We start from the raw sequence: 138,326 nt of genomic DNA, 5'->3' as shown, positions 1-138,326 counted from the left end.
GGAGGGGGAAGGGGGGGAGGGGGGAGGGGGAAGGGGGGGAGGGGGGAGGGGAAGGGAGGGAGGGGGGAGGGGGAAGGGAGGGAGGGGGGAGGGGGAAGGGAGGGAGGGGGGAGGGGGAAGGGAGGGAGGGGAAGGGAGGGGGAAGGGAGGGAGGGGGAAGGGAGGGAGGGGGAAGGGAGGGAGGGGGAGGGGGAGGGGGAAGGGAGGGAGGGGGGAGGGGGAAGGGAGGGAGGGGGGAGGGGGAAGGGAGGGAGGGGGGAGGGGGAAGGGAGGGAGGGGGGAGGGGGAAGGGAGGGAGGGGGAGGGGGAAGGGAGGGAGGGGGAGGGGGAAGGGAGGGAGGGGGGAGGGGGAAGGGAGGGAGGGGGGAGGGGGAAGGGAGGGAGGGGGGAGGGGGAAGGGAGGGAGGGGGGAGGGGGAAGGAGGGAGGGGGGAGGGGAAGGGAGGGAGGGGGGAGGGGGGAGGGGGAGGGAGGGGAGGGGGAGGGGGGAAGGGAGGGAGGGGGGAGGGGGAAGGGAGGGAGGGGGGAGGGGGAAGGGGGAGGGAGGGAGGGGGAGGGGGAAGGGAGGGAGGGGGGAGGGGGAAGGGAGGGAGGGGGGAGGGGGAAGGGAGGGGAGGGGGGAGGGAGGGAGGGAGGGGGGAGGGAGGGGGAGGGGGAAGGGGGAGGGGGAAGGGGGGAGGGGGGAGGGAGGGAGGGGGAGGGGGAAGGGAGGGAGGGGGGAGGGGGAGGGGGAAGGGAGGGAGGGGGGAGGGGGAAGGGAGGAGGGGGGAGGGGGAGGGAGGGGGGAGGGGGGAGGGGGAGGGGAGGGGGGAGGGGGGAGGGGAAGGGAGGGGGGGAGGGGGAAGGGGGAGGGAGGGGGGAGGGGGAAGGGAGGGAGGGGGGGAGGGGGAAGGGAGGGAGGGGGGAGGGGGAAGGGAGGGAGGGGGGAGGGGGAAGGGAGGGAGGGGGGAGGGGGAAGGGAGGGAGGGGGGAGGGGGAAGGGAGGGAGGGGGGAGGGGGAAGGGAGGGAGGGGGAGGGGGAAGGGAGGGAGGGGGGAGGGGGAAGGGAGGGAGGGGGGAGGGGGAAGGGAGGGAGGGGGGAAGGGGGAGGGAGGGGAGGGGGAGGGGGAAGGGAGGGGGGAGGGGGAAGGAGGGAGGGGGGAGGGGGAAGGGAGGGAGGGGGGAGGGGGAAGGGAGGGAGGGGGGAGGGGGAAGGGAGGGAGGGGGGAGGGGGAAGGGAGGGAGGGGGGAGGGGGAAGGGAGGGAGGGGGGAGGGGGAAGGGAGGGAGGGGGGAGGGGGAAGGGAGGGAGGGGGGAGGGGGAAGGGAGGGAGGGGGGAGGGGGAAGGGAGGGAGGGGGGAGGGGGAAGGGAGGGAGGGGGGAGGGGGAAGGGAGGGAGGGGGAGGGGGAAGGGAGGGAGGGGGGAGGGGGAAGGGAGGGAGGGGGGAGGGGGAAGGGAGGAGGGGGGAGGGGGAAGGGAGGGAGGGGGGAGGGGGAAGGGAGGAGGGGGAGGGGGAAGGGAGGGAGGGGGGAAGGGGGAGGGAGGGGGAGGGGAGGGAGGGGGAGGGGAGGGAGGGGGAGGGGGAGGGAGGGGGAGGGGGAGGGGAGGGGGAGGGAGGGGGGAGGGAGGGGGAGGGGGAGGGAGGGGGAGGGGGAGGGGGAGGGGGAGGGGGAGGGGGGGGAGGGAGGGGAGGGAGGGGGGGGGAGGGAGGGGAGGGAGGGGGAGGGGGAGGGGAGGGAGGGGGAGGGGGAGGGGAGGGAGGGGGAGGGGGAGGGGAGGGAGGGGGAGGGGGAGGGGAGGGAGGGGGAGGGGGAGGGGAGGGAGGGGGAGGGGGAGGGGGAGGGGAGGGGGAGGGGAGGGGGAGGGGGAGGGGGAGGGGGGGGAGGGGGAGGGGGAGGGGGAGGGGGGGGAGGGGGAGGGGGGGGGAGGGGGAGGGAGGGGGAGGGGGGGGGAGGGGGAGGGGGGGGAGGGGGGAGGAGGGGGGGGAGGGGGGAGGAGGTGGGGAGGGGGGAGGAGGAGGGGAGGGGGGAGGAGGAGGGGGGGGGGAGGAGGAGGGGGGGAGGAGGAGGGGGGGAGGAGGAGGGGGGGGGGAGGAGGAGGGGGGGAGGAGGAGGGGGGGGGGAGGAGGAGGGGGGGGGGGAGGAGGAGGGGGGGGGGAGGAGGAGGGGGGGGGGAGGAGGAGGGGGGGGGAGGAGGAGGGGGGGGGGAGGAGGGGGGGGGGGAGGGGGGGGGGGGGGAGGGGGGGGGGGGGAGGGGGGGGGGGGGAGGGGGGGGGGGGGAGGAGGGGGGGGGGAGGAGGGGGGGAGGAGGAGGGGGGGGAGGGGGGGGGGAGGGGGGAGGGGGGGGGGGAGGGGGGGGGGAGGGGTCGGGAGGGGGGGGAGGGGGGGGAGGGGGGGGGAGGGGGGGGGGAGGGGGGGGAGGGGGGGGGGGAGGGGGGGAGGGGGGGAGGGGGGGGAGGGGGGGGAAGGGGAAGGGGGGGAGGGGGGGGAAGGGGGGGAGGGGGGGGGAGGGGGGAGGGGGGGAGGGGGGAGGGGGGGAGGGGGGGGAGGGGGGGGAGGGGGGGGAGGGGGGGAAGGGGGGGGGAGGGGGGGAAGGGGGGGGGAAGGGGGGGAAGGGGGGGGGGGGAGGGGGGGGAAGGGGGGGGGGGAGGGGGGGGGAAGGGGGGGGGGGGGAGGGGGGGGGAAGGGGGGGGGGGGGAGGGGGGGGAAGGGGGGGGGGGAGGGGGGGGGAAGGGGGGGGAAGGGGGGGGGGGAGGGGGGGGAAGGGGGGGGAGGGGGGAGGGGAGGGAGGGGGGGGGAGGGGAGGGGGGGGGGAGGGGGGGGGAGGGGGGGGGAGGGGGGGGGAGGGGGGGGGAGGGGAGGGGGGGGGGAGGGGGGGGGAGGGGGGGGGGAGGGGGGGGAGGGGGGGGGGAGGGGGGGGAGGGGGGGGAGGAGGGGGGGGGAGGGGGGGGGAGGGGGGGGGAGGGGGGGGGAGGGGGGGGGGAGGGGGGGGGGAGGGGGGGGAAGGGGGGGGGGAGGGGGGGGGGAGGGGGGGGGGGAGGGGGGGGGAAGGGGGGGGGGAGGGGGGGGGGAGGGGGGGGGGAGGGGGGGGGGAAGGGGAGGGAGGGGGGGGAGGGGGGAGGGGAGGGGAGGGGGGAGGGAGGGGAGGGGGGGGGAGGGGAGGGGGGGGAGGGGAGGGGGAGGGGAGGGGGGGGAGGGGGGGGGGGGAGGGGGAGGGGAGGGGGAGGGGAGGGGGGGAGGGGAGGGGGGGAGGGGAGGGGAGGGGGGGGGGAGGGGAGGGGGAGGGGGGGGGAGGGGGGGAGGGGAGGGGGGGGAGGGGGGGAGGGGAGGGGGGGAGGGGAGGGGGGAGGGGGGGGAGGGGAGGGGGAGGGGGGGCAGGGGGGGAGGGAGGAGAGGGGGGGCAGGGGGAGGGGAGAGGGGGGGCAGGGGGAGGGAGAGGGGGGGCAGGGGGAGGGAGAGGGGGGCAGGGGGAGGGAGAGGGGGGGCAGGGGGAGGGAGAGGGGGGGCAGGGGGAGGGAGAGGGGGGGCAGGGGGAGGGAGGGGGGGGCAGGGGAGGGAGAGGGGGGGCAGGGGGAGGGAGGGGGGGCAGGGGGAGGGAGGGGGGGGCAGGGGGGGGGCAGGGGGGAGAGGGGGGCAGGGGGGAGAGGGGGGCATGGGGGGAGAGGGGGGAGAGGGGGGCATGGGGGGGAGAGGGGGGCATGGGGGGAGAGGGGGGCATGGGGGGGAGAGGGGGGCATGGGGGGGAGAGGGGGGCATGGGGGGGGAGAGGGGGGCATGGGGGGGGAGGGGGGCATGGGGGGGGATGGGGGGCAGGGGGAAGGGGGGCAGGGGGAAGGGGGGCAGGGGGAAGGGGGGCAGGGGGAAGGGGGGCAGGGGGGAGGGGGGCATGGGGGGGGCATGGGGGGGGAGGGGGGCATGGGGGGGGCATGGGGGGGGAGGGGGGCATGGGGGGGAGGGGGGCATGGGGGGGGAGGGGGGCATGGGGGGGAAGGGGGGCATGGGGGGGAAGGGGGGGAAGGGGGGCGTGGGGGGAAGGGGGGCGTGGGGGGAAGGGGGGCGTGGGGGGAGGGGGGCGTGGGGGGAGGGGGGCATGGGGGAGGGGGGCATGGGGGGAGGGGGGCATGGGGGGGAGGGGGGCATGGGGGAGGGGGCATGGGGGTATGGGGGCATGGGGGAGGGGGGCATCGGTGGGCATGGGGGGGGCATGGGGGGAGGGGGGCATGGGGAGGGGGGCATGGGGAGGGGAGGGGGAGGGTGGCATGGGGGGAGGGGGCATGGGGGGAGGGGGGCATGGGGGGGGGGAGGGGGCATGGGGGGGAGGGGGCGGGTGGGCATGGGGGGGGTAGGGGAGGGGGGGAGGGGGGAGGAGGGGGGGAGGGAGGGGGAGAGGGGGGAGGAGGGAGGGGGGGGGGAGGGGGGGGTCGGGTTTGGGGTTTTTTACCTGGGGGAAAGTTTCCGGTTCCGGAGATTCGGCCGCGGCTCCGACAGAAATGACGCAGCGGCCGGAAGTCACCGTCACCGTCACCTAGCAACACTGTAACCAACTCCCAGCAACACTGTAACCGAGTGGAACCCATTCGGGACCAAGGGGTTAACCTGCACACGGAGCTGGGTGATATTGGTGGGGTTCAATGATGACTTCACTTCGGGTCCGGAAGGAGGGTGTGGGGGCAGAATTTGGAGGAATTGTGGAGGAATTGTGAGCTTGAGCAGTTTGACATTGGAGTGGAGAGGTACTTGAGGTTTTGACAGACTTAAAAGTGGACAAATCCCCAGGTGCAGATGAGTTGCATCCCAGGCTGCTGTGGGAGGCAAGGGAGGAAATTACATGGCTCTGCCTCAAATTTTCAATCCCTCTTTGACCACAGGGAAGGAGCAGAGGACTGGCGGACAGCTACTCTTTCCCTGGTTATCCTCTTCCCCTTGCTATACTTACGAAATAAACCTGTTTGTGCTTTTTCATGCCTGCTCTTTATTCTCCTAATTGTTTTGGACTTTCCTTGCACTTACTATACTCCGCGAGGAGGGGAATTTATGGAGCAACGAGTTTCACAGCAGTGGTAGGAAAACTATCAGAGAAAAGGTGAGAATCTATCTCCACTTGGAGAGGTGTTGTTTGATCAGGGATAGTCAGCGTGGCTTTGACAGAGGGACGTCATGCCTTACAAATTTGATTTGAGTTTTTTGAGGAGGTGATCAGGTGTATTGATGAGGGTAGTGCAGTTGATGTAGTTTATATGGATTTTAGCAAAGCCTTTGACAAGATCCCACATGGGAGACTGATAAAGAAGGTAAAGGCACCTGGGATCCAGGGGAACTTGGCAAGTTGGATCCAAAACTGGCTTGGAATTGGGAGGCAGAGGGTGGCGGTCGAAGGCTGTTTGTGTGACCGGAGGATGGTGGCCAATGGCGTACCACAGGGGGTCAGTGCTGGGTTCCTTATTTTTTGTGATATATATATAAACGATATAGAAGGTAAATGTGGGGGGGGTGGGGGGGATGATAAGTACGTTTGCAGATGACATGAAGATTGGCCGGGTGGTTAATAGTGAGGAAGAAGATCTTCAGTTACAGAAAAAGTAGACGGATTGGTCAGATGGGCAGATCAGTGACAGATGGAATTTGACGTGAGGTGATGCACTTTGGAAGGAGTAACGTGTCAAGGGAGAACGCAATGAATGGCAGGACACTAGGAAGCTCAGAGGGATCTTCAGGTGCTTGTCCACAGATCCCCACGAGGTGGCTAGACAGGTTAATCGGGTGGTTAAGGAGGCAGACGGGACATTTGCCTTTATTAGTCATGGCTGAGATTATAAAATCAAGGAGCTAATGTTTAGTTAGGACACAGCAAGAGTACTGCGTTCAGTCTGGTCACTGCACTATAGGAAGGATGTGACTACACTGGAGAGGGTGCAGAGGATGTTGCCTGGGATGGAACATTTTAGCTGTGAAGAGAGGCTGGATAAGCTCGGCTTGTTTTCTTTGGAGCAGAGAAGGTTGAGGAGGGGACTGGGTTGAGGTGTGTAGGATTATGAGGGGCATGGACACGTTGGATAGAAAGCAGCTGTTCCTCTGAGTTGAAGGGTCAATTACGAGGGGCATCATTTTTATATGAAAGGCAGGCGGGTTAGAGGAGATTCCAGGGAAACATTGTTCACCCAGATGGTGGTGGGAATCTGGAACGCACAGCCTGGGAGGGGAGTCAATACAGGAAATCTCACAATCTGTAAAAAGTACTTGGATGAGCATTTGAAATATCCGAATATTCAGGGCTTTGGGCCAAGTCCGGGAAGTGGGATTAGTGAGGATTTAGAGTAGTTTTTTGCCAGTGAAGACTTGATTGGCCAGCTTGTTTTCGATTGCTTGGACGTTTGCAGGAGTATGCTGGGGGGAGGAGTCTTGAAACCGCGTTGTTTTAGTCTCACCTGCGGACTGCTGCGTTTCCCTCGCTTCCTCGGTCAACAACAGCTCCGCATTCGACACCATAATCCCAGCCAATCTCATATCAAAGGTCAGAGAGGTGAAGAGGAAGTGGGAGGAGGAGTTGGGAGGAGAGCTGGAAATTGAACTGTGGGGAAAAGCCTTGAAGAGAGTCAATTCATCCTCGTCGTGTGCCAGACTTAGCCCAATCCAGTTCAAGATGGTCCACAGGGCCCACATGGCGGCAGCATGGGTGAGCAGGTTCTTTGAGTAGGTGGAGGATAGATGTGGGCGGCGTGGGGGTAGCCCGGCCAACCATGTTCATATGTTTTGGGCATGTCCGAAACCGAGGGAATTCTGGCAGAGATTTGCGGATGTTATGTCAGAAGTCCTGGAAGGTAGGGTAACTCCGAGTCCAGAACTGGCAATATTTGGGGTATCGGAAGATCCGGGGGCTGGGGGGAGGGAGGCCAATGTCCTGCCCTTCTCCTCCCTGGTGGCCCGGAGATGGATTTTGCTGGGATGGAGGGACTCGGTGCCCCCGAAGTCAGGAGTGTGGGTCAGCGATATGGCACGGTTCCTCAGCCTGGAAAAAAAATCAAGTTCGCCGTGAGAGGGTCAACTCAGGGGTTCGCCCAGAGATGGCAGCCGCTCATTGATTTCTTCAAGGAAAATTTAACGTCCGCAGTTTGGGGGGGGAGGGGAAAGAAAACAGGAGGCATGGCAATGTTAGATAAGGACAGGGAACTTAGTATACAGGTAATTAAGGGATAGGGCGGGGATAATAGGGGATGTTGTTTCCTGTTTTTTGTTTTTTAGGTGTTTCGCGTGTCGACACGTGTGGTTGTTTAAGAAATGTTAATGTGTTAAACTGCGAAAATTACAAATGCTTCAATAAAATATTTTTTTTTTAAACTAATGTAATGGGCTTTGGGGAGAGTGTGGGTAAAAGGCATTGAGTTGTCCAATCAGCCATAATCATATTGAATGGCGGGATAGGCTGAATCGTGTTGAATGGCCTCCTCCTGTTCTGATGTTCCGAACTCAGCCCATCGTGTCTGCTCCACCATTCAATGAGATTGTGACTGATCTGATATGATAATCCTCCACTCCACTTCCCTGCTTTGTGTCTGTAACCCTTCATTCCCTTACTGATTAAAAATATGTCGATCTCCGCCTTGAATGTACTTAATGACCTAACTTCTACAGCTCTCTGTGGTAAAGAATTCCACTGATTCACAACCCTCTGAGAGTCGAAATTCCCACTCATCTCTTTCTTAAATGGGATAGAAATATAGCACTGTTGTCTCATCCTCCATGATTGGACCGTTACCCCTTCGTCTCCGTACTCTAGCTGTAGCTGGAAGATACACAGTAAATCTCGGGCCAACAAATTACAGTCCAATCCAGTAGTCACTACAAACTGATGATCTGCAGACTTATTCTCGTAAGTGACTGTCACAGGTTCAGAAATAGGATACTCACACACCTGTCCTTAAAACCCCGACAATTGCTGCGTGTGGTCGGATAATGGTAGTCGAAGTTCTGATTGCACAGAAGACATGGCTGCTCCAGTGTCGTTTACAAATGAGTGATGTTAATCTCCTATCTGCAGAGAGATAATAGGTTCCCTGTCCGATTAGAGAGTCCTTATGACTAAATTATCTAGTCAATCCTGTGTTGGGAAAGGGTTTGCCTGGGAGAAGTCAGTGTATCTCGTCTGTCCTCCCCTTGGTGGGTACCCCCTCCTTTGGGTTGGATAATCTCCTTCTGCTGCCTGTCTTTTAAAGGGGCATTCCTGTTGCCAGTGATCTGCACGGCCGCAATTAAAACATGCATTGCTCCCTCTATATCTGCCCCGTCCTCTTCTCCCAGTAAACCAATGGCCCCTCAGAGGGGGCGGCGGTTGTAAAGCTGTTGGTGCATACGGTGGGCCATAAAAAGGAGCTGAGGGTCCCTTTGGGTGGGTTTGATATCCTCCCCCTCGCTGATCCACCCACCCAAAGTCACAATATTGGGGCTCCTGCTGGTAAACTACCATTTCTGCCGCTTGTTGGGGTCGCAGATCATCCTTTTTCATTACATACTCAGTCTTAACCTTTGTAACTGAGCCTCCTTCCTGGCCTACACCCTCCTTCCAATAAAATCTGACTGCCCTTGCCATCTGGGAAGGGTCGTTCTCTGTCCAATTCATGTTATTACATTTCACAGTAGTAGCCACAGAAGGTGGTAGGCAATGCATTAACATAGCACAATATTGAGGGGAATTCTGACCATTTTGATATGGCAAGTCGCCTGACTGCCCACGGTAGATTTCATTAAAACCCTCCAGAAATTCCTCTGGCTCTTCAGTCTTCTTAGGTTTTAGGTCTAAGATAGCAGAAATATTTATGGGCTTTTGAAATGTGCTATTCAACACATTCAGGATCTGTGTCCGTCTATCGTCGTCTAACGCATGGGCTTGCTGAAGTGCGGCGTGGCTAGCATAATTCAGGTGATTGGTATCTTCCTAATCGGCAACTGTCTCCGTGTCTCACCAGGGGGCACTCTAGCTATTTCCTCTGGTTCTTCCAAGACTTCGACGTCCCTCCCTGTCACTAGAGGGAGTTCTTTCTCTTCAAAATCATCTGTTGCAGCTCCCTTTGTTCTGAAATTTGCGGTTTCCCCTTGGTTTGGAGGGATTTAGGTGGTATGCTTAATTCTTTTTGGTTAGGATCAAGCCCTTCTCTCGCTGTCCGAGATCTGGTCCTAGAGCTAACTGGGCTTGCGGAACAGAGCTCCTCTTTCTCTACTGATCGTGAAGATGGTAAATCAGGACCCACACAATCAACGAAAAAGGGCTGGAGTTACTGGCATGATTGGAATCTGGGGAGCAGTGACTGGATATAAATTATTATACTCTGGTGGTTCTGGAATTAGTGCAGACAATGCTACAGGTGCTGTCAAAACTTTTACTGACATTTTTAAATTATTGAATTAATCATTTTCTGTCAATTCAAGGCCAGCCATTGAACTACGTAGCTCATCTTTTGTTTGACCCGTGCCTTTCCTGTCTCTACTTGCGCGTTTTCTTTTAAAACTTAAAAATGTTTGAAAATTCAAATTGAATACTGCAACTTGCAAGCTTATCTCTGATCTCAACTCAGAACTAAATTTACGACTTGCTTAACACAAACTTGTATAACATTTACAACTTAATTAATTCTTTATCTTAACAATTTTTCTTTTAACAAGTTTTTCTTACATTCACAAAAATGTTGGCAAAGTCAACTATCATCTCCAGATTTACACTTTTTAAAATGGTGTCAGTGATCTTCTTTAAGTTTCTATTAATTCACAAATAAAATGAGATAAACATTATTTCAAGTAAGTAAAACAAGATTCTGGCAATTTCAATCAATTGCTTTCGAAAATAATAACTTTTATCAAAGAAGGTGGAGAAACCCACTGGTTTCCTTTAATTAATTCAAAACGTAACTTTGCTGGAGTTCACTGACTCAAAGGAAAGGTATCCGATTACACTACAGGCTGCTGCTGTTATCTCAAGGCCTGAGTGAGAAGCACTGTCTGTCGTCTTTAACTTTGGCTGCTGCTGTTAACCCTTTGAGAGACTTCTGCTTCAACCAATATGCAGCATTCAGCTGTATGGATGTTCTTGTCTTGAAATTTATCCAAGCAATTCCCCACAATCTCAACTAGTCCTCAGAACTGCGTTTTTCGCCACTACAGTCCAAGGGTACAATTTTTTTTTAGCTTAATCAACTATAGATTTAAAACACTCACACATGGAATTGAATCATCTTCAGATTTAAAAACACTCATTGAACTGAACCCTCATCCTGAGGTCACATCAGCCATAAAAACACTTATACTTGACTGAACCTCCATCTACTGAAGTCACATCAGCCATTAAAACACTTATACTTGACTGAACCTCCATCTACTGAAGTCACATCAGCCATTAAAACACTTATACTTGACTGAACCTCCATCTACTGAAGTCACATCAGCCATAAAAACACTTATACTTGGAATTGAATCATCTTTTAGATGTCCCATCAACCCAAAACCTAACCCAAGCCGAATCAACAATATGAAATCCCATCAATTAAATTTCTAATCCCCAGACTGTCCTTTGATTTCGTCGAGATGATCTTTCCGTACCAACTGCGAGTGACCAGACTAATCAGACGATAAGAAGAGGGGAAAAATCAATGCGCGGTCATTTTCCAGCTGTACATTGTGGGCCCTTTTTCCCCATGCTCCTGTTCATAATCAGTCTAATTCTGATTTCGCAGTTGGTCAGAACCGTCTTGAGAAATCCCGGGTTTTCGGCACCAATTGTCAAATCCCAAATTTCTTTACCCGTCAGTCTGGCCTCAATAAAAGTCGAGATGGATTTGCAGGTACAGCATTAGTTATTTTATTTAGCTTGCAAGCTTGATTCATTTCACAGAGGCATAAGACACATCCAGTCTCCTACACCCCGGAAAGCGAATGACAAAGAGACAAAGGGATCTCTGCAAATCAATTCAAATGGTATCAAGTTTCACATACACGATTCCCATAGGTCATCCTATACCCCTCCTGACCTAGTCAGACATTCTGATTGGCTCACTTCCAATGGCCCCTATTACCCAGCATCCTTTTCTCCTCCTTTGGTGGACACACCTCCTCCTTGCTTTGCCATGCGGTCTGAAATCCTTTGTCTGTGAACTCACCAGGATGAGACTGGCCTATCTCTACATTACAGTAACTAATATCTCTAAAGGAACTATTTTATATCACATTCATCAGGGTCAACTCAATGGTCTGTGTGAAAAAGAAGAATAACAATCTCAGGATTTGTTTGGATCCCAAGGATTTGAACGCAAACATTAAAAAGGAGCATCATCAAATTCCAAAGGGGGAAGAGACCACAAGCGAGATGTCTGGTGTGAAATCTTTTACCAAATTCGATGCAGCGCAGGGATTCTGACAGCTCAAGCTTGATGAAGGAAGTTCTACACATTCAATACTCCTTTTGGCAGATATTGCTTTCTTCGCAAGCCCTTTGGCATTATATCTGCGTCCGAGATATTCCACAGAGCTATGGAACATATCATTGAGGGCATTGAGGGGGTTCAGGTCTGTGTAGACAACATTATCGTAAAAGGTTCCACCTCAGAGGAACACAATGATAGACTGATCAAGGTCTTACAAAGCATCAGGCGGAATGGGCTGAGGCTCAATAAGGTCAAATGCCAGTTTGGAGGACAAGCTTTCTGTTCACGCAATAGAGCCAGATGAAATGAAGATTAATGCCAAACTAAACGTGCCCCAATCCATGGATAAAAATGGAGTACGACAAATAATGGGCATGATCAACTTCATAGGGAAGTTCATTCCCAATCTCTCAGCCAAAACAGCGTGTCTCAGAGACATCCCGGTACCGGAAAGTGAATGATTTCACTTGGGCAGAGCAGCTTGAGCAGGAGTGGCTCCAGCTAAAGAAAGTTCTTATACTCATGTAAGACAGTGCTGATGTCTTTTGATCCAATCAAGGAACACCAAAATACCTACTGATACATCAAAGGATGGTATAGGTGCAGTATTGCTGCAACAGGAAGATGGAAACAACTGGAAACCTGTGGCCTGTACTTCACAGTCAATGACGAAGTCTGAGTGCAGATATGCACAGATTGAAAAAGAATGCCTGGTACTGGGCTTGGGGAAATTCCGTATATATATATGGCCTACCCACATTCACCATTGAGACGAATCATTGACCACTGGTTGCGATTACCAAAACGAATGTCAACAAAATGTCTCCACAAATAAAGCGTCCCATGATGAAGCTTCAAAGATACGACTTTGAGTTGATATACACGCCTGGCAAACATATAGCGGTAGCAGATGTGTTATCCAGAGCTCCAGCAGCACACAATGTCAGCTCTCACATAGACATGATCACAGATGCACTGCTAGTGTCATACACAAGTTGAAACAAATTGTCAAAGAGACAGCAAAAGATCAGGTGTTGTCGATGGAAATACTAAACCTTAACAATGGTTGGCCTAAAGGTACATGCACAAAATATCATGAAATCAGATCCGAGCTGAGTGTAGTAAATGGGCGACTATTTAGGAAAGAAAGAATTGCGATTCCGCAGTCTCTAGGCAGCGATTTGCTAAAACAAACTCATGCGGGTCACCTCGGGTTTGAGAAGTGCAAACGGAGAGCCAGAGATACTGGGCGGGATTCTCCGTCCCGCCGCACCCGATTTCTGGTTCAGCACGCCATCGGGACTCTTCGTTTCATCGGCTGGTCAATGGGGTTTCCTATTGTGGGGCAGCCCAACACCGTCAGGAAGCCCCCGGGCTGCCGGCAAAATGGAGCATCCCGACGGCAGAGAATCCAGCCCACTGTGTAATGGCCTGGTATAAACAAGGATATACAAGACAGATAGAGAAATGTGAAACATGTCAAAACTATCAGCACCAGCAAGCGAAAGAACCAATGAAGATAGCTGAAATACCATCAGCTCCGTGGCAAAACGTTGGAATGGGTTTATTCTACCTCAATGGTAGGGAATACCTAATGGTTGTTAACTATATTCAAATTTTCCAGAAATAGCCCTTCTGCCAAGTTCCTCGGCAAGTTGTGTAATAATGCAAGAGAAATCGACTTTTGTTAGTCATGGCATAACTCAAACTGTGGGCAGTGATAATTGTCCATGTTTTAATTGCAAAGAATGGCAGAATTTGCGATGCGATATGATTTTGAACACATTACTTCGAGTCCAATAGACCCACAATCGAATGTAAAGCGGAGAAGGGAGTTGGAATAAGGATGCAGCTATTAAATAAGGTTATGGACAGCAAAACTGATCCGTATCCAGCTTTACTGATTATAGAACATCACCTTTAAGCTGTGGTTTGTCACCTGCAGAGTTACGTACCACATTGCCGTTCCACACAGAGACAAGACAGAATGAAACATAAAGACGCAAGCATAAATGACCTGGAGGAGGGCGTCGAAGGATGGGTGAGTAAATTTGCAGATGACACGAAAGTCGGTGGAGTTGTGGACAGTGCGGAAGGATGTTACAAGTTACAGAGAAACATAGATAAACTGTAACGCTGGGCTGAGAGGTGGCAAATGGAGTTTAATGCAAAAAAGTGTGAGGTGATTCATTTTGGAAGGAATAACAGGAAGACAGAATACTGGGCTAATGGTAAGATTTTTGGTAGTGTGGATGAGCAGAGAGATCTCGATGTCCATGTACATAGATTCCTGAAAGTTGCCACACAGGTTGAGAGGGTTGTTAAGAAGGCGTACGGTGTGTTAGCTTTTATTGGTGGAGGGATTGAGTTTCGGAGCCATGAGGTCATGTTGCAGCTGTACAAAACTCTGGTGCGGCCGCATTTGGAGTATTGCGTGCAGTTCTGGTCGCCGCATTATCGGAAGGATGTGGAAGCATTGGAAAGGGTGCAGAGGAGATTTACCAGGATGTTGCCTGGTATGGAGGGAAGATCTTATGAGGGAAGGCTGAAGGACTTGAGGCTGTTTTCGTTAGAGAGAAGAAGGTTAAGAGGGACTTAAATGAGCCATACAAGATGATCAGAGGATTAGATAGGGTGGACAGTGAGAGCCTTTTCCTCGGATGGTGATGTCTAGCACGAGGGGACATAGCTTTAAATTGAGGGGAGATAGATAGAGGACAGATGTCAGAGGTAGATTCTTTACTCAGAGAGTAGTAAGGGCGTGGAATGCCCTGCCTGCAAGAGTAGTGGACTCGCCAACACTAAGGGCATTCAAATGGTCATTGGATAGACATATGGATGATAAGGGAATAGTATAGATGGGCTTTGGAGTGGTTTCACAGCTCGGCGCAACATCGAGGGCCAAAGGGCCTGTACTGCACTGTAATGTTCTATGTTCTAGCTGGAATCTCAGAAGTAAAACAGAAGGCATACAATGATAGAACAACCAGGAGTCTTAAACCTTTGTTACCAAGCGATGTTGTAAGGATTGAGGATCCTGATGGATAGTCTAGAAAAGCTACTGTACTACAAGAGGCAGGTTCAAGATCATACACGGTAATGACAGAACAAGGACAGACATTGAGACATTGAGGGGCTGGTTAAGCACACTGGGCTAAACAGCTGGCTTGTAATGCAGAACAGGCAGCAGCGCAGGTTCAATTCCCGTACAGCCTCCCCGAACAGGCGCCGGAATGTGGCGACTAGGGACTTTTCACAGTAACTTCATTGAAGCCTACTTGTGACAATAAGTGATTATTATTATTCTCAGAAATCGTCGGGTCCGATTGAAAAGAAAAGAACCTGCTCAAGAACAGCAAGGCGATGGTGTTAGTGAAGATTTCTATCAATCTGAACCAACACAAACATTGGAAGGGTCAGACTTGAATATACAGAATAACGTTCAAAACAGTGACAACCTTATCAGATATACCGACAGATGTTCAAAGTAGTAACACAGGTTCACTAAGCTTACCAAGTTTGAGAAGATCAACAAGGAAGATAAAGAAACCGGAGCAGCTGAATCTGTGATTGGACAATAACATTTGTGAATTGTGTAAAGTACATTGTTACTCATATCATGTGCATTGTTGACAGAAATGATGTGTAGAATATTTAAAAAATCTCAAGGAAAGGGGATGTCATGATATGCAGTAACAGTGTGTATATAGTCTCCGACCACTAGGTGTCATGCAAGAGGAATGGGACACTGGAACCAGACAAAAAAAACAGTCTTGATCAGAGTTGCAGGAGCTGTTAGTAGCATGGTTAGAAGTTCCACAGTTTGGTTAGCAATAGTTTAGTCTACCCCAAAGTTTATTCAACATTAAATAACTAATAAAGAACATGAATAGTGCTGCAGATATGAAAGTCTTTCCTTCCTTTCTCATTCTGAGGACAATGTTAGGTTACATATGGAAATGAACACCAGGGCGGTGTCGTACACTGATTCATTTATGATCGTAGCACACAAACATAAAACTCCCTCTCCCCCCCACCCCCCCCCCACCACCCCGATGGCGATACTTACCTCTGCCCCCCAGGAGGGATCCCTGTGACTGCCTGGCATCCGCTCAAACCTGTTGTAAATCTCACTGATGTCACGTCAATGAGATATGAATGTTTATTGAGGAGGGGGGGGGGGGGGGTGGCGTTCACGTAGCAATGATCCGCAAATGATATTTGGCGAGAATTGAGTTTCCTGATTTTCACAAGATTTCTCGCCCGGGTCACAGATCCTGAAGACAGTGAGTTTGGGTTCGAAATCACCTTCACCGTAAATAATTGAGGCCCAACACTGATCCCTGAGCCATTGCATTAGTTACAGGTTGCCTGTATAGTGATGCCCACACCCCCTGAATTAATACAAAAAAGACCTGGTAATCTGGGCTCTGGAGGTCCTACCCAGGAACCAGCACCTTTGCCTGTGGCGCAAATCTTTTTGTTCACATTTGGAGTTTCAGCAGAGAATGTTTAGACACCCACCCTGTCACATTTATCAGGGATGCACAGCCTGGTAATGACGGTTTAACTCCAAACACAGGAAACAGCTTCCTGTTTACGTAAAACCTATCTCAATGACCATGCCAGCCACAAACTCAAACAACTCTTTATAGCGAGAGAAAGAACCTGTGACTGGGTCGCAATTTGATTCCTGATGTTAATTATAAGGATTGAGTAAATGAACACTACAGAATTTGAGAAGATTGAACTCCATCACAGAAGCCCCTGAGTTGCTCAATTTGAACAACACATCACACGAGTCCACACTGGGAGCGCTGCCAATGGCTCAGTAATAGTTACCATCACTACATTCACAAAATGGTTGCAGCACACTCAGACTCAACAACAAGTGATTCCTGGCCCAACACAAAACCCAGAGTAAGAATGAGTAACATTTCCCTCCTCAATCTCCCTCCCCCTCACAAAGTCTCCCTCTGCACTCCTCCAAACTCAGCCTCTGGTGTTCATTTCCATATGCAACCTAACATTGTCCTGAGAATGAGAAAGGAAGGAAAGACTTTCATATCTGCAGCACAATTCATGTTCTCACCATGCCTCATAGCACATTACACCCAATCAAACATTCTGAAGTAATAATCTAATTTTTGTAAGGGCCCCGAAGAATCCAGCACGAGTTTTAAGGATACAAAATAATAACGTTTATTTACTATAACAATATATACATAACAGTAGCAGTAACTTCCCTTGCTACCTTCTCCTTCCTCCTGGTTCCTGAACTGGCCAGCTTATTTATAGTAGGAGTTTCTCCGCCCCCCCTCATTGGGGAAGTTCATACTCCCATAGGATTGTGGGATAGTCATTAATCCCCAGCCAATCGTCAGTAGGCAGGTTATAACACTAATGTTCGAATGGAGATAACATGGCAGCCAGTTTGAGCACAGCCAGATCGCAAACAAATAGTGAGATAAATGATCAGGTAGTATGATTTAGTGATGATACTTAAGGGATAAATATTGACCCCAAGATAACAGAGAGAACTCTGAGAATGGTTTCTTCAAAGAGTCAATTAAATCTCTTTTATCCGTTGGAACATAGGAATTAGGAGCAGAATCCAGCAATTCAGCCCCTCGAACCTGCTCCGTCATTCAATCAGATCTGGCTGATCTCTCCCTGGTCTCAAATCCACCTCCCCACCTGTTCCCCACATCCTTTAACCCCTCTATACTTTCATGGGTTGTGGGTGTTGCTGGTTAGGCCAGCATTTATTGCCCATCCCTAGTTGCCCTTCAGAAGGTGATGGTGAGCTGCCTTCTTGAACCGCTGCAGTCCTTGAGCTGCAGGTACACCCACCGTGCTGTTAGGGAGGGAGTTCCAGGATGTTGCCCGGGCGACAGTGAAGGAACGGTGATATATTTCCAAGTCAGGGTGGTGAATGATTGGAGGGGAACCTGCAGGTGGTGGGGTTCATGTGCAGTAAGAACAGATTACTAGTTAATGATCATTCTCCTCTCCGGGTGGAGACACGCCTGCTGTTTCCTGTTTCCAGCACTGAGACCAAGTTTGTTTTAAACTCTTTGTTCAGTCAGTGACAGGAGACATCACAGCCACGATGTTCTGTGTTCAAATCATTGCCTGCGGGAGACTGATTCTGGCTCTTCTGTTGGCACCAAGTAAGTACTTAAATAACCAAATCTGCCTTTCAGAAGGTAGCTGCGTTATACCATTCACACAGATCTCGGACAATGGGTCAATTGGTACATTTCACTCACAGTCATCGCTTCGCCTCTCCCTTTCTGTGAATGAATCCCAATGACCCAGTTCCCACTTCCATTTAACTTTGATTACTCAACTTGTGACCAGGCTGCTGGGCTGTTTATTGAGCTGGTGTCTCTGAGTTCCATCTTCGAGACAGCTGAGGGTCAGTATCTCACACTGACACCATTTCTTGTACACATTACATGAAGGGCAGTGGAAATAGATTCAATGGGCAACACGGTGGCACAGTGGTTAGCACTGCTACCTCTCAGCGGCAGTGGACCGGGTGGCACGGTGGTTAGCATTACTGCCTCACAGCTCCAGGGTCCCAGGTTCAATTCCTGCCTCGGGTCACTGTCTATGCGGAGTCTGCACATTCTCCCCGTGTCTGCGTGGGTTTCCTCCGGGTGCTCCAGTTTCCCCCCACAGTCCAAAGATGTGCAGGCTGGGTGGATTGGTTATGATAATTGCCCCTTAGCGTCCAAAGGTTATGTGGGGTTACTGGGTTACGGGGATAAGGCGGGGGAGTGGGTCTAGCTAGGGTGCTCTTTCAGAGGGTTGGTGCAGACTCGATGGGCTGAATGGCTCCTTTTGCACTATAGGGATTGTATGTAATAGTAACTTTCAAAAGAAATAGGATAAACATTTGAAGTGGAAAATATTGCAGAATGGTGTGAAATCAGTTGGGAAGTGGGAATACTGAGACAGCACTGAAGATGGGCTGAATGGTCTCTTTCTAAGCTTTGAGATTCTCTTATCTGTGGTTTCAGTAAGATAATGTATCTGCTCTGAATCTATTTTCTAATATTTTCCAACATATTCAAATCTGTTGTTACGGACCTTGCATTTGTTACCCCGCCTGTTCTGCTGTTAACCCTGCATTTTATTTCGAATTTTTTTTTAACTGAGAGTTCTGTGTTTTTCTCTGGGTTATAGAGTCACCAGCACAGAACAGGCCCATCGATCTGTGCCAGTCAAACACAACCACCGAACTATTCTAACCCATTTCCCAGCACTTGGCCCATCGCCGTTGCTGCCCTGACATCACAAGCTCACATCTAAGCACTTCTTAAATGTTCTGAATGTCTCTGCCTCCACCCCCCTTTCAGGCAGCGAGTTCCAGACTCCCCCCCCCCCCCCCCCTGGGCGAAAAGGTTTTTCCTCACATCCCCTCTCAACCTCCTGCCCCTCACCTTAAATCTGTGCCCCCTGGTCATTGACCCCTCCACCAAGGGAAAAGGTTTATTCCTGTCTACTCTATCTGTGCCCCTCATAATTATCAGTGTTTTTCTGTGGTTACTGCGTTTTCTGTGGTGATTTGTTTTTCTGCGGGATTCTGGCACAGTGGTTAACGTGTGTGCGTCGGTTTCCTCCGGGTGCTCCGGTTTCCTCCCACAGTCCAAAGACGTGCAGGTTAGGTGAATTGGCCATGATAAATTGCCCTTAGTGTCCAAAAGGGTTAGGTGGGGTTATGGAAATAGGGTGGGGACTGGGTTTGGGTAGGGTGCTCTTTCAGAGGGTCGGTGGAGACTTGATGGGCTGAATGGCTCCTTCTGCACTGTGGGGATTCTATGATTCTATGATTCTGTGGGTGATGTGGTTTCTGTTGGTTCTGTTCTTGTTATGACCTCCAAAGGGGCCAAAACCTATATTGTATCCGGTTCCCCTCCTACACCTTGGAGTACAAGCTCCCCTTGTGGTTTTTGGGGGGGGGGAGGGGGGAGAGCCTACCCCTGATTGGAGGAACCCCAGGTCGGGGAGGAAGAACCTGCGGAGAGAAGGGTAGGGTAATTAACGTATTGTAATTAGTAAATAAATCGGGTTGTATCCAGTCTACTTGGCCTCGTGTGGAGTCCTTGCCTTCAGTCTTAACAGTGTTTTTCTGTGGGTGATGTGCATTTCTGTGCATTCTGTATGTAGCTGAGGGTTCTGTGCCTTTTCAGGGGATCCTGTGTTTTTCAGTGGATTCTTTGTTTTTCAGTGCATCTTGTGTTTTTCAGTGGATTCTTTGTTTTTCAGTGCATCTTGTGTTTTTCAGTGGGTCCTGTGTTTTTCAGTGGATTCTGTGTTTTTCAGTGGATTCTGTGTTTTTCAGTGGATCCTGTGTTGTTCAGTGAGTTTTGTGTTGTTCAGTGAGTTTTGTGCTGTTCAGTGGGTTCTGTGTTTTTCAGTGGGTTCTGTGTTTTTCAGTGGATCCTGTGTTTTTCATTGGGTTCTGTGTTGTTCAGTGGGTTCTGTGCTTTTCAGTGGGTTCTGTGTTTTTTGTGGGTTCAGTGTTTTTCAGACGATCCTGTGTTTGTCAGTGGATCCTGTGTTTTTCTATGAGTTCTGTGTTTTTCAGTGGTTCTGTGTTTTCAGTGGGGTATGTGTTTTACAGTGGGTACTGGTTTTTTTAGTGAATCCTGTGTTTTTCAGTGGATCCTGTGTTTTACAGTGGGTTGTGTTTTTTCAGTGGATTACGTGTTTTTAAGTGAGTTCTGTGTTTTTCAGTGGGTTCTGTGTTTTCTGTGGGTTGAGTGATTTCAGACGATCCTGTGTTTGTCAGTGGATCCTGTATTTCTACGTGGATTTTGTGTTTTTCTGTGAGTTCTGCGTTTTTCAGTAGGTTCTGTGTTTTTCAGTGGGTTCTGTGTTTTTTAAGTGGGTTCCATGTTTTTTCTATGAGTTCTGTGTTTTTCAGTAGTTATGTGTATCTAAGTGGGGTATGTGTTTTACAGTGGGGACTGTGTTTTTCATTGGGTTCTGTGTTTTTCAGTGAGTTATGCGTTCTAAGTGGGATCTGTGATTTTTTTTCAGTGGTTTCTATGTTTTTCAGTAGGTTCTGTGTTTTTCATTGGTCCAGTGTTTTTTCAGCGTTTTTTTGTGTTTTTCAGTGAGTCCTATATTTTTCAGTGAGTTCTGTATTTTTTAGTGTGTTCTATGCATAGTGGGCTCTTTGTTTTCAGTGGGATCTGTGTTTTTCAATGAGTTCGACATTTTTAAGTGGGCTCTGTGTTTTTCTGTGGGCTCTGTGTTTTTCAGTGGATCCTGTGTTTTTCAGTGGGTTCTGTGCTTTTCAGTTGGTTCTGTGTTTTTTGTGGGTTCAGTGTTTTTCAGACGATCCTTTGTTTGTCAGTGGATCCTGTGTTTTTCAGTGGGTTCCGTGTTTCTTCTATAAGTTCTGTGTTTTTCAGTGGTTCTGTGTTTTCAGTGGGGTATGTGTTTTACAGTTGGTACAAAGGTTTTCAGTGGATCCTGTATTTTTCAGTGGATCCTGTGTTTTTCAGTGGGTTCTCTGTTTTTCAGTGGATGCTGCGTTTCAGTGAGTTCTGTGATTTTCAGAGGGTTCTGTGTTTTCTGTGGGTTCAGTGTTTTTCAGACAATCCTGTGTTTGGCAGTGGATCCTGTGCTTCTCGGTGGGTTTTGTATTTTTCTGTGACTTCTGTGTTTTTCAGTAGGTTCTGTGTTCTTTCAGTGGTTTGTGTGTTTTTCAGTGTGTGCTATATTTTTCAGTGAGTTCCGTATTTTTTAGTGTGTTCTGTGCATAGTGTGCTCTTTGTTTTCAGTGGGATCTGTGATTTTCAGTGGGTTTGTTGTTTTCAATGAGTTCTGCATTTTTAAGTGGGCTCTGTGTTTTTCTGTGGGCTCAGTGTTTTTCATTGGTCCTGTGTTCTTTCAGTGGGTTCTGTGTTGTTCAGTGGGTTCTGTGCTTTTCAGTGGGTTCTGTATTTTTTGTGGGTACAGTGTTTTTCAGACGATCCTGTGTTTGTCAGTGGATTCTGTGATTTTCAGTGGATTCTGTGTTCTTCAGTGGGTTCTGCGTTTTTTCTCTGAGTTCTGTATTTTTCAGTGGTTCTGTGTTTTCAGTGGGGTGTGTGTTTTACAGTGGGTGCTGGATTTTTTTAGTGGATCCTATGTTTTTCAGTGGATCCTGTGTTTTTCAGTGGGTTCTCTGTTTTTCAGTGGATGCTGTGTTGTTCAGGGGATTATGTGTTTTTTCAGTGGAGTTTGTGTTTTTCAGTGACCTCTGTGTTTTTCAGCGGGTTCTGTGTTTTCTGTGGCTTGAGTGTTTTTCAGACAATCCTGTGTTTGTCAGTGGATTCTGTGATTTTCAGTGGATTCTGTGTTCTTCAGTGGGTTCTGCGTTTTTTCTCTGAGTTCTGTATTTTTCAGTGGTTCTGTGTTTTCAGTGGGGTGTGTGTTTTACAGTGGGTGCTGGATTTTTTTAGTGGATCCTATGTTTTTCAGTGGATCCTGTGTTTTTCAGTGGGTTCTCTGTTTTTCAGTGGATGCTGTGTTGTTCAGGGGATTATGTGTTTTTTCAGTGGAGTTTGTGTTTTTCAGTGACCTCTGTGTTTTTCAGCGGGTTCTGTGTTTTCTGTGGCTTGAGTGTTTTTCAGACAATCCTGTGTTTGTCAGTGGATCCCGTGTTTCTCAGTGGGTTTTGTGTATTTCTGTGAGTTCTGCGTTTTTCAGTAGGTTCTCTGTTTTTCCAGTGGATTCTGTGTTTTTCAGTGGATTCTGTGTTTTTCAGTGGATTCTGTGTTTTTCATTGGTCCAGTGTTCTTTCAGTGGTTTGTGTGTTTTTCAGTGTGTGCTATATTTTTCAGTGAGTTCCGTATTTTTTAGTGTGTTCTGTGCATAGTGTGCTCTTTGTTTTCAGTGGGATCTGTGATTTTCAGTGGGTTTGTGTTTTTCAATGAGTTCTGCATTTTTAAGTGGGCTCTGTGTTTTTCTGATGGCTCAGTGTTTTTCATTGGTCCAGTATTCTTTCTGTGAGTTCTGCGTTTTTCAGTAGGTTCTCTGTTTTTCCAGTGAATTCTGTGTTTTTCAGTGGATTCTGTGTTTTTCAGTGACTTCTGTGTTTTCCAGCGGGTTCTGTGTTTTCTGTGGGTTGAGTGTTTTTCAGACAATCCTGTGTTTGTCAGTGGATCCTGTGTTTCTCAGTGGGTTCTATGTTTTTCAGTGGGTTCTCTGTTTTTCAGTGGATGCTGTGTTTTTCAGTGGGTTATGTGCTTTTTTTAGTGGATTTTGTGTTTTCAGTGAGTGCTGTGTTTTTCAGTGGGGTCTGTGTTTTTTCAGTGGGTTCCATGTTTTTTCTATGAGTTCTGTGTTTTCAGTGAGGTATGTGTTTTACAGTGGGTACTGTGTTTTTCATTGAGTTCTGTGTTTATCTGTGAGTTATGGTTTCTAAGTGGGATCTGTGATTTTTGAGTTATGCGTTTTAAGTGGGATCTCAGTGGGATACAAAGAACAAAGAAATGTACAGCACAGGAACAGGCCCTTCGGCCCTCCAAGCCCGTGCCGACCATGCTGCCCGACTAAACTACAATCTTCTACACTTCCTGGGTCCGTATCCCTCTATTCCCATCCTATTCATGTATTTGTCAAGATGCCCCTTAAATGTCACTATCGTCCCTGCTTCCACCACCTCCTCCGGGAGCGAGTTCCAGGCACCCACTACCCTCTGCGTAAAAAACTTGCCTCGTACATCTACTCTAAACCTTGCCCCTCTCACCTTAAACCTATGCCCCCTAGTAATTGACCCCTCTACCCTGGGGAAAAGCCTCTGCCTATCCACTCTGTCTATGCCCCTCATAATTTTGTAGACCTCTATCAGGTATCCCCTCAACGTCCTTCGTTCCAGTGAGAACAAACCGAGTTTATTCAACCGCTCCTCATAGCTAATGCCCTCCATACCAGGCAACATTCTGGTAAATCTCTTCTGCACCCTCTCTAAAGCCTCCACATCCTTCTGGTAGTGTGGCGACCAGAATTGAACACTATACTCCAAGTGTGGCCTAACTAAGGTTCTATACAGCTGCAACATGACTTGCCAATTCTTATACTCAATGCCCCGGCCAATGAAGGCAAGCATGCCGTATGCCTTCTTGACTACCTTCTCCACCTGTGTTGCCCCTTTCAATGACCTGTGGACCTGTACTCCTAGATCTCTTTGACTTTCAATACTCTTGAGGGTTCTACCATTCACTGTATATTCCCTACCTGCATTAGACCTTCCAAAATGCATTACCTCACATTTGTCCGGATTAAACTCCATCTGCCATCTCTCCGCCCAAGTCTCCAAACAATCTAAATCCTGCTGTATCCTCTGACAGTCCTCATCGCTATCCGCAATTCCACCAACCTTTGTGTCGTCTGCAAACTTACTAATCAGACCAGTTACATTTTCCTCCAAATCATTTATATATACTACAAAGAGCAAAGGTCCCAGCACTGATCCCTGTGGAACACCACTGGTCACAGCCCTCCAATTAGAAAAGCATCCTTCCATTGCTACTCTCTGCCTTCTATGACCTAGCCAGTTCTGTATCCACCTTGCCAGCTCACCCCTGAACCCGTGTGACTTCACCTTTTGTACTAGTCTACCATGAGGGACCTTGTCAAAGGCCTTACTGAAGTCCATATAGATAACATCCACTGCCCTACCTGCATCAATCATCTTAGTGACCTCCTCGAAAAACTCTATCAAGTTAGTGAGACACGACCTCCCCTTCACAAAACCATGCTGCCTCTCACTAATACGTCCATTTGCTTCCAAATGGGAGTAGATCCTACCTCGAAGAATTCTCTCCAGTAATTTCCCTACCACTGAAGTAAGGCTCACTGGCCTGTAGTTCCCTGGATTATCCTTGCTACCCTTCTTAAACAGAGGAACAACATTGGCTATTCTCCAGTCCTCCGGGACATCCCCTGAAGACAGTGAGGATCCAAAGATTTCTGTCAAGGCCTCAGCAATTTCCTCTCCAGCCTCCTTCAGTATTCTGGGGTAGATCCCATCAGGCCCTGGGGACTTATCTACCTTAATATTTTTTAAGACACCCAACACCTCGTCTTTTTGGATCTCAATATGACCCAGGCTATCTACACACCCTTCTCCAGACTCAACATCTACCAATTTCTTATCTTTGGTGAATACTGATGCTAAGTATTCATTCAGTACCTCGCCCATTTCCTCTGGCTCCACACATAGGTTCCCTTGCCTATCCTTCAGTGGGCCAACCCTTTCCCTGGCTACCCTCTTGCTTTTTATGTACGTGTAAAAAGCCTTGGGATTTTCCTTAACCCTATTTGCCAATGACTTTTCGTGACCCCTTCTAGCCCTCCTGACTCCTTGCTTAAGTTCCTTCCTACTTTCCTTATATGCCACACAGGCTTCGTCTGTTCCCAGCCTTTTAGCCCTGACAAATGCCTCCTTTTTCTTTTTGACGAGGCCTACAATATCTCTCGTTATCCAAGGTTCCCGAAAATTGCCGTATTTATCCTTCTTCCTCACAGGAACATGCCGGTCCTGAATTCCTTTCAACTGACACTTGAAAGCCTCCCACATGTCAGATGTTGATTTGCCCTCAAACATCCGCCCCCAATCTATGTTCTTCAGTTCCCGCCTAATATTGTTATAATTAGCCTTCCCCCAATTTAGCACATTCATCCTAGGACCACTCTCTGTGGAAACCCAGAGATACAACAGTCAGTGTGTCAGACCCTCTCTTCCATCATAACTCTCCATCTCTCTGCCTTTTTCCAGTCAACATAATTCCCTCCATTCTTGTTGTATATTCCAAGTAATTGTCATTCTGTGTTGTTCCTACTAATGAGAATGATGAATTGTAACATTATGTTTGATGCTTACTGTTTAATTATCAATACTTAATATCTAAAAGTGACATTACTCCTTATATTCACAGCTCTTGTTGAAGCCATGAGCAGCAATACCAACCTGTCCCAATTGAATATAGCCATGGAGTCAGGCTCCACCATGGTACCTGGATCTTATCCCAGTCCTGCATCAAAGCCAGAATCTACAATGGGATATGCAGAACAAGAAACATTTACAACCCATGACAACAATCCAGAGGGTGAGTGTGGCATTTTCTTTCAGAATAAAACTCTCGCTGTAACTGGGAACTATTAGTCTAACAAGATGTGCTGATTTACATAATCCATTGCCTGTGGAAGTGGTCAGGGGGCAAACAAGGCTTCTTTTGTGAGGGCCACGAAGAATCCAGCATGAGTTTTAAGGATACAAAGAAATAACATTTATTTACAATAACATATATATATATATATATATATACACACAACAGCAGCAGCAACTTCCTTGCTGCTCACTACTTCCTGCTGGTTCCAAACTGGCCAGCTTTATTTATACAGGGAGTCTGCTAATGATTTCTCCGCCCCCCCTCATTGGGGAAGCTCATACTCCCACAGGATTGTGGGATAGTCATTAGTCCCCAGCCAATGGTAAGTAGGCAGGTTATAACATCCCTCCCCCCCAAAGTCCAAGGAATCCACCGAAGACCCTGGCGAAGGAGGGCGTCGAACTCGTTTTGCCGCAGGCCGGACACCATTTGCACGCGGCGCTGGATCAGGCGGCGTATAACGAGACGGAGACTGGCGCTTCCGTGATGAACGGCGTAACGGTTGTACATCCACGGCCCGTGGGCCCGAGGATTCCCCCTCTGAGGCGTCCTGTGTCTCCATCTCGGAGTCGGAGTCTGCTGCCTCCATCATCTCGGCGTCTCTATCTCCGCGCGGTTCTGTAACGACCTGCGCAGGCTTTGAGTGCGGCACCAGAGGAAGATTGTGAGGAATACTTTCCATTATGTCTGGTCTCTGCGGCTGTAGAAATGAGCTCCGGGGGCGGGGAATCTTTGGAAGGGATAGTCTTCTGGACCGAACGTGGTCTACATGTTTGCGCTGGAGATTGTAGCCACCTAAATTGGCCAACTCCCGATTTAAAATGGCGAACGGCAAAGGCTGATGGGAAAGTCAGCCAACACAGACAGAAACCAGCGGCTGCAGGTTTGCTGTGTATTTAACTCTGCAAAAGGCCAGACAACATCGAAACCAGCGACCATCAGCATAACAATGTAGCAGCCATCTGCATACTGATGAGCAATCCCCGGGAACAATAAGTAACATTTTGGACACACAAAGCAAAGCCAGACTCCTCGGCACCAGCAGGAGCCAACACAAAGGAGGTGGACAAGCACCTCAAGACCGCCCATCGATCAGGGAACCGCTCCAGTATTGGAGAAATCGAACCAAGTGATTGGGACAAAGTCCAATCACTTGGGACCAGGTACAGGGTTCGCCCCGAAAGGCGGGAAGCCCCTGGGGACTATAAGAGTTAAGCCCCAAGTTCAAATCACTCTCTTCAGCTCTCTTCACCTCTGCGTCCTGCCCGGGTCGCCCAGCAACACGAACCAACATTGACCGTGACCGGTGCAGTGACTCCCGACAAAGTAAGTCTTAATTCAACGCTCGCTACGAGATAGGCGCTCCTAGCTACCAATCCGTACCAACTTCGAATCCCGCAGACTCAGAACCCGAACGAAAGGCTATTTGTTTCCCTGACCTGGTGGGCCAGTTCCAAGTTAAGTATTGGCCTGTTAGTTGTAGAAGTAGCTTAAACGTAGAATTTGTGCATGAGTAGCGATTACTGTGTATAATAAATGTGCTTTGATTTGAATCTTACTAATCGGTGTGTTGGATTATTGATCATTACTCGGACTTGCACCTCGTGGCGGTATCATAAAGATACCTGGCAACTCGAGAGCAAAGGTAATAAAACAGAGCAATTGAACCAAGGAGAAAATCAGCAACAAGATGATCCATCGACATGGAAGACTGCTTCTTTAGGCCTCGTTTGAATGTCTGCACTGTGCGCTCCGCCAATCCATTTGAAGCCGGGTGGTAAGGGGTTGTGCGGATATGAAATTAAATGAAAATCGCTTATTGTCACAAGTAGGCTTCAAATGAAGTGACTGTGAAAAGCCCCTAGTCACCACATTCCAGCGCCTGTTCGGGGAGGCTGGTACGGGAATGGCGTACGCCGTTCATCTTCATGAACCTCGCAAACGCCTCACTTGTGAATGGAGTGCCGTTATCCATGACCAGCACCTCGGGGAGGCCATGCGTACTAAAAGACAAAAGCATCTTCTCGATTGTTGCGCAGGACGTTGTGCCTATCATCTTGTGCACCTCTAACCATTTAGACTGGGCATCGATTAATAGAAGGAACATGGATCCTTGAAAAGGGCCGGCGAAATCCGCATGCAAGCGTGCCCAAGGCCGCCCTGGCCATTCCCAGTGATGTAGGGGCGCGGCCGGCAGAAGCTTCTGATGCTCCTGACAAATGGAGCAGTTTTGGGCCACCTTCTCAATGTCGGTGTTGAGGCCTGGCCACCAGACATAACTCAGGGCCAACATTTTCATTTTGGTCACACCTGGATGCCCATTGTGCAAGTCTGTTAGTATCAGTTCCTGTCCTTTTTCCGGGACAATCACACGCGTCCCCCACAAGAGGATGCCGTCTTCCACGCTGAATTCTGACAGCTTGGAGGAAAATGCCCGCAACTCGCCTGGGAGCTGTCTTTGCTGCCCACCATACAGGACTATGTGCCGAACCTTTGACAGGACTGGCTCCATCTGGGTCCACTCACGGATCTGTGATGCTGTGACAGGCAAGGTGTCCATAAAATTTAGGGTTGCAACCACCTCACTGGTCGTGGAGGTCGACATGGGGCCGGTCGATAAAGGCAATCGGCTCAGCGCGTCGGCATTCGCTATCTGCGTTCCTGGTTTGTGCTCCAGGGAATACTCGAATGCAGCGACCAACAAAGCCCAGCGCTGGATCCGTGCGGAAGCAATGGGCGGTATTGGCTTATCCTCTCTGAAAAGTCCCAGCAGAGGCTTATGATCAGTCACGATAGTGAAGTGGCGGCCATACACGTACTGGTGGAAACGTTTCACCGCAAAGACCACTGCCAGGCCCTCCTTCTCGATCTGTGCGTACTTTTTCTCCGCTGCAGTCAATGTGCGGGAGGCGAAAGCTATCGGCCGCTCGGCCTCGTTCTCCATCTTGTGGGACAAGATGGCCCCAATACCATACGGGGATGCATCACATGTGACTATCATAGAATTTACAGTGCAGAAGGAGGCCATTCAGCCCATCGAGTCTGCACCGGCTCTTGGAAAGAGCACCCTACCCAAGGCCAACACCGCCACCCCATCCCCATAACCCAGTAACCCCACCCAACACTGACAAGCAAAGGCTTCCCAGGATCATAGTGGGTTAGTAACCCAGACGACGACAATTGTTGTTTTACCCGCCAGAAAGCGGTTTCTTGCAGCTGACCCCAAACCCAGATGTGATTCTTCTTCAGCAGAAGATGCAACGGGGCCAGCGTAGTTGCCAGATTGGGGAGGAACTTCCCGTAATAGTTTACGAGGCCAAGAAAAGGATGAAGATGCAAAGCGTCAGTCGGGGCGGGCGCCTGTTGAATTGCACACACCTTCTCTGCGACGGGGTGCAAACCCTTTGCGGTCCACCCGATAACCCAGGTAGACTACTTCCTTCGCCTGAAAGACGCACTTTGTGCGACATAAACGGACTCCAGCCTCCGAAAAGCGTCTAAGGACAGCCTCCAAATTTTCCAAATGTTCCTGCTCCGACGTCCCTGTAATCAAAACGTCGTCTAAGTTGACAGCAACATGTGGTAAACCTCTCAAAATGCCCCCATAACGCGTTGAAAAATAGCGCAGGCAGAGAATACTCCAAAGGGCAAACGTGTATATTCATACAGGCCCCGGTGTGTATTAATCGTTACATATAGTCGGGAGGCAAGGTCCAACTCCAACTGTAGGTAGGCATGACTCATATCTATTTTTGTGAACGAGAGTCCACCTGCAAGCTTCGTTTAGAGATCCTCTATGCGAGGCATTGTGTATCGGTCGACTCGGGAAGCCGTATTCACTCTAAGTTTATAGTCGCCGCACAAGCGAACTGTGGCATCTGGCTTCATTACAGGTACAATTGGTGCTGCCCAGTCAGCGAAACGAACGGGCCTGATAATACCCAAAGTCTCCAAACGAGTGAGCTCCCCTTCTACCTTCTCGAGCAAGGCATAAGGCACCGGGCGCGCCCGGAAATAGCGCGGCGTGGCTCCTGGTTCGACTTGCATACGGGCTATGGCCCCTTTTATTTTCACCAAACCGGGCTGGAATACATCTGGGTATTGTCCTAGCACCTCAGTCAACCCTCCAGAACCTGTTTGGAGGATGTGCTGCCATTGCAACCGCAAATGGCGCAACCAGTCCTGACCAAACAGGCTGGGCCCATGGCCGCGCACCACGATAAGTGGGAAACGCCCCTCCTGGCATCCATAAACAACAGGGGTCATCGTAGTTCCTGCAATGTCCAATGGTTCCCCCGTGTAGGTGGCCAACCTGGCCTGTGAGTCGGTTAATGTAAGGGTCTGTATACCCTGCTTGATGCGGTCGAATGTCCTCTGGGCGATCACGGAGACCGCTGCGCCAATGTCCAACTCCATCTCAAGCGGGTGACCATTGACCCGTACTGTCACCTTAATGGGGGCCACACGGGGAGCTGCCACACAATGCAGCTGCAGGCAGTCGTCCTCCGTCTCCACGTCCTCGGGAGTAGTCGCCGCAGGTTCATCCACATGGAAGATACGGCCCCTGGGCTGGTCCCAGTTATGGCCCCTGGGCTGGTCCCAGTTTCAGTCGGAATGACGGCGTCTCTGGCGCCCCCAGGACCGGCATCCGTGACGGGATCGGCGCCTACAAGTCTGACACGGACATGGCTCCTCATCAATTGGTTCTGGAGAAGGCTCCCTTCGGGGAGGAATGTCTGACGGCCACTGGCGTCGATCCGGACGTCACCTTGTCCAAGGTACCGCAGGGGTGCGGGGGGATGCTTTTGGACAGAAGGGATTGTGTCCCAAGGCATGCACTTCCATTCCCTGTAGCTCCTGCACTCCTCGTTCTGCGCTCTCTCAGGACAATACTATTTGAATGGCCTGTTGAAAAGTCAATGTTGGCTCCGCTAACAACTTTCTCTGGGTGGCTGCATTGTTAATACCGCAAACCAAACGGTTGCGTAACTTTTCTGACAAGGTCTCACCATAGTCACAGGACTCCGCAATCCTCTGTAGCCTGGATAGAAAGTCATCAAGGGATTCTCCTGGGGTGCTCTCAGCGGTATTAAACCGGTAATGTTGGACTATCGTGGACGGGGTTGGGTTAAAATGCTGCCCCACTAAGTTCACAAGTTCATCAAACGTTTTGGTGTCCGGCGCAGCTGGGTACGTAAGGCTCCTAATCACCCCAAACGTATGCGGGCCGCAGGCGGTGAGCAATATGACCACCTGCCGCTCGTTTTCGGTGATATTGTTTGCCCGGAAATAGTAACGCATCCGTTGTGCGTACTGGTTCCAGCTTTCCAGCGCAGCATCAAAAACATCCAAACGTCCGTACAGAGGCATGGTGTAATAGAAAACAACTTCCAACCTGTATCCAACAAATATTTCTCCACCCCCCTCATTGGGGAAGCTCATACTCCCACAGGATTGTGGGATTGTCATTAGTCCCCAGCCAGTGGTAAGCAGGCAGGTTATAACAGCTTCCTTTGACTTGTTTCAATCAAAAATGTAATTCGAGATCCTATAATCTATTTTGGATAGAAAGAGGGGCCTTCACCTTAGTCTAACATCTGTCACAGGTAAATTGCTAGAATCATTATTAAGGTGTGATAACAGGATATTTAAAAATCTTAGCAGGATCAGGCAGAGTCAACACAGTTTTGTGAATGAGGAATCATGTGGAACTCATTTAGTAGAGGCCAAGGTGGATAGGGGGGAACATTGAGATGTGGTGGACTTGGATTTCCAAACGGCATTTGGAAAAGTTACGTATCAAACGTTACTAGACAATGTGGTGCAGAGGGTAACAGGTTAGCATGCACTGAGAATTGGTTCGCCTCCAGGAAGCAGAGAGTGGGGATAGATGGGTGTTTTTCAAGTTTGCGAGCTGTAACTAGTGCAGTGCGCAGGGATTGGTGTTGGGGGCCTCTTTTAATTACTTGGATGAAGGGACCAAATGGATACCAAGATTGATTGGAAAGTTGTTTGTCACGAGTCAGCAAAAGGATACAAATAGGTTTAGCGAGTGGGCAGAAATTTGGCAGATAGATTAGAATGTGGGAAGTCCGGACTTGTCCACTTTGGCAGGAAGAATAGAAAAGCAGCAAATTCCTTAAATGGAGAGAGTTTGACGAACTCTGAGGTACAGAGGGAACTGGGTGGAGTGCTACAGGAAGGCAAATGGAATGATGGTGTTTATTGCAAGGAGACTTGAATATAAAAGTGAGGAAGATTCACTGCAGTGGTACAGGGTGTTGGTGAGAGCACACCTGGAATACTTGTACAATTTTGGTCTCCTTATTTGAAACAGGGTGTAATTGTATAAGAAGCAGTTCAGAGAAATTCACGTAACTCATTCCCAAAATGAAGGGCTTATATGTTAGGAGGGAAGGTTGGGCGGTTTGGTCCTTTACATTGGAGTTCAGAGGAATCATCCTCAAATACGGAAGATTGGAGGGCTTGCTCACGTATTCGCTTTGTTTGGCCGCTTGTTCCGCACTGTAACCAATCACTGCCGATGTACCATTTGTCAATGTTCTCTGTCGATTATTTTTGTCTACGATGCACAGACTGTGTACGTTCCGTTGGCTGCAGAAAAATACTTTCCCCTGTACTTCGATACATGTGCCAATAAATCAAATCAGGTGGATTCTGAGAAGATGTTTTCAATAATGTGGGAGAGTAGGGGGCATAGTTAAAGAATAAGACATCTCCTTTTTAATATTCTCAGTTATAATCCCCTCTCTCTTGGTTATATTCCCCCCTCTCTCGGTTATATTCCCCTCTCTCGGTTATATTCCCCTCTCTCGGATATAATCCCCTCTCTCAGTTATATTCCCCTCTCTCGGTTATATTCCCCTCTCTCGGTTGTATCCTCTCTCTCGGTTATATTCCTCCCTCTCGGTTATATTCCTCTCTCTCGGTTGTATTCCTCTCTCTCGGTTGTATTCCCCTCTCTCGGTTATATTCCCATCTCTCGGTTATATTCCCCTCTCTCGGTTATATTCCTCTCTCTCGGTTATATTCCTCCCTCTCGGTTATATTCCTCTCTCTCGGTTGTATTCCTCTCTCTCGGTTGTATTCCCCTCCCTCGGTTATATTCCCCTCTCTCGGATATAATCCCCTCTCTCGGTTATATTCCCCTCTCTCGGTTATATTCCCCTCTCTCGGTTGTATCCTCTCTCTCGGTTATATTTCTCCCTCTCGGTTGTATTCCTCTCTCTCGGTTGTATTCCCCTCCCTCGGTTATATTCCCCTCTCTCGGATATAATCCCCTCTCTCAGTTATATTCCCCTCTCTCGGTTATATTCCCCTCTCTCGGTTGTATCCTCTCTCTCGGTTATATTTCTCCCTCTCGGTTATATTCCTCTCTCTCGGTTGTATTCCTCTCTCTCGGTTGTATTCCCCTCTCTCGGTTATATTCCCATCTCTCGGTTATATTCCCTTCTCTCGGTTATATTCCCCTCTCTCGGTTATATTCCCCTCTCTCGGTTATATTCCTCTCTCTCGGTTATATTCCCCTCTCTCGGTTATATTCCCCTCTCTCGGTTATATTCCCCTCTCTCGGTTGTATCCTCTCTCTCGGTTATATTTCTCCCTCTCGGTTATATTCCTCTCTCTCGGTTGTATTCCCCTCTCTCGGTTATATTCCCATCTCTCGGTTATATTCCTCCCTCTCGTTGTATTCCTCTCTCTCGGTTGTATTCCCCTCTCTCGGTTATATTCCTCTCTCTCGGTTATATTCCCCTCTCTCGGTTATATTCCCCTCTCTCGGTTATATTCCTCTCTCTCGGTTGTATTCCCCTCTCTCGGTTATATTCCACTCTCTCGGTTATATTCCACTCTCTCGGTTATATTCCTCTCTCTCGGTTATATTCTGCTCTCTCGGTTGTATTCCTGTCTCTCGGTTATATTCCCCTCTCTCGGTTATATTCCCCTCTCTCGGTTATATTCCCTTCTCTCGGTTATATTCCCCTCTCTCGGTTATATTCCCCTCTCTCGGTTATATTCCTCTCTCTCGGTTATATTCCCCTCTCTCGGTTATATTCCCCTCTCTCGGTTATATTCCCCTCTCTCGGTTGTATCCTCTCTCTCGGTTATATTTCTCCCTCTCGGTTATATTCCTCTCTCTCGGTTGTATTCCCCTCTCTCGGTTATATTCCCATCTCTCGGTTATATTCCTCCCTCTCGGTTGTATTCCTCTCTCTCGGTTGTATTCCCCTCTCTCGGTTATATTCCTCTCTCTCGGTTATATTCCCCTCTCTCGGTTATATTCCCCTCTCTCGGTTATATTCCTCTCTCTCGGTTGTATTCCCCTCTCTCGGTTATATTCCACTCTCTCGGTTATATTCCACTCTCTCGGTTATATTCCTCTCTCTCGGTTATATTCTGCTCTCTCGGTTGTATTCCTGTCTCTCGGTTATATTCCCCTCTCTCGGTTATATTCCCCTCTCTCGGTTATATTCCCCTCTCTCGGTTATATTCCTCTCTCTCGGTTATATTCCCCTCTCTCGGTTATATTCCCCTCTCTCGGTTATATTCCCCTCTCTCGGTTATATTCCCCTCTCTCGGTTATATTCCCCTCTCTCGGTTATATTCCTCTCTCTCGGTTATATTCCCCTCTCTCGGTTATATTCCCCTCTCTCGGTTATATTCCCCTCTCTCGGTTATATTCCCCTCTCTCGGTTATATTCCTCTCTCTCGGTTATATTCCCCTCTCTCGGTTATATTCCCCTCCCTCGGTTATATTCCTCTCTCTCGGTTATATTCCCCTCTCTCGGTTATATTCCCCTCTCTCGGTTATATTCCCCTCTCTCGGTTGTATCCTCTCTCTCGGTTGTATTCCTCTCTCTCGGTTGTATTCCCCTCTCTCGGTTATATTTCCCTCTCTCGGTTATATTCCCCTCTCTCGGTTATATTCCCCTCTCTCGGTTATATTCCTCTCTCTCGGTTCTATTCCACTCTCTCGGTTGTATCCTCTCTCTCGGTTGTATTCCCCTCTCTCGGTTATATTCCACTCTCTCGGTTGTATTCCTCTCTCTCGGTTATATTCCCCTCTCTCGGTTATATTCCCCTCTCTCGGTTATATTCCCCTCTCTCGGTTATATTCCCCTCTCTCGGTTATATTCCTCTCTCTCGGTTCTATTCCACTCTCTCGGTTGTATCCTCTCTCTCGGTTGTATTCCCCTCTCTCGGTTATATTCCACTCTCTCGGTTGTATTCCTCTCTCTCGGTTATATTCCCCTCTCTCGGTTATATTCCCCTCTCTCGGTTATATTCCCCTCTCTCGGTTATATTCCCCTCTCTCGGTTATATTCCCCTCTCTCGGTTATATTCCTCTCTCTCGGTTCTATTCCACTCTCTCGGTTGTATCCTCTCTCTCGGTTATATTCCCCTCTCTCGGTTATATTCCACTCTCTCGGTTGTATTCCTCTCTCTCGGTTATATTCCCCTCTCTCGGTTATATTCCCCTCTCTCGGTTATATTCCCCTCTCTCGGTTATATTCCTCTCTCTCGGTTATATTCCTCTCTCTCGGTTATATTCCTCTCTCTCGGTTATATTCCCCGGGATAATCCAGGAAACAATAGGCCGGTGAGCCTCACGTCAGTAGTATGTAATTTATTGGAGAGAAGTCTCAGGGACAGGATTTATACCCACTTGGAAACAAATGGACTCATTAGCGATAGACAGCATGGTTTTGTGACGGGGAAGTCGTGCCTCACTAACGTGATCACGTTTTGAGGAGGTGACAAAGATGATTGATGAGGGGAGGGTGGTGGATGTTGTTTACGTGGACTTCAGTAAAGCCTTTGACAAGGTGCCTCATGGCAGACTGGTACAAAAGGTCAAGTCACACAGGAAGTGATAAGATGGATACTGAACTGGCTTGGTCACAGAGGGCAAAGGGTAGCAGTAGATTGTTGTTTTCTGAATGAAAATTTGTGACAAGTGGTGTTCCATAGGGATCTGTGCTGGCGCCTCTGTTGTTTGTAGTGTATATAAACGATTGTGGGGAAAATGTAGCAGGTCTGATTAATAAGTTCGCGGATAACACTGGTAAAAGTTTGCGGATGACACCGTTAAAACTCTTAGGAATGTAGAAAGTCAGAGAGACCTGTGTGTGAAGATCCACAGATCTTTGAAGGCGGCAACACAAGTGGACAAGGTCGTCAAGAAAGCATACGGAATGCTTGTCTTCATTGGACGGGGCATCGAGTATAAAAACTGACAAGTCATGCTGCAGTTCTATGGAACATTGGTAAGTACGCACTTGGAATATTGCGCACAATTCTGGTCGCCACACTACCGGAAGGATGTGGAGACTTTGGAGAGGGTGCAAAGGAGGTTTACCAGGATGTTGCCTGGTCTGGAGGGTGTTAGCTATGCGGAGAGACTCTATAGACTCGACTGTTTTCATTAGAAAGACAGAGATTGAGGGGGTGAACTGATGGATGCCTGGAAGATTATGAGGGATATGGAGGGTTTTGGCAAAGGTTGGTATCATGGCCGGTACGGGCTTGGAGGGCCAAAGGGCCTGTTCCTGTGCTGTATTATTCTTTGTTCATTGTTCTCTTGCTTATATTCCGCCCCCACCCCCACCTCTCGCTGGACAGGATTTCAACAGGATATATTCCTTATTTCTACAAGAGTCACTTTGCCATCTACTGTGATGACTGATCATTTATTTCCAACTTAGGATACTTGTTCAACATGGTTCGTGACCACTGTGGCAAAGTATTTGAAGAACAGACGCAGAATATTGGGCAACAACAGTGGTGTAACTGGACAGCAATTGCCAGGTGAGTGATTTGGAAAATATACCTTCATTATGTGAAATTGCACTGGACCCAACTCCTTGTTATTCAAGGTGAGGATCACTCACTGTGTAACTGTACAGAGTCACTGTTTACTCAGGGTGAGGATCACTCACTGTGTAACTGTACAGAGTCACTGTTTATTCAGGGTAAGGATCACTCACTGAGTAACTGTACAGAGTCACTGTTTATTCAGGGTGAGGATCACTCACTGTGTAACTGTACAGAGTCACTGTTTATTCAGGGTAAGGATCACTCACTGTGTAACTGTACAGAGTCACTGTTTATTCAGGGTGAGGATCACTCACTGTGTAACTGTACAGAGTCACTGTTTACTCAGGGTGAGGATCACTCGGTGTAACTGTACAGAGTCACTGTTTATTCAGGGTGAGGATCACTTACTGTGTAACTGTACAGAGTCACTGTTTATTCAGGGTGAGGATCACTCACTGTGTAACTGTAAAGAGTCACTGTTTATTCAGGGTGAGGATCACTCACTGTGTAACTGTATAGAGTCACTGTTTATTCAGCAGGGTCACTCACTGTGTAACTGTACAGAGTCACTGTTTATTCAGGGTGAGGATCACTCACTGTGTAACTATACAGAGTCATTGTTTATTCAGGGCGAGGATCACTCACTGTGTAACTGTACAGAGTCACTGTTTATTCAGGGTGAGGATCACTCACGGTGCAACTGTACAGAGTCACTGCTTACTCAGGGTGAGGATCACACACTGTGTAACTGTACAGAGTCACTGTTAATTCAGGGTGAGGATCACTCACTGTGTAACTGTACAGAGTCACTGTTTACTCAGGGTGAGAATCACTCACTGTGTAACTGTACAGAGTCACTGTTTATTCAGGTTGAGGATCACTCACTGTGTAACTGTACAGAGTCACTATTTATTCAGGGTGAGGATCACTCACTGTGTAACTGTACAGAGTCACTGTTTATTCAGGGTGAGGATCACTCACTGTGTAACTGTATAGAGTCACTGTTTATTCAGGGTGAGGATCACTCACTGTGTAACTGTACAGAGTCACTGTTTATTCAGGGCGAGGATCACTCACTGTGTAACTGTACAGACTCACTGTTTATTCAGGGCGAGGATCATTCACTGTGTAACTGTACAGAGTCACTGTTTATTCAGGGTGAGGATCACTCACTGTGTAACTGTACAGAGTCACTGTTTACTCAGGGTGAGGATCACTTACTGTGTAACTGTACAGAGTCACTGTTTATTCAGGGTGAGGATCACTCACTGTGTAACTGTACAGAGTCACTGTTTATTCAGGGTGAGGATCACTCACTGTGTAACTGTACAAAGTCACTGTTTATTCAGGGTGAGGATCACTCACTGTGTAACTGTATAGAGTCACTGTTTATTCAGCGTGAGGATCACTCACTGTGTAACTGTACAGAGACACAGTTTATTCAGGGTGAGGATCACTCATTGTGTAATTGTACAGAGTCACTGTTTATTCAGGGTGAGGATCACACACTGTGTAACTGTACAGAGTCACTGTTTATTCAGGGTGAGGATCACTCACTGTGTAACTGTACAGAGTCACTGTTTATTCAGGGTGAGGATCACTCACGGTGCAACTGTACAGAGTCACTGTTTACTCAGGGTGAGGATCACTCACTGTGTAACTGTACAGAGTCACTGTTTATTCAGGGTGAGGATCACTCACTGTGTAACTGTACAGAGTCACTGTTTACTCAGGGTGAGGATCACTCACTGTGTAACTGTACAGAGTCACTGTTTATTCACGTTGAGGATCACTCACTGTGTAACTGTACAGAGTCACTATTTATTCAGGGTGAGGATCACTCACTGTGTAACTGTACAGAGTCACTGTTTATTCAGGGTGAGGATCACTCACTGTGTAACAGTATAGTCACTGTTTATTCAGGGTGAGCATCACTCATTGTGTAACAGTACAGAGACACTGTTTATTCAGGGTGAGGATCACTCACTGTGTAACTGTACAGAGTCACTGTTTATTCAGAGTGAGGGTCACTCACTGTGTAGCTGTACAGAGTCACTGTTTATTCAGGTGAGGATCACTCACTGTTTAACTGTACAGTGTCACCATTTATTCAGGGTGCGGATCACTCACTGTGTAACTGTACAGAGTCACTGCTTATTCATGGTGAGGATCACTCGCTGTATAACAGTACAGAGTCACTGTTTATTCAGCAGGGTGAGGATCACTCGCTGTGTAACTGTACAGAGTCACTGTTTATTCAGGGTGAGGATCACTCACTGTGCAACTGTACAGAGTCACTGTCTATTCAGCAGGGTGAGGATCACTCACTGTGTAACGGTACAGTCACTGTTTATTCAGGGTGAGGATCACTCACTGTGTAACTGTACAGAGTCACTGTTTATTCAGTGTGAGGATCACTCACTGTGTAACTGTACAGAGTCACTGTTTATTCAGGGTGAGGATCACTCACTGTGTAACTGTACAGAGTCACTGTTTATTCAGGGAGAGGATCACTCACTGTGTAACTGTACAGAGTCACTGTTTATTCATGGTGAGGATCACTCGCTGTATAACAGTACAGAGTCACTGTTTATTCAGTGTGAGGATTACTCGCTGTGTAACTGTACAGTCACTGTTTATTCAGGGTAAGGATCACTCACTGTGTAACTGTACAGAGTCACTGTTTATTTAGGGTGAGGATCACTCACTGTGTAACTGTACAGAGTCACTGTTTAATCAGGGTGAGGATCACTCACGGTGTAACTGTACAGAGTCAGTGTTTATTCAGGGTAAGGATCACTTACTGTAACTGTACAGAGTCACTGTTTATTCAGGGTGAGGATCACTCACTGTGTAACTGTACAGAGTCACTGTTTATTCAGGGTGAGGATCACTCACTGTGTAACTGTACAGAGTCACTGTTTATTCAGGGTAAGGATCACTCACTGTGTAACTGTCAGAGTCACTGTTTATTCAGGGTACGGATCACTCACTGCGTAACTGTACAGAGTCACTGTTTATTCAGCAGGGTGAGGATCACTCACTGTGTAACTGTACAGAGTCACTGTTTATTCAGGGTGAGGATCACTCACTGTGTAACTGTACAGAGTCACTGTCTATTCAGCAGGGTGAGGATCACTCACTGTGTAACTGTACAGAGTCACTGTTTATTCAGCAGGGTGAGGATCACTCGCTGTGTAACTGTACAGAGTCACTGTTTATTCAGCAGGGTGAGGATCACTCGCTGTGTAACTGTACAGAGTCACTGTTTATTCAGGGTGAGGATCACTCACTGTGTAACTGTACAGAGTCACTGTCTATTCAGCAGGGTGAGGATCACTCACTGTGTAACTGTACAGAGTCACTGTTTATTCAGCAGGGTGAGGATCACTCGCTGTGTAACTGTACAGAGTCACTGTTTATTCAGGGTGAGGATCACTCACTGTGTAACTGTACAGAGTCACTGTTTATTCAGCAGGGTGAGGATCACTCACTGTGTAACTGTACAGAGTCACTGTTTATTCAGGGTGAGGATCACTCACTGTGTAACTGTAGAGAGTCACTGTTTATTCAGGGTAAGGTTCACTCACTGTGTAACTGTACAGAGTCACTGTTTATTCAGGGTAAGGATCACTCACTGTGTAACCGTACAGAGTCAATGTTTATTCAGATAAGGATCACTCATTGTGTAACTGTACAGAGTCACTGTTTATTCAGTGTGAGGATCACTCACTGTGTAACTGTACAGAGTCACTGTTTATTCAGGGTGAGGATCACTCACTGTGTAACTGTACAGAGTCACTGTTTATTCAGGGTGAGGATCACTCACTGTGTAACTGTACAGAGTCACTGTTTATTCAGGGTGAGGATCACTCACTGTGTAACTGTACAGAGTCACTGTTTATTCAGGGTGAGGATCACTCACTGTGTAACTGTACAGAGTCACTGTTTATTCAGTGTGAGGATCACTCACTGTGTAACTGTACAGAGTCACTGTTTATTCAGGGTGAGGATCCCTCACTGTGTAACTGTACAGAGTCACTGTTTATTCATGGTGAGGATCACTCGCTGTATAACAGTTCAGAGTCACTGTTTATTCAGTGTGAGGATTACTCGCTGTGTAACTGTACAGTCACTGTTTATTCAGGGTAAGGATCACTCACTGTGTAACTGTACAGAGTCACTGTTTATTTAGGGTGAGGATCACTCACTGTGTAACTGTACAGAGTCACTGTTTAATCAGGGTGAGGATCACTCACGGTGTAACTGTACAGTCACTGTTTATTCAGGGTAAGGATCACTCACTGTAACTGTACAGAGTCACTGTTTATTCAGGGTGAGGATCACTCACTGTGTAACTGTACAGAGTCACTGTTTATTCAGGGTGAGGATCACTCACTGTGTAACTGTACAGAGTCACTGTTTATTCAGGGTAAGGATCACTCACTGTGTAACTGTCAGAGTCACTGTTTATTCAGGGTACGGATCACTCACTGCGTAACTGTACAGAGTAACTGTTTATTCAGCAGGGTGAGGATCACTCACTGTGTAACTGTACAGAGTCACTGTTTATTCAGGGTAAGGATCACTCACTGTGTAACTGTACAGAGTCACTGTCTATTCAGCAGGGTGAGGTTCACTCACTGTGTAACTGTACAGAGTCACTGTTTATTCAGCAGGGTGAGGATCACTCGCTGTGTAACTGTACAGAGTCACTGTTTATTCAGGGTGAGGATCACTCACTGTGTAACTGTACAGAGTCACTGTCTATTCAGCAGGGTGAGGATCACTCACTGTGTAACGGTACAGTCACTGTTTATTCAGGGTGAGGATCACTCGCTGTATAATTGTACAGGGTCACTGTTTATACAGGTTGAGGATCACTCACTGTGTAACTGTACAGAGTCACTGTTTATTCAGAGTGAGGGTCACTCACTGTGTAACGGTACAGAGTCACTGTTTATTCAGGGTGAGGATCACTCGCTGTGTAACTGTACAGAGTCACTGTTTATTCAGTGTGAGGATCACTCACTGTGTAACTGTACAGAGTCACTGTTTATTCAGGGTAAGGATCACTCACTGTGTAACTGTCAGAGTCACTGTTTATTCAGGGTGAGGATCACTCGCTGTATAATTGCACAGGGTCACTGTTTATACAGGTTGAGGATCACTCACTGTGTAACTGTACAGAGTCACTGTTTATTCAGAGTGAGGGTCACTCACTGTGTAACGGTACAGTCACTGTTTATTCAGGGTGAGGATCACTCACTGTGTAACTGTACAGAGTCACTGTTTATTCAGGGTAAGGATCACTCGCTGTGTAACTGTACAGTCACTGTTTATTCATGGTGAGGATCACTCGCTGTATAACTGTACAGAGTCACTGTTTATTCAGTGTGAGGATCACTCGCTGTGTAACTGTACAGTCACTGTTTATTCAGGGTAAGGATCACTCACTGTGTAACTGTACAGAGTCACTGTTTATTCAGAGTGAGGGTCACTCACTGTGTAACGGTACAGTCACTGTTTATTCAGGGTGAGGATCACTCGCTGTATAACTGTACAGGGTCACAGTTTATTCAGGGTGAGGATCACTCACTGTGTAACTGTACAGAGTCACTGTTTATTCAGGGTAAGGATCACTCGCTGTGTAACTGTACAGTCACTGTTTATTCATGGTGAGGATCACTCGCTGTATAACGGTACAGAGTCACTGTTTATTCAGTGTGAGGATCACTCGCTGTGTAACTGTACAGTCACTGTTTATTCAGAGTAAGGATCACTCACTGTGTAACTGTACAGAGTTACTGTTTATTCAGAGTGAGGGTCACTCACTGTGTAACGGTACAGTCACTGTTTATTCAGGGTGAGGGTCACTCGCTGTATAACTGTACAGGGGCACTGTTTATACAGGGTGAGGATCACTCACTGTGTAACTGTACAGAGTCACTGTTTATTCAGGGTGAGGATCACTCACTGTGTAACTGTACAGAGTCACTGTTTATTCATGGTGAGGATCACTCGCTGTATAACTGTACAGAGTCACTGTTTATTCAGTGTGAGGATTACTCGCTGTGTAACTGTACAGTCACTGTTTATTCAGGGTAAGGATCACTCACTGTGTAACTGTACAGAGTCACTGTTTAATCAGGGTGAGGATCACTCACTGTGTAACTGTACAGAGTCACTGTTTATTCAGGGTAAGGATCACTCACTGTAACTGTACAGAGTCACTGTTTATTCAGGGTGAGGATCACTCACTGTGTAACTGTACAGAGTCACTGTTTATTCAGGGTGAGGATCACTCACTGTGTAACTGTACAGAGTCACTGTTTATTCAGCAGGCTGAGGATCACTCGCTGTGTAACTGTACAGATTCACTGTCTATTCAGCAGGGTGAGGATCACTCACTGTGTAACTGTCAGAGTCACTGTTTATTCAGGGTGAGGATCACTCGCTGTATAATTGTACAGGGTCACTGTTTATACAGGTTGAGGATCACTCACTGTGTAACTGTACAGAGTCACTGTTTATTCAGAGTGAGGGTCACTCACTGTGTAACGGTACAGTCACTGTTTATTCAGGGTGAGGATCACTCACTGTGTAACTGTACAGAGTCACTGTTTATTCAGGGTAAGGATCACTCGCTGTGTAACTGTACAGTCACTGTTTATTCATGGTGAGGATCACTCGCTGTATAACTGTACAGAGTCACTGTTTATTCAGTGTGAGGATCACTCGCTGTGTAACTGTACAGTCACTGTTTATTCAGGGTACGGATCACTCACTGTGTAACTGTACAGAGTCACTGTTTATTCAGAGTGAGGGTCACTCACTGTGTAACGGTACAGTCACTGTTTATTCAGGGTGAGGATCACTCGCTGTATAACTGTACAGGGTCACAGTTTATTCAGGGTGAGGATCACTCACTGTGTAACTGTACAGAGTCACTGTTTATTCAGGGTAAGGATCACTCGCTGTGTAACTGTACAGTCACTGTTTATTCATGGTGAGGATCACTCGCTGTATAACGGTACAGAGTCACTGTTTATTCAGTGTGAGGATCACTCGCTGTGTAACTGTACAGTCACTGTTTATTCAGAGTAAGGATCACTCACTGTGTAACTGTACAGAGTTACTGTTTATTCAGAGTGAGGGTCACTCACTGTGTAACGGTACAGTCACTGTTTATTCAGGGTGAGGGTCACTCGCTGTATAACTGTACAGGGGCACTGTTTATACAGGGTGAGGATCACTCACTGTGTAACTGTACAGAGTCACTGTTTATTCAGGGTGAGGATCACTCACTGTGTAACTGTACAGAGTCACTGTTTATTCATGGTGAGGATCACTCGCTGTATAACTGTACAGAGTCACTGTTTATTCAGTGTGAGGATTACTCGCTGTGTAACTGTACAGTCACTGTTTATTCAGGGTAAGGATCACTCACTGTGTAACTGTACAGAGTCACTGTTTATTTAGGGTGAGGATCACTCACTGTGTAACTGTACAGAGTCACTGTTTAATCAGGGTGAGGATCACTCACGGTGTAACTGTACAGAGTCACTGTTTATTCAGGGTAAGGATCACTCACTGTAACTGTACAGAGTCACTGTTTATTCAGGGTGAGGATCACTCACTGTGTAACTGTACAGAGTCACTGTTTATTCAGGGTGAGGATCACTCACTGTGTAACTGTACAGAGTCACTGTTTATTCAGCAGGCTGAGGATCACTCGCTGTGTAACTGTACAGATTCACTGTCTATTCAGCAGGGTGAGGATCACTCACTGGGTAACTGTACAGAGTCACTGTTTATTCAGCAGGGTGAGGATCACTCGCTGTGTAACTGTACAGAGTCACTGTTTATTCAGGGTGAGGATCACTCACTGTGTAACTGTACAGAGTCACTGTTTTTTCAGGGTGAGGATCACTCACTGTGTAACTGTACAGAGTCACTGTTTATTCAGGGTGAGGATCACTCACTGTGTAACTGTACAGAGTCACTGTTTATTCAGCAGGGTGAGGATCACTCACTGTGTAACTGTACAGAGTCACTGTTTATTCAGGGTGAGGATCACTCACTGTGTAACTGTACAGAGTCACTGTTTATTCAGGGTAAGGTTCACTCACTGTGTAACTGTACAGAGTCACTGTTTATTCAGGGTAAGGATCACTCACTGTGTAACTGTACAGAGTCGATGTTTATTCAGCATAAGGATCACTCACTGTGTAACTGTACAGAGTCACTGTTTATTCAGTGTGAGGATCACTCACTGTGTAACTGTACAGAGTCACTGTTTATTCAGGGTGAGGATCACTCACTGTGTAACTGTACAGAGTCACTGTTTATTCAGGGTGAGGATCACTCACTGTGTAACTGTACAGAGTCACTGTTTATTCAGCAGGGTGAGGATCACTCGCTGTGTAACTGTACAGAGTCACTGTTTATTCAGGGTGAGGATCACTCACTGTGTAACTGTACAGAGTCACTGTTTATTCAGCAGGGTGAGGATCACTCACTGTGTAACTGTACAGAGTCACTGTTTATTCAGGGTGAGGATCACTCACTGTGTAACTGTACAGAATCACTGTTTATTCAGGGTGAGGATCACTCACTGAGTAACTGTACAGAGTCACTGTTTATTCAGGGTGAGGATCACTCACTGTGTAACTGTACAGAGTCACTGTTTATTCAGTGTGAGGATCACTCACTGTGTAACTGTACAGAGTCACTGTTTATTCAGGGTGAGGATCCCTCACTGTGTAACTGTACAGAGTCACTGTTTATTCAGGGAGAGGATCACTCACTGTGTAACTGTACAGAGTCACTGTTTATTCATGGTGAGGATCACTCGCTGTATAACAGTTCAGAGTCACTGTTTATTCAGTGTGAGGATTACTCGCTGTGTAACTGTACAGTCACTGTTTATTCAGGGTAAGGATCACTCACTGTGTAACTGTACAGAGTCACTGTTTATTTAGGGTGAGGATCACTCACTGTGTAACTGTACAGAGTCACTGTTTAATCAGGGTGAGGATCACTCACGGTGTAACTGTACAGTCACTGTTTATTCAGGGTAAGGATCACTCACTGTAACTGTACAGAGTCACTGTTTATTCAGGGTGAGGATCACTCACTGTGTAACTGTACAGAGTCACTGTTTATTCAGGGTGAGGATCACTCACTGTGTAACTGGACAGAGTCACTGTTTATTCAGGGTAAGGATCACTCACTGTGTAACTGTCAGAGTCACTGTTTATTCAGGGTACGGATCACTCACTGCGTAACTGTACAGAGTCACTGTTTATTCAGCAGGGTGAGGATCACTCACTGTGTAACTGTACAGAGTCACTGTTTATTCAGGGTAAGGATCACTCACTGTGTAACTGTACAGAGTCACTGTCTATTCAGCAGGGTGAGGTTCACTCACTGTGTAACTGTACAGAGTCACTGTTTATTCAGCAGGGTGAGGATCACTCGCTGTGTAACTGTACAGAGTCACTGTTTATTCAGGGTGAGGATCACTCACTGTGTAACTGTACAGAGTCACTGTCTATTCAGCAGGGTGAGGATCACTCACTGTGTAACGGTACAGTCACTGTTTATTCAGGGTGAGGATCACTCGCTGTACAATTGTACAGGGTCACTGTTTATACAGGTTGAGGATCACTCACTGTGTAACTGTACAGAGTCACTGTTTATTCAGAGTGAGGGTCACTCACTGTGTAACGGTACAGTCACTGTTTATTCAGGGTGAGGATCACTCGCTGTATAACTGTACAGGGTCACAGTTTATTCAGGGTGAGGATCACTCACTGTGTAACTGTACAGAGTCACTGTTTATTCAGGGTAAGGATCACTCGCTGTGTAACTGTACAGTCACTGTTTATTCATGGTGAGGATCACTCGCTGTATAACTGTACAGAGTCACTGTTTATTCAGTGTGAGGATCACTCGCTGTGTAACTGTACAGTCACTGTTTATTCAGGGTAAGGATCACTCACTGTGTAACTGTACAGAGTCACTGTTTATTCAGAGTGAGGGTCACTCACTGTGTAACGGGTCAGTCACTGTTTATTCAGGGTGAGGGTCACTCGCTGTATAACTATACAGGGGCACTGTTTATACAGGGTGAGGATCACTCACTGTGTAACTGTACAGAGTCACTGTTTATTCAGGGTGAGGATCACTCACTGTGTAACTGTACAGAGTCACTGTTTATTCATGGTGAGGATCACTCGCTGTATAACTGTACAGAGTCACTGTTTATTCAGTGTGAGGATTACTCGCTGTGTAACTGTACAGTCACTGTTTATTCAGGGTAAGGATCACTCACTGTGTAACTGTACAGAGTCACTGTTTATTTAGGGTGAGGATCACTCACTGTGTAACCGTACAGAGTCAATGTTTATTCAGCATAAGGATCACTCATTGTGTAACTGTACAGAGTCACTGTTTATTCAGTGTGAGGATCACTCACTGTGTAACTGTACAGAGTCACTGTTTATTCAGGGTGAGGATCACTCGCTGTGTAACTGTACAGTCACTGTTAATTCATGGTGAGGATCACTCGCTGTATAACGGTACAGAGTCACTGTTTATTCAGTGTGAGGATCACTCGCTGTGTAACTGTACAGTCACTGTTTATTCAGAGTAAGGATCACTCACTGTGTAACTGTACAGAGTTACTGTTTATTCAGAGTGAGGGTCACTCACTGTGTAACGGTACAGTCACTGTTTATTCAGGGTGAGGGTCACTCGCTGTATAACTGTACTGGGGCACTGTTTATACAGGGTGAGGATCACTCACTGTGTAACTGTACAGAGTCACTGTTTATTCAGGGTAAGGTTCACTCACTGTGTAACTGTAGAGAGTCACTGTTTATTCAGGGTAAGGATCACTCACTGTGTAACCGTACAGAGTCAATGTTTATTCAGCATAAGGATCACTCATTGTGTAACTGTACAGAGTCACTGTTTATTCAGTGTGAGGATCACTCACTGTGTAACTGTACAGAGTCACTGTTTATTCAGGGTAAGGATCACTCGCTGTGTAACTGTACAGTCACTGTTTATTCATGGTGAGGATCACTCGCTGTATAACGGTACAGAGTCACTGTTTATTCAGTGTGAGGATCACTCGCTGTGTAACTGTACAGTCACTGTTTATTCAGAGTAAGGATCACTCACTGTGTAACTGTACAGAGTTACTGTTTATTCAGAGTGAGGGTCACTCACTGTGTAACGGTACAGTCACTGTTTATTCAGGGTGAGGGTCACTCGCTGTATAACTGTACAGGGGCACTGTTTATACAGGGTGAGGATCACTCACTGTGTAACTGTACAGAGTCACTGTTTATTCAGGGTAAGGATCACTCGCTGTATAACTGTACAGAGTCACTGTTTATTCAGTGTGAGGATTACTCGCTGTGTAACTGTACAGTCACTGTTTATTCAGGGTAAGGATCACTCACTGTGTAACTGTACAGAGTCACTGTTTATTTAGGGTGAGGATCACTCACTGTGTAACTGTACAGAGTCACTGTTTAATCAGGGTGAGGATCACTCACGGTGTAACTGTACAGAGTCACTGTTTATTCAGGGTAAGGATCACTCACTGTAACTGTACAGAGTCACTGTTTATTCAGGGTGAGGATCACTCACTGTGTAACTGTACAGAGTCACTGTTTATTCAGGGTGAGGATCACTCACTGTGTAACTGTACAGAGTCACTGTTTATTCAGCAGGGTGAGGATCACTCGCTGTGTAACTGTACAGATTCACTGTCTATTCAGCAGGGTGAGGATCACTCACTGTGTAACTGTACAGAGTCACTGTTTATTCAGCAGGGTGAGGATCACTCGCTGTGTAACTGTACAGAGTCACTGTTTATTCAGGGTGAGGATCACTCACTGTGTAACTGTACAGAGTCACTGTTTATTCAGGGTGAGGATCACTCACTGTGTAACTGTACAGAGTCACTGTTTATTCAGGGTGAGGATCACTCACTGTGTAACTGTACAGAGTCACTGTTTATTCAGCAGGGTGAGGATCACTCACTGTGTAACTGTACAGAGTCACTGTTTATTCAGTGTGAGGATCACTCACTGTGTAACTGTACAGAGTCACTGTTTATTCAGGGTAAGGTTCACTCACTGTGTAACTGTACAGAGTCACTGTTTATTCAGGGTAAGGATCACTCACTGTGTAACTGTACAGAGTCGATGTTTATTCAGCATAAGGATCACTCACTGTGTAACTGTACAGAGTCACTGTTTATTCAGTGTGAGGATCACTCACTGTGTAACTGTACAGAGTCACTGTTTATTCAGGGTGAGGATCACTCACTGTGTAACTGTACAGAGTCACTGTTTATTCAGGGTGAGGATCACTCACTGTGTAACTGTACAGAGTCACTGTTTATTCAGCAGGGTGAGGATCACTCGCTGTGTAACTGTACAGAGTCACTGTTTATTCAGGGTGAGGATCACTCACTGTGTAACTGTACAGAGTCACTGTCTATTCAGCAGGGTGAGGATCACTCACTGTGTAACGGTACAGTCACTGTTTATTCAGGGTGAGGATCACTCACTGTGTAACTGTACAGAGTCACTGTTTATTCAGTGTGAGGATCACTCACTGTGTAACTGTACAGAGTCACTGTTTATTCAGGGTGAGGATCACTCACTGTGTAACTGTACAGAGTCACTGTTTATTCAGCAGGGTGAGGATCACTCACTGTGTAACTGTACAGAGTCACTGTTTATTCAGGGTGAGGATCACTCACTGTGTAACTGTACAGAATCACTGTTTATTCAGGGTGAGGATCACTCACTGAGTAACTGTACAGAGTCACTGTTTATTCAGGGTGAGGATCACTCACTGTGTAACTGTACAGAGTCACTGTTTATTCAGTGTGAGGATCACTCACTGTGTAACTGTACAGAGTCACTGTTTATTCAGGGTGAGGATCCCTCACTGTGTAACTGTACAGAGTCACTGTTTATTCAGGGAGAGGATCACTCACTGTGTAACTGTACAGAGTCACTGTTTATTCATGGTGAGGATCACTCGCTGTATAACAGTTCAGAGTCACTGTTTATTCAGTGTGAGGATTACTCGCTGTGTAACTGTACAGTCACTGTTTATTCAGGGTAAGGATCACTCACTGTGTAACTGTACAGAGTCACTGTTTATTTAGGGTGAGGATCACTCACTGTGTAACTGTACAGAGTCACTGTTTAATCAGGGTGAGGATCACTCACGGTGTAACTGTACAGTCACTGTTTATTCAGGGTAAGGATCACTCACTGTAACTGTACAGAGTCACTGTTTATTCAGGGTGAGGATCACTCACTGTGTAACTGTACAGAGTCACTGTTTATTCAGGGTGAGGATCACTCACTGTGTAACTGTACAGAGTCACTGTTTATTCAGGGTAAGGATCACTCACTGTGTAACTGTCAGAGTCACTGTTTATTCAGGGTACGGATCACTCACTGCGTAACTGTACAGAATCACTGTTTATTCAGCAGGGTGAGGATCACTCACTGTGTAACTGTACAGAGTCACTGTTTATTCAGGGTAAGGATCACTCACTGTGTAACTGTACAGAGTCACTGTCTATTCAGCAGGGTGAGGTTCACTCACTGTGTAACTGTACAGAGTCACTGTTTATTCAGCAGGGTGAGGATCACTCGCTGTGTAACTGTACAGAGTCACTGTTTATTCAGGGTGAGGATCACTCACTGTGTAACTGTCAGAGTCACTGTTTATTCAGGGTACGGATCACTCACTGCGTAACTGTACAGAATCACTGTTTATTCAGCAGGGTGAGGATCACTCACTGTGTAACTGTACAGAGTCACTGTTTATTCAGGGTAAGGATCACTCACTGTGTAACTGTACAGAGTCACTGTCTATTCAGCAGGGTGAGGATCACTCACTGTGTAACGGTACAGTCACTGTTTATTCAGGGTGAGGATCACTCGCTGTACAATTGTACAGGGTCACTGTTTATACAGGTTGAGGATCACTCACTGTGTAACTGTACAGAGTCACTGTTTATTCAGAGTGAGGGTCACTCACTGTGTAACGGTACAGTCACTGTTTATTCAGGGTGAGGATCACTCGCTGTATAACTGTACAGGGTCACAGTTTATTCAGGGTGAGGATCACTCACTGTGTAACTGTACAGAGTCACTGTTTATTTAGGGTGAGGATCACTCACTGTGTAACCGTACAGAGTCAATGTTTATTCAGCATAAGGATCACTCATTGTGTAACTGTACAGAGTCACTGTTTATTCAGTGTGAGGATCACTCACTGTGTAACTGTACAGAGTCACTGTTTATTCAGGGTGAGGATCACTCGCTGTGTAACTGTACAGTCACTGTTAATTCATGGTGAGGATCACTCGCTGTATAACGGTACAGAGTCACTGTTTATTCAGTGTGAGGATCACTCGCTGTGTAACTGTACAGTCACTGTTTATTCAGAGTAAGGATCACTCACTGTGTAACTGTACAGAGTTACTGTTTATTCAGAGTGAGGGTCACTCACTGTGTAACGGTACAGTCACTGTTTATTCAGGGTGAGGGTCACTCGCTGTATAACTGTACTGGGGCACTGTTTATACAGGGTGAGGATCACTCACTGTGTAACTGTACAGAGTCACTGTTTATTCAGGGTAAGGTTCACTCACTGTGTAACTGTAGAGAGTCACTGTTTATTCAGGGTAAGGATCACTCACTGTGTAACCGTACAGAGTCAATGTTTATTCAGCATAAGGATCACTCATTGTGTAACTGTACAGAGTCACTGTTTATTCAGTGTGAGGATCACTCACTGTGTAACTGTACAGAGTCACTGTTTATTCAGGGTAAGGATCACTCGCTGTGTAACTGTACAGTCACTGTTTATTCATGGTGAGGATCACTCGCTGTATAACGGTACAGAGTCACTGTTTATTCAGTGTGAGGATCACTCGCTGTGTAACTGTACAGTCACTGTTTATTCAGAGTAAGGATCACTCACTGTGTAACTGTACAGAGTTACTGTTTATTCAGAGTGAGGGTCACTCACTGTGTAACGGTACAGTCACTGTTTATTCAGGGTGAGGGTCACTCGCTGTATAACTGTACAGGGGCACTGTTTATACAGGGTGAGGATCACTCACTGTGTAACTGTACAGAGTCACTGTTTATTCAGGGTAAGGATCACTCGCTGTATAACTGTACAGAGTCACTGTTTATTCAGTGTGAGGATTACTCGCTGTGTAACTGTACAGTCACTGTTTATTCAGGGTAAGGATCACTCACTGTGTAACTGTACAGAGTCACTGTTTATTTAGGGTGAGGATCACTCACTGTGTAACTGTACAGAGTCACTGTTTAATCAGGGTGAGGATCACTCACGGTGTAACTGTACAGAGTCAATGTTTATTCAGGGTAAGGATCACTCACTGTAACTGTACAGAGTCACTGTTTATTCAGGGTGAGGATCACTCACTGTGTAACTGTACAGAGTCACTGTTTATTCAGGGTGAGGATCACTCACTGTGTAACTGTACAGAGTCACTGTTTATTCAGCAGGGTGAGGATCACTCGCTGTGTAACTGTACAGATTCACTGTCTATTCAGCAGGGTGAGGATCACTCACTGTGTAACTGTACAGAGTCACTGTTTATTCAGCAGGGTGAGGATCACTCGCTGTGTAACTGTACAGAGTCACTGTTTATTCAGGGTGAGGATCACTCACTGTGTAACTGTACAGAGTCACTGTTTATTCAGGGTGAGGATCACTCACTGTGTAACTGTACAGAGTCACTGTTTATTCAGGGTGAGGATCACTCACTGTGTAACTGTACAGAGTCACTGTTTATTCAGCAGGGTGAGGATCACTCACTGTGTAACTGTACAGAGTCACTGTTTATTCAGTGTGAGGATCACTCACTGTGTAACTGTACAGAGTCACTGTTTATTCAGGGTAAGGTTCACTCACTGTGTAACTGTACAGAGTCACTGTTTATTCAGGGTAAGGATCACTCACTGTGTAACTGTACAGAGTCGATGTTTATTCAGCATAAGGATCACTCACTGTGTAACTGTACAGAGTCACTGTTTATTCAGTGTGAGGATCACTCACTGTGTAACTGTACAGAGTCACTGTTTATTCAGGGTGAGGATCACTCACTGTGTAACTGTACAGAGTCACTGTTTATTCAGGGTGAGGATCACTCACTGTGTAACTGTACAGAGTCACTGTTTATTCAGCAGGGTGAGGATCACTCGCTGTGTAACTGTACAGAGTCACTGTTTATTCAGGGTGAGGATCACTCACTGTGTAACTGTACAGAGTCACTGTCTATTCAGCAGGGTGAGGATCACTCACTGTGTAACGGTACAGTCACTGTTTATTCAGGGTGAGGATCACTCACTGTGTAACTGTACAGAGTCACTGTTTATTCAGTGTGAGGATCACTCACTGTGTAACTGTACAGAGTCACTGTTTATTCAGGGTGAGGATCACTCACTGTGTAACTGTACAGAGTCACTGTTTATTCAGCAGGGTGAGGATCACTCACTGTGTAACTGTACAGAGTCACTGTTTATTCAGGGTGAGGATCACTCACTGTGTAACTGTACAGAATCACTGTTTATTCAGGGTGAGGATCACTCACTGAGTAACTGTACAGAGTCACTGTTTATTCAGGGTGAGGATCACTCACTGTGTAACTGTACAGAGTCACTGTTTATTCAGTGTGAGGATCACTCACTGTGTAACTGTACAGAGTCACTGTTTATTCAGGGTGAGGATCCCTCACTGTGTAACTGTACAGAGTCACTGTTTATTCAGGGAGAGGATCACTCACTGTGTAACTGTACAGAGTCACTGTTTATTCATGGTGAGGATCACTCGCTGTATAACAGTTCAGAGTCACTGTTTATTCAGTGTGAGGATTACTCGCTGTGTAACTGTACAGTCACTGTTTATTCAGGGTAAGGATCACTCACTGTGTAACTGTACAGAGTCACTGTTTATTTAGGGTGAGGATCACTCACTGTGTAACTGTACAGAGTCACTGTTTAATCAGGGTGAGGATCACTCACGGTGTAACTGTACAGTCACTGTTTATTCAGGGTAAGGATCACTCACTGTAACTGTACAGAGTCACTGTTTATTCAGGGTGAGGATCACTCACTGTGTAACTGTACAGAGTCACTGTTTATTCAGGGTGAGGATCACTCACTGTGTAACTGTACAGAGTCACTGTTTATTCAGGGTAAGGATCACTCACTGTGTAACTGTCAGAGTCACTGTTTATTCAGGGTACGGATCACTCACTGCGTAACTGTACAGAATCACTGTTTATTCAGCAGGGTGAGGATCACTCACTGTGTAACTGTACAGAGTCACTGTTTATTCAGGGTAAGGATCACTCACTGTGTAACTGTACAGAGTCACTGTCTATTCAGCAGGGTGAGGTTCACTCACTGTGTAACTGTACAGAGTCACTGTTTATTCAGCAGGGTGAGGATCACTCGCTGTGTAACTGTACAGAGTCACTGTTTATTCAGGGTGAGGATCACTCACTGTGTAACTGTCAGAGTCACTGTTTATTCAGGGTACGGATCACTCACTGCGTAACTGTACAGAATCACTGTTTATTCAGCAGGGTGAGGATCACTCACTGTGTAACTGTACAGAGTCACTGTTTATTCAGGGTAAGGATCACTCACTGTGTAACTGTACAGAGTCACTGTCTATTCAGCAGGGTGAGGATCACTCACTGTGTAACGGTACAGTCACTGTTTATTCAGGGTGAGGATCACTCGCTGTACAATTGTACAGGGTCACTGTTTATACAGGTTGAGGATCACTCACTGTGTAACTGTACAGAGTCACTGTTTATTCAGAGTGAGGGTCACTCACTGTGTAACGGTACAGTCACTGTTTATTCAGGGTGAGGATCACTCGCTGTATAACTGTACAGGGTCACAGTTTATTCAGGGTGAGGATCACTCACTGTGTAACTGTACAGAGTCACTGTTTATTCAGGGTAAGGATCACTCGCTGTGTAACTGTACAGTCACTGTTTATTCATGGTGAGGATCACTCGCTGTATAACTGTACAGAGTCACTGTTTATTCAGTGTGAGGATCACTCGCTGTGTAACTGTACAGTCACTGTTTATTCAGGGTAAGGATCACTCACTGTGTAACTGTACAGAGTCACTGTTTATTCAGAGTGAGGGTCACTCACTGTGTAACAGTACAGTCACTGTTTATTCAGGGTGAGGATCACTCACTGTATAACTGTACAGAGTCACTGTTTATTCAGTGTGAGGATCACTCGCTGTGTAACTGTACAGTCACTGTTTATTCAGGGTAAGGATCACTCACTGTGTAACTGTACAGAGTCACTGTTTATTCAGAGTGAGGGTCACTCACTGTGTAACAGTACAGTCACTGTTTATTCAGGGTGAGGATCACTCACTGTGTAACTGTACAGAGTCACTGTTTATTTAGGGTGAGGATCACTCACTGTGTAACTGTACAGAGTCACTGTTTAATCAGGGTGAGGATCACTCACGGTGTAACTGTACAGTCACTGTTTATTCAGGGTAAGGATCACTCACTGTAACTGCACAGAGTCACTGTTTATTCAGGGTGAGGATCACTCACTGTGTAACTGTACAGAGTCACTGTTTATTCAGGGTGAGGATCACTCACTGTGTAACTGTACAGAGTCACTGTTTATTCAGGGTAAGGATCACTCACTGTGTAACTGTCAGAGTCACTGTTTATTCAGGGTACGGATCACTCACTGCGTAACTGTACAGAGTCACTGTTTATTCAGCAGGGTGAGGATCACTCACTGTGTAACTGTACAGAGTCACTGTTTATTCAGGGTAAGGATCACTCACTGTGTAACTGTACAGAGTCACTGTCTATTCAGCAGGGTGAGGTTCACTCACTGTGTAACTGTACAGAGTCACTGTTTATTCAGCAGGGTGAGGATCACTCGCTGTGTAACTGTACAGAGTCACTGTTTATTCAGGGTGAGGATCACTCACTGTGTAACTGTACAGAGTCACTGTCTATTCAGCAGGGTGAGGATCACTCACTGTGTAACGGTACAGTCACTGTTTATTCAGGGTGAGGATCACTCGCTGTACAATTGTACAGGGTCACTGTTTATACAGGTTGAGGATCACTCACTGTGTAACTGTACAGAGTCACTGTTTATTCAGAGTGAGGGTCACTCACTGTGTAACGGTACAGTCACTGTTTATTCAGGGTGAGGATCACTCGCTGTATAACTGTACAGGGTCACAGTTTATTCAGGGTGAGGATCACTCACTGTGTAACTGTACAGAGTCACTGTTTATTCAGGGTAAGGATCACTCGCTGTGTAACTGTACAGTCACTGTTTATTCATGGTGAGGATCACTCGCTGTATAACTGTACAGAGTCACTGTTTATTCAGTGTGAGGATCACTCGCTGTGTAACTGTACAGTCACTGTTTATTCAGGGTAAGGATCACTCACTGTGTAACTGTACAGAGTCACTGTTTATTCAGAGTGAGGGTCACTCACTGTGTAACAGTACAGTCACTGTTTATTCAGGGTGAGGATCACTCGCTGTATAACTGTACAGGGTCACAGTTTATTCAGGGTGAGGATCACTCACTGTGTAACTGTACAGAGTCACTGTTTATTCAGGGTAAGGATCACTCGCTGTGTAACTGTACAGTCACTGTTTATTCATGGTGAGGATCACTCGCTGTATAACTGTACAGAGTCAGTGTTCATTCAGTGTGAGGATCACTCGCTGTGTAACTGTACAGTCACTGTTTATTCAGGGTAAGGATCACTCACTGTGTAACTGTACAGAGTCACTGTTTATTCAGAGTGAGGGTCACTCACTGTGTAACGGTACAGTCACTGTTTATTCAGGGTGAGGGTCACTCGCTGTATAACTGTACAGGGGCACTGTTTATACAGGGTGAGGATCACTCACTGTGTAACTGTACAGAGTCACTGTTTATTCAGGGTGAGGATCACTCACTGTGTAACTGTACAGAGTCACTGTTTATTCATGGTGAGGATCACTCGCTGTATAACGGTACAGAGTCACTGTTTATTCAGTGTGAGGATCACTCGCTGTGTAACTGTACAGTCACTGTTTATTCAGAGTAAGGATCACTCACTGTGTAACTGTACAGAGTTACTGTTTATTCAGAGTGAGGGTCACTCACTGTGTAACGGTACAGTCACTGTTTATTCAGGGTGAGGGTCACTCGCTGTATAACTGTACAGGGGCACTGTTTATACAGGGTGAGGATCACTCACTGTGTAACTGTACAGAGTCACTGTTTATTCAGGGTAAGGTTCACTCACTGTGTAACTGTAGAGAGTCACTGTTTATTCAGGGTAAGGATCACTCACTGTGTAACCGTACAGAGTCAATGTTTATTCAGCATAAGGATCACTCATTGTGTAACTGTACAGAGTCACTGTTTATTCAGTGTGAGGATCACTCACTGTGTAACTGTACAGAGTCACTGTTTATTCAGGGTAAGGATCACTCGCTGTGTAACTGTACAGTCACTGTTTATTCATGGTGAGGATCACTCGCTGTATAACGGTACAGAGTCACTGTTTATTCAGTGTGAGGATCACTCGCTGTGTAACTGTACAGTCACTGTTTATTCAGAGTAAGGATCACTCACTGTGTAACTGTACAGAGTTACTGTTTATTCAGAGTGAGGGTCACTCACTGTGTAACGGTACAGTCACTGTTTATTCAGGGTGAGGGTCACTCGCTGTATAACTGTACAGGGGCACTGTTTATACAGGGTGAGGATCACTCACTGTGTAACTGTACAGAGTCACTGTTTATTCAGGGTAAGGATCACTCGCTGTATAACTGTACAGAGTCACTGTTTATTCAGTGTGAGGATTACTCGCTGTGTAACTGTACAGTCACTGTTTATTCAGGGTAAGGATCACTCACTGTGTAACTGTACAGAGTCACTGTTTATTTAGGGTGAGGATCACTCACTGTGTAACTGTACAGAGTCACTGTTTAATCAGGGTGAGGATCACTCACGGTGTAACTGTACAGAGTCACTGTTTATTCAGGGTAAGGATCACTCACTGTAACTGTACAGAGTCACTGTTTATTCAGGGTGAGGATCACTCACTGTGTAACTGTACAGAGTCACTGTTTATTCAGGGTGAGGATCACTCACTGTGTAACTGTACAGAGTCACTGTTTATTCAGCAGGGTGAGGATCACTCGCTGTGTAACTGTACAGATTCACTGTCTATTCAGCAGGGTGAGGATCACTCACTGTGTAACTGTACAGAGTCACTGTTTATTCAGCAGGGTGAGGATCACTCGCTGTGTAACTGTACAGAGTCACTGTTTATTCAGGGTGAGGATCACTCACTGTGTAACTGTACAGAGTCACTGTTTATTCAGGGTGAGGATCACTCACTGTGTAACTGTACAGAGTCACTGTTTATTCAGCAGGGTGAGGATCACTCACTGTGTAACTGTACAGAGTCACTGTTTATTCAGCAGGGTGAGGATCACTCACTGTGTAACTGTACAGAGTCACTGTTTATTCAGTGTGAGGATCACTCACTGTGTAACTGTACAGAGTCACTGTTTATTCAGGGTAAGGTTCACTCACTGTGTAACTGTACAGAGTCACTGTTTATTCAGGGTAAGGATCACTCACTGTGTAACTGTACAGAGTCGATGTTTATTCAGCATAAGGATCACTCACTGTGTAACTGTACAGAGTCACTGTTTATTCAGTGTGAGGATCACTCACTGTGTAACTGTACAGAGTCACTGTTTATTCAGGGTGAGGATCACTCACTGTGTAACTGTACAGAGTCACTGTTTATTCAGGGTGAGGATCACTCACTGTGTAACTGTACAGAGTCACTGTTTATTCAGCAGGGTGAGGATCACTCGCTGTGTAACTGTACAGAGTCACTGTTTATTCAGGGTGAGGATCACTCACTGTGTAACTGTACAGAGTCACTGTCTATTCAGCAGGGTGAGGATCACTCACTGTGTAACGGTACAGTCACTGTTTATTCAGGGTGAGGATCACTCACTGTGTAACTGTACAGAGTCACTGTTTATTCAGTGTGAGGATCACTCACTGTGTAACTGTACAGAGTCACTGTTTATTCAGGGTGAGGATCACTCACTGTGTAACTGTACAGAGTCACTGTTTATTCAGCAGGGTGAGGATCACTCACTGTGTAACTGTACAGAGTCACTGTTTATTCAGGGTGAGGATCACTCACTGTGTAACTGTACAGAATCACTGTTTATTCAGGGTGAGGATCACTCACTGAGTAACTGTACAGAGTCACTGTTTATTCAGGGTGAGGATCACTCACTGTGTAACTGTACAGAGTCACTGTTTATTCAGTGTGAGGATCACTCACTGTGTAACTGTACAGAGTCACTGTTTATTCAGGGTGAGGATCCCTCACTGTGTAACTGTACAGAGTCACTGTTTATTCAGGGAGAGGATCACTCACTGTGTAACTGTACAGAGTCACTGTTTATTCATGGTGAGGATCACTCGCTGTATAACAGTTCAGAGTCACTGTTTATTCAGTGTGAGGATTACTCGCTGTGTAACTGTACAGTCACTGTTTATTCAGGGTAAGGATCACTCACTGTGTAACTGTACAGAGTCACTGTTTATTTAGGGTGAGGATCACTCACTGTGTAACTGTACAGAGTCACTGTTTAATCAGGGTGAGGATCACTCACGGTGTAACTGTACAGTCACTGTTTATTCAGGGTAAGGATCACTCACTGTAACTGTACAGAGTCACTGTTTATTCAGGGTGAGGATCACTCACTGTGTAACTGTACAGAGTCACTGTTTATTCAGGGTGAGGATCACTCACTGTGTAACTGTACAGAGTCACTGTTTATTCAGGGTAAGGATCACTCACTGTGTAACTGTCAGAGTCACTGTTTATTCAGGGTACGGATCACTCACTGCGTAACTGTACAGAGTCACTGTTTATTCAGCAGGGTGAGGATCACTCACTGTGTAACTGTACAGAGTCACTGTTTATTCAGGGTAAGGATCACTCACTGTGTAACTGTACAGAGTCACTGTCTATTCAGCAGGGTGAGGTTCACTCACTGTGTAACTGTACAGAGTCACTGTTTATTCAGCAGGGTGAGGATCACTCGCTGTGTGACTGTACAGAGTCACTGTTTATTCAGGGTGAGGATCACTCACTGTGTAACTGTACAGAGTCACTGTCTATTCAGCAGGGTGAGGATCACTCACTGTGTAACGGTACAGTCACTGTTTATTCAGGGTGAGGATCACTCGCTGTACAATTGTACAGGGTCACTGTTTATACAGGTTGAGGATCACTCACTGTGTAACTGTACAGAGTCACTGTTTATTCAGAGTGAGGGTCACTCACTGTGTAACGGTACAGTCACTGTTTATTCAGGGTGAGGATCACTCGCTGTATAACTGTACAGGGTCACAGTTTATTCAGGGTGAGGATCACTCACTGTGTAACTGTACAGAGTCACTGTTTATTCAGGGTAAGGATCACTCGCTGTGTAACTGTACAGTCACTGTTTATTCATGGTGAGGATCACTCGCTGTATAACTGTACAGAGTCACTGTTTATTCAGTGTGAGGATCACTCGCTGTGTAACTGTACAGTCACTGTTTATTCAGGGTAAGGATCACTCACTGTGTAACTGTACAGAGTCACTGTTTATTCAGAGTGAGGGTCACTCACTGTGTAACAGTACAGTCACTGTTTATTCAGGGTGAGGATCACTCACTGTATAACTGTACAGAGTCACTGTTTATTCAGTGTGAGGATCACTCGCTGTGTAACTGTACAGTCACTGTTTATTCAGGGTAAGGATCACTCACTGTGTAACTGTACAGAGTCACTGTTTATTCAGAGTGAGGGTCACTCACTGTGTAACAGTACAGTCACTGTTTATTCAGGGTGAGGATCACTCACTGTGTAACTGTACAGAGTCACTGTTTATTTAGGGTGAGGATCACTCACTGTGTAACTGTACAGAGTCACTGTTTAATCAGGGTGAGGATCACTCACGGTGTAACTGTACAGTCACTGTTTATTCAGGGTAAGGATCACTCACTGTAACTGTACAGAGTCACTGTTTATTCAGGGTGAGGATCACTCACTGTGTAACTGTACAGAGTCACTGTTTATTCAGGGTGAGGATCACTCACTGTGTAACTGTACAGAGTCACTGTTTATTCAGCAGGGTGAGGATCACTCACTGTGTAACTGTACAGAGTCACTGTTTATTCAGGGTAAGGATCACTCACTGTGTAACTGTACAGAGTCACTGTCTATTCAGCAGGGTGAGGTTCACTCACTGTGTAACTGTACAGAGTCACTGTTTATTCAGCAGGGTGAGGATCACTCGCTGTGTAACTGTACAGAGTCACTGTTTATTCAGGGTGAGGATCACTCACTGTGTAACTGTACAGAGTCACTGTCTATTCGGCAGGGTGAGGATCACTCACTGTGTAACGGTACAGTCACTGTTTATTCAGGGTGAGGATCACTCGCTGTACAATTGTACAGGGTCACTGTTTATACAGGTTGAGGATCACTCACTGTGTAACTGTACAGAGTCACTGTTTATTCAGAGTGAGGGTCACTCACTGTGTAACGGTACAGTCACTGTTTATTCAGGGTGAGGATCACTCGCTGTATAACTGTACAGGGTCACAGTTTATTCAGGGTGAGGATCACTCACTGTGTAACTGTACAGAGTCACTGTTTATTCAGGGTAAGGATCACTCGCTGTGTAACTGTACAGTCACTGTTTATTCATGGTGAGGATCACTCGCTGTATAACTGTACAGTCACTGTTTATTCAGGGTAAGGATCACTCACTGTGTAACTGTACAGAGTCACTGTTTATTCAGAGTGAGGGTCACTCACTGTGTAACAGTACAGTCACTGTTTATTCAGGGTGAGGATCACTCGCTGTATAACTGTACAGGGTCACTGTTTATTCAGAGTGAGGGTCACTCACTGTGTAACAGTACAGTCACTGTTTATTCAGGGTGAGGATCACTCGCTGTATAACTGTACAGGGTCACAGTTTATTCAGGGTGAGGATCACTCACTGTGTAACTGTACAGAGTCACTGTTTATTCAGGGTAAGGATCACTCGCTGTGTAACTGTACAGTCACTGTTTATTCATGGTGAGGATCACTCGCTGTATAACTGTACAGAGTCACTGTTCATTCAGTGTGAGGATCACTCGCTGTGTAACTGTACAGTCACTGTTTATTCAGGGTAAGGATCACTCACTGTGTAACTGTACAGAGTCACTGTTTATTCAGAGTGAGGGTCACTCACTGTGTAACGGTACAGTCACTGTTTATTCAGGGTGAGGGTCACTCGCTGTATAACTGTACAGGGGCACTGTTTATACAGGGTGAGGATCACTCACTGTGTAACTGTACAGAGTCACTGTTTATTCAGGGTGAGGATCACTCACTGTGTAACTGTACAGAGTCACTGTTTATTCATGGTGAGGATCACTCGCTGTATAACTGTACAGAGTCACTGTTTATTCAGTGTGAGGATTACTCGCTGTGTAACTGTACAGTCACTGTTTATTCAGGGTAAGGATCACTCACTGTGTAACTGTACAGAGTCACTGTTTATTTAGGGTGAGGATCACTCACTGTGTAACTGTACAGAGTCACTGTTTAATCAGGGTGAGGATCACTCACGGTGTAACTGTACAGAGTCAGTGTTTATTCAGGGTAAGGATCACTCACTGTAACTGTACAGAGTCACTGTTTATTCAGGGTGAGGATCACTCACTGTGTAACTGTACAGAGTCACTGTTTATTCAGCAGGGTGAGGATCACTCGCTGTGTAACTGTACAGAGTCACTGTTTATTCAGCAGCGTGAGGATCACTCGCTGTGTAACTGTACAGAGTCACTGTTTATTCAGGGTGAGGATCACTCACTGTGTAACTGTACAGTCACTGTCTATTCAGCAGGGTGAGGATCACTCACTGTGTAACTGTACAGAGTCACTATTTATTCAGCAGGGTGAGGATCACTCGCTGTGTAACTGTACAGAGTCACTGTTTATTCAGGGTGAGGATCACTCACTGTGTAACTGTACAGAGTCACTGTTTATTCAGGGTAAGGTTCACTCACTGTGTAACTGTACAGAGTCACTGTTTATTCAGGGTAAGGATCACTCACTGTGTAACCGTACAGAGTCAATGTTTATTCAGCATAAGGATCACTCATTGTGTAACTGTACAGAGTCACTGTTTATTCAGTGTGAGGATCACTCACTGTGTAACTGTACAGAGTCACTGTTTATTCAGGGTGAGGATCACTCACTGTGTAACTGTACAGAGTCACTGTTTATTCAGCAGGGTGAGGATCACTCACTGTGTAACTGTACAGAGTCACTTTATTCAGGGTGAGGATCACTCACTGTGTAACTGTACAGAATCACTGTTTATTCAGGGTGAGGATCACTCACTGAGTAACTGTACAGAGTCACTGTTTATTCAGGGTGAGGATCACTCACTGTGTAACTGTACAGAGTCACTGTTTATTCAGTGTGAGGATCACTCACTGTGTAACTGTACAGAGTCACAAATGGGAACCGGATTTGTAGTCCAGCAACTAAGGTAGCCGATATTCAGGACGCCAAAGCATGTAATGAGGCAGTGGGGAAGGGAACACTGACAAAGGAGAGTATTTGCAGGCACGGAGATGGGTTGAAGTGTGTATACTTCAACGCAAGAAGCATCAGGAATAAGGTGGGTGAACTTAAGGCATGGATCGGTACTTGGGACTACGATGTGGTGGCCATCACGGAAACTTGGATAGAAGAGGGGCAGAAATGGTTGTTGGAGGTCCCTGGGTATAGATGTTTCAATAAGATTAGGGAGGGTGGTAAAAGAGGTGGGGGGGTAGCATTATTAATTAGAGATAGTATAACAGCTGCAGAAAGGCAGTTCGAGGAGTATCACCCTATTGAGGTAGTATGGGTTGAAGTCAGAAATAGGAAAGGAGCAGTCACCTTGTTAGGAGTTTTCTATAGGCCCCCCAATAGTAGCAGAGATGTGGAGGAACAGATTGGGAAACAGATTTTGGAAAGGTGCAGAAGTCATAGGGTAGTAGTCATGGGCGACTTTAACTTCCCAAATATTGAGTGGAAACTCTTTAGATCAAATAGTTTGGATGGGGTGGTGTTTGTGCAGTGTGTCCAGGAAGCTTTTCTAACACAGTATGTAGATTGTCCAACCAGAGGAGGGGCAATATTAGATTTAGTACTGGGTAATGAACCAGGGCAAGTGATAGATTTGTTAGTGGGGGAGCATTTTGGAGATAGTGACCACAATTCTGTGACTTTCACTTTAGTAATGGAGAGGGATAGGTACGTGCAACAGGGCAAGGTTTACAATTGGGGGAAGGGTAAATACGATGTTGTCAGACAAGAATTGAAGTGCATAAGTTGGGAACATAGGCTGGCAGGGAAGGACACAAGTGAAATGTGGAACTTGTTCAAGGAACAGGTGCTACGTGTCCTTGATATGTATGTCCCTGTCAGGCAGGGAAGAGATGGTCGAGTGAGGGAACCATGGTTGACAAGAGAGGTTGAATGTCTTGTTAAGAGGAAAAAGGAGACTTATGTAAGGCTGAGGAAACAAGGTTCAGACAGGGCATTGGAGGGATACAAGATAGCCAGGAGGGAACTGAAGAAAGGGATTAGGAGAGCTAAGAGAGGGCATGAACAATCTTTGGCGGGTAGGATCAAGGAAAACCCCAAGGCCTTTTACACATATGTGAGAAATATGAGAATGACTAGAGCGAGGGTAGGTCCGATCAAGGACAGTAGCGGGAGATTGTGTATTGAGTCTGAAGAGATAGGAGAGGTCTTGAATGAGTACTTTTCTTCTGTATTTACAAATGAGAGGGGCGATATTGTTGGAGAGGACAGTGTGAAACAGATTGGTAAGCTCGAGGAAATACTTGTTAGGAAGGAAGATGTGTTGGGCATTTTGAAAAACTTGAGGATAGACAAGAGCCCCGGGCCTGACGGGATATATCCAAGGATTCTATGGGAAGCAAGAGATGAAATTGCAGAGCCGTTGGCAATTATCTTTTCGTCCTCACTGTCAACAGGGGTGGTACCAGGGGATTGGAGAGTGGCGAATGTCGTGCCCCTGTTCAAAAAAGGAACTAGGGATAACCCTGGGAATTACAGGCCAGTTAGTCTTACTTCGGTGGTAGGCAAAGTAATGGAAAGGGTACTGAAGGATAGGATTTCTGAGCATCTGGAAAGACACTGCTTGATTAGGGATAGTCAGCACGGATTTGTGAGGGGTAGGTCTTGCCTTACAAATCTTATTGAATTCTTTGAGGAGGTGACCAAGCATGTGGATGAAGGTAAAGCAGTGGATGTAGTGTACATGGATTTTAGTAAGGCATTTGATAAAGTTCCCCATGGTAGGCTTCTGCACAAAGTAAGGAGGCATGGGATAGTGGGAAATTTGGCCAGTTGGATAACGAACTGGCTAACCGATAGAAGTCAGAGAGTGGTGGTGGATGGCAAATATTCAGCCTGGATCCCAGTTACCAGTGGTGTACCGCAGGGATCAGTTCTGGGTCCTCTGCTGTTTGTGATTTTCATTAATGACTTGGATGAGGGAGTTGAAGGGTGGGTCAGTAAATTTGCAGACGATACGAAGATTGGTGGAGTTGTGGATAGTAAGGAGGGCTGTTGTCGGCTGCAAAGAGACATAGATAGGATGCAGAGCTGGGCTGAGAAGTGGCAGATGGAGTTTAACCCTGAAAAGTGTGAGGTTGTCCATTTTGGAAGGACAAATATGAATGCGGAATACAGGGTTAACGGTAGAGTTCTTGGCATTGTGGAGGAGCAGAGAGACCTTGGGGTCTATGTTCATACATCTTTGAAAGTTGCCACTCAAGTGGATAGAGCTGTGAAGAAGGCCTATGGTGTGCTCGCGTTCATTAACAGAGGGATTGAATTTAAGAGCCGTGAGGTGATGATGCAGCTGTACAAAACTTTGGTAAGGCCACATTTGGAGTACTGTGTACAGTTCTGGTCGCCTCATTTTAGGAAGGATGTGGAAGCTCTGGAAAAGGTGCAAAGAAGATTTACCAGGATGTTGCCTGGAATGGAGAGTAGGTCTTACGAGGAAAGGTTGAGGGTGCTAGGCCTTTTCTCATTAGAGCGGAGAAGGATGAGGGGCGACTTGATAGAGGTTTATAAGATGATCAGGGGAATAGATAGAGTAGACAGTCAGAGACTTTTTCCCCAGGTGGAACACACCATTACAAGGGGACATAAATTTAAGGTGAAAGGTGGAAGATATAGGAGGGATATCAGAGGTAGGTTCTTTACCCAGAGAGTAGTGGGGGCATGGAATGCACTGCCTGTGGAAGTAGTTGAGTCGGAAACATTAGGGACCTTCAAGCAGCTGTTGGATAGGTACATGGATTACGGGAAAATGATATAGTGTAGATTTATTTGTTCTTAAGGGCAGCACGGTAGCATTGTGGATAGCACAATTGCTTCACAGATCCATGGTCCCAGGTTCGATTCCGGCTTGGGTCATTGTCTGTGCGGAGTCTGCACGTCCTCCCCGTGTCTGCGTGGGTTTCCTCCGGGTGCTCCGGTTTCCTCCCACAGTCCAAAGATGTGCGGGTTAGGTGAATTGGCCAATGATAAATTGCCCTTAATGTCCAAATTGCCCTTGGTGTTGGGTGGAGGTGTTGAGTTTGGGTAGGGTGCTCTTTCCAAGAGCTGGTGCAGACTCGGGGGGCCGAATGGCCTCCTTCTGCACTGTAAATTCAATGATAATCTATGATTAATCTAGGACAAAGGTTCGGCACAACATCGTGGGCCGAAGGGCCTGTTCTGTGCTGTATTTTCTATGTTCTATGTTCTATGTTCTATGTTTATTCAGGGTGAGGATCCCTCACTGTGTAACTGTACAGAGTCACTGTTTATTCATGGTGAGGATCACTCGCTGTATAACAGTTCAGAGTCACTGTTTATTCAGTGTGAGGATTACTCGCTGTGTAACTGTACAGTCACTGTTTATTCAGGGTAAGGATCACTCACTGTGTAACTGTACAGAGTCACTGTTTATTTAGGGTGAGGATCACTCACTGTGTAACTGTACAGAGTCACTGTTTAATCAGGGTGAGGATCACTCACGGTGTAACTGTACAGTCACTGTTTATTCAGGGTAAGGATCACTCACTGTAACTGTACAGAGTCACTGTTTATTCAGGATGAGGATCACTCACTGCGTAACTGTACAGAGTCACTGTTTATTCAGCAGGGTGAGGATCACTCACTGTGTAACTGTACAGAGTCACTGTTTATTCAGGGTAAGGATCACTCACTGTGTAACTGTACAGAGTCACTGTCTATTCAGCAGGGTGAGGTTCACTCACTGTGTAACTGTACAGAGTCACTGTTTATTCAGCAGGGTGAGGATCACTCGCTGTGTAACTGTACAGAGTCACTGTTTATTCAGGGTGAGGATCACTCACTGTGTAACTGTACAGAGTCACTGTCTATTCAGCAGGGTGAGGATCACTCACTGTGTAACGGTACAGTCACTGTTTATTCAGGGTGAGGATCACTCGCTGTATAATTGTACAGGGTCACTGTTTATACAGGTTGAGGATCACTCACTGTGTAACTGTACAGAGTCACTGTTTATTCTGAGTGAGGGTCACTCACTGTGTAACGGTACAGAGTCACTGTTTATTCAGGGTGAGGATCACTCGCTGTGTAACTGTACAGAGTCACTGTTTATTCAGGGTGAGGATCACTCACTGTGTAACTGTACAGAGTCACTGTTTATTCAGGGTAAGGATCACTCACTGTGTAACTGTCAGAGTCACTGTTTATTCAGGGTGAGGATCACTCGCTGTATAATTGTACAGGGTCACTGTTTATACAGGTTGAGGATCACTCACTGTGTAACTGTACAGAGTCACTGTTTATTCAGAGTGAGGGTCACTCACTGTGTAACGGTACAGTCACTGTTTATTCAGGGTGAGGATCACTCACTGTGTAACTGTACAGAGTCACTGTTTATTCAGGGTAAGGATCACTCGCTGTGTAACTGTACAGTCACTGTTTATTCATGGTGAGGATCACTCGCTGTATAACTGTACAGAGTCACTGTTTATTCAGTGTGAGGATCACTCGCTGTGTAACTGTACAGTCACTGTTTATTCAGGGTAAGGATCACTCACTGTGTAACTGTACAGAGTCACTGTTTATTCAGAGTGAGGGTCACTCACTGTGTAACGGTACAGTCACTGTTTATTCAGGGTGAGGATCACTCGCTGTATAACTGTACAGGGTCACAGTTTATTCAGGGTGAGGATCACTCACTGTGTAACTGTACAGAGTCACTGTTTATTCAGGGTAAGGATCACTCGCTGTGTAACTGTACAGTCACTGTTTATTCATGGTGAGGATCACTCGCTGTATAACGGTACAGAGTCACTGTTTATTCAGTGTGAGGATCACTCGCTGTGTAACTGTACAGTCACTGTTTATTCAGAGTAAGGATCACTCACTGTGTAACTGTACAGAGTTACTGTTTATTCAGAGTGAGGGTCACTCACTGTGTAACGGTACAGGCACTGTTTATTCAGGGTGAGGGTCACTCGCTGTATAACTGTACAGGGGCACTGTTTATACAGGGTGAGGATCACTCACTGTGTAACTGTACAGAGTCACTGTTTATTCAGGGTGAGGATCACTCACTGTGTAACTGTACAGAGTCACTGTTTATTCATGGTGAGGATCACTCGCTGTATAACTGTACAGAGTCACTGTTTATTCAGTGTGAGGATTACTCGCTGTGTAACTGTACAGTCACTGTTTATTCAGGGTAAGGATCACTCACTGTGTAACTGTACAGAGTCACTGTTTATTTAGGGTGAGGATCACTCACTGTGTAACTGTACAGAGTCACTGTTTAATCAGGGTGAGGATCACTCACGGTGTAACTGTACAGAGTCACTGTTTATTCAGGGTAAGGATCACTCACTGTAACTGTACAGAGTCACTGTTAATTCAGGGTGAGGATCACTCACTGTGTAACTGTACAGAGTCACTGTTTATTCAGGGTGAGGATTACTCACTGTGTAACTGTACAGAGTCACTGTTTATTCAGCAGGGTGAGGATCACTCGCTGTGTAACTGTACAGATTCACTGTCTATTCAGCAGGGTGAGGATCACTCACTGTGTAACTGTACAGAGTCACTGTTTATTCAGCAGGGTGAGGATCACTCGCTGTGTAACTGTACAGAGTCACTGTTTATTCAGGGTGAGGATCACTCACTGTGTAACTGTACAGAGTCACTGTTTATTCAGGGTGAGGATCACTCACTGTGTAACTGTACAGAGTCACTGTTTATTCAGGGTGAGGATCACTCACTGTGTAACTGTACAGAGTCACTGTTTATTCAGCAGGGTGAGGATCACTCACTGTGTAACTGTACAGAGTCACTGTTTATTCAGGGTGAGGATCACTCACTGTGTAACTGTACAGAGTCACTGTTTATTCAGGGTAAGGTTCACTCACTGTGTAACTGTACAGAGTCACTGTTTATTCAGGGTAAGGATTACTCACTGTGTAACTGTACAGAGTCGATGTTTATTCAGCATAAGGATCACTCACTGTGTAACTGTACAGAGTCACTGTTTATTCAGTGTGAGGATCACTCACTGTGTAACTGTACAGAGTCACTGTTTATTCAGGGTGAGGATCACTCACTGTGTAACTGTACAGAGTCACTGTTTAGTCAGGGTGAGGATCATTCACTGTGTAACTGTACAGAGTCACTGTTTATTCAGCAGGGTGAGGATCACTCGCTGTGTAACTGTACAGAGTCACTGTTTATTCAGGGTGAGGATCACTCACTGTGTAACTGTACAGAGTCACTGTCTATTCAGCAGGGTGAGGATCACTCACTGTGTAACGGTACAGTCACTGTTTATTCAGGGTGAGGATCACTCACTGTGTAACTGTACAGAGTCACTGTTTATTCAGTGTGAGGATCACTCACTGTGTAACTGTACAGAGTCACTGTTTATTCAGGGTGAGGATCACTCACTGTGTAACTGTACAGAGTCACTGTTTATTCAGCAGGGTGAGGATCACTCACTGTGTAACTGTACAGAGTCACTGTTTATTCAGGGTGAGGATCACTCACTGTGTAACTGTACAGAATCACTGTTTATTCAGGGTGAGGATCACTCACTGAGTAACTGTACAGAGTCACTGTTTATTCAGGGTGAGGATCACTCACTGTGTAACTGTACAGAGTCACTGTTTATTCAGTGTGAGGATCACTCACTGTGTAACTGTACAGAGTCACTGTTTATTCAGGGTGAGGATCCCTCACTGTGTAACTGTACAGAGTCACTGTTTATTCAGGGAGAGGATCACTCACTGTGTAACTGTACAGAGTCACTGTTTATTCATGGTGAGGATCACTCGCTGTATAACAGTTCAGAGTCACTGTTTATTCAGTGTGAGGATTACTCGCTGTGTAACTGTACAGTCACTGTTTATTCAGGGTAAGGATCACTCACTGTGTAACTGTACAGAGTCACTGTTTATTTAGGGTGAGGATCACTCACTGTGTAACTGTACAGAGTCACTGTTTAATCAGGGTGAGGATCACTCACGGTGTAACTGTACAGTCACTGTTTATTCAGGGTAAGGATCACTCACTGTAACGGTACAGAGTCACTGTTTATTTAGGGTGAGGATCACTCACTGTGTAACTGTACAGAGTCACTGTTTATTCAGGGTGAGGATCACTCACTGTGTAACTGTACAGAGTCACTGTTTATTCAGGGTAAGGATCACTCACTGTGTAACTGTCAGAGTCACTGTTTATTCAGGGTACGGATCACTCACTGCGTAACTGTACAGAGTCACTGTTTATTCAGCAGGGTGAGGATCACTCACTGTGTAACTGTACAGAGTCACTGTTTATTCAGGGTAAGGATCACTCACTGTGTAACTGTACAGAGTCACTGTCTATTCAGCAGGGTGAGGTTCACTCACTGTGTAACTGTACAGAGTCACTGTTTATTCAGCAGGGTGAGGATTACTCGCTGTGTAACTGTACAGAGTCACTGTTTATTCAGGGTGAGGATCACTCACTGTGTAACTGTACAGAGTCACTGTCTATTCAGCAGGGTGAGGATCACTCACTGTGTAACGGTACAGTCACTGTTTATTCAGGGTGAGGATCACTCGCTGTACAATTGTACAGGGTCACTGTTTATACAGGTTGAGGATCACTCACTGTGTAACTGTACAGAGTCACTGTTTTTTCAGAGTGAGGGTCACTCACTGTGTAACGGTACAGTCACTGTTTATTCAGGGTGAGGGTCACTCGCTGTATAACTGTACAGGGGCACTGTTTATACAGGGTGAGGATCACTCACTGTGTAACTGTACAGAGTCACTGTTTATTCAGGGTGAGGATCACTCACTGTGTAACTGTACAGAGTCACTGTTTATTCATGGTGAGGATCACTCGCTGTATAACTGTACAGAGTCACTGTTTATTCAGTGTGAGGATTACTCGCTGTGTAACTGTACAGTCACTGTTTATTCAGGGTAAGGATCACTCACTGTGTAACTGTACAGAGTCACTGTTTATTTAGGGTGAGGATCACTCACTGTGTAACTGTACAGAGTCACTGTTTAATCAGGGTGAGGATCACTCACGGTGTAACTGTACAGAGTCACTGTTTATTCAGAGTAAGGATCACTCACTGTAACTGTACAGAGTCACTGTTAATTCAGGGTGAGGATCACTCACTGTGTAACTGTACAGAGTCACTGTTTATTCAGGGTGAGGATCACTCACTGTGTAACTGTACAGAGTCACTGTTTATTCAGCAGGGTGAGGATCACTCGCTGTGTAACTGTACAGATTCACTGTCTATTCAGCAGGGTGAGGATCACTCACTGTGTAACTGTACAGAGTCACTGTTTATTCAGCAGGGTGAGGATCACTCGCTGTGTAACTGTACAGAGTCACTGTTTATTCAGGGTGAGGATCACTCACTGTGTAACTGTACAGAGTCACTGTTTATTCAGGGTGAGGATCACTCACTGTGTAACTGTACAGAGTCACTGTTTATTCAGGGTGAGGATCACTCACTGTGTAACTGTACAGAGTCACTGTTTGTTCAGCAGGGTGAGGATCACTCACTGTGTAACTGTACAGAATCACTGTTTATTCAGGGTGAGGATCACTCACTGTGTAACTGTACAGAGTCACTGTTTATTCAGGGTAAGGTTCACTCACTGTGTAACTGTACAGAGTCACTGTTTATTCAGGGTAAGGATCACTCACTGTGTAACTGTACAGAGTCGATGTTTATTCAGCATAAGGATCACTCACTGTGTAACTGTACAGAGTCACTGTTTATTCAGTGTGAGGATCACTCACTGTGTAACTGTACAGAGTCACTGTTTATTCAGGGTGAGGATCACTCACTGTGTAACTGTACAGAGTCACTGTTTAGTCAGGGTGAGGATCATTCACTGTGTAACTGTACAGAGTCACTGTTTATTCAGCAGGGTGAGGATCACTCGCTGTGTAACTGTACAGAGTCACTGTTTATTCAGGGTGAGGATCACTCACTGTGTAACTGTACAGAGTCACTGTCTATTCAGCAGGGTGAGGATCACTCACTGTGTAACGGTACAGTCACTGTTTATTCAGGGTGAGGATCACTCACTGTGTAACTGTACAGAGTCACTGTTTATTCAGTGTGAGGATCACTCACTGTGTAACTGTACAGAGTCACTGTTTATTCAGGGTGAGGATCACTCACTGTGTAACTGTACAGAGTCACTGTTTATTCAGCAGGGTGAGGATCACTCACTGTGTAACTGTCCAGAGTCACTGTTTATTCAGGGTGAGGATCACTCACTGTGTAACTGTACAGAATCACTGTTTATTCAGGGTGAGGATCACTCACTGAGTAACTGTACAGAGTCACTGTTTATTCAGGGTGAGGATCACTCACTGTGTAACTGTACAGAGTCACTGTTTATTCAGTGTGAGGATCACTCACTGTGTAACTGTACAGAGTCACTGTTTATTCAGGGTGAGGATCCCTCACTGTGTAACTGTACAGAGTCACTGTTTATTCAGGGAGAGGATCACTCACTGTGTAACTGTACAGAGTCACTGTTTATTCATGGTGAGGATCACTCGCTGTATAACAGTTCAGAGTCACTGTTTATTCAGTGTGAGGATTACTCGCTGTGTAACTGTACAGTCACTGTTTATTCAGGGTAAGGATCACTCACTGTGTAACTGTACAGAGTCACTGTTTATTTAGGGTGAGGATCACTCACTGTGTAACTGTACAGAGTCACTGTTTAATCAGGGTGAGGATCACTCACGGTGTAACTGTACAGTCACTGTTTATTCAGGGTAAGGATCACTCACTGTAACTGTACAGAGTCACTGTTTATTCAGGGTGAGGATCACTCACTGTGTAACTGTACAGAGTCACTGTTTATTCAGGGTGAGGATCACTCACTGTGTAACTGTACAGAGTCACTGTTTATTCAGGGTAAGGATCACTCACTGTGTAACTGTCAGAGTCACTGTTTATTCAGGGTACGGATCACTCACTGCGTAACTGTACAGAGTCACTGTTTATTCAGCAGGGTGAGGATCACTCACTGTGTAACTGTACAGAGTCACTGTCTATTCAGCAGGGTGAGGATCACTCACTGTGTAACGGTACAGTCACTGTTTATTCAGGGTGAGGATCACTCACTGTGTAACTGTACAGAGTCACTGTTTATTCAGTGTGAGGATCACTCACTGTGTAACTGTACAGAGTCACTGTTTATTCAGGGTGAGGATCACTCACTGTGTAACTGTACAGAGTCACTGTTTATTCAGCAGGGTGAGGATCACTCACTGTGTAACTGTCCAGAGTCACTGTTTATTCAGGGTGAGGATCACTCACTGTGTAACTGTACAGAATCACTGTTTATTCAGGGTGAGGATCACTCACTGAGTAACTGTACAGAGTCACTGTTTATTCAGGGTGAGGATCACTCACTGTGTAACTGTACAGAGTCACTGTTTATTCAGTGTGAGGATCACTCACTGTGTAACTGTACAGAGTCACTGTTTATTCAGGGTGAGGATCCCTCACTGTGTAACTGTACAGAGTCACTGTTTATTCAGGGAGAGGATCACTCACTGTGTAACTGTACAGAGTCACTGTTTATTCATGGTGAGGATCACTCGCTGTATAACAGTTCAGAGTCACTGTTTATTCAGTGTGAGGATTACTCGCTGTGTAACTGTACAGTCACTGTTTATTCAGGGTAAGGATCACTCACTGTGTAACTGTACAGAGTCACTGTTTATTTAGGGTGAGGATCACTCACTGTGTAACTGTACAGAGTCACTGTTTAATCAGGGTGAGGATCACTCACGGTGTAACTGTACAGTCACTGTTTATTCAGGGTAAGGATCACTCACTGTAACTGTACAGAGTCACTGTTTATTCAGGGTGAGGATCACTCACTGTGTAACTGTACAGAGTCACTGTTTATTCAGGGTGAGGATCACTCACTGTGTAACTGTACAGAGTCACTGTTTATTCAGGGTAAGGATCACTCACTGTGTAACTGTCAGAGTCACTGTTTATTCAGGGTACGGATCACTCACTGCGTAACTGTACAGAGTCACTGTTTATTCAGCAGGGTGAGGATCACTCACTGTGTAACTGTACAGAGTCACTGTTTATTCAGGGTAAGGATCACTCACTGTGTAACTGTACAGAGTCACTGTCTATTCAGCAGGGTGAGGTTCACTCACTGTGTAACTGTACAGAGTCACTGTTTATTCAGCAGGGTGAGGATCACTCGCTGTGTAACTGTACAGAGTCACTGTTTATTCAGGGTGAGGATCACTCACTGTGTAACTGTACAGAGTCACTGTCTATTCAGCAGGGTGAGGATCACTCACTGTGTAACGGTACAGTCACTGTTTATTCAGGGTGAGGATCACTCGCTGTACAATTGTACAGGGTCACTGTTTATACAGGTTGAGGATCACTCACTGTGTAACTGTACAGAGTCACTGTTTATTCAGAGTGAGGGTCACTCACTGTGTAACGGTACAGTCACTGTTTATTCAGGGTGAGGATCACTCGCTGTATAACTGTACAGGGTCACAGTTTATTCAGGGTGAGGATCACTCACTGTGTAACTGTACAGAGTCACTGTTTATTCAGGGTAAGGATCACTCGCTGTGTAACTGTACAGTCACTGTTTATTCATGGTGAGGATCACTCGCTGTATAACTGTACAGAGTCACTGTTTATTCAGTGTGAGGATCACTCGCTGTGTAACTGTACAGTCACTGTTTATTCAGGGTAAGGATCACTCACTGTGTAACTGTACAGAGTCACTGTTTATTCAGAGTGAGGTTCACTCACTGTGTAACAGTACAGTCACTGTTTATTCAGGGTGAGGATCACTCGCTGTATAACTGTACAGGGTCACAGTTTATTCAGGGTGAGGATCACTCACTGTGTAACTGTACAGAGTCACTGTTTATTCAGGGTAAGGATCACTCGCTGTGTAACTGTACAGTCACTGTTTATTCATGGTGAGGATCACTCGCTGTATAACTGTACAGAGTCACTGTTTATTCAGTGTGAGGATCACTCGCTGTGTAACTGTACAGTCACTGTTTATTCAGGGTAAGGATCACTCTCTGTGTAACTGTACAGAGTCACTGTTTATTCAGAGTGAGGGTCACTCACTGTGTAACGGTACAGTCACTGTTTATTCAGGGTGAGGGTCACTCGCTGTATAACTGTACAGGGGCACTGTTTATACAGGGTGAGGATCACTCACTGTGTAACTGTACAGAGTCACTGTTTATTCAGGGTGAGGATCACTCACTGTGTAACTGTACAGAGTCACTGTTTATTCATGGTGAGGATCACTCGCTGTATAACTGTACAGAGTCACTGTTTATTCAGTGTGAGGATTACTCGCTGTGTAACTGTACAGTCACTGTTTATTCAGGGTAAGGATCACTCACTGTGTAACTGTACAGAGTCACTGTTTATTTAGGGTGAGGATCACTCACTGTGTAACTGTACAGAGTCACTGTTTAATCAGGATGAGGATCACTCACGGTGTAACTGTACAGAGTCACTGTTTATTCAGGGTAAGGATCACTCACTGTAACTGTACAGAGTCACTGTTTATTCAGGGTGAGGATCACTCACTGTGTAACTGTACAGAGTCACTGTTTATTCAGGGTGAGGATCACTCACTGTGTAACTGTACAGAGTCACTGTTTATTCAGGGTAAGGATCACTCACTGTGTAACTGTCAGAGTCACTGTTTATTCAGGGTACGGATCACTCACTGCGTAACTGTACAGAGTCACTGTTTATTCAGCAGGGTGAGGATCACTCACTGTGTAACTGTACAGAGTCACTGTTTATTCAGGGTAAGGATCACTCACTGTGTAACTGTACAGAGTCACTGTCTATTCAGCAGGGTGAGGTTCACTCACTGTGTAACTGTACAGAGTCACTGTTTATTCAGCAGGGTGAGGATCACTCGCTGTGTAACTGTACAGAGTCACTGTTTATTCAGGGTGAGGATCACTCACTGTGTAACTGTACAGAGTCACTGTCTATTCAGCAGGGTGAGGATCACTCACTGTGTAACGGTACAGTCACTGTTTATTCAGGGTGAGGATCACTCGCTGTACAATTGTACAGGGTCACTGTTTATACAGGTTGAGGATCACTCACTGTGTAACTGTACAGAGTCACTGTTTATTCAGAGTGAGGGTCACTCACTGTGTAACGGTACAGTCACTGTTTATTCAGGGTGAGGGTCACTCGCTGTATAACTGTACAGGGGCACTGTTTATACAGGGTGAGGATCACTCACTGTGTAACTGTACAGAGTCACTGTTTATTCAGGGTGAGGATCACTCACTGTGTAACTGTACAGAGTCACTGTTTATTCATGGTGAGGATCACTCGCTGTATAACTGTACAGAGTCACTGTTTATTCAGTGTGAGGATTACTCGCTGTGTAACTGTACAGTCACTGTTTATTCAGGGTAAGGATCACTCACTGTGTAACTGTACAGAGTCACTGTTTATTTAGGGTGAGGATCACTCACTGTGTAACTGTACAGAGTCACTGTTTAATCAGGGTGAGGATCACTCACGGTGTAACTGTACAGAGTCACTGTTTATTCAGGGTAAGGATCACTCACTGTAACTGTACAGAGTCACTGTTAATTCAGGGTGAGGATCACTCACTGTGTAACTGTACAGAGTCACTGTTTATTCAGGGTGAGGATCACTCACTGTGTAACTGTACAGAGTCACTGTTTATTCAGCAGGGTGAGGATCACTCGCTGTGTAACTGTACAGATTCACTGTCTATTCAGCAGGGTGAGGATCACTCACTGTGTAACTGTACAGAGTCACAGTTTATTCAGCAGGGTGAGGATCACTCGCTGTGTAACTGTACAGAGTCACTGTTTATTCAGGGTGAGGATCACTCACTGTGTAACTGTACAGAGTCACTGTTTATTCAGGGTGAGGATCACGCACTGTGTAACTGTACAGAGTCACTGTTTATTCAGGGTGAGGATCACTCACTGTGTAACTGTACAGAGTCACTGTTTATTCAGCAGGGTGAGGATCACTCACTGTGTAACTGTACAGAGTCACTGTTTATTCAGGGTGAGGATCACTCACGGTGTAACTGTACAGAGTCTCTGTTTATTCAGGGTAAGGTTCACTCACTGTGTAACTGTACAGAGTCACTGTTTATTCAGGGTAAGGATCACTCACTGTGTAACTGTACAGAGTCGATGTTTATTCAGCATAAGGATCACTCACTGTGTAACTGTACAGAGTCACTGTTTATTCAGTGTGAGGATCACTCACTGTGTAACTGTACAGAGTCACTGTTTATTCAGCATAAGGATCACTCACTGTGTAACTGTACAGAGTCACTGTTTAGTCAGGGTGAGGATCATTCACTGTGTAACTGTACAGAGTCACTGTTTATTCAGCAGGGTGAGGATCACTCGCTGTGTAACTGTACAGAGTCACTGTTTATTCAGGGTGAGGATCACTCACTGTGTAACTGTACAGAGTCACTGTCTATTCAGCAGGGTGAGGATCACTCACTGTGTAACGGTACAGTCACTGTTTATTCAGGGTGAGGATCACTCACTGTGTAACTGTACAGAGTCACTGTTTATTCAGTGTGAGGATCACTCACTGTGTAACTGTACAGAGTCACTGTTTATTCAGGGTGAGGATCACTCACTGTGTAACTGTACAGAATCACTGTTTATTCAGGGTGAGGATCACTCACTGAGTAACTGTACAGAGTCACTGTTTATTCAGGGTGAGGATCACTCACTGTGTAACTGTACAGAGTCACTGTTTATTCAGTGTGAGGATCACTCACTGTGTAACTGTACAGAGTCACTGTTGATTCAGGGTGAGGATCCCTCACTGTGTAACTGTACAGAGTCACTGTTTATTCAGGGAGAGGATCACTCACTGTGTAACTGTACAGAGTCACTGTTTATTCATGGTGAGGATCACTCGCTGTATAACAGTTCAGAGTCACTGTTTATTCAGTGTGAGGATTACTCGCTGTGTAACTGTACAGTCACTGTTTATTCAGGGTAAGGATCACTCACTGTGTAACTGTACAGAGTCACTGTTTATTTAGGGTGAGGATCACTCACTGTGTAACTGTACAGAGTCACTGTTTAATCAGGGTGAGGATCACTCACGGTGTAACTGTACAGTCACTGTTTATTCAGGGTAAGGATCACTCACTGTAACTGTACAGAGTCACTGTTTATTCAGGGTGAGGATCACTCACTGTGTAACTGTACAGAGTCACTGTTTATTCAGGGTGAGGATCACTCACTGTGTAACTGTACAGAGTCACTGTTTATTCAGGGTAAGGATCACTCACTGTGTAACTGTCAGAGTCACTGTTTATTCAGGGTACGGATCACTCACTGCGTAACTGTACAGAGTCACTGTTTATTCAGCAGGGTGAGGATCACTCACTGTGTAACTGTACAGAGTCACTGTTTATTCAGGGTAAGGATCACTCACTGTGTAACTGTACAGAGTCACTGTCTATTCAGCAGGGTGAGGTTCACTCACTGTGTAACTGTACAGAGTCACTGTTTATTCAGCAGGGTGAGGATCACTCGCTGTGTAACTGTACAGAGTCACTGTTTATTCAGGGTGAGGATCACTCACTGTGTAACTGTACAGAGTCACTGTCTATTCAGCAGGGTGAGGATCACTCACTGTGTAACGGTACAGTCACTGTTTATTCAGGGTGAGGATCACTCGCTGTACAATTGTACAGGGTCACTGTTTATACAGGTTGAGGATCACTCACTGTGTAACTGTACAGAGTCACTGTTTATTCAGAGTGAGGGTCACTCACTGTGTAACGGTACAGTCACTGTTTATTCAGGGTGAGGATCACTCGCTGTATAACTGTACAGGGTCACAGTTTATTCAGGGTGAGGATCACTCACTGTGTAACTGTACAGAGTCACTGTTTATTCAGGGTAAGGATCACTCGCTGTGTAACTGTACAGTCACTGTTTATTCATGGTGAGGATCACTCGCTGTATAACTGTACAGAGTCACTGTTTATTCAGTGTGAGGATCACTCGCTGTGTAACTGTACAGTCACTGTTTATTCAGGGTAAGGATCACTCTCTGTGTAACTGTACAGAGTCACTGTTTATTCAGAGTGAGGGTCACTCACTGTGTAACGGTACAGTCACTGTTTATTCAGGGTGAGGGTCACTCGCTGTATAACTGTACAGGGGCACTGTTTATACAGGGTGAGGATCACTCACTGTGTAACTGTACAGAGTCACTGTTTATTCAGGGTGAGGATCACTCACTGTGTAACTGTACCGAGTCACTGTTTATTCATGGTGAGGATCACTCGCTGTATAACTGTACAGAGTCACTGTTTATTCAGTGTGAGGATTACTCGCTGTGTAACTGTACAGTCACTGTTTATTCAGGGTAAGGATCACTCACTGTGTAACTGTACAGAGTCACTGTTTATTTAGGGTGAGGATCACTCACTGTGTAACTGTACAGAGTCACTGTTTAATCAGGGTGAGGATCACTCACGGTGTAACTGTAGAGAGTCACTGTTTATTCAGGGTAAGGATCACTCACTGTAACTGTACAGAGTCACTGTTTATTCAGGGTGAGGATCACTCACTGTGTAACTGTACAGAGTCACTGTTTATTCAGGGTGAGGATCACTCACTGTGTAACTGTACAGAGTCACTGTTTATTCAGGGTAAGGATCACTCACTGTGTAACTGTCAGAGTCACTGTTTATTCAGGGTACGGATCACTCACTGCGTAACTGTACAGAGTCACTGTTTATTCAGCAGGGTGAGGATCACTCGCTGTGTAACTGTACAGAGTCACTGTTTATTCAGGGTGAGGATCACTCACTGTGTAACTGTACAGAGTCACTGTCTATTCAGCAGGGTGAGGATCACTCACTGTGTAACTGTACAGAGTCACTGTCTATTCAGCAGGGTGAGGATCACTCGCTGTGTAACTGTACAGAGTCACTGTTTATTCAGGGTGAGGATCACTCACTGTGTAACTGTACAGAGTCACTGTTTATTCAGGGTGAGGATCACTCACTGTGTAACTGTACAGAGTCACTGTTTATTCAGGGTGAGGATCACTCACTGTGTAACTGTACAGAGTCACTGTTTATTCAGCAGGGTGAGGATCACTCACTGTGTAACTGTACAGAGTCACTGTTTATTCAGGGTGAGGATCACTCACTGTGTAACTGTACAGAGTCACTGTTTATTCAGGGTAAGGTTCACTCACTGTGTAACTGTACAGAGTCACTGTTTATTCAGGGTAAGGATCACTCACTGTGTAACTGTATAGAGTCGATGTTTATTCAGCATAAGGATCACTCACTGTGTAACTGTACAGAGTCACTGTTTATTAAGTGTGAGGATCACTCACTGTGTAACTGTACAGAGTCACTGTTTATTCAGGGTGTGGATCACTCACTGTGTAACTGTACAGAGTCGCTGTTTATTCAGGGTGAGGATCACTCACTGTGTAACTGTACAGAGTCACTGTCTATTCAGCAGGGTGAGGATCACTCACTGTGTAACTGTACAGAGTCACTGTTTATTCAGCAGGGTGAGGATCACTCGCTGTGTAACTGTACAGAGTCACTGTTTATTCAGGGTGAGGATCACTCACTGTGGAACTGTACAGAGTCACTGTTTATTCAGGGTGAGGATCACTCACTGTGTAACTGTACAGAGTCACTGTTTATTCAGGGTGAGGATCACTCACTGTGTAACTGTACAGAGTCACTGTTTATTCAGCAGGGTGAGGATCACTCACTGTGTAACTGTACAGTGTCACTGTTTATTCAGGGTGAGGATCACTCACTGTGTAACTGTACAGAGTCACTGTTTATTCAGGGTAAGGTTCACTCACTGTGTAACTGTACAGAGTCACTGTTTCTTCAGGGTAAGGATCACTCACTGTGTAACTGTACAGAGTCGATGTTTATTCAGCATAAGGATCACTCACTGTGTAACTGTACAGAGTCACTGTTCATTCAGTGTGAGGATCACTCACTGTGTAACTGTACAGAGTCACTGTTTATTCAGGGTGAGGATCACTCACTGTGTAACTGTACAGAGTCACTGTTTATTCAGGGTAAGGTTCACTCACTGTGTAACTGTACAGAGTCACTGTTTATTCAGGGTAAGGATCACTCACTGTGTAACTGTACAGAGTCGATGTTTATTCAGCATAAGGATCACTCACTGTGTAACTGTACAGAGTCACTGTTCATTCAGTGTGAGGATCACTCACTGTGTAACTGTACAGAGTCACTGTTTATTCAGGGTGAGGATCACTCACTGTGTAACTGTACAGAGTCACTGTTTATTCAGGGTGAGGATCACTCACTGTGTAACTGTACAGAGTCACTGTTTATTCAGCAGGGTGAGGATTACTCGCTGTGTAACTGTACAGAGTCACTGTTTATTCAGGGTGAGGATCACTCACTGTGTAACTGTACAGAGTCACTGTCTATTCAGCAGGGTGAGGATCACTCACTGTGTAACGGTACAGTCACTGTTTATTCAGGGTGAGGATCACTCACTGTGTAACGGTACAGAGTCACTGTTTATTCAGTGTGAGGATCACTCACTGTGTAACTGTACAGAGTCACTGTTTATTCAGGGTGAGGATCACTCACTGTGTAACTGTACAGAGTCACTGTTTATTCAGGGAGAGGATCACTCACTGTGTAACTGTACAGAGTCACTGTTTATTCATGGTGAGGATCACTCGCTGTATAACAGTACAGAGTCACTGTTTATTCAGTGTGAGGATTACTCGCTGTGTAACTGTACAGTCACTGTTTATTCAGGGTAAGGATCACTCACTGTGTAACTGTACAGAGTCACTGTTTATTTAGGGTGAGGATCACTCACTGTGTAACTGTACAGAGTCACTGTTTAATCAGGGTGAGGATCACTCACGGAGTAACTGTACAGAGTCAGTGTTTATTCAGGGTAAGGATCACTCACTGTAACTGTACAGAGTCACTGTTTATTCAGGGTGAGGATCACTCACTGTGTAACTGTACAGAGTCACTGTTTATTCAGGGTGAGGATCACTCACTGTGTAACTGTACAGAGTCACTGTTTATTCAGGGTAAGGATCACTCACTGTGTAACTGTACAGAGTCACTGTTTATTCAGCAGGGTGAGGATCACTCACTGTGTAACTGTACAGAGTCACTGTCTATTCAGCAGGGTGAGGATCACTCACTGTGTAACTGTACAGAGTCACTGTTTATTCAGGGTGGGGATCACTCACTGTGTAACTGTACAGAGTCACTGTCTATTCAGCAGGGTGAGGATCACTCACTGTGTAACTGTACAGAGTCACTGTTTATTCAGCAGGGTGAGGATCACTCGCTGTGTAACTGTACAGAGTCACTGTTTATTCAGGGTGAGGATCACTCACTGTGTAACTGTACAGAGTCACTGTTTATTCAGCAGGGTGAGGATCACTCACTGTGTAACTGTACAGAGTCACTGTTTATTCAGGGTGAGGATCACTCACTGTGTAACTGTACAGAGTCACTGTTTATTCAGGGTAAGGTTCACTCACTGTGTAACTGTACAGAGTCACTGTTTATTCAGGGTAAGGATCACTCACTGTGTAACCGTACAGAGTCGATGTTTATTCAGCATAAGGATCACTCACTGTGTAACTGTACAGAGTCACTGTTTATTCAGCGTGAGGATCACTCACTGTGTAACTGTACAGAGTCACTGTTTATTCAGGGTGAGGATCACTCACTGTGTAACTGTACAGAGTCACTGTTTATTCAGGGTGAGGATCACTCACTGTGAAACTTACAGAGTCACTGTTTATTCAGCAGGGTGAGGATCACTCACTGTGTAACTGTACAGAGTCACTGTTTATTCAGGGTGAGGATCACTCACTGTGTAACTGTACAGAATCACTGTTTATTCAGGGTGAGGATCACTCACTGAGTAACTGTACAGAGTCACTGTTTATTTAGGGTGAGGATCACTCACTGTGTAACTGTACAGAGTCACTGTTTAATCAGGGTGAGGATCACTCACGGTGTAACTGTACAGAGTCAGTGTTTATTCAGGGTAAGGATCACTCACTGTAACTGTACAGAGTCACTGTTTATTCAGGGTGAGGATCACTCACTGTGTAACTGTACAGAGTCACTGTTTATTCAGGGTGAGGATCACTCACTGTGTAACTGTACAGAGTCACTGTTTATTCAGGGTAAGGATCACTCACTGTGTAACTGTCAGAATCACTGTTTATTCAGGGTACGGATCACTCACTGCGTAACTGTACAGAGTCACTTTTTATTCAGCAGGGTGAGGATCACTCACTGTGTAACTGTACAGAGTCACTGTTTATTCAGGGTGAGGATCACTCACTGTGTAACTGTACAGAGTCACTGTCTATTCAGCAGGGTGAGGATCACTCACTGTGTAACTGTACAGAGTCACTGTTTATTCAGCAGGGTGAGGATCACTCGCTGTGTAACTGTACAGAGTCACTGTTTATTCAGCAGGGTGAGGATCACTCGCTGTGTAACTGTACAGAGTCACTGTTTATTCAGGGTGGGGATCACTCACTGTGTAACTGTACAGAGTCACTGTCTATTCAGCAGGGTGAGGATCACTCACTGTGTAACTGTACAGAGTCACTGTTTATTCAGCAGGGTGAGGATCACTCGCTGTGTAACTGTACAGAGTCACTGTTTATTCAGGGTGAGGATCACTCACTGTGTAACTGTACAGAGTCACTGTTTATTCAGCAGGGTGAGGATCACTCACTGTGTAACTGTACAGAGTCACTGTTTATTCAGGGTGAGGATCACTCACTGTGTAACTGTACAGAGTCACTGTTTATTCAGGGTAAGGTTCACTCACTGTGTAACTGTACAGAGTCACTGTTTATTCAGGGTAAGGATCACTCACTGTGTAACCGTACAGAGTCGATGTTTATTCAGCATAAGGATCACTCACTGTGTAACTGTACAGAGTCACTGTTTATTCAGTGTGAGGATCACTCACTGTGTAACTGTGAAGAGTCACTGTTTATTCAGGGTGAGGATCACTCACTGTGTAACTGTACAGAGTCACTGTTTATTCAGGGTGAGGATCACTCACTGTGAAACTTACAGAGTCACTGTTTATTCAGCAGGGTGAGGATCACTCACTGTGTAACTGTACAGAGTCACTGTTGATTCAGGGTGAGGATCACTCACTGTGTAACTGTACAGAATCACTGTTTATTCAGGGTGAGGATCACTCACTGAGTAACTGTACAGAGTCACTGTTTATTCAGAGTGAGGATCACTCACTGTGTAACTGTACAGAGTCACTGTTTATTCAGTGTGAGGATCACTCACTGTGTAACTGTACAGAGTCACTGTTTATTCAGGGTGAGGATCACTCACTGTGTAACTGTACAGAGTCATTGTTTATTCAGGGTGAGGATCACTCACTGTGTAACTGTACAGAGTCACTGTTTATTCAGGGTGAGGATCACTCGCTGTATAATTGTACAGGGTCACTGTTTATACAGGTTGAGGATCACTCACTGTGTAACTACAGAGTCACTGTTTATTCAGAGTGAGGGTCACTCACTGTGTAACGGTACAGTCACTGTTTATTCAGGGTGAGGATCACTCGCTGTATAACTGTACAGGGTCACAGTTTATTCAGGGTGAGGATCACTCACTGTGTAACTGTACAGAGTCACTGTTTATTCAGGGTAAGGATCACTCGCTGTGTAACTGTACAGTCACTGTTTATTCATGGTGAGGATCACTCGCTGTATAACTGTACAGAGTCACTGTTTATTCAGTGTGAGGATCACTCGCTGTGTAACTGTACAGTCACTGTTTATTCAGGGTAAGGATCACTCACTGTGTAACTGTACAGAGTCACTGTTTATTCAGAGTGAGGTTCACTCACTGTGTAACAGTACAGTCACTGTTTATTCAGGGTGAGGATCACTCGCTGTATAACTGTACAGGGTCACAGTTTATTCAGGGTGAGGATCACTCACTGTGTAACTGTACAGAGTCACTGTTTATTCAGGGTAAGGATCACTCGCTGTGTAACTGTACAGTCACTGTTTATTCATGGTGAGGATCACTCGCTGTATAACTGTACAGAGTCACTGTTTATTCAGTGTGAGGATCACTCGCTGTGTAACTGTACAGTCACTGTTTATTCAGGGTAAGGATCACTCTCTGTGTAACTGTACAGAGTCACTGTTTATTCAGAGTGAGGGTCACTCACTGTGTAACGGTACAGTCACTGTTTATTCAGGGTGAGGGTCACTCGCTGTATAACTGTACAGGGGCACTGTTTATACAGGGTGAGGATCACTCACTGTGTAACTGTACAGAGTCACTGTTTATTCAGGGTGAGGATCACTCACTGTGTAACTGTACAGAGTCACTGTTTATTCATGGTGAGGATCACTCGCTGTATAACTGTACAGAGTCACTGTTTATTCAGTGTGAGGATTACTCGCTGTGTAACTGTACAGTCACTGTTTATTCAGGGTAAGGATCACTCACTGTGTAACTGTACAGAGTCACTGTTTATTTAGGGTGAGGATCACTCACTGTGTAACTGTACAGAGTCACTGTTTAATCAGGATGAGGATCACTCACGGTGTAACTGTACAGAGTCACTGTTTATTCAGGGTAAGGATCACTCACTGTAACTGTACAGAGTCACTGTTTATTCAGGGTGAGGATCACTCACTGTGTAACTGTACAGAGTCACTGTTTATTCAGGGTGAGGATCACTCACTGTGTAACTGTACAGAGTCACTGTTTATTCAGGGTAAGGATCACTCACTGTGTAACTGTCAGAGTCACTGTTTATTCAGGGTACGGATCACTCACTGCGTAACTGTACAGAGTCACTGTTTATTCAGCAGGGTGAGGATCACTCACTGTGTAACTGTACAGAGTCACTGTTTATTTAGGGTGAGGATCACTCACTGTGTAACTGTACAGAGTCACTGTTTAATCAGGATGAGGATCACTCACGGTGTAACTGTACAGAGTCACTGTTTATTCAGGGTAAGGATCACTCACTGTAACTGTACAGAGTCACTGTTTATTCAGGGTGAGGATCACTCACTGTGTAACTGTACAGAGTCACTGTTTATTCAGGGTGAGGATCACTCACTGTGTAACTGTACAGAGTCACTGTTTATTCAGGGTAAGGATCACTCACTGTGTAACTGTCAGAGTCACTGTTTATTCAGGGTACGGATCACTCACTGCGTAACTGTACAGAGTCACTGTTTATTCAGCAGGGTGAGGATCACTCACTGTGTAACTGTACAGAGTCACTGTTTATTCAGGGTAAGGATCACTCACTGTGTAACTGTACAGAGTCACTGTCTATTCAGCAGGGTGAGGTTCACTCACTGTGTAACTGTACAGAGTCACTGTTTATTCAGCAGGGTGAGGATCACTCGCTGTGTAACTGTACAGAGTCACTGTTTATTCAGGGTGAGGATCACTCACTGTGTAACTGTACAGAGTCACTGTCTATTCAGCAGGGTGAGGATCACTCACTGTGTAACGGTACAGTCACTGTTTATTCAGGGTGAGGATCACTCGCTGTACAATTGTACAGGGTCACTGTTTATACAGGTTGAGGATCACTCACTGTGTAACTGTACAGAGTCACTGTTTATTCAGAGTGAGGGTCACTCACTGTGTAACGGTACAGTCACTGTTTATTCAGGGTGAGGGTCACTCGCTGTATAACTGTACAGGGGCACTGTTTATACAGGGTGAGGATCACTCACTGTGTAACTGTACAGAGTCACTGTTTATTCAGGGTGAGGATCACTCACTGTGTAACTGTACAGAGTCACTGTTTATTCATGGTGAGGATCACTCGCTGTATAACTGTACAGAGTCACTGTTTATTCAGTGTGAGGATTACTCGCTGTGTAACTGTACAGTCACTGTTTATTCAGGGTAAGGATCACTCACTGTGTAACTGTACAGAGTCACTGTTTATTTAGGGTGAGGATCACTCACTGTGTAACTGTACAGAGTCACTGTTTAATCAGGGTGAGGATCACTCACGGTGTAACTGTACAGAGTCACTGTTTATTCAGGGTAAGGATCACTCACTGTAACTGTACAGAGTCACTGTTAATTCAGGGTGAGGATCACTCACTGTGTAACTGTACAGAGTCACTGTTTATTCAGGGTGAGGATCACTCACTGTGTAACTGTACAGAGTCACTGTTTATTCAGCAGGGTGAGGATCACTCGCTGTGTAACTGTACAGATTCACTGTCTATTCAGCAGGGTGAGGATCACTCACTGTGTAACTGTACAGAGTCACAGTTTATTCAGCAGGGTGAGGATCACTCGCTGTGTAACTGTACAGAGTCACTGTTTATTCAGGGTGAGGATCACTCACTGTGTAACTGTACAGAGTCACTGTTTATTCAGGGTGAGGATCACGCACTGTGTAACTGTACAGAGTCACTGTTTATTCAGGGTGAGGATCACTCACTGTGTAACTGTACAGAGTCACTGTTTATTCAGCAGGGTGAGGATCACTCACTGTGTAACTGTACAGAGTCACTGTTTATTCAGGGTGAGGATCACTCACTGTGTAACTGTACAGAGTCTCTGTTTATTCAGGGTAAGGTTCACTCACTGTGTAACTGTACAGAGTCACTGTTTATTCAGGGTAAGGATCACTCACTGTGTAACTGTACAGAGTCGATGTTTATTCAGCATAAGGATCACTCACTGTGTAACTGTACAGAGTCACTGTTTATTCAGTGTGAGGATCACTCACTGTGTAACTGTACAGAGTCACTGTTTATTCAGCATAAGGATCACTCACTGTGTAACTGTACAGAGTCACTGTTTAGTCAGGGTGAGGATCATTCACTGTGTAACTGTACAGAGTCACTGTTTATTCAGCAGGGTGAGGATCACTCGCTGTGTAACTGTACAGAGTCACTGTTTATTCAGGGTGAGGATCACTCACTGTGTAACTGTACAGAGTCACTGTCTATTCAGCAGGGTGAGGATCACTCACTGTGTAACGGTACAGTCACTGTTTATTCAGGGTGAGGATCACTCACTGTGTAACTGTACAGAGTCACTGTTTATTCAGTGTGAGGATCACTCACTGTGTAACTGTACAGAGTCACTGTTTATTCAGGGTGAGGATCACTCACTGTGTAACTGTACAGAATCACTGTTTATTCAGGGTGAGGATCACTCACTGAGTAACTGTACAGAGTCACTGTTTATTCAGGGTGAGGATCACTCACTGTGTAACTGTACAGAGTCACTGTTTATTCAGTGTGAGGATCACTCACTGTGTAACTGTACAGAGTCACTGTTGATTCAGGGTGAGGATCCCTCACTGTGTAACTGTACAGAGTCACTGTTTATTCAGGGAGAGGATCACTCACTGTGTAACTGTACAGAGTCACTGTTTATTCATGGTGAGGATCACTCGCTGTATAACAGTTCAGAGTCACTGTTTATTCAGTGTGAGGATTACTCGCTGTGTAACTGTACAGTCACTGTTTATTCAGGGTAAGGATCACTCACTGTGTAACTGTACAGAGTCACTGTTTATTTAGGGTGAGGATCACTCACTGTGTAACTGTACAGAGTCACTGTTTAATCAGGGTGAGGATCACTCACGGTGTAACTGTACAGTCACTGTTTATTCAGGGTAAGGATCACTCACTGTAACTGTACAGAGTCACTGTTTATTCAGGGTGAGGATCACTCACTGTGTAACTGTACAGAGTCACTGTTTATTCAGGGTGAGGATCACTCACTGTGTAACTGTACAGAGTCACTGTTTATTCAGGGTAAGGATCACTCACTGTGTAACTGTCAGAGTCACTGTTTATTCAGGGTACGGATCACTCACTGCGTAACTGTACAGAGTCACTGTTTATTCAGCAGGGTGAGGATCACTCACTGTGTAACTGTACAGAGTCACTGTTTATTCAGGGTAAGGATCACTCACTGTGTAACTGTACAGAGTCACTGTCTATTCAGCAGGGTGAGGTTCACTCACTGTGTAACTGTACAGAGTCACTGTTTATTCAGCAGGGTGAGGATCACTCGCTGTGTAACTGTACAGAGTCACTGTTTATTCAGGGTGAGGATCACTCACTGTGTAACTGTACAGAGTCACTGTCTATTCAGCAGGGTGAGGATCACTCACTGTGTAACGGTACAGTCACTGTTTATTCAGGGTGAGGATCACTCGCTGTACAATTGTACAGGGTCACTGTTTATACAGGTTGAGGATCACTCACTGTGTAACTGTACAGAGTCACTGTTTATTCAGAGTGAGGGTCACTCACTGTGTAACGGTACAGTCACTGTTTATTCAGGGTGAGGATCACTCGCTGTATAACTGTACAGGGTCACAGTTTATTCAGGGTGAGGATCACTCACTGTGTAACTGTACAGAGTCACTGTTTATTCAGGGTAAGGATCACTCGCTGTGTAACTGTACAGTCACTGTTTATTCATGGTGAGGATCACTCGCTGTATAACTGTACAGAGTCACTGTTTATTCAGTGTGAGGATCACTCGCTGTGTAACTGTACAGTCACTGTTTATTCAGGGTAAGGATCACTCTCTGTGTAACTGTACAGAGTCACTGTTTATTCAGAGTGAGGGTCACTCACTGTGTAACGGTACAGTCACTGTTTATTCAGGGTGAGGGTCACTCGCTGTATAACTGTACAGGGGCACTGTTTATACAGGGTGAGGATCACTCACTGTGTAACTGTACAGAGTCACTGTTTATTCAGGGTGAGGATCACTCACTGTGTAACTGTACCGAGTCACTGTTTATTCATGGTGAGGATCACTCGCTGTATAACTGTACAGAGTCACTGTTTATTCAGTGTGAGGATTACTCGCTGTGTAACTGTACAGTCACTGTTTATTCAGGGTAAGGATCACTCACTGTGTAACTGTACAGAGTCACTGTTTATTTAGGGTGAGGATCACTCACTGTGTAACTGTACAGAGTCACTGTTTAATCAGGGTGAGGATCACTCACGGTGTAACTGTAGAGAGTCACTGTTTATTCAGGGTAAGGATCACTCACTGTAACTGTACAGAGTCACTGTTTATTCAGGGTGAGGATCACTCACTGTGTAACTGTACAGAGTCACTGTTTATTCAGGGTGAGGATCACTCACTGTGTAACTGTACAGAGTCACTGTTTATTCAGGGTAAGGATCACTCACTGTGTAACTGTCAGAGTCACTGTTTATTCAGGGTACGGATCACTCACTGCGTAACTGTACAGAGTCACTGTTTATTCAGCAGGGTGAGGATCACTCGCTGTGTAACTGTACAGAGTCACTGTTTATTCAGGGTGAGGATCACTCACTGTGTAACTGTACAGAGTCACTGTCTATTCAGCAGGGTGAGGATCACTCACTGTGTAACTGTACAGAGTCACTGTCTATTCAGCAGGGTGAGGATCACTCGCTGTGTAACTGTACAGAGTCACTGTTTATTCAGGGTGAGGATCACTCACTGTGTAACTGTACAGAGTCACTGTTTATTCAGGGTGAGGATCACTCACTGTGTAACTGTACAGAGTCACTGTTTATTCAGGGTGAGGATCACTCACTGTGTAACTGTACAGAGTCACTGTTTATTCAGCAGGGTGAGGATCACTCACTGTGTAACTGTACAGAGTCACTGTTTATTCAGGGTGAGGATCACTCACTGTGTAACTGTACAGAGTCACTGTTTATTCAGGGTAAGGTTCACTCACTGTGTAACTGTACAGAGTCACTGTTTATTCAGGGTAAGGATCACTCACTGTGTAACTGTATAGAGTCGATGTTTATTCAGCATAAGGATCACTCACTGTGTAACTGTACAGAGTCACTGTTTATTCAGTGTGAGGATCACTCACTGTGTAACTGTACAGAGTCACTGTTTATTCAGGGTGTGGATCACTCACTGTGTAACTGTACAGAGTCGCTGTTTATTCAGGGTGAGGATCACTCACTGTGTAACTGTACAGAGTCACTGTCTATTCAGCAGGGTGAGGATCACTCACTGTGTAACTGTACAGAGTCACTGTTTATTCAGCAGGGTGAGGATCACTCGCTGTGTAACTGTACAGAGTCACTGTTTATTCAGGGTGAGGATCACTCACTGTGGAACTGTACAGAGTCACTGTTTATTCAGGGTGAGGATCACTCACTGTGTAACTGTACAGAGTCACTGTTTATTCAGGGTGAGGATCACTCACTGTGTAACTGTACAGAGTCACTGTTTATTCAGCAGGGTGAGGATCACTCACTGTGTAACTGTACAGTGTCACTGTTTATTCAGGGTGAGGATCACTCACTGTGTAACTGTACAGAGTCACTGTTTATTCAGGGTAAGGTTCACTCACTGTGTAACTGTACAGAGTCACTGTTTCTTCAGGGTAAGGATCACTCACTGTGTAACTGTACAGAGTCGATGTTTATTCAGCATAAGGATCACTCACTGTGTAACTGTACAGAGTCACTGTTCATTCAGTGTGAGGATCACTCACTGTGTAACTGTACAGAGTCACTGTTTATTCAGGGTGAGGATCACTCACTGTGTAACTGTACAGAGTCACTGTTTATTCAGGGTAAGGTTCACTCACTGTGTAACTGTACAGAGTCACTGTTTATTCAGGGTAAGGATCACTCACTGTGTAACTGTACAGAGTCGATGTTTATTCAGCATAAGGATCACTCACTGTGTAACTGTACAGAGTCACTGTTCATTCAGTGTGAGGATCACTCACTGTGTAACTGTACAGAGTCACTGTTTATTCAGGGTGAGGATCACTCACTGTGTAACTGTACAGAGTCACTGTTTATTCAGGGTGAGGATCACTCACTGTGTAACTGTACAGAGTCACTGTTTATTCAGCAGGGTGAGGATTACTCGCTATGTAACTGTACAGAGTCACTGTTTATTCAGGGTGAGGATCACTCACTGTGTAACTGTACAGAGTCACTGTCTATTCAGCAGGGTGAGGATCACTCACTGTGTAACGGTACAGTCACTGTTTATTCAGGGTGAGGATCACTCACTGTGTAACGGTACAGAGTCACTGTTTATTCAGTGTGAGGATCACTCACTGTGTAACTGTACAGAGTCACTGTTTATTCAGGGTGAGGATCACTCACTGTGTAACTGTACAGAGTCACTGTTTATTCAGGGAGAGGATCACTCACTGTGTAACTGTACAGAGTCACTGTTTATTCATGGTGAGGATCACTCGCTGTATAACAGTACAGAGTCACTGTTTATTCAGTGTGAGGATTACTCGCTGTGTAACTGTACAGTCACTGTTTATTCAGGGTAAGGATCACTCACTGTGTAACTGTACAGAGTCACTGTTTATTTAGGGTGAGGATCACTCACTGTGTAACTGTACAGAGTCACTGTTTAATCAGGGTGAGGATCACTCACGGTGTAACTGTACAGAGTCAGTGTTTATTCAGGGTAAGGATCACTCACTGTAACTGTACAGAGTCACTGTTTATTCAGGGTGAGGATCACTCACTGTGTAACTGTACAGAGTCACTGTTTATTCAGGGTGAGGATCACTCACTGTGTAACTGTACAGAGTCACTGTTTATTCAGGGTAAGGATCACTCACTGTGTAACTGTACAGAGTCACTGTTTATTCAGCAGGGTGAGGATCACTCACTGTGTAACTGTACAGAGTCACTGTCTATTCAGCAGGGTGAGGATCACTCACTGTGTAACTGTACAGAGTCACTGTTTATTCAGGGTGGGGATCACTCACTGTGTAACTGTACAGAGTCACTGTCTATTCAGCAGGGTGAGAATCACTCACTGTGTAACTGTACAGAGTCACTGTTTATTCAGCAGGGTGAGGATCACTCGCTGTGTAACTGTACAGAGTCACTGTTTATTCAGGGTGAGGATCACTCACTGTGTAACTGTACAGAGTCACTGTTTATTCAGCAGGGTGAGGATCACTCACTGTGTAACTGTACAGAGTCACTGTTTATTCAGGGTGAGGATCACTCACTGTGTAACTGTACAGAGTCACTGTTTATTCAGGGTAAGGTTCACTCACTGTGTAACTGTACAGAGTCACTGTTTATTCAGGGTAAGGATCACTCACTGTGTAACCGTACAGAGTCGATGTTTATTCAGCATAAGGATCACTCACTGTGTAACTGTACAGAGTCACTGTTTATTCAGCGTGAGGATCACTCACTGTGTAACTGTACAGAGTCACTGTTTATTCAGGGTGAGGATCACTCACTGTGTAACTGTACAGAGTCACTGTTTATTCAGGGTGAGGATCACTCACTGTGAAACTTACAGAGTCACTGTTTATTCAGCAGGGTGAGGATCACTCACTGTGTAACTGTACAGAGTCACTGTTTATTCAGGGTGAGGATCACTCACTGTGTAACTGTACAGAATCACTGTTTATTCAGGGTGAGGATCACTCACTGAGTAACTGTACAGAGTCACTGTTTATTTAGGGTGAGGATCACTCACTGTGTAACTGTACAGAGTCACTGTTTAATCAGGGTGAGGATCACTCACGGTGTAACTGTACAGAGTCAGTGTTTATTCAGGGTAAGGATCACTCACTGTAACTGTACAGAGTCACTGTTTATTCAGGGTGAGGATCACTCACTGTGTAACTGTACAGAGTCACTGTTTATTCAGGGTGAGGATCACTCACTGTGTAACTGTACAGAGTCACTGTTTATTCAGGGTAAGGATCACTCACTGTGTAACTGTCAGAATCACTGTTTATTCAGGGTACGGATCACTCACTGCGTAACTGTACAGAGTCACTTTTTATTCAGCAGGGTGAGGATCACTCACTGTGTAACTGTACAGAGTCACTGTTTATTCAGGGTGAGGATCACTCACTGTGTAACTGTACAGAGTCACTGTCTATTCAGCAGGGTGAGGATCACTCACTGTGTAACTGTACAGAGTCACTGTTTATTCAGCAGGGTGAGGATCACTCGCTGTGTAACTGTACAGAGTCACTGTTTATTCAGCAGGGTGAGGATCACTCGCTGTGTAACTGTACAGAGTCACTGTTTATTCAGGGTGGGGATCACTCACTGTGTAACTGTACAGAGTCACTGTCTATTCAGCAGGGTGAGGATCACTCACTGTGTAACTGTACAGAGTCACTGTTTATTCAGCAGGGTGAGGATCACTCGCTGTGTAACTGTACAGAGTCACTGTTTATTCAGGGTGAGGATCACTCACTGTGTAACTGTACAGAGTCACTGTTTATTCAGCAGGGTGAGGATCACTCACTGTGTAACTGTACAGAGTCACTGTTTATTCAGGGTGAGGATCACTCACTGTGTAACTGTACAGAGTCACTGTTTATTCAGGGTAAGGTTCACTCACTGTGTAACTGTACAGAGTCACTGTTTATTCAGGGTAAGGATCACTCACTGTGTAACCGTACAGAGTCGATGTTTATTCAGCATAAGGATCACTCACTGTGTAACTGTACAGAGTCACTGTTTATTCAGTGTGAGGATCACTCACTGTGTAACTGTGAAGAGTCACTGTTTATTCAGGGTGAGGATCAGTCACTGTGTAACTGTACAGAGTCACTGTTTATTCAGGGTGAGGATCACTCACTGTGAAACTTACAGAGTCACTGTTTATTCAGCAGGGTGAGGATCACTCACTGTGTAACTGTACAGAGTCACTGTTGATTCAGGGTGAGGATCACTCACTGTGTAACTGTACAGAATCACTGTTTATTCAGGGTGAGGATCACTCACTGAGTAACTGTACAGAGTCACTGTTTATTCAGAGTGAGGATCACTCACTGTGTAACTGTACAGAGTCACTGTTTATTCAGTGTGAGGATCACTCACTGTGTAACTGTACAGAGTCACTGTTTATTCAGGGTGAGGATCACTCACTGTGTAACTGTACAGAGTCATTGTTTATTCAGGGTGAGGATCACTCACTGTGTAACTGTACAGAGTCACTGTTTATTCAGGGTGAGGATCACTCGCTGTATAATTGTACAGGGTCACTGTTTATACAGGTTGAGGATCACTCACTGTGTAACTACAGAGTCACTGTTTATTCAGAGTGAGGGTCACTCACTGTGTAACGGTACAGTCACTGTTTATTCAGGGTGAGGATCACTCGCTGTATAACTGTACAGGGACACTGTTTATACAGGGTGAGGATCACTCACTGTGTAACTGTACAGAGTCACTGTTTATTCAGGGTGAGGATCACTCACTGTGTAACTGTACAGAGTCACTGTTTATTCAGGGTAAGGATCACTCGCTGTGTAACTGTACAGTCACTTTTTATTCATGGTGAGGATCACTCGCTGTATAACTGTACAGAGTCACTGTTTATTCAGTGTGAGGATCACTCGCTGTGTAACTGTACAGTCACTGTTTATTCAGGGTAAGGATCACTCACTGTGTAACTGTACAGAGTCACTGTTTATTCAGAGTGAGGGTCACTCACTGTGTAACGGTACAGTCACTGTTTATTCAGGGTGAGGGTCACTCGCTGTATAACTGTACAGGGGCACTGTTTATACAGGGTGAGGATCACTCACTGTGTAACTGTACAGAGTCACTGTTTATTCAGGGTGAGGACCACTCACTGTATAACTGTACAGAGTCACTCTTTATTCAGTGTGAGGATTACTCGCTGTGTAACTGTACAGTCACTGTTTATTCAGGGTAAGGATCACTCACTGTGTAACTGTACAGAGTCACTGTTTATTCAGGGTAAGGATCACTCACTGTAACTGTACAGAGTCACTGTTTATTCAGGGTGAGGATCACTCACTGTGTAACTGTACAGAGTCACTGTTTATTCAGGGTGAGGATCACTCACTCTGTAACTGTACAGAGTCACTGTTTATTCAGGGTAATGATCACTCACTGTGTAACTGTCAGAGTCACTGTTTATTCAGGGTACGGATCACTCACTGCGTAACTGTACAGAGTCACTGTTTATTCAGCAGGGTGAGGATCACTCACTGTGTAACTGTACAGAGTCACTGTTTATTCAGGGTAAGGATCACTCACTGTGTAACTGTACAGAGTCACTGTCTATTCAGCAGGGTGAGGATCACTCACTGTGTAACTGTACAGAGTCACTGTTTATTCAGCAGGGTGAGGATCACTTGCTGTGTAACTGTACAGAGTCACTGTTTATTCAGGGTGAGGATCACTCACTGTGTAACTGTACAGAGTCACTGTTTATTCAGGGTGAGGATCACTCACTGTGTAACTGTACAGAGTCACTGTTTATTCAGCAGGGTGAGGATCACTCACTGTGTAACTGTACAGAGTCACTGTTTATTCAGGGTGAGGATCACTCACTGTGTAACTGTACAGAGTCACTGTTTATTCAGGGTAAGGATAACTCACTGTGTAACTGTACAGAGTCGATGTTTATTCAGCATAAGGGTCACTCACTGTGTAACTGTACAGAGTCACTGTTTATTCAGTGTGAGGATCACTCACTGTGTAACTGTACAGAGTCACTGTTTATTCAGGGTGAGGATCACTCACTGTGTAACTGTACAGAGTCACTGTTTATTCAGGGTGAGGATCACTCACTGTGTAACTGTACAGAGTCACTGTTTATTCAGCAGGGTGAGGATCACTCACTGTGTAACTGTACAGAGTCACTGTTTATTCAGGGTGAGGATCACTCACTGTGTAACTGTACAGAATCACTGTTTATTCAGGGTGAGGATCACTCACTGAGTAACTGTACAGAGTCACTGTTTATTCAGGGTGAGGATCACTCACTGTGTAACTGTACAGAGTCACTGTTTATTCAGGGTGAGGATCACTCACTGTGTAACTGTACAGAGTCACTGTTTATTCAGGGTGAGGATCACTCACTGTGTAACTGTACAGAGTCACTGTTTATTCAGTGTGAGGATCACTCACTGTGTAACTGTACAGAGTCACTGTTTATTCAGGGTGAGGATCACTCACTGTGTAACTGTACAGAATCACTGTTTATTCAGGGTGAGGATCACTCACTGTGTAACTGTACAGAGTCACTGTTTATTCAGTGTGAGGATCACTCACTGTGTAACTGTACAGAGTCACTGTTTATTCAGGGTGAGGATCACTCACTGTGTAACTGTACAGAGTCACTGTTTATTCAGGGTGAGGATCACTCACTGTGTAACTGTACAGAGTCACAGTTTATTCAGAGTGAGGATCACTCACTGTGTAACTGTACAGAGTCACTGTTTATTCAGGGTGAGGATCACTCACTGTGTAACTGTACAGAGTCACTGTTTATTCAGGGTGAGGATCACTCACTGTGTAACTGTACAGAGTCACTGTTTATTCAGGGTGAGGATCACTCACTGTGTAACTGTACAGAGTCACTGTTTATTCAGGGTGAGGATCACTCACTGTGTAACAGTACAGAGTCACTGTTTATTCAGGGTGTGGATCACTCACTGTGTAACTGTACAGAGTTACGGTTTATTCAGGGTGTGGATCACTCACTGTGTAACTGGACAAGTTTATTAATGAACCCCGTCTCTTTTCTTCAGTTTTTACAGTGATCTGACATCCTGCTCGGAACATGTGATGGAATATGCTCGATCCTATTGGCCCAATGAAGTTGGTGAAAGTTTCTTCATTCTGGTGCACAGTCATTACTTTAAGGATTGCTACATGTTGGAGAATCAGGCATTGATTGACCCTCCGGAAAGCGTTGTGCTGGGGCTGGTAATTGCTCCAATCTGCATCATTCCCATCATGGTGATGATGGTCGTTTGGTGCAGCAAGAACACTGAAGCTAATGCCAAAAAATAGATGTGGCCCATTAATGTGAGCCATTTTTATCAGCCCTGTATCCCGCCCTCATTTCTATTGCAATATCCAATCTGTTTATATTTCCCAATATTCCTCCTGATGCGCTGCCTCTCTGCTCATTCTGTTACTCTGTAGCCTATTGCACTTTCCTTCCATCTTCTGAAACTCTCTGAAACCTTGGACATTTTTAACTACATCCTTCTCTCCAATGCCTCTCCGCCATTTATCATCTGAGTGAGTCTTCGCTCAAATACTTTCAAAGAACGAAGAACAATGCAGCACAGGAACAGGCCCTTCGGCCCTCCAAGCTTGTACCGGTCATGATACCAACCTTTGCCAAAACCTTCCGCACTTCCTTGTGCCGTATCCCTCTATACCCATCCTGTCCATGTGTTTGTCAAGATGCCTTTTGAACGCCGTTAATGTATCTGTTTCCACAACCTCCCCTGGCAACGCGTTCCAGGCACTCACCACCCCGTGCGTAAAAAACCTGCCTCGCACATCTTCTCTAAACTTTGCCCCACGGACCTTAAACCTATTCCCCCTGGTGACTGACCCCTCCACCCTGGGAAAGAGTGCCTGCCCATCCACTCTCTCCATGCCCCTCATAATCTTAGAACATAGAACATAGAACATACAGTGCAGAAGGAGGCCATTCGGCCCATCGAGTCTGCACCGACCCACTTCAGCCCTCACTTCCACCCTATCCCCGTAACCCAATAACCCCATCTAACCTTTTTGGTCACTCAGGGCCAATCCACCTAACCTGCACGTCTTTGGACTGTGGGAGGAAACCGGAGCACCCGGAGGAAACCCACGCAGACACGGGGAGAACGTGCAGACTCCACACAGACAGTGACCTAGCAGGGAATCGAACCTGGGGCCCTGGTGCTGTGAAGCCACAATGCTAACCACTGTGCTACCATGCTGCCCACTAGACTGCCCATCTTGTAGACCTCTATCAGGACACCCCTCAACCTCTGTCTTTCTTTCGAGTCTATTCAGCCTCTCCGCATAGCTAACACCCTCCAGACCAGGCACCATTCTGGTGAACCTCCTCTGCACCCTCTCCAAAGCCTCCACATCCTTCTGGTAGTGTGGCGACCAGAATTGTGCGCAATATTCCAAGTGCCGCCTTACCAAGGTTCTATAGCATGACTTGCCAGTTTTTATACTCGATGCCCCGTCCAATGAAGGCGAGCATTCCGCCTGCTTTCTTGACGACCTCATCCACTTGTGCTGCCGCCTTCAAAGATCTGTGGACCTTCACACCCAGATCTCTCTGACTTTCTATATTCCTAAGAGTTTTGCCATTTACGGTATATTTCCCCTCTATGTTGGACCTCCCAAAATGCATTTCCTCACATTTGTCCCGATTAAACATTTACTATTTTTCTGCCCAAATCTCCAACCTATCTATGTCTTGCTGTATCCTCTGACAATCCTCAACACTATCTGCCGCTCCACCAACCTTGGTGTTATCCGCAAACTTACTGATCAGACCGCTACATTTCCCTCCAAATCATTATGTACACTACAAACAACAGAGGTCCCAGCACAGATCCCTGTGGAACACCACTGGTCACAACCTTCCATTCAGAAAATCACCCTTCTACTGCTACCCTTTGCCTTCTGTGACCGAGCCAGTTCTGTATCCATCTTACCACCTCACCTCTGATCCCGCGTGACTTCACCTTTTGTACCAGTCTGCCATGAGGCACCTTGTCAAAGGCTTTACAGAAGTCCATGTAAACAACATCCACTGCCCTCCCCTCATCAATCATCTTTGTCACCTCCTCAAAAAACTTGATCAAGTTAGTGAAGCACGACCTCCCCTTCACAAAACCAAGCTGTCTATCGCTAATCAGTCCATTTGTTTCCAATGGGTATAAATCCTGACCCTGAGAATTCTCTCCAATAATTTACTTACTCCGACGTGAGGCTCACCGGCCTATAGCTTCCAGGATTATCCCTGCTACCTTTCTTAAACAGCGGGACCACATTCACTATTCTCCAGTCCTCTAGGATCTCACCTGTAGCCAATGAGGATAGAAAGATGTCAGTCAAGGCCCCAGCAATTTCCTCCCTTGCTTCCCTCAGTGTTCTGGGGTAAATCCCATTCGGCCCAGGAGATTTATCTACCTTAATATCTTTTAAAAGACCCAATACCTCCTCCTTTTCAATGTCAACATGATCCAGACGGTCCACACACCCTACCCAAGAATCATCTTCCACAAAGTCCTTTTCTTTGGTGAACACTGATGCAAAGTACTCATTTAGTACCTCTCCCATTTCCTCTGGCTCAACACATAGATTCCCCCCACTGTCCTTAAGTGGTCCAATCCTTTCCCTGGTCACCCTCTAGCTTTTTACATATGAATAAAATGCTTTGGGATTCAATGTTACCCATCCAGTCATAACCCTCCTCTTTCACCTACTTTAGCCATCTCCTGCATCACCAGGAAACTTACCCTCTGCAGCATCAACTGCTGATTCGAGACACCAGCCTCATTTATGCTGTCAACATCCAGCTTCACCACCCCATCACCTCTTGCTGTCACCATTTATCTCATGTCCATTCTTGGGTGAGCTGCAATTTTGCCAATTAAATATTGGAAAGACTGAAGTCATTGAATTTAGTCCCTGCCAGAAGCTGTGTGAGCTCGTCACTGACTCCTTTCCTCGCTCAGGCGACTGTCCAAACTCCACCAGACCTTTTGCAACCATATTCTACCTGAATCCATGATGACCTTCTGATTGCATATTCACTCCATTACGAACACCACCCATGTCTTGCCATTTCCAGACTTGTCAATTCCACTGCATTTCTGGCTGCTTTTACATCTTTCACCATCAACTTCAGCTCATCCAACAGTTTACCAACTAACCAAGTCCTATTCATCAGCGCCCCAGTCGTTGCTGACTTATACTGTCCTGGTCCTCACCTCCTCGTACTTCAATTTTAAAATTCTCATCTTTGCGTTTAAATCTCTCCTTGGTCTTGTTGTTCCTTATCTCTGTTCTGTGTTCCAACCTATGAAACTGCCCCCTTTCTAAAATCTGTTTTGTGTGACTTGCCTCTTGTCCATCCTCCATCTCTCACCCTGTGCCTTCAAACATCTGGGAAACTCTCCTTGAACTCATGTGTCTCTCGATCGCTGTCTCCTCTCTTATAATCCTTCTTTTTGATCAAGCCGTTTATCACTTGGCCGAATGTCCTGTTCTTTAGACCCTTGTCCATTTTTCCTGACTCTGCGGCACATCAAGCTTTTCTCCATTTAAAAACTGTATAAATTCAAATGTTGTTGTTCCTGTGAATCTTGGGGAAAATGGAATTTTATTATTGTTGGGATCTCATGCCCTGATCCATGAAGAAGAGTGAGATCAATCAGCAGTGGATCTGGAGACTTTGTCTGAACAGAATAAATGGAAACTTTCCCTCAAACTCTCATTGTTTTATTTCCTTATTGTCTGTGATGACGGTTTGATTAGGCCTGGTGCTGCTGAACATGGATTTGGCAGGAAATCAACACCCCAGGCTCAGCCTCAGGCCCTGCGTTCTGAGGGGGCGGCGTATTCTATCACATACCAGCTGGCTTGTAATGCAGAACAAGGCCAGCAGCGTGGGTTCAATTCCCGTACCAGCCTCCCCGAACAGGCGCCGGAATGTGGCAACTAGGAGCTTTTCACAGTAACTTCATTGAAGCCTACTTGTGACAATAAGCGATTATTCCTTTATCTGCCTGTGTGGCTGACGTAATGTAGCATACTTGTATATGTATTTTGTAAAATATTTTTAATGATTTTTGTATGTATTTGTACAAGGAAAGGGACACAAGAAAAAAAGGAGAATAAACATGTTTGTACACACAGACACATGTACACGGACCAGACATATTAATGTTAATCGGTTGTTACAACTATTATTAACTATCTACATGTTGCCCCCATACCGGGGGGGGGGGGGGGGGGTTTCCGACTTTCTTTCCCTGAGTTTCTCCGCACCTACTTTCTTTGCTCTCTGGATGGTGCCCCTCCTCCCTTCCCTCACCTCCCTCCCTCTTTTTGTTCCCTTTGTCTGGTTCATTTCCCCCTCACCTTCATTCCCTCCTTGCTCCCCCTCACCTCCCTTATTGGTTCCAGGTCCTCGAGCAGATTGTTAAATTGCTGCCGTATATTCTGGCCGGCATCTTCCGATCCTTGAGTGGCGAATTTTATCTTCTCCTTTTGAGAGATTCTGCTCAGTCGGCCAGCCAGCCTGCAGGATTCTCCAGTGGGCGATCAGAGAGGCAAAGGTTAGAGCAGCTTCCCCTCTCCCAGAAACTTCTGGCTGTTCCAACACCCCAAAGACGGCCACTAGGAGGCATGACTCCATCCGCACCGTTATAATCTTCCACATGGCCTCAAAAAAGGCGGTTCAGTTCCCGGTGTGGTAAACCACTGTGCTCTGATATTAAGGGTTGTACGGTAGAAACTGCACTACAGGTTCGCCTGGGCCCCTGCATGCTAGCTCCGCCCAGGAGCAGGGTTATAAATATGCGTGGCCTTCAGCTCGCAGCCATTTCGTCAGCTGCTGTGGGAGGCCACACATCTGATACTAATAAAGCCTCAGTTTGAATTCAACTTCGTCTCCAGTCAAATTGATCGTGCCTCAATTTATTAGTATCAGATTCAGAAGATGGACCTCCGGATTAAACCAGATCGCCTGCAGCTGGATCCACACGCAAGCGACGCCAGAAAGGACTTCCAGCACTGGCTCGCTTGTTTTGAAGCGTATATCAACGGGGCGCCAACCCCTGTTCCAGAGGCTCAGAAGATTCAAATATTGTTCTCCAGACTCAACTCTAAAATCTTCCCGCTGATCCAGGATGCGCCCAATTACGCTGATGCCATGACTCGACTCAAAGGAAATTATGAGCAGAAGACGAACACGCTCTTTGCCAGACACGCGCTTGCAACGCGTACTCAACTACCTGGTGAGTCAATCGAGGACTTCTGCAGGGCCCTGATCCCACTAGTTCGGGACTGTGACTGCCAGGACGTTACAGCTAAGCAGCACTCAGATCTCCTTATGCGGGACGCTTTTGTAACTGGGATTGGGTCTGATGTTACCAGGCAGCGGCTCCTAGAAGGGGCCACGCGCGACCTCGCAGAGACTAAAACACTAGCGCTTTCCATGACGGTCGCCCTGCGCAATGTCCAGTCCTACGCCCCCAACCGCGCGGCCCCCTCCTCCTACGCTTCATGGGCCCCACACGCAGCCGCCACAGCGGGGGCGCTACCCACCCAATACGCCTGCGTACGCGCCAACCAGTGATCTCCGGGGGGCCCCGATGCTATTATTGCGGCCAACAAAGATACCCCCGCCAATGCTGCCCGGCCCGCGCTGCCCTCTGTAAGGCCTGCGGGAAGAAGGGCCACTACGCATCGGTGTGCCAGGCCCGCTCAGCGGCAGCAGTCGCGCACCCCCCCCCCCCCCGGTCACGGGCAATGGGCGCCGCTATCCTCCCCTCCTCCCCAGGCCATGTGCGAGCAATGGGCGCCGCCATCTTCTCCCCCGCACAACACGTGCGTTTCATGGGTGCCGCCATCTTGCTCCACCCCCGCAATGTGCGTTCCATGGGCGCCGCCATTTTGTGATCCCCAGGACCTCCGGGCGCCGCCATCTTGTCCACCCCCCAGCACATGGAGACCAACGGCGTTTCAGGACCTCAATTCAACGACCACCTCACTATCCGACGATCAACCACGACTCGCATCCATGGCAATCGACCAGTCCTGACCACACACTCTGACCAACGCATCCACCAGCGTGAAAGTCAACGGTCATGTGACCTCATGCCTATTGGTCTCCGGGAGCACCGAGAGCTTTGTACATCCAAATACGGTAAGGCGCTTCTCCCTTAAGGTACACCCTCCCAATCAAAGTATCTCCCTGGCCTCCGGATCCCATCACGTAGTGATCCGGGGGTACTGCACTGTCCAAGGCGTAGAGTTCCACGGTTTTCGCCTCTACGTCCTCCCTAACCTCTGCGCTGCAGTTATCCTCGGCCTGGATTTTCAGTGCAACCTCCAGAGCCTGACCCTTAAATTTGGTGGACCCTTACGACCCTAAAGGTCGATCCTCCTTCCCTCTTTGCCAAACTAACTCCAGATTGCAAACCCGTCGCCACCAGGGGCAGACGGTACAGCACCCAGGATAAGGCCTTCATCCGAGGTCCAGCGGTTGCTTCGGGAGGGAGTCATCGAGGCCAGCAACAGCCCCTAGAGAGCTCAAGTGGTAGTGGTTAAGTCTGGGGAGAAAAACCGAATGGTCGTGGACTACAGCCAGACCATCAACAGGTACACACAGCTCGACGCGTACCCCCTCCCACGCATATCTGACATGGTTAAGCAGATTGCACAGTACCGGGTCTTCTCAACGGTGGACCTGAAATCCGCTTACCACCAGTTCCCCATCTGTAAATCGACCGTCCATACACCGCCTTCGAGGCAGACGGCTGGCTATATCACTTCCTCAGGGTCCCCTTCGGCGTCACCAACGGGGTTTCGGTCTTCCAAAGGGAGATGGACCGAATGGTCGACCGGTACGGCTTGCGGGCCACGTTTCCGTACCTAGACAATGTGGCCATCTGCGGCCATGATCAGCAGGACCACGACGCCAACCTCGCTAAATTTCTCCGCACCGTCACTCTCCTCAACCTCACGTATAACAAGAAGTGTGTGTTCCGTACAAACCGCTTAGCCATCCTCGGCTACGTGGTCCAGAACGGAGTTCTGGGGCCCGATCCCGACCGCATGCGCCCCCTCATGGAGCTTTCCCTCCCCCACTGCCCCAAGGCCCTCAAACGCTGCCTGGGGTACTTCTCGTATTACGCGCAGTGGGTCCAAAACGTTGCGGACAAGGCCCGCCCACTCATACAGTCCACTCATTTCCCCCTGACGGCCGAGGCCCAACAGGCTTTCGCCCGGATCAGAGCTGATATTGCCAAAGCTGGAATGCACGCTGTAGACGAAACACTTCCTTTCCAAGTAGAAACCGACGCATCAGACGTCGCCCTTGCCGCCACCCTCAACCAAGCAGGCAGGCCCATGGCATTCTTTTCTCGCACCCTCCACGCCTCTGAAATTCGGCACTCATCCGTCGAAAAGAAGGCCCAGGCTATCGTTGAGGCTGTGCGACATTGGAGACATTACCTGGCCGGCAGGAGATTCACTCTCCTCACTGACCAACGGTTGGTAGCTTTCATGTTCAACAACACACAGCGGGGCAAGATCAAAAATGATAAAATCTTGCGGTGGAGAATCGAGCTCTCCACCTATAACTATGAGATTAAGCATCGCCCCGGCAAACTCAACGAGCCCCCAGACTCCGGGCCCTGCACGACAGCCTTTGTCACCCAGAGGTCACTCGGTTGTACCATTTCATTAAGGCACAACATTTGCCCTACTCCGTCGAGGAAGTGAGGACAATTACCAAGGACTACCAGGTCTGTGCGGAGTGCAAGCCGCACTTCTACCGGCCGGACCGCGCGCGCCTGGTGAAGGCCTCCCGCTCCTTTGAACGCCTCAGCGGGGATTTCAAAGGGCCCGTCCCCTCCTCCGACCGACACACGTATTTCCTCAGTGTGATCGATGAATACTTCCGTTTTCCCTTCGCCATCCCATGCCCCGACATGACGTCTGCCACCGTCATTAAAGCCCTTAATTCTATCTTCACTCTGTTTGGCTTCCCCCACCTACATCCACAATGACAGGGGATCCTCATTCATGAGTGATGAGCTACGTCAGTTCCTGCTCAGCAGGGGTATCGCCTCCAGCAGAACGTGGAGCTACAACCCCCGGGGAAACGGACAGGTAGAAAGGGAGAATGGGACGGTATGGAGGGCCGTCCAGCTGGCCCTACGGTCCAGAAATCTCCCGGCCTCCCGCTGGCAAGAGGTCCTCCCTGATGCACTACATTCCATTCGCTCATTGCTCTGCACTGCCACTAACAGTACACCACACAAACGTCTTTTTGCCTTCCCCAGGAAGTCCACATCCGGGGTATCGCTCCCAACTTGGCTCACAGCTCCGGGAACCGTGCTTCTCCGTAAACATGTGCAGCTCCACAAGGCGGATTCGTTGGTGGAAAGGGTGCACCTGCTCCACGCAAACCCCCAGTGCGCCTACGTGGCGTTCCCCGACGGCCGCCAGGATACCATCTCCCTCAGAGACCTGGCACCAGCAGGTTCCACCCCCACACCACCCCCGTCACCCCCAGCGCTACCCTCTCCTCCCCCGCCACCCCCATCACCCCCCTGAGGACCGTCCGTCCTCCCCCTGCCCACCCCCGTTGATGAAGATTTTGGCACGCTCCCAGAGTCAACTTCGACCACGACAGCACCAACATCGCCGGCTCCACTTCGTCGATCCCAGAGGACGATCAAGGCGCCGGACCGGCTGAACCTCTGACCGGCCCACCGGGTGACCAGAGACATTTTTTTTTACCGTTCTGTAATTATTAAAGATTGCGAATTGTATATAGTTATCCACCACCCCCGCCGGACTCAATTTTAACAGGGGGTGAATGTGGTAAACCACTGTGCTCTGATATTAAGGGTTGTACGGTAGAACCTGCACTACAGGTTCACCTGGGCCCCTGCATGCTAGCTCCGCCCAAGAGCCAGGTTATAAATATGTGTGGCCTCCAGCACGCAGCCATTTCGTCAGCTGCTGTGGGAGGCCACACATCTGATACTAATAAAGCCTCAGTTTGAATTCAACTTCGTCTCCAGCCAAATTGATCGTGCCTCACCTGACAAGTCTGGGACAGAACCAGAACATGTGGGTGTGGTTGGCCGGGCCTCCCTGGCACTGTTCACATTTCTCTTCCACCTCCAGGAAGAACCCGCTCATGCGTGTTCTGGTCAAGTGTGCCCTGTGCACCACCTTTAGCTGCGTTAGGCTCAGCCCTGTGCAATGCTTCGATCCAGAGTCCTCCCCTATCGCCATGCCCAGCTCCTCCTCCCACTTTTCCCTGGTCTCGTCCAGCAGGGTCCTTACCTCCTCGAGGGCTGCCCGTACATGTCAGTGTAGTTACCGTGCCCTAGTTCATTCTGTGCTGTACTGTTCTATGTTCTATGTTAGACGTCTGTCCAGTAGCGTGTGTCTGGGTAGTTGGGAGAATGTCTCGGTCTCCGTTCGGAGGAAGCTTCTTAGTTGCATGTACCGCACCCCGTTCCCATTCAGGAGCTGGAGCTTGTCTGTAATTTTCCCCTAGGGTCGCTACTCTGCCGTCCACATAAAGGCCACCTGCCGTCAGTACCCCATTGTCCTGCCTCCACTTTTTAAAGGAGACGTCTATCGTTGCCGAGGTGAATTTATGGTTTTTGCAGAAGGGGGCCATAGTGGACATTGCACCCAGGTTGAAACGGTGCCTGATCGCAATCCAAGTCCTTAGTGTGGCCACCACCACCGGACCTCTCCAGTACTTGGCTGGGGAAATGGGAGTGGGGCTGTGGACAGTGCTCGGGGGAATGTCCCCGTGTGAGAGCTCTCCTCCATTCACACCCATTCCCCCTCCGGCTCTCTGATTCATCCCCGTACTCTTTCTGCGTTAGCCGCCCAGTGGTAGAATAGAAGGTTCAGGAGGGCCAGGCCCCCCATATTCCCCCATCTTTGTAGGATGCTCTTCTGGTTCCTCAGGTCCCCCCAGGCCACACAAAAGTCATGATTAGTTTGTCTACTTTGGTGAAGAATACGTTGGGGAAGAAGATTGGGAGAAATCTTGGCAGTGCGTTTGTTCTAATTGTCTCCATTCTTCCTGCCAGGGAGAATGGCAGCGAGTCCCCCTCCGCAGGTCTCTCTTTACCTCTCCCACCAGACTTGATAGGTTCCACTTACGGATCCTTGTCCAGTAGTGGGCTATCTGGATCCCCAGCTATCGCAATATGGTTTGGGCCAGCTTCAACAGCAGCTTCGCCAGCTTTGATTCCTCCACTTCACAGGGAAGGGTGCGTTCTTGCTAAGGTTGAGTTTGTATCCTGAGCAGGCTCCGAACCGCCTCAAGGGTTCCACGCAGGCCAGGGGGTTTGAGACGTAGAGGAGCAGGTCATCTACATGGTGAGACTCTGTTCTCACTGTCTCCTCTCTGGATGCCTCTCCACCCTTTGTTGACCCGATAGTCAGTGGCTCAATTGCTCAAACAGCAGTGGGAACAGTGGGCAGCCCTGCATCATGCCGCTGGGCAGCTGAAAGTATTCAGAGCTGCTGGTGTTTGATTCTTTGCTCACCATGGGAGCGCTGCAAATAGTTTCACCCAGAAGGTGAACCCAGTCCCAAACCCAAACCATTCCAGTGAGGTACCTTAATTTGCTCTCTCAAAGACCTTCTCTACGTCCAGGGAGATGATCACTCCTGGTTTCCTCTCCCGGGTGGGGGCATAGTCACATTCAGCAGGTTTCTGATCTTTGCCGTTAGCTGCCTGCCCTTGACAAACCCCGTAATTTCTCAATTACTTCTGGCAAGCAGCTCTCGTCACTTCGTCAGGACCTTGGCGTGAGTGTTCAGGAGAGAGATGGGTCTGTATGGCCACGACTCCATTGCGTTTTTGCCTGTTTTAGGGATCAGTGATATCGAGACCTGTGCCAACCTGGGCAACCCGGTGCCTTCCCCAACTGTATGGAGTGGATTCTCTACATGGCTTCCCCCAGTTTAATGGTGTTTCCAGACCTTGTTTCAATTCCTCCACCACGGCTGCTCCAGCCCGTCGAGAAACCGTTTCACCCTCAAGTCAACCTCCAGGTGAACAGTTCCCAGTAAAAGGTCACAAAGGCCTCATTGATTTTATCTGGCGTTGTGACTTGTTACTGTTCCTGCACTATCTACCTCGTGGCTGCCTGCTTCGTTAGCTGGTGTGCCAGTAGGTGGCTAGCCTTGTCTCTGTGCTTGTAGAAGGCCCCTGTGTCTGGTGGAGCTGGTTCACTGCTTTCCAATTGTAGTTTTTTCTTCTCCGCCAGCAGATCCACTTCCAATATGGAGTTGACCAGCTGCTGCCTGGCCGCCCTCTTCTTCCTGTCTCCCAGTGCCCTCTACTCTATTGTTTCCCCCTAATCACCGTCTTCAGTCCTCCCAGGTTGTGGAGGGTGACACCTCCCCATTCTGGTTGCAGGTTGCATACCCATCAATGGCTTGTGACATTTTTTCACAGAACCCCTTGTTGGCGTGGAGCGCTGTGTCCAGCCTCCATGGGGGGCGCTGGGCCCGGCCAGTCTCCAACCTCACAGCCATGCTGCAGCTGTATAGAACCTTAGTTAGGCCACACTTGGAGTATAGTGTTCAATTCTGGTCGCCACACTACCAGAAGGATGTGGAGGCTTTAGAGAGGGTGCAGAAGAGATTTACCAGAATGTTGCCTGGTATGGAGGGCATTAGCTATGAGGAGCGGCTGAATAAACTCGGTTTGTTCTCACTGGAACGACAGAGAGTGAGGGGCGACCTGATAGAGGTCTACAGAATTATGAGGGGCATAGACAGAGTGGATAGTCAGAGGCTTTGCCCCAGGGTAGAGGGGTCAATTACTAGGGGGCATAGGTTTAAGGTGCGAGGGGCAAGGTTTAGAGGAGATGTACGAGGCAAGTTTTTTACACAGAGGGTAGTGGGTGCCTGGAACTCGCTGCCGGAGGAGGTGGTGGAAGCAGGAACGATAGTGACATTTGAGGGGCATCTTGACAAATACATGAATAGGATGGGAATAGAGGGATACGGACCCAGGAAGTGTAGAAGATTGTAGTTTAGTCGGGCAGCATGGTCGGCACGGGCTTGGAGGGCCGAAGGGCCTGTTCCTGTGCTGTACTTTTCTTTGTTCTTTGTTCATGTAGTGTGGAGCATGGTCCAAGATTACTATTGCGGAATATTCTGCCCCTACCACCCCTGGAAGCATTGATTTACCCATTACAAAGAAGTTGATGCTGGAAGATACTCTCTGAAGCTAGGATAAGAAGGAGATCTCCTGCTCCCTCGGATGGTTGAGCCTCTATAGGTTAACTCCCTCCCATCTGCTGCACAAAGCTGTTCAGTTCCTTTGCCGTAGCTGATTGTTTCCCTGATTTGTCCGTCGTTGAGTCTTGTGAAGCGTTGTATCCCCCCCATGATGACATGGTGGGAGTCTAGCTCAGGGATCTCTACCATGCTATTGTTAGGAGTGGACATGTTTACAAGAAGCACTGATGTCCCTTTCAGAGCGCCGCTAACCATTGCCTACCAACCCCCTGGGCCCATCACCGTGTCGGTCACTGTAAATGTCATCCCTTTTTGAAACAGTATGACCACCCCTCTCGCCCTCATCCCGTAGCACATGTATGGGGAGGCAGTGGCGTAGTGATATTGTCCCTGGTCTAGTAATCCAGACACCCAGGGTAATGATCTGGGGATACAGGTTCGAATCCCGTCCTGGCAGATAATGTAATTTGAATTCAATAAAATTCAATAAAAATGAGGAAATAAAAATCTAAAAGGTGACCACGAAACCATTGTGGATTGTCGTAAAAATCCACCAGGTTCACTAATGTCCTTTAGGGAAGGAAATCTGCCGTCCTTACCTGGCCTGGCCTACACGTGACTCCAGACCCACAGCAATGGGGTTGACCCATAACTGTCTCCTCAAGGGTAATTAGGGATGGGCAATAAATGCTGACACAGCCGGTGCCACCCACATCCTCGGTCCTCCTCCCTCAGGCATGTGGCTTGAAGGAACACTGTCGGCCCTCAGGCTTTTCAGATGGGCGAAGGCTCTGGATCTTTGCACTGTTGAGTCCCCTGACACCCCAGAAGACTATTCTGATGGGGGGTTTCTGGTCCTCCCACTCTGTGGGGTCAGCCATACTCATCACGTGGACATGCCCCTGCACACTGGGGGTCCCCTTTGTTTGAGGGCGATCCAAGATGGCTGCCATTGTCTCCTTTATTCCAGCCGCCCCTAACTGCCCCATTGTAACCAGCATTCTGCCCCTCCCCCCACTTAATCCCTGAGACCCCCCCCCCCCCCCCCCCCCCGGCCCATCTACCCTTGTCATACCACCTTCTCTTTTCCTGTAACTCTATTTCCTCCCCCTTACATAACCCCCTTTACCCCTTGCCACCCCCTCTCCCCGGCTCGCAGTTTTGCAACCCCCCCCCCCCTCCTCTGCCAGGCACTCCTTCACTTTTGGGCCCTGCGTCCCGCCCCCCCCCCTCTTTTTATTCACTAGCCAGTGTGGTGGCTCCCCCCGGAGCAGCTGTTTTTCCCTCAGCCCATTTTGTCCTCCCCCACCTCCCTTCTCATTTCAGTGTACTTCTCCCCGCCCCTGCACCCCCACACCCCCGCGCCCTCCCCCCTCCCCCTCCCCGCCCCTCACCCTTGTCCATTTTTGCTGCCTTCCCTGCCCGTTTTCTGGATGAATTTGTCCTGGTAGATGCAGATTGTATGTTCCTCCCATCTCCATGAGCGTGTGTTCCTCACCCAGTTCAGCACCTACTCTTTGTCCTGAAAGTGGGCAGCACGGTAGCCTTGTGGTTAGCACAATTGCTTCACCGCTCCAGGGTCCCAGGTTCGATTCCAGCTTGGGTCACTGTCTGTGCGGAGTCTGCACATCCTCCCCGTGTGTGCGTGGATTTCCTCCGGGTGCTCCGGTTTCCTCCCACAGTCCAAAGATGTGCCGGTTAGGTGGATTGACCGTGATAAATTGCCCTTAGTGTCCAAAATTGCCCTTAGTGTTGGGTGGGGTTACTGGGTTATGGGGATAGGGTGGAGGTGTGGGCTTGGGGAGGGTGCTCTTTCCAAGGGCCGGTGCAGACTCGATGGGCCGAATGGCCTCCTTCTGCACTGTAAATTCTATGAAATATGTGTAGTTTTGCTATAATTGCCAGCGGTGGATCTCCTGATTTGGGCCTCTGTCGGAACAGCCTGTGGGCCTGGTCCACCATTGGGGGTTTGGTGAAGCCTTCCCCTCAGACCAGCTTCCTGAGCATCCTCACGACAAACTCGGTCAGGTTTCTGTCCTCTGTGCCCTTCGGTAGCCCGACGATCCTCAGGTTCTGCCGGCAGGACCCGTTCTTCTAATCATCAAACTTCCCCGTAAGTGCTCTCTGGGTTGTTACCAACATTGCCACCTCGGCCTCAAGCGAGGCGATCCACTCCTTCTGGTCAGTGGCTGCTTTCTCCAGGTCCCGCACCGTCACTTCCTGGGCCTCCAGTCTCCTCTCCATTCTGTCCAACGCTTTGTGAATGGGGGCTGGAGCAGTTTCCGTGGCTGCCCTCATGGCCACCAAGAGGTCCTCCTTCACGAGCCCCTCTGTTTCTGTAGGTCTTTGAAAGAAGCTCCACCAACTGCTCAATCCATGAGAGGTATTTCTTTGATTGGTTGTTAGTTTGGGGGTGAGGATGGGGGAAAGTTTGTTATTTTTTGTATCCAATCAACGGGTTAAAAGGGCCTGAATTGAAGTTCTCAAGGGGACCAATCAGCTCATGGCCACCATTGGAAGTCCACTTGCCTCTATATTGTTACGACACCCTGGGCTAGTGTGCGGTCAATTCCTGCCCCACTTGCCCCAGGGTCACAACACGAGTGAATTGGCCAATAATTCTTAGAAAAATACCCGAAGGCTTCAGCCCTTGGCTGCCCAATAATTACAGTCACCAGGTTTGTAAATGTAAACACAATTACTGTTTGTTTATAACAAGAACTATAGTGAAATATACAGTAAATACAACTAGATAGCAACAAGCTAATACCTACTGCCCCCTTCACCAGTCCCTCCCTCTACCCACATACACAAGACAGACAGCAACATGCTAGCACAGTAGTTAGCATAGTTGCTTCACAGCGCCAGGGTCCCAGGTTCGATTCCTGGCTTGGGTCACTGTCTGTGCGGAGTCTGCATGTTCTCCCCGTGTCTGCGTGGGTTTCCTCCGGGAGCTCCGGTTTCCTCCCACAAGTCCCGAAAGACGTGCTGTTAGGTGAATTGGACATTCTGAATTCTCCCTCTGTGTACCCGAACAGGAGCTGGAATGTGGCGACGGGGGGATTTTCACAGTAACATCATTGCAATGTTAATGTAAGCCTACTTGTGACAATAAAGATTATCATTATAAACACAGAGGGGGGGAAGGGGTGAAATATAATAAGGATAAAAGTCAAATGATAAGGAGCGGGATTCTCTGCCAGCAGGATTCTCCGTTGTGTCGGCAGCACACCCACGCTCCTGGGTTTCCCAGCGGTGTGGGGTGGGATGGGAAATTCCATTGGCAGGTGGCAGGTGGCAGGAATGGAGAATCCCACTGCTGGCGAGGATTCGGCACCGAGGAACACATGGCTGGCGGACCAGAGAATACCGCCCAAGAGTCTCTGCTTCAGGTGATGGTTCTTTTAGCTCACTTTATTTTACAGCAAACTTGCAGATTAAAGTCTTAGTCTTTAGCCTTCTCAGGAGATTCATTCTTTCAGGTTCTCTGTCGTTTTGAAAATACAGAACTCACCGGAAGCAGGGTTTTTGGAGAGACACCTTGGGCAGGTGTCCAGACAAGGAATAGAATACAAATCTAACTTTGTAACTGCGTTGACTTTTCTACAGTCCACAGACAATCGTTGTGTTCCATCCAGTTTTAGTACCATCACAATAGGTGAGCTCCAATCGCTGCAACTCACTTCAATGATATCATTCTTAAGCATGCTTCAATCTCCTTTTGTACCTGTGCCAACTTTAGTTGATTGAGCCTGTATGGATGTTGTTTAACGGGAATAGCATTTCCTACATTTACATTATCCATAATTACTTTTGTATTTCCTAATTTATTCCCACATACAGCTCTATGTGACTGGAATAACTCTTTCAGGTCATTTTGATTTTCATCCGGAAGGTAACTCAAACTTTTTTCCCAATTTCTTAATACTTCCTCATTATTCAATCAATTTCAAAATCATCTGGATTTATCTCTTCTCCCTGAGCTACAATGACAAACATATCCTCATTCTTACCTTCACTGTCAAAATACATTTTGAACATATTAAAATGACACACTGTGAGTTTTCCTTCTGTCTGGCATTCTTATCAAATAATGCACCTCACTCAAATCCCTTTCAATTTGATAAGGCCCACAAAATCTTGCTTTTAATGGTTCACCTAACATTGGTAACAATAGTAAGACTTTTTCCCTACTAATTTTTTTTAAATTAAATTTTATTAACGGTTTCATATTTAACAGACAGGCAGCACGGTAGCACAGTGGTTAGCACTGCTGCCACACAGCTCCAGGTCCCAGGTTCGATTCCCCGCTGGCTCACAGTCTGTGCGGAGTCTGTGTGGGTTTCCTCCGGGTGCTCCGGTTTCCTCCCACAGTCCAAAGATGTGCAGGTTAGGTGGATTGGCCATGATAAATTGCCCTTAGTGTCCAAAGGTTAGGTGGAGTCACTGGGTTATGGGGATGGGGTGGAGGCGTGGGCTTCAGTAGGGTGCACTTTCCAAGGGCCGGTGCAGAGTCAATGGGCCGAATGGCCTCCTTCTGCACTGTAAATTCTATGATGAAACATGAACTAAACTACAATAGAACTATAAAAATTATTCATACAAGGCCCAGTTGTTGTGTTAACAACACAATAAATCAGAGATATAGAAAAATGCACAACAAAAGCTACCCCCCGTATCCCCATAACCCCTCCCATATCCCTACCTCCCTCTCAGCAGCTGCTGGTAATTAACTCTTTAAAGTAGAGATAAATACCGTCCCTCTCAGGGAGAATCTCTGCACCGATCCCCCTGACGGTGTACTTGACCTTTTCCAGGTACAAAAAGTCCGTAAGGTCGTCAAACCAGGCCCAGGCACTGGGTGGAGAGGACGTTCTCCAATCCCAGCAGAACCCGCCTTCGATTATCAGAGAGGCAAATGTGAGCACGTCCACCCCCACCCCCGTCTGCAGCCCCGCCGAGTCTGACACCCTGAAAATGGCCACCAATGGACAAGCCTCCAGATCAATGTTAGGAACCGCTGACATGGTGCTAAAGAATGAGACCCAAAAGCTCACCATCTTTGGACAGGACCAGAACATGTGGTATGGTTGGCGGGCCCACGGGAACATCGCTCACACCTGTCCTCCACTTTGGCAAAGAACCCGCTCATGCTAGTTTTGGTGAGATGAGCTCTGTGAACATCCTTGAGTTGGATTAGGCGGAGCCACGTGCAGGATGAGGTGGAATTCATCCTATAGAGGGCCTCATTCCACACATCCTCATCTTGGAGGGGTCCCAACTCCTCCTCCTCCCATTTCACCTTTACCCGATGAAGTGACACAGATTCCAATGAGATGTTCCTCTCACGGCTGTTTGAGATCCTCCCCCACCCCCAGTCCTCGCCAACAGTATGATTTCCTCCAATAGGAAAGCTGCGATGTCGAGGGAAGCGCAGGGCAAGCCCCACGGACTAAGTTGCACAATTGAAAATATCGAAATAGGTATGACCCTGATAGTTGAGATTTTGCCAAGAACTCCTTCCAACTGGCGAACCATCCGTCTATAAACCTGTCTCTGAAGCCCCTCGCCCCTTCCCTTCCCTATAAACCGGTCTCTGAAGCACCCTCGCCCCTTCCCTTCCCTATAAACCGGTCTCTGAAGCCCCTCGCCCCTTCCCTTCCCTATAAACCGGTCTCTGAAGCCGTCTCGCTCCTTCCCTTCCCACACCTCTGTGGTGAACCACTGTAATAGGAAATGTAAGGTCGGGCCTGCACTACAGGTTCGCCGGTAGCTCCTGCCGGCTGGCTCCGCCCACGGAGAACTGTATAAATATGCATGACCTCCAGTGCCCTGCCATTTCGCCAGCTGCAGCAGGAGGCCACGCATCTGACTGGAATAAAGCCACAGTTGTACCCAACTTTAGTCTTTGTGCAATGGATCGTGCCTCAATTTATTACAGTCAGATGCGTGGTCTTCCCAGTACGGTTTGCGGCCACCTTTCCGCATTTAGATAATGTTACCATCTGCGGCCATGACCAGCAGGACCACGATGCCAACCTCGATAAATTCCTCCGCACTGCCACTCTTCACAACCTGACCTATAACAAAGAGAAGTGTGTGTTCAGCATGACCCGGTTAGCCATTCTCGGCTATATAGTCCAAAACGGACTTCTCGGGCCTGACCCCGACCGCACGCGCCCCCTCATGGAACTTCCCCTCCCCCACTGCCCAAAGGCCCTCAAACGCTGCCTGGGGTTCTTTTCCTACTACGCCCAGTGGGTCCCAAACTATGCGGACAAGGCCCGAACTCATCCAGTCCACCCAATTCCCCCTCGCGGCCGAGGCACAACACGCTTTCGCCCGCCTCAGAGCAGACATCGCCAAGGCCGGGATGCGCGCAGTGGACAAGTCACTGCCTTTCCAAGTAGAAAGCGACGCTTCAGACGTCGCCCTTGCCGCCACACTAAACCAGGCAGGCAGACCCGTGGCATTCTTTTCCCGCACCCTTCATGCCTCGGAAATTCGACACTCATCCGTCGAGAAGGAGGCCCAAGCTATCGTTGAAGCTGTGCGGCATTGGAGACATTACCTGGCCGGTAAGAGATTCACTCTCCTTACGGACCAACAGTCGGTAGCCTTCATGTTCAACAACACACAGCGGGGCAAGATCAAAAATGATCAAATCTTGCGGTGGAGGATCGAGCTCTCCACCTATAATTACGAGATCTTGTATCGCCCTGGCAAACTCAACGAGCCCCCAGACGCCCTCTCCCGAGGTACATGTGCCAGCGCACAAGTGGACTAACTCCGGGCCCTATACGACAGCATTTGTCACCCGGGGGTCACTCGATTGTACCATCTGGTCAAAGCTCGCAATCTGCCCTACTCCGTCGAGGAAGTAAGGACAGTCACCAGGGACTGCCAGGTCTGTGCGGAGTGCAAGCCGCACTTCTACCGGCCGGACCGTGTGCGCCTGGTGAAGGCTTCCCACCCCTTTGAACGCCTCAGCGTGGATTTCAAAGGGCCCCTCCCCTCCACCGACCGTAACACGTACATTCTCAGTGTGGTCGACGAGTACTCCAGATTCCCCTTTGCCATCCCATGCCCCGATATGACGTCTGCCACCGTCATCAAGGCCCTCAGCACCATCTTCGCTCTGTTCGGTTTCCCCGCCTACATCCACAGTGACAGGGGATCCTCATTCATGAGCGATGAGCTGCGTCAGTTCCTGCTCAGCAGGCGTATAGCCTCCAGCAGGACGACCAGCTACAACCCCCGGGGAAACGGGCAAGTAGAATGGGAGAATGGGACGGTTTGGAGGGCCGTCCAGCTGGCCCTACGGTCCAGGAACCTCCCAGCCTCTCGCTGGCAGGAGGTCCTCCCTGACGCTCTACACTCCATCCGGTCACTATTGTGCACCGCCACTAATAACACACCCCATGAACGTGTTTTTACCTTCCCCCAGGAAGTCCACGTCCGGGATGTTGCTCCCGACTTGGCTCCCTGCTCCAGGACCGGTCATTCTCCGTAGGCACGTCCGACTTCACAAGGCGGACCCCTAGGTGGACTGGGTTCACCTGCTCCACGCCAACCCCCAATATGCCTACGTTGAGTTCCCCGACGGCCGCCAAGATACTGCCTCACTCAGGGACCTGGCACCGTCAGGTTCCACCCCAACACCCCCCCCCCACCCATGCGCCCCCCCCCCACCTCTCACCTTCCACCGCGCCGCCAATATTGACCCCGCCAGACCACCCCCCCCTCCCCTTTTCCGCACAAGAGGACAAAGAGGACTTCGGCATGCTCCCGGAGTTCCCCGATGACTGGCCAACATCAGCACCGCCACCACCGCCATCGGTGCCACCTCCACCACCGCCAGCACCGACTTCGGCGCCACCGTTACGCCGCTCCCAACGAAGCACCAAAGCACCGGACCGGCTGAACCTTTGACGGACTCCGAACCGTCAACATGGACTTTTCTTTCCCTACCACTGTACATAATTCCACTAATTGTATATAGTTTCACGTCACCCCCGCCGGACTCATTTTTAACAGGGGGTGAATGTGGTGAACCACTGTAATAGGAGATGTAAGGTAGGACCTGCACTACAGGTTCGCCGGTTGGTCCTGCCGGCTGGCTCTGCCCACGGAGAATTGTATAAATATGCATGACCTCCAGTGCCCTGCCATTTCGCCAGCTGGAGCAGGAGGCCACGCATCTGACTGTAATAAAGCCATAGTTGTACCCAACTTGAGTCTTTGTGCAATTGAGCGTGCATCAACCTCTAAATTTCAATCCAAACCCGATGGAACAAACAAATAGTTAACATTTATAGGAGCAATAATGACATGGCCATCAGCTTGTCATGTTTTCTGAGCTGCCTCCATATCTTCAAGGTGGAGATCAGCACTGGGTTGGAGAGAGTGGGAAAGGTTACGGGGACCCACAGGCTCGACCCTTGACAGAAATGTGCCTCCACCCTCCCCATATGGTGTCTGATTCTTTGCACCACCCCAACACCTTCTCCACCTCGGCCGTCCAGTAATACATGAGGACATTGGGTAGCGCCAAGCCCCTCTGGAGGTACTCCTTGAGAATTCTTGGCCCCCTACCCCCCATATACAGAAATTCACTAACTTGTTCTTCCTGGAAAAGAACGATTTAATGAGAAAAATAAGAAAGCATTGGAACAAAAATAGAAACCTCGGCAGAATGTTCATTTGGATGATTTGAACTCTGCCAGGAAGTAGGCTCCATCTCTGCAAATCAACTCTCACCTTGTCTAACAAACAGAAAGTTTAACTTCTGAAAGCCTATTCCAATCATATGTCACTTGGATACCCAGATACTGGCAGCGAGCTCTGACCCAGTGAAAGGGTAATACCCCCGATTGCCCCCCCTCCCTGCGGGATTAACCAGTAAGTACTGACTCTTCCCCAGATTTAACTTACAGTCCGAGAAGAAGGGAAAGTCCCTCAGCAGTCTTATAATCTCAGGGGCTGGTTTAGCACACTGGGCTAAATCGCTGGCTTTTAAAGCAGACCAGCAGCACGGTTCAATTCCCGTACCAGCCTCCCCGAACAGGCGCCGGAATGTGGCGACTAGGGGCTTTTCACAGTAACTTCATTGAAGCCGACTTGTGACAATAAGCGATTTTCATTTCATTTCACTTCATCGATAGAGGAGACCGGATCTGTGACATACAGGAGCAGGTCGTCAGCATAAAACGACACCCTATGTTCCTTCGCCCGCCCCCCCACCCCTGCTCCACCATTCAATGAGATCATGGCTGATCTTTGTGGACTCAGCTCCACTCTCCGGCCCGTACACCATATCCCCGAATCCCTTTATTCTTTAGAAAGGTATTGTGGTAGTATGCATTAGGGGTCATGTGGGGCTGTGAAGCCGTGATGTCATTGGCTGACAGATCCCGGGTCCTGGTTGGCTGTTGATCTCTAGCTCCGCCCTGAAGGCGGAGTATAAGAACCAGGAGTTCTCCCCCGCAGGCCAGTCTGTTGCTGAACTGCGGGGAACAAGTCACGCTTAATAAAACCTCATCGACTTCATCTCTATTCGTCTCTCGTGAGTCTTTGTGCGCTACAATTTATTAAGCGTCCTTAAAGGACTATGGAGCTCAGGATCGTCCCGGAATGCCTGAGGATCAGCCCCCACGCAGTGAACTCAGCAGCAGTTTTTAAACACTGGCAGACTTGTTTCGAGGCCTACCTCAGAACGGCCCCCGGCCGGGTCACAGAAGACCAGAAACTACAGGTCCTGCACTCGAGGGTAAACCCGGAAATTTACCCTCTCATAGAAGACGCAGAGGATTTCCAGACGGCGTTCGCAGCACTAAAGAGCATCTATGTTCGCCCAGTGAACCAGATCTACGCACGCTACCAACTCGCAACGAGACGGCAAAGTCCCAGAGAATCGCTAGACGAATTCTACGCCGCGCTGCTAATTTTGGGACGGGCCTGCAGCTGCCCGCCGGTAAACGCGATTGAACACACGGACATGTTAATTCGCGATGCGTTTGTGACTGGTATGAACTCTCCCCAAATCCACCAAAGACTTTTAGAAAAAGAGTCACTAGGACTCTCAGAGGCACGGACCCTCGCAGCCTCCCTAGATGTGGCCGCGCGAAACGCCCGCGCCTACGGCCCCGACCGCGCGGCAGCCCCTTGGCTCCGTGGACCCCCGTCGCGACAAACCCCCCCCCCCCCACAGGCTTGCGCGGTTCAGACACCAAGTCGAGCCCGCTGCTATTTCTGCGGCCAGGCGAAACACCCCCGGCAGCGCTGCCCGGCCCGCGCAGCGATTTGCAAGAGCTGCGGGAAAAAGGGCCATTTCGCGGCTGTGTGCTGGTCCCGGGGGGTCGCCGCTGTCCCCGGAGAAGAAGGAGTCCTGCGCGTTTCAAACGCTCCCCAACCCCCCCAGCGCCCTATGTGCGATCCGCAGGCGCCGCCATTTTGGGTCCCGGCCACCACGAGGGGAGGAGGGGCGCCGCAATCTTGGGACCCCCAGCCCTGTGCGACGCATGGGGGCGGCCATTTTGTCCACCCCCGCCGCCATCTTGTGACCCCCCAGCCATGTGCGATGCATGGGGGCGGCCATTTTGTTCACCCCTGCCGCCATCTTGGACGGCAACAATGGACCCCAGCATCGACGACGGCTCCACGGGGTTCGAGGAAGACGCTCAAGCACTACGACCACGTCTGGCCTCAATGACGCTGGACCAAGCACGGCCCCGGACGCTCCAGACGACGACAACAACGGTGCTGATCAACGGGCACGAGACACCATGCCTGGTCGACTCCGGGAGCACAGCAAGCTTCATCCACCCCGACACGGTAAGACGCTGTTTTTTGACCATCCGTCCCAGCGCGCAAAAGATTTCCCTAGCTGCAGGATCCCACTCCGTACAGATCAAAGGCTTCTGCATAGTTACCCTAACGGTGCAAAGGAGGGAGTTCAAAAACTACAGGCTCTACGTCCTTCCCCAACTCTGCGCCCCCACATTACTGGGATTAGACTTCCAGTGCAATCTGCAGAGCCTAACTTTCCAATTCGGCGGCCCAATACCCCCACTCACTATCTGCGGCCTCGCAACCCTCAAGGTTGAGCCCCCATCCTTGTTTGCAAACCTCACCCTGGATTGCAAACCCGTCGCCACTAGGAGCAGACGGTACAGCGCCCAGGACCGGACATTCATTCGGTCCGAAGTCCAGCGGCTACTGAAGGAAGGCATAATCCAGGCCAGTATTAGTCCCTGGAGAGCACAGGTGGTAGTAGTAAAGACAGGGGAGAAGCAAAGGATGGTCATAGACTATAGCCAGACCATCAACAGGTACACACAGCTAGATGCGTACCCTCTCCCCCGCATATCCGACATGGTCAATCGGATTGCCCAATATAAGGTCTTCTCCACCGTGGACCTCAAGTCCGCCTACCATCAGCTCCCCATCCGCCCAAGTGACCGCAAGTACACAGCCTTCGAGGCAGACGGGCGTCTATACCACTTCCTAAGGGTCCCATTTGGCGTCACAAACGGGGTCTCGGTCTTCCAACGAGAGATGGACCGAATGGTTGATCAACACGGGTTGCAGGCCACGTTCCCGTATCTCGACAACGTAACCATCTGCGGCCACGATCAGCAGGACCACGACGCCAACCTCCAAAAATTCCTCCAGATCGCTAAAGCCTTGAACCTCACATACAACGAGGACAAGTGCGTTTTCAGCACAAACCGGCTAGCCATCTTGGGATATGTAGTGCGCAATGGGATAATAGGCCCCGACCTCGAACGTATGCGCCCCTCATGGAATTTCCCCGACCGCACTGCTCCAAAGCCCTAAAACGCTGCCTGGGGTTCTTTTCATATTACGCCCAGTGGGTCCCCCAGTACGCAGACAAGGCCCGCCCCCTAATACAGACCACGACCTTCCCCCTGTCGACAGAGGCTTGCCAGGACTTCAGCCGCATCAAAGCGGATATCGCAAAGGCCACGATGCGCGCCATCGACGAGTCCCTCCCCTTCCAGGTCGAGAGCGACGCATCCGATGTAGCTCTAGCGGCCACCCTTAACCAAGCGGGCAGACCCGTGGCCTTTTTCTCCCGAACCCTCCACGCCTCAGAAATCCGCCACTCCTCAGTGGAAAAGGAAGCCCAAGCCATAGTGGAAGCTGTGCGACATTGGAGGCATTACCTGGCCGGCAGGAGATTCACTCTCCTCACTGACCAACGGTCGGTAGCCTTCATGTTCGATAATGCACAGCGGGGCAAAATTAAAAATGACAAGATCTTAAGGTGGAGGATCGAGCTCTCCACCTTCAACTACGAGATCTTGTACCGTCCCGGAAAGCTGAACGAGCCGTCCGATGCCCTATCCCGCGGCACATGTGCCAACGCACAAATTGACCGCCTCCAAGCCCTCCACGAGGACCTCTGCCACCCGGGGGTCACTCGGTTCTATCATTTTATAAAGTCCCGCAACCTCCCCTACTCCGTGGAGGAGGTCCGTACAGTCACAAGGAACTGCCACATCTGCGCAGAGTGCAAACCGCATTTTTTCAGGCCGGATAGTGCGCACCTGATCAAGGCTTCCCGTCCCTTTGAACGCCTCAGTCTGGATTTCAAAGGGCCCCTCCCCTCCACCGACCGCAACACATACTTCCTGAATGTGGTGGACGAGTACTACCGTTTCCCCTTCGCCATCCCCTGCCCTGACATGACAGCGGCCATAGTCATTAAAGCCCTTAACACCATATTCACACTGTTCGGTTGCCCCGCATACGTCCACAGCGACAGGGGGTCCTCCTTCATGAGTGACGAGCTGCGCCAGTTCCTGCTCAGCAAGGGTATAGCCTCGAGCAGGACGACCAGCTACAACCCCCGGGGGAACGGGCAAGTAGAGAGGGAGAACGGCACGGTCTGGAAGACCGTCCTACTGGCCCTACGGTCCAGGGATCTCCCAGTTTCACGGTGGCAGGAGGTCCTCCCGGACGCCCTCCACTCCATCCGGTCGCTGCTGTGTACCACCACTAACCAAACGCCTCATGAGCGCCCCCTTGTCTTCCCCAGGAAGTCCTCCTCTGGAACGTCGCTGCCGACCTGGCTGGCGGCCCCAGGACCCATCTTGCTCCGGAAACATGTGCGGGCGCACAAGTCGGACCCGTTGGTCGAGAGGGTTCACCTCCTCCACGCGAACCCGCAGTACGCCTACGTGGAGTACCCCGACGGCCGACAGGACACGGTCTCCCTGCGAGACCTGGCGCCCGCCGGCAACACGCACACCCCCCCCCCGACACCAATCACCCCCTCCCTGCCACCGGCGCACCCCGCGACCGCCCCCTTCCCGGGAGGATCGGTCCTCCTCCCAGGTCCGACCAGAAGTGAAGCTGAAGCAGAAACCATAAAGCTCCCGGAGACGACAACACTGGAACAAGCACCACCACCACCGGGGCTGAGGCGATCGACAAGGACGACCAGACCGCCCGACCGACTCGTGGCATCGGTGTAACAATAGAATGTTGTGGACTTTAACGAGAATTTTTTTTCCTTTTTCCCTCTTACGAATACTGTAAATAGTTCAAAACAAAAAAACCCTGTACATAGCCCAGTGTAGGGCACTGTGATGACATGCAAAAGTTTTTTTTTCCTCCCAGGACCAGCCTTGTAAACCCCTACCACCATGCGAAGCACCACCCCGCCGGGTTCATTTTTAACAAGGGGTGAATGTGGTAGTATGCATTAGGGGTCATGTGGGACTGTGAAGCCGTGATGTCATTGGCTGACAGATCCCGGGTCCTGGTTGGCTGTTGATCTCTAGCTCCGCCCTGAAGGCGGAGTATAAAAACCAGGAGTTCTCCCCCGCAGGCCAGTCTGTTGCTGAACTGAGGGGAACAAGTCACGCTTAATAAAGCCTCATCGACTTCATCTCTATTCGTCTCTCGTGAGTCTTTGTGCGCTACAGGTATCTATCTTTTTCTTAAAAATGTTTAAAGAAGGAGCCTCAACTGCTTCACCGGGCAAGGAATTCCAGAGATTCACAACCCTTTGGGTGAAGAAGTTCCTCCTAAATTCAGTCCTAAATCTACTTCCCCTTATTTTGAGGCTATGCCCCCTAGTTCTGCTTTCCCAGACCAGTGGAAACAACCTGCCCGCATCTATCCTATCTATTCCCTTCATAATTTTATATGTTTCTATAAGATCTCCCCGCATCCTTCTGAACTCCAATGAGTACAGTCCCAGTCTACTCAACCTCTCATCATAATCTAATCCCCTCAACTCTGGGATTAACCTAGTGAATCTCCTCTGCACTCCCTCCAGTGCCAATATGTCCTTTCTCAGGTAAAGAGACCAAAACTGAACACAATACTCCAGATGCGGCCTCACCAACACCTTATACAATTGCAGCATAACCTCCCTAGTCTTAAACTCCATCCCTCTAGCATTGAAAGACAAAACTCGATTAGCCTTCTTAATCACCTGTTGCACCTGCACACCAACTTTTTGCGACTCGTGCACCAGCACACCCAGATCCCTCTGCACAGCAGCATGTTTTAACATCTTACCGTTTAAATAATAATCCATTCTGCTGTTATTCCTCCCAAAATGGACAGCCTCACACTTGGCAACATTGAATTCCATCTGCCAGACCCTAGCCCATTCACCTAACCTATCCAAATCCTTCTGCAGACTTCCGGTATCCTCTGCACTTTTTGCTTTACCACTTATCTTAGTGTCGTCTGCAAACTTGGACACATTGCATTTGGTCCCCAATTCCGGAAACTCCATCATATCTGACACCCCTCCAGTCGCTCCGACCTGTGCAGATCTCTGTAGAAAGCTGCACTGACGTCTCTCAGCGCAGTCACTAAACCACCTGACCTGCACCATGTCCCACAAGGCCACCTGCCGCCTCAGCTGATGTGCCAACAAATGGCCTGCCTTCTCCCCGTGCTCATGTGCTACGCCCCTCGCGTGTCGTAGCTGCTTCACCGCCTTCCAGTCGACATCCCGTCAAACTACAGCTGGAGCCGCTTCCTGGTTGCAAACAGCTCCGGGAGAGGAGCCTCTGAGCAGCGAGGGTCTGTTTCCAGGATCTCCCCGACTCAATGCTGCCGTTCCTCCCTCACTGCCTGGTCTAAGTGTGTTTTATATGAGATCACCTGTTTAAGAGCCTCCCATTGTGAGGAGGGACAGTTCGATCTATTGCTGTTAAACCTGACACACTCCTCAATGGGCGTGGCAATGTGATCGCAGAACCCCTTCTCAGCCAATGGGAAGGGCTGGGTTCTCCAATCTCCGACGCCGAAATCACGATTGCCGATTGGCCGGAAAATCTCTGTTTGGGCCGAAATCGGGGTCAGCGCCACTTTTGTGATGCTTCGCCCCCTCAAACACAGCGTTCCTGGGGAGTCCGCCGCACAGTACGGACGGCCTCAGCGCGTCACCTGAGGCTTTCCCCCAATGGGCCGACTTCCCCGACATGAGACATGTGGCCGTACAACGTTCGGGAACCTCGCCTGCAGAGTGCGGACTGAGTCCAGCACCACCAGCCGGAGGGGAGCTTTGGTGGGGGCTGGGGCACTGCTGGGGGTGGTCCTGGGGTGACGAGGGGTGTTACAGGGGGGCAGGTTTTGCCGGGCCGGTGCCATGTTGGACAGACAGTTCCCCGAAAGATTTGGGTTTCCATTGGTCCATTTTGGTCCAAAACACAGTTAAAGTCCCCGCCCAAGATCATCCGATGTGTGGCCAAATCAGGGTTGGAGGCTAGCAAATCCTTGATAATTGCTACATTGCCCCAGTTCAGGGCAGAGACACTCACCATAACTCCCAGAGTACCTGCCAAGTACCCACTCACTGTTACATTGCTGCCGTTACGGTCAGCCGCAATCCCAGTGGTCGAAAAAGACACTCGCTTATTAATCAAAATCGCTTGGGCTCTAACTTGAAGGCCGAAAGGAGCAGGTGCCCCGCCCACCCCCTTCCCGCGATTGGTCTGGTCCCGCACCCACAAATGGATCTCCTGCAGAAACAACATCAGCGTTTACATTCTTTAGATGGGAAAAGACTCTCATTTCTTCACTGGGCCAACCAATCCCCTTACGTTCCAGCTGACCAGTTGAATTAGGGGATCCCATCCCGCCCCAAATCCCCCCCCCTCCACCCCCCACCCCCAGCCCAAATGCCCCCCTCGGCCCAAATCTCCCCCCTACAGCACGGGGTTAGATACAGAACAAAGAACAAAGAACAAAGAAATGTACAGCACAGGAACAGGCCCTTCGGCCCTCCAAGCCCGCGCCGACCATACTGCCCGACTAAACTACAATCTTCTACACTTCCTGGGTCCGTATCCTTCTATTCCCATCCTATTCATGTATTTGTCAAGATGCCCCTTGAATGTCACTATCATCCCTGCTTCCACCCCCTCCTCCGGTAGCGAGTTCCAGGCACCCACTACCCTCTGTGTAAAAAACTTGCCTCGTACATCTACTCTAAACCTTGCTCCTCTCACCTTAAACCTATGCCCCCTAGTAATTGACCCCTCTACCCTGGGGTAAAGCCTCTGACTATCCACTCTGTCTATGCCCCTCATAATTTTGTATACCTCTATCAGGTCGCCCCTCAACCTCTGTCATTCCAGTGAGAACAAACCGAGTTTATTCAACCGCTCCTCATAGCTAATGCCCTCCATACCAGGCAACATCCTGATAAATCTCTTCTGCACCCTCTCTAAAGCCTCCACATCCTTCTGGTAGTGTGGCGACCAGAATTGAACACTATACTCCAAGTGTGGCCTAACTAAGGTTCTACACAGCTGCAACATGACTTGCCAATTCTTATACTCAATGCCCCGGCCAATGAAGGCAAGCATGCCGTATGCCTTCTTGACTACCTTCTCCACCTGTGTTGCCCCTTTCAGTGACCTGTGGACATGTACACCTAGATCTCTCTACTTTCAATACTCTTGAGGGTTCTACCTTCACTGTATATTCCCTACCTGCATTAGACCTTCCAAAATGCATTACCACACATTTGTCCGGATTAAACTCCATCTGCCATCTCTCTGCCCAAATCTCCAAACGATCTAAATCCTGCTGTATCCTCTGACAGTCCTCATCGCTATCCGCAATTCCACCAACCTTTGTGTCGTCTGCAAACTTACTAATCAGACCAGTTACATTTTCCTCCAAATCAGAGTGAAGCTCCCTCTACACTGTCCCCATCAAACACTCCCAGGACAGGCACAGCATGGGGTTAGATACAGAGTAAAGCTCCCTCTACACTGTCCCCATCAAACACTCCCTGGACAGGTACAGCACGGGGTTAGATACAGAGTAAAGCTCCCTCTACACTGTCCCCATCAAACACTCCCAGGACAGTTACAGCACGGAGTTAGATACAGAGTAAAGCTCCCTCGACACTGTCCCCATCAAACACTCCCAGGACAGGTACAGCACGGGGTTAGATACAGAGTAAAGCTCCCTCTACACTGTCCCCATCAAACACTCCCAGGACAGTTACAGCACGGGGTTAGATACAGAGTAAAGCTCCCTCGACACTGTCCCCATCAAACACTCCCAGGACAGGTACAGCACGGGGTTAGATACAGAGTAAAGTTCCCTCTACACTGTCCCCATCAAACACTCCCAGGACAGTTACAGCACGGGGTTAGACACAGGTTGAAGCTGCCTTGTTTGGCAATGGTGAGTTCCCCTCCAGCATTGGGGGGGATGATTTCTCTCAAACACCCAGTCCCATCACCCGCTGCTCCAGTTTGAATGAAAGATTTTGAATGCTGATTGTGTCTGACTTGGGTTTTTATAGACTTGAAGAGCTGATGCAAGTTGTGGGAGGAAAAGACCATGAGATACTTCAACTGCAGATCCAAATCTCTCCGAACACTTCCCAGTTGGGACAGATTTGCTAACTGCTGACATTCTGATGAAGCAGGAAAAACAGCAGGAAAGGGACGGTACAAATTGCTGAGTAAGATCCGGAACTGTCCAACCGGGGCGGCAGTTGCTTCCTTCCTCCTGTTTAGGATTAGAATCAGGGACTGAGAACGAGCCAGTTTAACCTCTTTGGTGCCAAATCAAGTGATGATTGGACAGTAAAACACAGAGAACATGTCTGACTTCCTGGGAGTGTTGGTCCCCCTGTGGAGACCAGCACGGTGTTTGTCAGTTTGTGTGCACCATTTATATCCATTTGTTTATCTGTGTGTTGGCCGGAGGCGTCAGTCTCTGTGTGTTTTGTGTGTTCGTGTTTCATGCTTGCGTCCATTATGTGAGTGGGGGTAGAGGAGGGGGTATGAGTGGGGGAGGGTATGGGTGTGGTGAGCGTGTTGGTGCGATTCTCTGGCCTTGTTGCCCTCTCGCTCGAACAATATGTGGCCGGTGAATAGCGAGAGAGGAAAAAACGAGAACCGCACTGGTCACCAAACAGTTAGCGATGTAACCGGCCGCTCCCATTGGCCAAATCAGGATCTCGCTGTAGCGGGGCGAGAAAACAATCATCATCACTTCCTTTTCCATACAATTAACGGGAGCCGCCCCATATCCAGCGGCCTCCCGTCATTCAGCCGCCTCCCCAGCGAGTGCTCACGCTGCCGCCAATTAATACTGCTTTTGGAAAACATGGACCTGGCGGAAGGGCTTCTGTGGGGAGCCGAGGTGGGAGTGGCCATCTTTGCTCGCGGGCAAAGAGCCCGGGGGCACTGGACTTGCTGCCCCAGTGCTCAGCTGAGGGTGGGGCCCTCTCGGCTGGGGGGAGGGGGGTGGTGGGGCCTGGCCCCAGCTAGGGGTGGGGGACCCTCCACAAGGGTGGGCCACCGTGGGAATACAGGGGGGAGGTGCTGGGGGGGGGGCAACCGCTCACGGCACCACCATGCCACCTCCTCGATCGTGTGTACCCGTCCCGGGGGAAACACCTGTCCCTGCCCACCCACCCCACCCACCACCCATAACCCCCACTGACTGCCGAGGCCTCGGGTGCTAATAGGGAATTAGCAATCGTAGTTAATTAGCCAGCTGCTTACCTCGTCCCGTGGCCTTTGGTGCCCCTGGCGGGCATCCTCGGGGGCTCAGTGGCGGCAGGCCGGACTCACCTTGCCGCCCTGTCCATCAGTGTGTATATGCACCATGATGTACGTTATAACCGGACGTATTCAGAGTTTCTTTGTGTTTGACTTTGGGTTTTTCAATCACTTCATTCCTTCACTCCAGGATGAAGACCGGGGGTATTTTTAATTCAAGTTGCTTTATAAATAAACATTGTTGTTGTTCAGACTCCTCGTGTATCAGATTTTTTTTGTCTTTATTTCCAGAATTTGATTGAAAAAGGAACAATTTCTGGAATGTTTAATCCAGACTGACTGAGACTGGCAGCGGAGCGCCTCCCGGTGTCCAGCAGCAGGTACTGCAGCGGGGGAGCGCCATCTGATGTCCAGTAGCAGGTATTGCAGGGGGCGAGCGTCACCCGGTGTCCAGCAGCAGGTACTGCAGCGGGGGAGCGCCACCTGGTGTCCAGTAGCAGGTATTGCAGGGGGAGCGTCACCCGGTGTCCAGCAGCAGGTACTGCAGCGGGGGAGCGCCACCCGGTGTCCAGCAGCAGGTATTGCAGCGGGGGAGCGCCTCCCGATGTCCAGCAGCAGGTACTGCAGCGGGGGAGCGCCGCCCGGTGTCCAGTAGCAGGTATTGCAGCGGGGGAGCGCCGCCCAGTGTCCAGCAGCTGGTATTGCAACGGGGGAGCGCCGCCCGGTGTCCAGCAGCAGGTATTGCAGCGAGGGAGCGCCGCCCGGTGTCCAGCAGCAGGTATTGCAGCGGGGGAGCGCCGCCCGGTGTCCAGCAGCAGGTACTGCAGCGGGGTAGCGCCGCCTGGTGTCCAGCAGCAGGTACTGCAGCGGGAGAGCGCCGTCCGGTGTCCAGCAGCAGGTACTGCAGCAGTGGACAGCACCACCCGGTGATCAGGAGGAGGTACTGCAGCGGCGGAGCGCCACCCGGTGTCCAGGAGGAGGTACTGCAGTGAGGGAGCGCCACCCCTGCCCCGGAGGAGGTATTACAGTGGGACAGCGCCACCCGGTGTCCCGGAGGAGGCCCTGCAGCGACGGAGCGCCACCATGTGTCCCGGAGGAGGTACTGCAGGTGCGGACAGCGCCACCCGGTGTCCAGCAGCCGATACTGCAGCTGCGGAGTGCCACCCGGTGTCCAGGAGGAGGTACTGCAGGGGGACCTGGAAGTGGATGTTTGACCTGTGACTGGCAGCAGAGCGCCACAGTGTCCCGGAGGAAGTGCTGTAGCAGCGGAGCGCCACCAGGTGTCCAGGAGGAGGTAGTGACGGCACGGACAGCGCCACACAGTGACCAACAGCAGGTACTGCAGCGGCAGAGCGCCACACAGTGTCCCGGAGGAGGTACTGCAGCAGCGGAGCGCCATCCGGAGTGCAGGAGAAGGTACTGCAATGGTGGAGCGCCACCCGGTGTTCCGGAAGAGTACTGCTGGCACAGACTGCGCCACCCGGTGTCCGGGAGGAGTTACTGCAGCGGCGGAGCGCCACCCGGAGGAGGTACTGCAGGCATGGACAGCGCGACCCGGAGTCCAGGACGACGTACTGCAGTGGCGGAGCGCCACCCAGTGTCCCAGAGGAGGTACTGCAGCGGCAGTGCGCCACCCGGAGTCCACGAGGAGGTACTGCAATGGTGGAGCGCCACACAGTGACCAACAGCAGGTACTGCAGCGGCGGAGCGCCACCCGGTGTTCCTAGGAGGTACTGCAGCGGCGGAGCGCCGCCCTGTGTGTCGGGTGAGGTCTTCTCTTCTCTCTTGGGCAGTCCCTCAGGGTGGAGGGTAACGTGCTTCCCCTGCGGGGAGGTGGGTCCTCCGGAGGCTGAATAGTCCAATCCGGGATGAGGTGGGTGGAGGCTCTCCGCTGATTACCCGCCGCATGGTCCACCCCGCGACGCCGGAGGTGATTGGCACCAACGCGGATGGTCCGTCTCCAGTTTGTGTTGTCCGCCAGACGGTTGCCATGAGCCGATGGGGATGTTTTATTTCTTTAGGGAGGCTTTCAGAGTGTCCTTGTAGCGAATGATGGGTTTGAGCCGGGAGGATAATGCGAGGTTTCGTTTGAGGAAAAGAAGGATTTGTTCCTCGGGGAGTAATTTGCGAGTTTAGAGAAGTTGGGAGAGAATTCGGGCACATTAACACTGCAACCCGGACCAGCCTCCCCGAACAGGCGGCGGAATGTGGCGACTAGGGGCTTTTCACAGTCACTTCATTGAAGCCGACTTGTGACAATAAGTGAATCTTCTTTTTTTTTAACAAACAATTTTATTGAGGGTATTTTAGGCATATAGAAAAGATGACATTGTACAGTACAAACAAAAAAAGAAATTACACATTAAACATAATGCAAACCACGGCTCTGTTCACGCACGGACCTGCCTCAATATCCCCCTACTCTACTCTACTCTACCCTACCCTAGCACCCCCCACCCCCACCGCCCCCGCTGACGCTTACTCCTCTGCGAAGAAGTCAATAAATGGCTGCCACCTTCGGGCGAACCCTAGTAGCGAACCTCTCAAGGCGAACTTGACTTTCTCTCGGCCAAGAAAGCTCGCCATGTCCGAGAGCCATACCTCAGCCCTCAGGGGCACTGAGTCCCTCCATGCTAACAGTATACGTCGCCGGGCTACCAGGGGAGCAAAGGCCAGAACGTCGGCCTCCCTTCCTGGACTCCCGGGTCCTCCGAAACCCCAAAGATTGCCACCCCCGGGCTCATTACCACCCCAGTTTTCAATACCCGGGACATGACATCTGCGAATCCCTGCCAATACCCCGAGTTTAGGGCACGACCAGAACATGTGTACATGGTTAGCCGGCCCTCCGGAGCATCTCGCACACTTGTCCTCCAGCCCGAAGAATCTGCTCATCCGGGCCACCGTCATGTGGGCCCGGTGCACGACCTTAAACTGGATCAGGCTGAGTCTGGTGCATGTTGCGGTTGTGTTTACTCTGCTCAGGGCTTCTGCCCAGATACCGTCCTCCATCTCTCCCCCGAGCTCCTCCTCCCACTTAAGCTTCAGGTCCTCGTATCCTCAGCTCTCATTAGTTCCTTGTAGACATCTGAAACTCTACCCTCTCCCACCTCTCCCCCAGAAACTACCCTGTCCTGCCTCCCCTTCGGCGGGAGACGTGGGAAGAACGACACCAGTCTGCGTACAAAATCCCTCACCTGCAAGTATCTAAAGTCGTTCCCTCTCGTCAGCCCAAACTTCTCCTCCAGCGCCCTCATGCTCGGAAAGCTCCCTTCCAGGAACAGATCCCAAATCCTCACAATCCCCGCCCTCCTCCACAGTCGATACCCCCCGCCCATGTTCCCCGGGGCAAATCGGTGGTTGCCGCAGATTGGGGTCCACACCGATGCTCTTACCTCCCCGACATGCCTCCTCCACTGGCCCCAGATCCGAAGAGCCGCCACCACTATCGGGCTGGTGGAGTACCGTGCCGGCGAAAGCGGGAGTGGCGCCGTGACCAGGGCTGCTAAGCTAGTGCCCCTGCACGAAGCGGCCCCCATCCGCTCCCAAACCGACCCCGCACCCACCATCCATTTCCTTATCATCGCTATGTTGGCCGCCCAGTAATGGTTGCTGAAGTTCGGCAACGCCAGCCCCCCTTCTCCTCTGTTTCTTTCAAGCATCACCCGCGGGGACTTCCCATCCCATACAAATCCCAGAATAATTTTATTCAGCCTCTTAAAGAAGGACCGCGGGATAAAGATTGTGAGACCCTGAAAAACAAACAAGAACCGCGGGAGAATCGTCACCTTAACAGTCTGCACCCTCCCTGCCAATGACAGCGGGAGCGCATCCCACCTCCGGACTCCTCCCTCACTCGTTCCACCAGTCGGGACAGGTTAAGCTTATGCAACCTGCCCCAGTCCCGTGCCACCTGAATCCCCAAACATCGGAAACTCTCCCCCACTAGCCTGAACGGCAACCCCTTCAGCCCACTCTCCTGCCCCCTCGCCTGAATTACAAACAACTCCCTCTTAGCCATGTTCAGTTTGTATCCAGAGAACCGGCCAAACTCCCTCAGGGTTGCCATAATACCGTCCATTCCCACCATTGGGTCCGATATATATATAACAGCAGATCATCCGCGTATAACGAGACTCTATGTTCCACTCGCCCCCCCCCCGGACCAGCCCTTTCCAGCCCCTAGAAGCTCTCAGTGCAATTGCCAGCGGCTCTATGGCCAGCGCAAACAGCAGTGGGGAGAGCGGGCAGCCCTGTCTTGTCCCACGGTGCAGTCTAAAGTAGTCCGATGTCGTCCTGTTCGTCCTTACACTCGCCTCCGGGGCCTGATACAATAGCCTAACCCAGTCGATGAACCCCGCCCCGAACCCGAACTGTCCTAGTACCTCCCACAGATAATCCCACTCGACCCGGTCAAAAGCCTTTTCAGCATCCATGGCTACCACTATCTCTACCTCCCTCCTCTCCGGGAGCATCATAATCACGTTGAGCAGCCTTCTTAGGTTGGCCACCAGCTGCCTCCCCTTTACAAACCCGGTTTGATCCTCCACAATTACATCCGGGACACAGTCCTCAATTCTAGTCACCAAGATCTTGCCCAGTAACTTGGAGTCTACGTTGATCAAAGAGATCGGCCTGTGTGACCCACAGGCCTCCGGGTCCTTATCCCGTTTCAGAATGAGCAAGATGGTGGCCTGCGACATCATCGGGGGTAAACTCCCTCTGTCTCTTGCCTCGTTGAAGATCCTGACCAGCACCGGCCCCACTATCCCAGCAAATATTTTGTAAAACTCCACCGGATACCCGTCCGGCCCTGGGGCTTTACCCGGCTGCATGACCTTCAGGCCCCCCCCAATACCTCTTCAATCCTGACCAGGGCCCCCTGTCCGTCCATCAACCCCCTCCCCACTCTTGGGAAGGTCAGTCCGTCCAAGAATCGCCTCATCGCCCCCGGTCCCCCGGGTGGTTCCGAAGTGTACAGCTTCCTATAAAAGTCCCTAAAGACCTTGTTCAGCCCTGCCGGGTCACCCACTAGATTACCCTCCCCATCCACTACCCTCCCTATTTCCCTGGCCGCTTCCCTCTTGCTCAATTGCTGTGCAAGCATTCTACTGGCCTTCTCCCCATACTCACAAATCGCACCTTTTACCTTTCTAAGCTGCTCTACAGCCTTGCCTGTAGTCAGCACCCCAAATTCGGCCTGCAGCCTCTGTCGTTTCCTGAGTAAATCTGGCCTCAGGTATTCCGCGTAACTCCTGTCCGTCCGTAGAATTTCCTTAATCAGTCGGTCTGTCTCTGCCCTATCTGTCCTGTCCCTGTACGCCCGGATTGAAATCAGCTCCCCTCTCACCACTGCCTTCAGTGCCTCCCAGAGCACCGCTGCCGAGACTTCTCCAGTATCGTTCACCTGCAGGTAATTCTCAGCCTCTCGCACACCGCCTCGCCCGCGAGTAATCCAACTTCCAGCCTCCATGGTGGGCGCTGAAAGCTGTCCTTACAAAACTGCAGGTCTACCCAGTACGGAGCAGGGTCCGATATGGCAATTGCCGAATATTCTGCCCCCACCATTCCGGCCAGCAGGTCCCGACTCACAACAAAGTAGTCAATTCGGGAATACACCTTGTGGACGTGGGAGTAGTACGAGGACTCCCTCGCCGTTGACCGGCTAAGTCTCCACGGATCTGCTCCCCCCATTTGCTCCATGAACCCTCTCAGTTCCTTTGCCATCGCCGGCAACCTGCCCGTTCTTGAGCATGACCGGTCCAGGCTCGGGTCCAGGACTGTATTAAAGTCCCCGCCCATGATCAGCTTACCCGAGTCCAAGTCGGGGATCTTCCCCAGCATCGTCCTAATAAAATCCACATCGTCCCAATTAGGGACATACACACTAACCAGGACTACTCTCACCCCTTCGAGCTTACCCCTCACCATAACAAACCTGCCACCCCCATCCACGACTGTGCCCTCCGCCTCAAATTGTACCCTTTTATTAATCAGGATCGCAACCCCCCTCGTCTTAGAATCCAGCCCCGAATGAAAGACCTGACTGACCCAGCCCTTCCTTAACCTAACCTGGTCTGCCACTTTCAGGTGCGTCTCCTGCAATAAGACTTTTGTAAGGGCCCCGAAGAATCGAGCACGAGTTTTAAGGATACAAAATAATAACATTTATTTACTATAACAATATATACATAACAGTAGCAGTAACTTCCCTTGCTACCTTCTCCTTCCTCCTGGTTCCTGGACTGGCCAGCTTATTTATAGTAGGAGTTTCTCCGCCCCCCTCATTGGGGAAGTTCATACTCCCATAGGATTGTGGGATAGTCATTAGTCCCCAGCCAATCGTCAGTAGGCAGGTTATAACATCCCTCCCCCCCAAAGTCCAAGGAATCCACCGTAGGCCCTGGCGAAGGAAGGCGTCAAACTCGTTTGGCCGCAGGCCGGACGCCATTTGCACGCGGCGCTGGATCAGGCGGCGTATAACGAGACGGAGACCGGCGCTTCCGTGATGAACGGCGCGGTTGTACATCCACGGCCTGTGGACCCGAGGATTCCCCCTCTGATTCATCCTGTGTCTCCATCTCGGAGTCAGAGTCTGCTGCCTCCGTCATGTCAGCGTCTCCAACCCCATTCGGTCCCGTCACGACCTGCGCAGGCTTCGAGTGAGGCACCAGTGGAAGATTTGGAGGACTACCTTCCCTTGTTTCTGGTCTTTGCCGCTGTTGAACTGAGCTCCGGGGGCGGGGAATCTTTTGCGGGGATGATCTTCTGGACCGGACGTGGTCTACATGTTTTCGCTGGAGACGACCCTGGGCTTGCACTTGGTACGATATAGGGCCCGTTTGGCGAAAGATTACACCAGGAACCCATTGGGCACCACCAGCAAAATTCCGAACGAACACTGGGTCACCGGGCGCAAACTGCCGAATCGGCCGATGCCGAGACAATCCCGGTCCCTGTCGTTCTTGTGTGCGGCGTACTTTTGCGCCAATGTCCGGGAAGACCATACTAAGGCGGGTGCGAAGTCTTCGGCCCATGAGGAGTTCTGCGGGAGCTACCCCAGTCACCGCATGGGGGGTGGTCCTGTACGTAAACAAAAAGCGAGCCAGTCTCGTGTCCATTGATCCGGAAGACTGCTTCTTTAGGCCTCTTTTGAATGTCTGCACTGCGCGCTCTGCCAACCCATTTGAAGCCGGGTGGTAAGGGGCAGTGCGGATATGGCGGATGCCGTTCATCTTTGTAAATCTAGCAAACTCCTCACTCGTGAATGGAGTGCCATTATCCGTGACCAGCACCTCGGGGAGGCCATGCGTACTAAATGATAAACGCATTTTTTCAATTGTTGCGCAGGATGTTGTCCCCTGCATCTTATGCACCTCCAGCCATTTGGACTGGGCGTCAATTAGTAGAAGGAACATGGATCCCTGAAAAGGGCCTGCGAAATCTGCATGTAAGCGTGCCCAAGGCCGCCCTGGCCATTCCCAGTGATGTAGGGGCGCGGCGGGCGGAAGCTTCTGATGCTCCTGGCAAATGGAGCAGTTTTGGGCCACCTTCTCAATGTCGGTGTTGAGGCCTGGCCACCAGACATAACTCCGGGCCAACATTTTCATCTTGGTCACGCCCGGATGCCCATTGTGCAAGTCTGATAATATCAGCTCCTGGCCTTTTTCCGGGACAATCACACGCGTCCCCCACAAGAGGATGCCGTCTTCCACGCTGAACTCTGACAGCTTGGAGGAAAATGCCCGCAACTCGCCTGGGAGCTGTCTATGCTGCCCACCATACAGGACTATGTGCCGAACCTTTGACAAGACTGGCTCCGTCTGGGTCTACTCACGGATCTAAGATGCCGTGACAGGCAAGGTGTCCATAAAATTTAGGGTTGCGACCACCTCACCGGTCGTGGGGGTCGACATGGGGCCGGTCGATAAAGGCAATCGGCTCAGTGCGTCGGCATTTGCTATCTGTGTACCTGGTTTGTGCTCCAGAGAATACTCATATGCAGCAAGCAACAAAGCCCAGCGCTGGATCCGTGCAGAAGCAATGGGCGGTATTGGCTTATCCTCTCTGACGAGTCCCAGCAGGCGCTTATGATCAGTCACGATAATGAAATGGCGGCCGTACACATACTGGTGGAAGCGTATCACCGCAAAAACCACTGCCAGGCCCTCCTTCTTGATCTGCGCGTACTTTTTCTCCGCTGCAGTCAATGTGCGGGAGGCGAAAGCTATCGGTCGCTCGGCCCCGTTCTCCATCTTGTGGGACAGGACGGCCCCAATACCATACGGGGATGCATCACATGTGACGAGCAAAGGCTTTCCAGGATCATAGTGGGTTAGTAACCCGGACGACGACAATTGTTGCTTTACCCGCCGGAAAGCGGTTTCTTGCGGCTGACCCCAAACCCAGGTGTGATTTTTCTTTAGCAGCAGGTGTAAGGGGGCCAGCGTAGTTGCCAGATTGGGGAGGAACTTCCCGTAATAGTTTACGAGACCGAGAAAAGAACGAAGATGCGAAGTGTCAGTCGGGGTGTGGGCATGTTGAATCGCACGCACCTTCTCTGCGACGGGGTGCAGACCCTCGCGGTCCACCCGATAACCTAGGTAGACTACTTCTTTTGCCTGAAATACGCACTTTGTGTGACGTAAACGGACTCCAGCCTCTGAAAAGCGTCTAAGGACAGCATCCAGATTTTCCAAATGCTCTTGCTCCGACGTCCCTGTAATCAACACGTCATCTAGGTAGACAGCCACACGTGGTAAACCTCTCAAAATGCCCTCCATAACACGTTGAAAAATTGCGCAGGCAGAGGATACTCCAAAGGGCAACCGTGTATATTCATACAGGCCCCGGTGTGTATTAATCGTTACATATGGTCGGGAGGCAGGGTCCAGCTCCAACTGCAGGTAGGCGTGACTCATATCTAATTTTGTGAATGAGAGTCCACCTGCAAGTTTCGCGTAGAGATCCTCTATGCGAGGCATTGGGTATCGGTCGAGTCGGGAAACTGTATTCACTGTAAGTTTATAGTCGCCACACAAGCGAACTGTGGCATCTGGCTTCATTACTGGTACAATTGGTGCTGCCCAGTCAGCAAAACGGATGGGCCTGATAATACCCAAACTCTCCAAACGAGTGAGCTCCCCATCTACCTTCTCGAGCAAA

General features: G+C 48.4%; 1 protein-coding gene across 1 annotated transcript; it reads left to right on the top strand.

Annotated features, from left to right (window-relative positions):
* Window positions 1–17,455: 17,455 nt before the first annotated feature.
* LOC140406450 (receptor activity-modifying protein 1-like) lies at window positions 17,456–101,599 on the top strand. The gene is made up of 4 exons (XM_072494488.1): window positions 17,456–17,556; window positions 25,330–25,500; window positions 36,288–36,390; window positions 97,890–101,599. Exons 1-4 carry the CDS (start codon window positions 17,496–17,498, stop codon window positions 98,152–98,154), a joined length of 600 nt encoding a protein of 199 aa, XP_072350589.1. The 5' UTR covers window positions 17,456–17,495; the 3' UTR covers window positions 98,155–101,599.
* Window positions 101,600–138,326: the final 36,727 nt, after the last annotated feature.

Source organism: Scyliorhinus torazame, unplaced genomic scaffold (assembly GCF_047496885.1).
Source record: "Scyliorhinus torazame isolate Kashiwa2021f unplaced genomic scaffold, sScyTor2.1 scaffold_538, whole genome shotgun sequence".
In the NCBI taxonomy this organism is placed as follows: Eukaryota; Metazoa; Chordata; class Chondrichthyes; order Carcharhiniformes; family Scyliorhinidae; genus Scyliorhinus; species Scyliorhinus torazame.
Note: the sequence above shows the minus strand (reverse complement) of the source record. Positions and strands in the feature narration are given on the sequence as shown.

Excerpts from the sequence above, each read along its gene's own strand:
- LOC140406450 (XM_072494488.1), top strand. The coding sequence starts at position 17,496 with ATGTTCTGTGTTCAAATCATTGCCTGCGGGAGACTGATTCTGGCTCTT. Across the intron at positions 25,501-36,287 it reads CCATGACAACAATCCAGAGG|GATACTTGTTCAACATGGTT; the intron begins GTGAGTGTGGCA and ends TTTCCAACTTAG. Across the intron at positions 36,391-97,889 it reads AACTGGACAGCAATTGCCAG|TTTTTACAGTGATCTGACAT; the intron begins GTGAGTGATTTG and ends TCTTTTCTTCAG.